Source organism: Aegilops tauschii, chromosome 3 (assembly GCF_002575655.3).
Source record: "Aegilops tauschii subsp. strangulata cultivar AL8/78 chromosome 3, Aet v6.0, whole genome shotgun sequence".
NCBI classification, from domain to species: Eukaryota; Viridiplantae; Streptophyta; class Magnoliopsida; order Poales; family Poaceae; genus Aegilops; species Aegilops tauschii.
The window spans coordinates 620,690,893-620,821,421 of NC_053037.3; the positions used below are offsets into that span (position 1 = coordinate 620,690,893).

Genomic DNA, 130,529 nt, shown 5'->3' on the forward strand with positions numbered 1-130,529 from the left:
AAGGCCATTGGTCCCGGTTGGTGGCACGAACCGGGACCAATTCCACCCTTTGGTCCCTGTTGGTGCCACGAACCGGTACTAATGAGGCTGTGGCCCCACGAGCACCTTTAGTACCTGTTCGTGGCACGAACCGGTACTAGAGTTTCTTACTAGCTAAGCAGTTTTTTAGTCCCACCTCGCTAGCTGAGAGGCACTAGGAGCGGTTTATAAGCCCTGAGTGCAGAGACGACGAAGAAGAGGCGCAATGCTCACGTTGCTTAGCTTCAAGCCTTGAGGAATAAGGTAGACTGCATCGAGCTATGTGCAGTGCAGCCTACACTATTCCGAAAGGCTTGAAGCAAATCAACGCGCATTGCGCCTCTTTTTTATTTTTAATCATTAAAAGCAAAAAGAATTTTCATAAAGAACTAATGGCACTAATAGAAAGTTTATATGTTTTTTAAAACTAATGGCACTAACAGACAGTTTATAATTTTGCTGACCTAAAAGCAAAAAGAATTAAAAAATAAAGCAAAAAACAAAAGAAAATAAATAATGCAAAAAATTTAAAAAACCGCCACCTATTGGGCCACCACGGCCTGAATACGACTAGAAACCCAACCTGGGCCAGGATTCAGGCCCGCAGAAGGCCCAATAGGCCAACAGACAGCACAGTGTGACATTAGGCCCGTAAGCCTGCATTTGAGAGGAGCTCGAGAGGGCAGCCGCAGTGGAGCTTATAAACCACTCCGAGCCCCTCTCAACTAGCGAGGTGGGACTAAACTTTCGGCCGCGGGCAGCGCAAGGCCTTTGGTCCCGGTTGGTGGCACCAACCGGGACCAATGCCCCCCTTTAGTCCCGGTTGGTGCCACCAACCGGGACCAAAGGCCGCCGCTTCCCGCCCTTTGGGCTGCTGAAAAGAGGCCTTTGGTCCCGGTTGGTGGCACCAACCGGGACTAATGCCCACCTTTAGTCCCGGTTGGTGCCACGAACCGGGACTAAAGGCTTTGCTATATAAGTCCACACTTAGGAAATTTTCGACATACCTCGCCAGTTGCCCCCGACGCCGCCAGGCTGCCCGTGCTCGCCGTCGCCGCCCGCTCCTCATCGCCATCGCCCCGCGCCCTTGCCTCGACGGGTCGCCGCCCGGTGCTCGTCGCCATCGCCCTGCCCCCACGCGCCGCCCCGCCTCGTGCTCCCCTGTTCGCGCGCGCCGCCTCGGCGCCCCGAGCCCCACTGCCCGGCCCGCGCGTGCTCGCCGGCGCCCTCGCCGCCCCCGCCCCGTCCCGGCCCCGTGCGCCGGCGCCCTCGCCGCCGCCGCCCCCGCCGTCGCCATCGTCCTAGCCGCCCCCGCTGTGAGAGCCGTCGCCCCGGCTCTGTTTTTTTATTTTTATTAGTTTATTTTTTTGTTCATATGTGATGTATATGTGTATGTGGCTATAATGTATATGTGAAGAAAACAAAATTTGTATGTATGTAGATGTTCAAAATGTATGAATATATATGTCAAAAATGTTTTTTTGTTCATAGAAAGTTTTTTGTTCATATATAGAAAGTTTTTATATATGACAATGGATATATATTCGATATATATGAGAAATGATGATCCACATGGAAAAGTTTTATATATGCAAAAGTTACAATTTTAGAAAAGTTTTATATATCTAGCTAGGAAGGGAAGAAGAAGAAAAAGAAGGATAGGAAAGAAGAAAATAAGAAGAGGAAAGAAAGAAGAAGAGGAGAGGAAGAAGAGGAGATATAATTAAGAAGAGGAAAAAAGAAGAAAAAGAAGAGGAGAAGAAGAAAGGAATAGAGGAGAAGAAGAAAAAATAGAAAATTCTATTTTTTCTTCTTCTCCTCTATTCCTTTCTTCTTCTCCTCTTTTTTTTCTTTTTTTTTCTTCAATCCTCTCCTCTATTCCTTTCTTCTTCTCTCCTCTTTTTATTTCTTCTTCGTTTCTTATGTTTTATCGGGTCTGTCGTCGTCGATATATACCCCTCCCGATAACTTCAACACGAGGGGGGATAACTTCAACACGAGGGGGGGGTCGATATACCCCCTCCCTGATAACATTATTTTCCCGTGTATATATGTCGTCGTTGTCGATATAACCCCCTCCTGATAACTTCAACACGTGGGGGGGGGGTCGATATACCCCCTCCCCGATAACATTATTTTCCCGTGTATGTATGTTGTCGTTGTCGATAGTACCCCCTCCCGATAACTTCAACACGAGGGGGGATAACTTCAACACGAGGGGGGTCGATATACCCCCTCCTCGATAACATTATTTTCCCGTGTATGTATGTCGTCATTGTCGATATAAAACCCCCTCCCGATAACTTCAACACGTGGGGGGGGGGGGTCGATATATACCCCCTCCCCGATAACATTATTTTCCCGTGTATGTATGTCGTCGTTGTCGATATATATAACTCCCTCCCAGATAACTTCGACATGATGGACGGTCGATATGTATACCCCCTCTCGACCGTGATAACTTATACCACGGGAGCACCCCCCGGCCCTCTCGCTCGACCAAAACTCTCGAGGACACCCAAACCCTAGAAAAAAACGATGTCGGTCTCCTACCCCCTCCCGCCGCGCCCCTACCCTTGAAGCGTTGCCTAGGCCACCCCAAACCCGGAATAAGCTAGGTCTACGTTTGCACTAATATATCCACCTGCTGTCATGTTTGTGTAATAATTGCCATGTTGTAATATTTGCAGAAACAATGGAGCACGGACGAGATGAGCAAGCAGAAGATGTGTTGGGGGACATAATCTTAGCCGGAGGTGATATCTTGTCGTATCTTAACGACAATGATGGTCTGGAAGAACAGGGTGAAGAAGCAGGCTGCGGTGATCGAAGAGTGGAGGAGGAAAGACATGATTATGATGGCTCCGGTGACCCAATGCTGGTGCAAGAAGGAGCCCGTGGTGACGGCTCCGGTGACCGAACAGAGTCCGGCCAGGTAAATATATTAGTTAAGCCTGTGCTGGCTAGCTAATTGATGCATTCATTGTTTTGGTATGTACACATATTAATTAACACTCGTCTTTCTTCTTTTTTCTAGCCCTCCGAATCGAGCACAACTGCGGTAAAGAGACGAGGCCCGAAGAGAAAGTTGTGCTCGGATGAAAGGTTTGAGATCACAGCAATCGCGCGCGACGGCCAACCGATTGAACCCCTCCGGACAAAGGATGCTTTTGCTGCTCAGTGCGGGGTACTAGTTAGGGACAAGATCCCGATCAGCATCCACCAATGGTATAAGCCTAAGAAGGAAGACCCTGAGGTGTCTTATGTCAATGATATGCAGAAAGATGATCTTTGGACTGAGCTGAAGGCAAATTTCACCCTACCGCCAGAGGAGGATTCGGAGAAGCCAGTTATAGAGCAATTAATCAAGTCTCATGCTCTTAAGAAGATGGCAGACCTATTCAGGAGGTGGAAGAATGAGCTGAAAACTTTTGTCGACAAAGAAGAGACACCAGAATTCGTCGGCCGGTATGAGAAGATCAGAGATCCCTGGCCCGCATTTGTGGCCCACAAGACATCGGAAAAGAGTAAGAAGATGTCAGCGACAAACAAGCAGAATGCTGCGAAGAAGAAGCTTCACCATCGCACGGGGTCAGGTGGCTACCTCAAAGCCCGGCCTATGTGGGCCAAGTCTGAGAGGGATCTGCTTGATAAAGGGATCGAACCAGAGACAATGAACTGGCCAGACCGTTGCCGGACTTGGTTCTTCGGGGCTGGCGGAACCTTGGACCCTGTATCAGGGAGGTGTCGTTGGACGGACGAGCAACTTGCAATACCCGTCAAGAAGCTTAAGCACTATATCGATGCAGCGCAGCAAGGGACGTTCGTTCTAGACAGAGAGAACGACGAGCTCACAATGGCCCTCGGGAATCCTGAGCACCCTGGACGGACACGAGGCACGCTAGGCTCCGTTCCGTGGAAGGCTGGTTTTCCGGAAGCGGGCGGTTACAAAACCCAGGAGAGGAGGAAAAAAGTGGAGCAGATCCAAATTCAGCGTCTGCACGAAAGGGTTCAAGTGCTAGAGGAACGAGACGGCAATAGAGACGCCATCTCAGTGTAGAAGCAGCGTGGCTTCCACCGAGCTGCCTCAGCTGGAGCATGCGGCTACTCCTAGCTACCCCGTGGATGCTATCACGGAGTCTCAACATTGCCACCTTATGGCGGAATGGCAGAACTTGAAAGTCAAGGCGGCTGTTGGCTCTGTTTTACCTACTGAACCCGGCGCAACCTACCACTGCCGGCCGATTCCAGAAGGATATGCTAGGGTGATGGTGGATGAAATAACGGAGGGATTTGAGGACCTCCAGCTTGACCACCCTACCGGTGAAGGGGAGACTCGGCTGGGTTTAGCTCTGAAGACTCCATGCCTATGGCGGAAGGAGCTCATCAAGCTTCCGAACTGGACGGCTCCGGCGAGCAAGGGCACTCCGCCTCCTCCTCCGCCTCCTCCTCCGGCGAGTGATCAGGGCACTCAGCCTCCTTCTCCGGCGCGTGGCGGCACTCCGCCTCCTTCTCCGCCAGCACCGGCGCGCCAGGGCAGCCAGCCTCCTCCTTCTCCGCCTCGTCAGCAAGGGCGGAAGAGACCCGTCGCCGCTGCGGCTGCTCCGGCGCGTCGTAGTCCTTCTCCTCCGCCTCGTAAGCAAGGAAAGAAGACAGCCGCAGCCGCTCCGTCTGCTCTAAAATATCTCCTTGCCAAGGAGAAGATACGGGTTCGATTCCCGCCGCTCGCCCGCTTAATTTATCTGGCGTCTAGCAGTACAGCTGCCAGAGGCGGGAGGCAATACAGATTCGGTCCTTCTCTGAAGACTCCAGAGAAGTTACCATATGAGAGGACCGAGGAGGAGAACGCGAAGATCGTGCGAGCCGAAGTGAAGAACTTCTGTGAAGGGGTCAAAGCAAAGAAACATCCACCTCCGGAGGAGAAGGTAGATCCGGTGAAAGCAAAGCGCACTCTGGCTGCCCTGACAAAACAACCAAAGTCTCCGCCAAGAGGCAACTATGAGCGCGTTCTTGGAAAGGCATATGCCGAAGCGGAGCGGTCGGGAAGTACTGTCAGTGATAAAAGGATGAAAGAACGACGAGCTGGGAAAAAAATTGCCCAGCTCGGCGAACAAGCGAACCAATCGTGCCCCCCGCTCAAGGTGTCAAAAGACATCGTCGCTAATGATCCGGGTATGGTGCCCGGTTATAGCAATCTTGGAGATTACCTTCCCGACGATGTACATTATGAAATAATGGAGGTGGACAACCACAAATACCATTACGGGAAGCCTCTCGTCAAAGATGTCAGATCTCTAAGCACGATGATGCGAAGACTACATGATTGGTACATGAAAACCTGCAGAGAGTCTGATGGGATGAGTACTTTGACGCTGAGAGTTAAACCGGAGCATGACCTCGTTGGAATTGAACTGTTGAATGTTCCATTTGAGGATTTCTTCCAGTTTTACAATCTAAAGTCCCTCGATAAAACAACGATCACTTGCTACTGTCTGTAAGTAGTACTACTTCTGTCATTAAGTCTCTCTATATAGGTCAGCTCTTTCATTGCATGTATTTATACTTATCCTCGCTATATTATGCAGATTGAAGATCGCCGAATTGAAGAAAAGACAAATCGGTGATATTGGGTTCATTAACACAAATCTCATAGATGATTATCAGGTTAAATTTCATGCCAAAGATACCGAGGGCAACTTGCTACAATCGTTGGTAATAAATCAAAATAAAGATATAATACTCTTTCCTTACAACTTCAAGTGAGTGTTACTGTCTTCTGCATATTCGGTTTCCCTTATTAGTCCAGGTTATGGTAATGTAATTGATGACTTATGCATGCATGCGCAGCTTCCACTATATTCTCCTAGAGATTAAGCTTGAGCCGGGAGTAGTAACCGTCTTAGACTCGAGACGAAAAGATCCCCAGGACTATGCGAACATGACTCAAATGCTCCAGAAGTAAGTTAAATCGATCATTATCCACCATATCAGCAACTTTGTTCATTTCCTGATATCAAGTAATTGTTTTCTTTGTCTGGCAGGGTTTGGAGAAAATTCACCTCAAAAGCCCCGGGACTGCCGAACCAGCTGCAATTTAGACACCCGAAAGTAAGTACTATAGTAGCATGTTCCGCGCATCTCCTAGTGATTCAAGCGCTAGTTTGATCAATACCATTTAGCATGCTTGCTTATCAGTTTGATTGACCTCTATTTCTTGTAAAGTGGTTGTGGCAGCAACCCGGGAATAATTACTGTGGATACTACGTTTGCGAGTCCATCCTCTACCATACCTGTGAGCGGGGCTACACTGAAGAACAATATGAAGTGCGTAAGCAATAATATTCACAATTTTATTTTATTACCATCATTTGTGTTGAGTTTCATTTATTCATATATATATGTATTGACCCCCTTCTTCAAATTAGATTTTTCGGAAGCGGGATCAACTCCTAGCAGAAGATCGTATGCGAGGAATTCAAGAGGAATTGACGGCATTCTTCCTTGACCACGTGATCGCTGAAAACGGAGAATACTATGTGGACTCTATGTTCCTACAATATAATTAGGAGATTGTATTGTAAGAGATAATTATTGTATATATGTAGCCGGTAGTGTCGGATAGATATACGAGAACTTGTTGTTCGACCAATATCTCGGAGAAGGAGAGGTGGTCGATATCACTTCTCTCTGTCTGCATATGTTCATGACGATCTTCTGTTTCCTTCATTTGATTACTAGATAGCGTGTCTACTCCTCTCCATACGTATATAGTACGTAGCGTCGACCAAGCACGGAGATAAGAGAGGACACTTCTCTCTATTAATTAGCTAGCTAACACAATATATGAAACACCTAAATTAACCCCCCAAAACCCCTAAACCACCCCCTTCCAAAGAAAACAAAAACCTCAGCTCCTGCTAGGGGCTGGCGCGTGGATGCCTATTGGTCCCGGTTGGTGGCACCAACCGGGACCAAAGGCCCTCCTGCCTGGGCTCCCCGCACTGGCCACGTGGACGGCCTTTAGTCCCGGTTCGTGTAAGAACCGGGACTAAAGGGCTAGGGCATTAGTAACGACCCTTTAGTCCCGGTTCTAGAACCGGGACTAAAGGCCCTTATGAACCGGGGTAAAAGCCCCTTTTCCTACTAGTGCTAGTATGCCTCTACTTGACTAGCTCGTTGATCAAAGATGGTTATGTTTCCTAGCCATAGACATGAGTTGTCATTTGATTAACGGGATCACATCATTAGGAGAATGATGTGATTGACTTGACCCATTCCGTTAGCTTAGCACACGATCATTTAGTATTCTGCTATTGCTTTCTTCATGACTTATACATGTTCCTATGACTATGAGATTATGCAACTCCCGTTTACCAGAGGAACACTTTGTGTGCTACCAAACGTCACAACGTAACTGGGTGATTATAAAGGTGCTCTACAGGTGTCTCCGAAGGTACTTGTTGGGTTGGCGTATTTCGAGATTAGGATTTGTCACTCCGATTGTCGGAGAGGTATCTCTGGGCCCACTCGGTAATGCACATCACTATAAGCCTTGCAAGCATTGCAACTAATGAGTTAGTTGCGGGATGATGTATTACGGAACGAGTAAAGAGACTTGCCGATAACGAGATTGAACTAGGTATTGAGATACCGACGATCGAATCTCGGGCAAGTAACAAAGGGAAGAACGTATGTTGTTATGCGGTCTGACCGATAAAGATCTTCGTAGAATATGTGGGAGCCAATATGAGCATCCAGGTTCCGCTATTGGTTATTGACCAGAGACGTGTCTCAGTCATGTCTACATAGTTCTCGAACCCGTAGGGTCCGCACACTTAAAGTTCGATGACGGTTATATTATGAGTTTATGTGATTTGATGTAACGAAGGTAGTTCGGAGTCCCGGATGAGACTGGGGACATGAAGAGGAGTCTCGAAATGGTCAAGACGTAAAGATCAATATATTGGACGACTATATTCGGACATCGGAAAGGTTCCGAGTGATTCAGGTATTTTTCGGAGTACCGGAGAGTTACAAGAATTCGCCGGGGAGTATATGGGCCTTATTGGGCTTTAGGGGAAAGAGAGAGGAGGGGCTGCGCCCCCCCCCCCCCCAAGGCCCTAGTCCGAATTGGACTAGGGGGAGAGGCTGAGCCCCCTCCTTCCTTCTCTTCTCTCTCCCCTTTCCTTGACTCCTACTCCTACTACTTGGAAGGGGGGAATCCTACTCCCGGTGGGAGTAGGACTCCTCCTAGGGCGCGCCATAGAGAGGGCCGGCCCTCCCCCTCCTCCACTCCTTTATATACGGGGAGGGGGGCACCCCTTGGAGACACAACAATTGATCTCTTGATCTCTTAGCCGTGTGCGGTGCCCCCTCCACCATAATCCACCTCGATAGTATCGTAGCGGTGCTTAGGCGAAGCCCTGCGTCGGTAGAACATCATCATCGTCACCACGCCGTCGTGCTGACGAAACTCTCCCTCAACACTCGGCTGGATCGGAGTCCGAGGGACGTCATCGGGCTGAACGTGTGCTGAACTCGGAGGTGCCGTGCGTTCGGTACTTGATCGGTCGGATCGTGAAGATGTACGACTACATCAACCGCGTTGTGCTAACGCTTCCGCTTTCGGTCTACGAAGGTACGTGGACAACACTCTCCCCTCTCGTTGCTATGCATCACCATGATCTTGCGTGTGCGTAGGAATTTTTTTAAAATTACTACGTTCCCCAACAAGTTCTACACTACACCTTGCACTACAGAGATTCCGGTCAGGCAGGAGTGCCCTCTCTTGTAGTTGTAGGTACCACTTTCATGACTGCCTTCCTTACTTCATATATATATACCAATGGTTACGAACTTAGAGTTGACCCAAGGATGACTGGAACAGGATTCGTGTGGATGTGGATGTGGATGTGGCAATGGTGTGCTCAATATACAACGTGAAGAAGATGACCATGACCTCATACTCCATGCCGCAGGAAGACCTCAGTTAGTCAGTCCAGGGCCAGTCTATGTCTATTCCTAACAAAACCACGTTACACATTTACCTTGTGGATTTTGTGGGTTTCCAAAGGTTTCCTCTGCACAAAGAGAGGAAACAAATGAACATGCAAATTTGCATCATTTTTTTCGAATAGGGGGAGCTCCCCGGCCTCTGCATCAGAACGATGCATACGACCATACTTATTAATAAGCAAATAGGTTCAACACAAGTTATCATGTCTGAAACAAAAGAACGAAAAATGCTCACAAAGAGAACAGAAAGAAAAGTAATGCCACAACCGGCTGGCATAAGAAAGATAGGAAAACTAATTGCCTATCCTATTACATAACCGCCATCCAAACCGGTTGAAAATAGCCCGAGCTACCATCTCCCATCGGATAGATCCAGTAACCATACGCTCCCTGGCCTCTGTTGGAGTGAGTAGCGACCACATACGGATCAACGCAGTGGCTTGGAAGATAACCTGCAAAAAATGAATGTTTGTTGTTCTGTTAAAGACCAAATCATTTCTGCAGTTCCAGACTGCCCATAATAAAGCACATACTCATACACGAATGTGTCTCGCTGTTTCGGAATCTATCCTGTCAAGCCACGTCCCAAATAACGTGCTGCTAGTATTGGGAGGAGTAATATTAAAGGCTATGTGAACCGTCCGCCACAAATTTTTTGCCAAAGGGCAGTCAAGAAAGAGGTGTTTGATGGATTCATCCTGATCACAAAAACTACATCTTGTACATCCTGTCCAGTTGCGTTTTGCCAAGTTGTCCTTTGTTAAAATGACTTGTTTATGTACAAACCACATAAATACTTTAATTTTCAAAGGTACTTTGACTTTTTAAACATGTTTCGAACTAGGAATAGAGCTAGAGTTGATAACATCCAGATTCATGGATTTTACTGTAAACTCTTCATTCCTAGTTAGCTTTCAGCATAACTGATCGGGCCGTTGAGAAAGCTGAACATCCATCAGTCTTCTCACGAGATGGAGCCAGACTTCCCAACGGTTTCCGGCTAGCGTCCTCCTGAAGTGAATATTGAGTGGGGTGGACTAAAGTACTGTTGCAACGTAAGCGTCTCTTCGTTGAACAATTCTATAAAGCGAAGGATATTGAAGCGCGAGGGGTGCTTCCCTTAGCCATGTATCCTCCCAGAATCTGGTAGTGGTACCGTTTCCAACTATAAACTTTGTCCTATTAAAAAAACTGATTTAACTCTCATCAGTCCTTTCCAAAAAGGCGAGTCCGTCGGCCTCACTGTCACCTGAGACAACTTTTGAAATAAAGGTACTTATTAGGCAGAATCTGCGCCCATGTGGCCTCCGTCTCTACAGATAGCTTATACAGCCACTTGCTGAGAAGATATCTGTTCTTCACCTCAAGATTTTCAATACCTAGACCCCCTTGGTCTTTCGGTCGACAAATAATATCCCATTTAGCGAGTCTGTATTTTCGCTTTAGTTCATCACTCTGCCAGAAGAAACGTGATCGATAGAAGTCAAGCCTTTTCCGAACTCCAACTGATACCTCGAAAAAGGACAAGAGAAACATGGGCATACTCGATGGTGAACCTCACAAGAAACTCAACTGGTTGGGAATGGCATCTTCAGTCTCCAGCTCCACTGATAGCTTGCAACCGAGCTAAGTGAATCCATCACCAAGAGCACAGACAGTAGTAAAAATTCTGAACAGACAGTAGCTAAACCCATCACCAAGGGTTCCTGTGGATGTGATGTGTGCTTTCATTGATAACATGTGAGAACAGATGATGACGACCCTCGTACATGCCCATGTGGATGTGGCAGTGGTGTGCTTGATACAATGCATGTGAAAGAGATGATCATGACCATGACCTCGTACGCCGTGCCGCAGGAAGAACTCAGCAAGTCGGTCCATTAAAGGGACCAGTCTAAAGTCTGTTTTTGATAAACCGCGTACGGAGGAAATCAAAGTTGAGAGGAAACAAATGAGCATGCAAAATGACAGCATGAAAATGGACAACCACACAAAAGAACTCACCAGCAGTAGGTGGGGCATCGAGAGAACGCGGGATCGTACCATTAAACCTGTTGTGGTCATCCTGCTCGTCAACAACGGAGGCTAGCTAGAAATCTTCAGTACCCACCTAGTGGAGGCAACACTAACTGAATCCATCACCAACATTAGCTACCGTGGAACCACAAATTAAATAAAGAAAATGTAACCATTGGCAATGAATTTATAGGTACAGAAGCAATCAAACCAATAGCTCCAATTTAGGCCTTGGAATTCATGACCTGCAGGTCAAGAATGAGGCCCTTCTCAGTAAATGGTTATTTAAATTTCTTACCGAGGATGATGTTTGACAAACCATGTTGCGCAACAGGTATCTAGGCCAAAATGCGGTATCCCAGACATATTGGAAACCTGGCGACTCGCACTTTTGGGTTGGCCTAATGGCGGCAAAGAAACATCTCTTCCACTTTGGGTCTTTCGCGATAAAGGACGGGTCGGAGAAGACATCTGGCTAGGCAATGCTAGTCTCAGAGAACAATATCCAGCCTTATAAAACATCGCTCGCGATAAGAATAATACTATTGCGCACGTGCTCGGTTCTTCCCCGCCGAATATTTCGTTCAGGCGGGATTTGATTGGCCCCCGGCTTGTGTCATGGCATAATCTTTTATCCCGGCTGGATTCGATTAACCTGACACAAGGTCGGGATGTGTTTCGCTGGAACATTACTACATCAGGGTCTTCCACAGTGGACTCTATGTACCGTGCACTCACGCATTCTGAGGTATCAACGAGTAATAATAAGAAAATTTGGAAGTCTAAGATTCCACTAAAAGTGAAAATCTTCATGTGGTATCTTCGTAAGGGAGTTGTGTTAACGAAAGACAACCTCGCACGGCGCAACTGGCAAGGGAGTAAGAAGTGTTCTTTTTGTACTCATGACGAGACAATCAAACACCTTTTTTTCCAATGCAAGTTTGCACATTCTACGTGGTAAGTCATCCAAATAGCGTCAAATTTGTATCCGCCCACAAGTGTTGCCGATATTTTTGGTCATTGGTTGGACGGTATTACAAATAGGTTCAAACGCTAATAAGGGTGGGAGCGTATGCCTTAATTTGGTCGCTTTGGCCATGTAGAAATGATTTGGTTTTTAATGACAAAAATTCTTCTCCTCTACAGATTATTTTCCGGTGTACGCACTCACTACATACGTGGTCTATGCTACAACGGCCGGAGTATCAACCGTTGTTCATGGCGGTGTGTACGCGATTGGAGCAGGTGGCTACGGAGGTTTTTTCCCAACATGGGTGGCAGCATAACCTACGGATCGATCCACCACCCTCTTCGACATAGGCATAGTGTCGGTCTAAAGGACTCTACTGTCGCCGATTTGTCGATTTTTATTTCATGAATTTTTGTCAGACTTCTGGATTTGGCTGTGTGCATCTTAGTTATGCAGAGGCCGGGTGTTACTCATAATGCTCTGTATCCGCTTGACGCTACATTTTGAGATAATAAAGTCGCCCTTTATAAAAAAAAAGTAGCTCCAATTTATAGATAGCTAACTTAGCAGAGTAACAGTAACTGAACTCCTTCCCCAGTTTTAGTTGGTGTTTGATTAAGCTCCAACCGTGAGCACAGAGTAAACATTCTGGTCGCTGGAGATAAACTACAGAAACTGAATGTGATAGTGCAAGTCTGTTCCAGATGATGATAAGGACCCTCGTACCCATGTGGATGTGTACCTGGCTGTGGCAGTGGTGTGCTTCATACAATGTGAAGGTCTGAAGGAGATGACCATGACTGTGACCTAGTACGCGGTGCCGCAGGAAGACCTCAGCAAGTCGGTCCATTAAAGGGGCTAGTCTAAAGTCTGCTCCTGATAAACCACGTTACACATTTGGCTTGTGGATTTTCTCGGTTTCCAAAGGATTGCTCTACACAAGAAAGGCATTACCAACATAGAGATGAATCAAAGCTCATGGAAAACATAGAGAGGGAACAGATGGGCACACCATTTACAAAATGAAAATGGGGAACCACACAATTTACATGGTCCCCTTCGTCTCCAATTTACGTCCGCTCGGGGCAGGAAAATTGACATGTCCGTCCGCTTGTGGTCGTACGGCCATGGGTGCACTCAACTGGCACGGCTCGTCCCAAACCGTCCAGATTTATGGACTTCTTTTTGCCCAAAAAACATGAACATCCATACATCCATAGTACCCAAGTTTAACACAGGTCTTAACTAAAACTAAAACATAAGAAAAGACATTAAAAAACTAGAAATAGGTCCCGCCGGTGGCCGCCGCCGTCTTCAAGAGCCGCCGTCCTACTCGTCGTCGTCGCCGGTGAGGTCCACGAAGAGAGGTGGCTGCCAAAGATGGGCTGATGGCCCCTAGTAGACCGGAGATGCCGGTTGTGCCTGCACCACCTCCTCCCGTGGCTCATGCTCCTGCTCTGGTGACCGCGGCGGCGTGGCTGACCATGGGCCGACACCCACTGAGTCGGCCATCTCCGGCGCCGTGCACGACCAGTTGCACCGCTGGCCCATTAGAGCAGGGTTCCACACGGCGACATGCGCAGCCGCTCATGGGCACCGGAGGGATGGGCATGCGGTCGGCGGAGAGATGCCAGTTGTTCGGCAGGTGAACATCTCCCCACGAAAATGGCGTCGCCATCTCCCAGTAGCGCTGGCAGACGTCGACGTGGATGTAGGGCATGTCCCGATGCCTGGCCGGCGGCGGCGCGTTCTTGAAAGCTGGCGGAGCAGGTGGTGCGGGCAGCGAGGACCTGCTGGAGCGGCGTCGACCATAGGAGGAGTCGGCCTCGTGGTCATGCTTGCCCTTTCCGATCCAATGCCAGCTCTTCATGGCGGCGGTGACGAGGTGGACGTGTGGGATGCGACAGCGGCGGCTAGGGTCTTAGTGGGATAATTAGTGAAATGATTAGCTAGGTAGGTTGGGTGGGGTTGTACCGCGGAGCTGGTCACACATGCCACCTCATCATCCCACTAATTATTTCTCTTAAGTCTTAACATGTATGAGAATTGTTATTCATACTCTCTCAACATGCACACATGCCACCTCATCATCCCACTAACTATTTCTCTTAAGTCTTAACATGTATGAGAATTATTATTCATACTCTCTCAACAAGCACACATGCCACCTCATCTTCCCACTAATTATTTCTCTTACATCTTAAGATGTATGAGAATTATTGTTCGTACTCTCTCAACATGCACACATCCCAACTCACCACACATGCCACTTCATCAAGCACACACATTATGTTTCTCTTTACATGCATAAGAAATGCTACTTATGTTCTATATATATGTTCTTTATGTTCTTTATATGCACAACTTTATAATTATCGAACACAATATATTATATTTATTAGAATTTAAATTTAAATTTCATCAAATAATATTGCAACCAATCCCCAGAACAACGCACGGGGTGTCACTAGTTTATCCTATTTCGCGGGTTGGGGGATCCACACTAGTAGAAAAAGGGTCATCTGTCCCGGTTGGTAAGGGCCTTTTGTCCCGGTTTTTGAACCGGGACTAAAGGGTCGTTACTAATGCCCTAACCCTTTAGTCCCGGTTCTTACACGAACCGGGACAGATGGGCCTCCACGTGGCTGGTGCGGCGAGCCCAGGCAGGAGGGCCTTTGGTCCCGGTTGGTGGCACTAACTGGGACCAATAGGCATCCACGCGTCAGCATTTCAGGGGCTGGGGTTTTTGTTTCTTTTTAGGGGGGGGGGGGGGTTTGGGGTTTTGGGGGGTTAATTTAGGTGTTTCATATATTGTGTTAGCTAGCTAATTAATAGAGAGAAGTGTCATCTCTTATCTCCGTGCTTGGTCGACGCTACGTACTATATACGTATAGAGAGGACTAGACATGCTAGCTAGTAAGCAAATGAAGGAAACAGAAGATCGTCATGAACATATGCATACAGAGAGAAGTGATATCGACCACCCTCCTTCTCCGAGAGATTGGTCGAACAACAAGTTCTCGTATATCTATCCGACACTACCGGCTACATATATACAATAATTATCTCTTACAATATAATCTCCTAATTAAATTGTAAGAACACAGGGTCCACATAGTATTCTCCGTTTTCAGCGATCACGTGGTCAAGGAAGAATGCCGCCAATTCCTCTTCAATTGCTCGCATACGATCTGGTGCTAGGAGTTCATCCCGCATCCGAAAGATCTAATTTGAAGAAGGGGGTCAATAAATGATGGTAATAAAATAAAATTGTGAATATTATTGCTTACGCACTTCATATTGTTCGTCAGAGTAGCCCCGCTCATAGGTCGTGTAGCGGATGGACTCGCAAACGTAGTATCCATAGTAATTATTCCCGGCTTCCTGCCACAACCACTTTACAAGAAATAGAGGTCAATCAAACTGATAAGCAAGCATGCTAAATGGTATTGATGAAACTAGCGCTTGAATCACTAGGAGATGCGCGAAACATGCTACTATAGTACATATTTTCGGGTGTCTAAATTGCAGCTTCTTCGGCAGTCCCGGAGATCTTTTGGTGAATTTTCTCCAAACCCTGCCAGACAAAGAAAACAATTACTTGATATCAGGAAATGAACAAAGTTGCTGATATAGTGGATAATGATCGATTTAACTTACTTCTCGAGCATTTGAGTCATGTCCGCATAGTCCTGGGGATCTTTTCGTCTCGAGTCTAAGACGGTTACTACTCCCTGCTCAAGCTTAATCTCTAGGAGAATATAGTGGAAGTTGCGCACGCATGCATAAGTCATCAATTACATTACTATAACCTGGACTAATAAGGGAAACCGAATATGCACAAGACAGTAACACTCACTTGAAGTTGTAAGGAAAGAGTATTATATCTTTGTTTTCATTTATTACCAACGATCGTAGCAAGTTGGCCTCGGTATTTTCGGCATGATATTTAACCTCAGTTGCATCTATGAGATTTGTGTTAATGAACCCAATATCACCGATTTGTCTTTTCTTCAATTCGGCGATCTTCAATCTGCATAATATAGTGAGGATAATTATAAATACATGCAATGAAAGAGCTGACCTATATAGAGAGACTTAATGACAGAAGTAGTACTACTTACAGACAGTAGCAAGTGACCGTTGATTTATCGAGGGCCTTTTGATTGAAAAACTGGAAGAACTCCTCAAATGGAACATTCAACAGTTCAATTCCAACGAGGTCATGCTCCTCTTTAACTCTCAGCGTCAAAGTATTCCTCCCCCCAGACTCTCTGCAGGTTTTCATGTACCAATCATGTAATCTTTACATCATCGTTGTTAGAGATCTTTCATCTTTGACGAGAGGCTTTCCCGTAATGGTATTTCTGTTCGTCCACCTCCAAGAAATCATAATGTACATCGTCGGGCAGGTAATCTCCAAGATTGCTATAACCGGGCACCATCCTCGGATCTTTAGCGACGATGTCGGTAGACACCTTGAGCGGGGGGCACGATTGGTTCGCTTGTTCGCCGAGCTGGGCAATTTTTTCCCAGCTCGTCGTTCTTTTAACCTTTGATCACTGACAGTACTTCCCGACCGCTCCGCTTCAGCAAATGTCTTTGCAATAATGCGCTCATAGTTGCCCCTCAGCGGAGACTTTGGTGGTTTTGTCAGGGCAGTCAGAGTGCGCTTCGCTTTCACCGGATCTACCTTCTCCTCCGGAGGTGGATGTTTCTTTGCTTTCACCCCTTCAAAGAAGTTCGTCACTTCGGCTCGGACGATCTTCGTGGTTTCCTCCTCGGTCCTCTCGTATGGTAACTTCTCTGGAGTCTTCGGAGAAGGACCGAATCTGTATTGCCTCCCGCCTCTGGCTGTACTGCTAGACGCCGGCAGAGCAGACTGAGCGGCTGCGGCTGTCTTCTTTCCTTGCTTACGAGGCGGAGGAGAAGGACTACGACGCGCCGGAGCAGACGGAGCGGCGGCGGGTCTCTTCCGCCCTTGCTGACGAGGCTGAGTGCCCTGATCACTCGCCGGAGGAGGAGGCGGAGTGCCGCCACGCGCCAGAGAAGGAGGCTGAGTGCCTTGATCACTCGCCGGAGGAGGAGGCGGAGTGCCGCCACGCGCCGGAGAAGGAGGCTGAGTGCCCTGATCACTCGCCGGAGGAGGAGGCGGAGTGCCCTTACTCGCCGGAGGCGTCCAGTTCGGAAGGTTGATGAGCTCCTTCCGCCATAGGCATGGAGTCTTCAGAGCAGAACCCAGCCGAGTCTCCCCTTCACCGGTAGGGTGGTCAAGCTCGAGGTCCTCAAATCCGTCCGTTATTTCATCCACCATCACCCTAGCATATCCTTCTGGAATCGGCCGGCAGTGGTAGGTTGCGCTAGGTTCAGTAGGTAAAACAGAGCCATCACCCGCCTTGACTTTGAATTTCATCCATTGCGTCATAAGGTGGCAATGTTGAGACTTCGTGATAGCATCCACGGGGTAGCTAGCAGGAGCCGTCAAGACATGCTCCGGCTGAAGCAGCTCGGTGAAAGCCATGCTGCTTCTCCGCTGAGATGGCGGGGTAGCTTCGGGGGTAGTTTCGGCATGTCGATTGCCGTCTCGTTCCTCTAGCGCTTGAACCCTTTCGTGCAGCTTCTGAATTTGGGTCTGCTCCACTTTTTTCCTCCTCTCCTGGCTTTTGTAACCGCGTGTGTCCGGAAAACCAGCCTTCCACGGAACGGAGCCTGGCGTGCCTCGTGTCCGTCCAGGGTGCTCAGGATTCCCGAGGGCCATTGTGAGCTCATCGTTCTCTCTGTCTGGAATGAACGTCCCTTGCTGCGCTGCATCGATATAGTGCTGAAGCCTCTTGACTGGTATTCTCAAAAGCTCGTCCGTCCAAACGCACCTCCCTGATACAGGGTCCAATTTTCCGCCAGCCCCGAAGAACCAAGTCCGGCAACGGTCTGGCCAGTTCATTGTCTCTGGTTCGATCCCTTTATCAAGCAGATCATTCTCAGCCTTGGCCCACTTAGGCCGGGCTTTGAGGTAGCCACCTGACCCCGTGCGATGGTGAAGCTTCTTCTTCGCAGCATTTTTCTTGTTTGTCGCTGACAACTTCTTACTCTTTTCCGATGTCTTGTGGGCCACAAATGCGGGCCAGTGATCTCTGATCTTCTTATATTTGCCGATGAATTCTGGTGTCTCTTCTTTGTCGACAAACGTTTTCAGCTCATTCTTCCACCTCCTGAATAGGTCTGCCATCTTCTTAAGAGCATGAGACTTGATTAATTGCTCTTTAACTGGCTTCTCCGGATCCTCCTCTGGCGGTAGGGTGAAATTTGCCTTCAGCTCAGTCCAAAGATCATCTTTCTGCATATCATTGACATAAGACACCTCAGGGTCTTCCTTCTTAGGCTTATACCATTGGTGGATGCTGATTGGGATCTTGTCCCTAACAAGAACCCCGCACTAAGCAGCAAATGCTTCCTTTGTCCGGATGGGTTCAATCGGTTGGTCGTCGCGCGCGTGATCTCAAACCTTTCATCCGAGCGCAACTTTCTCTTCGGGCCTCGTCTCTTTACCGAAGTTGTGCTCGATCCGGAGGGCTAGAAAAAAGAAGAAAGACGAGAGTTAATTAATATGTGTACATACCAAAACAATGAATGCATCAATTAGCTAGTCAGCACATGCTTAACTAATATATTTACCTGGCCGGACTCTGTTCGGTCACCGGAGCCGTCACCACGGGCTCCTTCTTGCACCAGCATTGGGTCACCGGAGCCATCATAATCATGCCTTTCCTCCTCCACTCTTCGATCACCGTAGCCTGCTTCTTCCCCCTGTTCTTCCAAACCATCATTGTCGTTAAGATACGACAAGACATCACCTCCGGCTAAGATTATGTCCCCCAACACCTCTTCTGCTTCCTCGTCTCGTCCGTGCTCCATTGTTTCTGCAAATATTACAACATGGCAATTATTACACAAACATGACAGCAGGTGGATATATTAGTGCAAACGTAGACCTAGCTTATTCCGGGTTTGGGGTGGCCTCGGCAACGCTTCAAGGGTAGGGGCGCGGCGGGAGGGGGTAGGAGACCGACATCGTTTTTTTTTCTACGGTTTGGGTGTCCTCGAGAGTTTTGGTCGAGCGAGAGGGCCGGGCGGTGCTCCCGTGGTATAAGTTATCACGGTCGAGAGGGGGTATATATATCGACTGCCCATCATGTCGAAGTTATTTTGGAATGGAGTTCCCGATAAAAATTAAGAAGAGGAAGTAGAAGATAAAAAAGAGGAGAAGAAGAAAAAAAGGAGAAGAAGAAGGAATAGAGGAGAAGAAGAAAAAATAGACTCTATTTTTTCTTCTTCTCCTCTATTCCTTCTTCTTCTCCTCTTATTTTTCTTCTTAATCCTCTTCTTAGTTCATTCCTTCTTCCTTTCTTCCTAGCTAGATATATAAAACTTTTCTAAAAAATGTTATCGGGGAGGGGGTATATCGACCCCCACCCCCCTCATCATGCATATATAGCTACCACATACATATATACATTGAAAAAAATTACATATATACAACAAAAACATTAATACACATATGAACAAAAACATGTTGTGAACAAAACAATTAATGTAATAAATCTAATAAGAAATTAATCTAATAAAAAACATGCTCTGAACTTGCATATAGCCACATACATACAAATATACATTATATATATATGAACAAAAAATTAATCTAATACAAAATAAAAACAGAGCCGGACCGGCGCGGCGGCTCACACCGGGGGCGTCTGGCGATGGCGACGGCAGGGGAGGCGAGGGCGCCGGCGCGCGAGGGCAGGGGCCGGCGCGGCGACGGCGTGGTCGGGGACAGGGGCGGCGCGGCGACGGAGTCGGAGGCAGGGCGGCGCGGCGACGGCGTCGGAGGCAGGGGCGGCGCGGCGACGGCGTCGGAGGCAGGGGCGGCGCGGCGACGGCGTCGGAGGCAGGGGCGGCGCGGCGACGGCGTTGGAGGCAGGGGCGATGACGGCGACGGCGACGAGGAGCAGCGCTGGGGCGTCGGGCATGAACTGACGGTGAAGTTGTGAAATTTCACAAGTCCAGCTTATATACAAAGAGCATTGGTACCGGTTGGTGGCACCAACCGGGACCAATGCTACATTTAGTCCCGGTTGGTGCCACCAACCGGGACCAAAGGCCTCTTTTCAGCAGCCCAAAGGGCGGGAAGCGGCGGCCTTTGGTCCCGGTTGGTGGCACCAACCGGGACTAAAGGGGGGGCATTGGTCCCGGTTGGTGCCACCAACCGGGACGGAAAGCCTTGCACAGCGGCGTGGTGGTGGGAGTTTAGTCCCACCTCGCTAGCTGAGACAGAGCCGCACCTGTTTATAAGGTGCGGTGCGCCTGAGCTGTCGAGCTCCTCTCTAAAGCAGGCTTACGGGCCTAACCTCTCTGTACATGCCTGTGGGCCTACTGGGCCTTCTGCGGGCCTGAATCCTGGCCCATGGATGGGTTTCTAGTCGTATTCAGGCCGTGGTGGCCCAGTAGGTGGCATAATTTTTATTTTTTGCCTGTTTTTTGTTTTCTTTTTTGCTTTATTTATTTTGTTTTGTTTCTACTTACAACAAAAAACTTATTTATTTTATTTTATTTTGTTTCTAATTACTTATTAATTTTACTTTATGATAATTCTTTTTGCTATTAAAGTTTCTAACAAAAAAAGTTCTTTATGAATTGCTTTCAATGATTTTGAACAGAAAATACTTCGATAATTTTAGTTGCATCAATTTTATATAATTTTAGTTTCAATAATACTAGAGGTTGCTTATAATGTTTTGAATAGAAAATACTTTGATAATTTTAGTTTCATAAATTTTATTTATGTTATTAAAGTTTATTTTATTTTGTTTCTACTTATATATTTTATTAAAGTTTATATTATTTTGTTTCTAATTACTTATTTATTTTATTTGTTATTTTTCATGCACCATTTTTCATGCATTTACTGATTATTTTGAGCTATAAGACCCTAAAATTGAAAAGCATTTTCAAATGAACTCTGAAAAGGTTGAAAGTTGGCATGGTATCATCATTTCATCCACATAGCATGTGCAAGAAAGTTGAGAGGGTTACGGCAAAAACTGGATGCACTTTATGTACAAAACGGACAATCTCTTTCGAAGTATCAGGATTTCATACGGAAACTCGTCTGTTACAAAGAGATTTCATTTTTTTAAGCTTATTTGAACTCCTGACTTTTTGGGTGTTCAAAATGCACCATTCAAAGCCACATCATCAATTTTCAACCGTTTCTGACTTCATTTGTTATTTTTCATGCATTTATTGATTATTTTGAGCTATAAGACCCTGAAATTGAAAATAATTTCAAATGAACTCTGTAAAGGATGAAAGTTGGCATGGTATCATCATTTCATCCACATAGCATGTGCAAGAAAGTTGAGAGGGTTACGGCAAAAACAGGATGCACTTCGTGTACAAAACGGACAATGGTATCATACTCGTCTGTTACAAAGTTGGCATGGTATCATCATAATAGTTGCGGGAGAAAGTCTTCACTTTTTCTTCGCTTGTGTCATTTGCTTATTGCGCCGTAACCATGGATAATCTTCATCGTTTATCAGGATGCTTGGGTCAGCCTTGACTTTGAAGGGAGGAATTTCATGAAACTTTTCATAATCTTCAGACATGTTTGTCTTGCCCTCCACTCCCACAATGTCCCTTTTTCCTGAAAGAACTATGTGGCGCTTTGGCTCATCGTATGATGTATTCGCTTCCTTATCTTTTCTTTTTCTCGATCTGGTAGACATATCCTTCACATAGATAACCTGTGCCACATCATTGGCTAGGACGAACGGTTCGTCAGTGTACCCAAGATTGTTAAGATCCACTGTTGTCATTCCGTACTGTGGGTCTACCTGTACCCCGCCTCCTGACAGATTTACCCATTTGCACTTAAACAAAGGGACCTTAAAATCATGCCCGTAGTCAAGTTCCCATATGTCCATTATGTAACCATAATATGTGTCCTTTCCCCTCTCGGTTGCTGCATCAAAGCGGACACCGCTGTTTTGGTTGGTGCTCATTTGATCTTGGGCGATCGTGTAAAATATATTCCCATTTATCTCGTATCCTTTGTAAGTCAATACAATCGAAGATGGTCCCCTGGACAACGAGTACAACTCATCACAAACAGTGGTGTCACCTCTGAGACGTGTTTCCAACCAACTGCTGAAAGTCCTGATGTGTTCACATGTAATCCAGTCGTCACACTGCTCCGGGTGTTTGGAGCACAGACTGTTCTTGTGTTCATCGACGTACGGGGTCACCAAGGTAGAGTTCTGTAGAACTGTGTAGTGTGCTTGAGACTAAGAATGCCCGTCCCTGCATATTATTGAGTCCGCTCTTAGCGTGCCTTTTCCAGTCAGTCTCCCCTCATACCGCGATTTAGGGAGACCTATCTTCTTAAGGCCGGGAATGAAGTCAACACAAAACCCAATGACATCCTCTGTTTGATGGCCCATGGAGATGCTTCCTTTTGGCCTAGCGCGGTTACGGACATATTTCTTTAGGACTCCCATGAACCTCTCAAAGGGGAACATATTGTGTAGAAATACGGGCCCCAGAATGACAATCTCGTCGACTAGATGAACTAGGATGTGCTTCATGATATTGAAGAAGGATGGTGGGAACACCAGCTCGAAACTGACAAGACATTGCGCCACATCACTCCTTAGCCTTGGTATGATTTCTGGATCGGTCACCTTCTGAGAGATTGCATTGAGGAATGCACGGCTAATCAGACGTTTTCCGGTAGAAGCCCCCTCAATGCAACCGGAAGCAGTTGCGTCATAATCACGTGGCAGTCATGAGACTTTAGGTTCTGGAACTTTTTCTCTGGCATATTTATTATTCCCTTTATATTCGACGAGAAGCCAGTCGGGACCTTCATACTGAGCAGGCATTCAAAGAAGATTTCTTTCTCTTCTTTCGTAAGAGCGTAGCTGGCAGGACCTTCATACTGCTTCGGAGGCATGCCGTCTTTTTCGTGCAAACGTTGCAGGTCCTCCCGTGCCGCAGGTGTATCTTTTGTCTTCCCATACACGCCCAAGAAGCCTAGCAGGTCCACGCAAAGGTTCTTCGTCACGTGCATCACTTCGATTGAAGAGCGGACCTCTAGGTCTTTCCAGTAGGGTAGGTCCCAAAATATAGATTTTTCTTCTTCCACATGGGTGCGTGTCCCTCAGCGTCATTCGGAACAGCTAGTCCGTCGGGACCCTTTCCAAAGATTACGTGTAAATCATTGACCATAGCAAGTACGTGATCACCGGTACTCATGGCGGGCTTCTTCCGGTGATCTGCCTCGCCTTTGAAATGCTTGCCTTTCTTTCGACATTGATGGTTGGTCGGAAGAAATTGACGATGGCCCAGGTACACATTCTTCCTGCATTTGTCCAGGTATATACTTTCAGTGTCATCTAAACAGTGCGTGCATGCGTGGTATCCCTTGTTTGTCTGTCCTGAAAGGTTACTGAGAGCGGGCCAATCGTTGATGGTTACAAACAGCAACGCATGCAGATTAAATTCCTCCTGTTTGTTCTCATCCCACGTACGTACACCGTTTCCATTCCATAGCAGTAAAAGTTCTTCAACTAATGGCCTTAGGTACACATCAATGTCGTTGCCGGGTTGCTTAGGGCCTTGGATGAGAACTGGCATCATAATGAACTTCCGCTTCATGCACATCCAAGGAGGAAGGTTATACATACATAGAGTCACGGGCCAGGTGATGTGATTGCTGCTCTGCTCCCCGAAAGGATTAATGCCATCCGCGCTTAAACCAAACCATACGTTCCTTGGGTCAGCTGCAAACTCAGCCCAGTACTTTCTCTCGATTTTTCTCCACTGCGACCCGTCAGCGGGTGCTCTCAACTTCCTGTTTTTCTTACGGTCCTCACTGTGCCATCGCATCAACTTGGCATGCTCTTCGTTTCTGAACAGACGTTTCAGCCGCGGTATTATAGGAGCATACCACATCACCTTCGCAGGAACCCTCTTCCTGTGGGGCTCGCCGTCAACATCACCAGGGTCATCTCGTCTGATCTTATACCGCAATGCACCACATACCGGGCATGCGTTCAGATCCTTGTACGCACCGCGGTAGAGGATGCAGTCATTAGGGCATGCATGTATCTTCTGCACCTCCAATCCTAAAGGGCATACGACCTTCTTTGCTGCGTATGTACTGTCGGGCAATTCGTTATCCTTTGGAACCTTCTTCTTCACTATTTTTAATAGCTTCTCAAATCCTTTGTCAGGCACAGCATTCTCTGTCTTCCACTGCAGCAATTCCAGTACGGTACCGAGCTTTGTGTTGCCATCTTCGCAATTGGGGTACAACCCTTTTTTGTGATCCTCTAACATGCGATCGAACTTCAGCTTCTGCTTTTGACTTTCGCATTGCGTCCTTGCATCGACAATGACCCGGCGGAGATCATCATCATCGGGCACTGGTTCCTCTTGATCTTCAGCAGCTTCCCCCGTTGCAGCATCATTGGGCACATCGTCTGGTTCCTCTTGATCTTCAGCAGCTTCCCCCGTTGCAGCATCACCGTATTCAGGGGGCACATAGTTGTCATCGTCCTCTTCTTCTTCGCCGTCTTCCATCATAACCTCTATTTCTCCGTGCCTCGTCCAAACATTATAGTGTGGCATGAAACCCTTGTAAAGCAGGTGGGGGTGAAGGATTTTCCGGTCAGAGTAAGACTTCGTATTCCCACATTTAGGGCATGGACAACACATAAAACCATTCTGCTTGTTTGCCTCAGCCACTTCGAGAAAATCATGCACGCCCTTAATGTACTCGGAGGTGTGTCTGTCACCGTACATCCATTGCCGGTTCATCTGCGTGCATTATATATAATTAAGTGTGTCAAAAACCATTACAGAACATCATGAATAGATAATTAAGTGACCAAATTAATAGAAGTTCATCATCACATTAAAACCAAAGTACATACATAGTTCTCATCTAACACCATATAGTTCTCCAGAGCATCTAATTAATTAAACCATACATTGAAACTATGTAAAACATTTCAATGCGAAAACAAATATGATCATAATCGCAACCAAGGTAACAATTGATCCAACGGCACAATGATACCAAGCCTCGGTATGAATGGCATATTTTCTAATCTTTCTAATCTTCAAGCGCATTGCATCCATCTTGATCTTGTGATCATCGACGACATCCGCAACATGCAACTCCAATATCATCTTCTCCTCCTCAATTTTTTTTATTTTTTCCTTCAAGAAATTGTTTTCTTCTTCAACTAAATTTAACCTCTCGACAATAGGGTCGGTTGGAATTTCCGGTTCACATACCTCCTAGATAAATAAAATCTATGTCACATTGGTCGGCATAATTTTCATAAACAATAAATGAACCAATAGTTATAAAGATAATATATACCACATCCGAATCATAGACAGGACGACGGCCGGCGGGGGCGGATACCAAAACCATCGCACTATATAATAACAAGCAATACAATAGTAAGAAAATTAGACAAGTATCTATCTAAAGTAAGAATTTTTTTCTTTCAGAAAGAAGATAAGAACAAGAGGCTCACCACGGTGGTGCCGGCGACGAGATCGGCGCGGGCGATCGACGGCGGTGAAGACGGGAATGGGACGTGACGGGCCGCTAAACCTAGACAAATCTCGAGGAAAATGGAGCTTTGAGGTCGAGCTTCGAGAGGAGAAAGCTTAACTAGTGTGGCTTGGGCATTTCATCAAACACCTCATGTGCATAGGAGGTGAGCTAGAGCACCACAAAGCCCTCCCCTCGCCGGCCAGAGAAAAACAGAGCACTGGAGTGCTCTGCTCGCGGACGAGGGGTATATATAGGCACCTCATTGGTCCCGGTTCATGGCATGAACCGGGACTAAAGGGCAGCCTGTGGTCCCGGTTCAAGCCACCAACCGGGACCAATGGTGGTGGGCCAGGAGCGAGGCCCATTGGTCCCGGTTCGTCCCACCAACCGGGACCAAAGGGGCCAGACGAACCGGGACCAATGCCCCCACGAGGCCCGGCAGGCCCCTGGCCTCACGAACCGGGACCAGTGCCCCCATTGGTCCCGGTTCTGGACTGAACCGGGACTAATGGAGTGGAATAAGGTCTCCAAGTCTCTTGCTCGATCTGATGATACCTCTTTGTGTCATCGGGGAGCGTATGGAAGATGGTGTGATTTCAGATCTAGCTTTTTCTTTAGGAGGTTTGTCTTAGTGGCGTTGTCCTACGGAGCAGACAATGTGGTTGTGTAAGTCTCCCGATCTTGACCTCGTTTAGGAGCTTGTGAGATTTGTGTTGTCTAAGTCCGCCTAATTTGATCTAGGGCGTTCTAACTCTCCATCGTTTTCTTCTCTGTAGCGGCAATTTGCTACATAGATCACGGTGGACAGCGCCTTTAGGTCTACATCAACGACTTATAGGCCACTACTTGTACAAGCTCCTGAGTTCAATATATTTGCTCCGCTCAGATAGAGGCCGAGAGGAGGCAACGAGCTTTCTCACGGCGCGTCACAAGTGAATGCCGGAGAACGAAGACTTTACCACCCCCATATTTTCGACATATGTAAGATTGTTTTTGCAAGGGTTTGTATGTCGTTGATTGATGTTTTCTTTTTGAATCTTTGTTTCGTTTGGTTTGTGATAAAAAATAAACCAACATGTGATTGGATGGTTAGGAGGGCAGTATTACCACCAATCCTCGAGGGATCAACAATTAGGTTTGATGCTTTGGTGTCTCATAAAGAAGAAACCTTATTTCAATGGGAGACGATAGCGAGATGGATACGGAGGGCGTGCATGTGTTTATAGGGGTGAGTATATGTACGCGTTTTGTGAGAGTTTGTGGTTGTACTATGTTTGTCAAAAAAATGCTTCAAGTAGTCACCTTTTGTTTGTGTTTGCTATTTCATTGACGATTACAGCTTCGCAAGGGCATGGCAGCTAAAAAAAGGTAATGCTAACTGGCGAATGTTCCCTTGAAAGTGACTCCTAGCGAACGCACTCATAACATTTAATCAAGATCAAATGATGACAGTTTTCTTTTTTAAGTGACTTCTCTACCGTGAAATTGTCATGCTTGTCCAAAGAAATTGCCGCCCCCTACAACTAAATTGCCATAAGAAATGTTCGCCAACTAAGAGGGTCAAAAAGAGCTGTGAGGCTGTTGCCTTGCAGTATAAAGTCAAAAAAGAGAGGATAAAAAGTGTTGTTTTTTGAACATCAGTACAGACACAAGCGCTCATATACACGTACATACACTCATCCCCTATGAACGCACACACGCATACCCTATCCCTATGAGCACCTTCGAATGACTGAGCCGGCATATCATCTTGAAATTTATGAAGTCACCGTAGGCACCTCGTTGTCGACGGGAACGTCTCCTCCCACTGAATGCGCATCGCCGAAAATCCTGAAATAAATTCAGAAATAAATGCGAGCATCAGGATTGGAGCTACACTATTTTTTGACGGGAAGTGGAGTTACACTGGACAGAGCAGGAGAAGAACGTTCGAGCATGGGCCGCATTATGGGCTTCGGCCCCAGGACGGAAGGCAAAAATGAGGGCCCAACTGTTGCTAAAAAAAAAAAAGAGAGCTCAACCCAATTTTTCTCTCTGTCTTCCTCCACCACGGCGGTCCAATCGGCCGCCGGCGCCAGTCTCGCCATATGAACCGCCGACCTGAGACACAGTGCCGCCCCCACCCCCCACACCCCCGACTCTTCCCCAGACACACTACACACCGTCGCCGATTAAAAGGAGCCGCCTCCCCACGCTCCCGGCGGCGTGATAGAGAGAAGCGAGCAAGCGAGAGCGCCAACTTCTTCGAGTTTGTGCGATGGTGGAGAAGGCTGCGGAAAAATGGGCGCAACTTCCTAAGTCCCTAACACTTGTTGGTTCTCTTCAGTTCTGGTGATCTCAAAATCCACTTGTTGCCCTCAAAATCCAAATCAATCCGTTTACAGGTGCGTTTCTTGTTAATTTCTTATTTCAACCTGTATCTCGAATCAGTCTCCAGCGGTCTGAATTTTTTGCTTCGGTATGCCCTCGGTTGCTAAAATTGGGGATGAGTTCAGTTACTGTTAGTAGCTGTTGTCAGTTAGCTTATCTTCCACTATGCTGGACTGAAGATTGCCAGACGGCTGCCGGGGTTGATGGGGGCGGCATCCACAATCGATTGCGCTTGTGCAGTACCGTTCCGCATACAAACGATGCCCACCTGCCGGTGAGTTTCTGTGCAGACTGACATTTTTTTATGCGGTAGCTTTGGCTTCTCTGCTCAAATGTTACCACCAGTTTGCACGGCAAGGGCTTTCAGTTGTGCAGTTCTCCATCTAAGCTTGGCATGAATTTCCTGTCATTATAGCAATGAACAAGTCACATCGTATCATTTGGCTTGTGGTTCATGGGAGAGAACCCAATGCCTGGGATTGTTTTGACATCCTCGATTTCAGCATACAAAACACGCATTCAATTCTTTCGACGCCTTTGCTGTTTGACACTGGAGGTACAGCTTGGATAAGGACAGCAGCGGTGTGATGGACCCCAACGAATTTTAGAGTTGGATATATATAGTGCATTCTCCTTCTGTTTCCCGAACATGTATCTGAATGCCTGTCATATTTGCGCCGAGAGAAAAAACTTGAACCATATATTTGTACTAAAAGAAACGCTGAGAAAACACAGCAATGTACTAATGGCGGCAACGACAAGACAGCATGAGTGCCAAAATCATTGCTAATATAATCCACTACATCTCTTCTAATCATCTCAGGGTAACAAAATTTAGTCTACATATATCACCAAGCATAATTCCAACCGAGAAACTGATAAAATCATGATGCCTGAAATCATGACTTATTACAGTACCAACCTAACTAGCCTGTAATACAGGTTCTAGGAACAGTTCACAAAAGAGGGAAATAAATTATCCATTATTAATAAGCTCAATAGCCTCATCTAGCGTGGTAGGCTAGCAGATGACAAGAACTCTGCCTCCAAGCTATAGCGTCGTTGGCTACCACCTGGCTGTGCGGACAATTGCCGAGCAGATCTACTCCTTTGAGTTAACGACCTTGGTTGCATATGTTCTCCATTTCTCGGATCAGGCTGAGATGAGTTCATCCGTTTTGCCCGTAGAGTCTGCAGTTCTGTCTCAACCTGTTTCATGGTTGGTCTTTCTTCGCCGTGTAGCCTCAAGCACCGCTGTGCAAGAGAGGCAACACCATTGATCTCTTCCTCTGTTGCCTCCTCAAGCACCTGAGAATTAGCAATATCTGTGATTCTTCCCTCATTGAACTCCTGGAGGAAATAGTTTGACAAACTTTTGACTGTGCCTGATTCACTTGTAAATATAGGCTTCATTCTGAGAAGCAACTCCACTAGTACCACACCAAAACTGTACACATCGCTCTTCCCGTTCAGCTGCCTGGTATGGAAATACTCTGGATCTAAGTACCCGAATGTACCTTGCACGTTCGTCACAATATGTGTTTGATCGACAGGAACCAATCTGGACGCGCCAAAATCTGACACTTTAGCCGTGTAGTTCACATCCAAGAGTATATTTGAGGATTTCACGTCACGATGGAAGATTGACATTGAAGCTGAAGAGTGGAGATAAGATAGAGCTCCTGCTGTTTCCAGAGCAATCCTCAAATAATCACCCCAAGATAAGGAAAAACCATCACTTGCATCTGCATGAAGAACTTCAGACAGTGAGCCGTTGGATACATAATCATACACCAGTAGTGGAACCTCGGTTTCGAGGCAACATCCAAAGAGCTTCACAATATTTCTGTGATTTATCTGAGTGAGGACTGCAACCTCATTGATGAATTGACTGATCTCAGACTGCTCAATGACTTTCGACTTTTTTACTGCAACAACACGCTGATCAGACAATATGCCTTTGTAAACCATGCCATGGCCCCCACGTCCAATGATACGTGTAGGATCAAAGTTGTTTGTTGCCTTCTCTATCTCTTCTAACGAAAATATCTTAGTATTCTCATTTGCAGATTCATCAGATGATATCAATGTTTCCAGGAGAAGACCTTGGTTCTTTCGGAAATAGTTCCTCCGTAGTTGCTTTTGAACATTCTTTTTCCACCTGCGAGTGAAAAGTACTGCACTGGAGCTCAAGAGTAGAACGCCGAAACCACAGGACAGCCCAATAATTATACCTGCAGGCAAGCTCTTTTAAGTTTCTTTTTCTATCTTTTTTATCATGAATGTAACAATAATGTAGTCTTACCTAAGAGTAGATGCTGTTGTTTTGTCACAGTACATTTCATTTTTGATGGATCATACTCAGTCTTGCGAGGACATTCAGTACAACTGAAACTTCCTTCGGTATTATGACAGACCCCTTTACATTTGTTCGGATCAAGGCACTCATCAATGTCTGCAATTAACAGAATCTTATAAGATGCGTTGACAAAATATGTACTCCCTTTGATTCACAATTACTGTAGAACATCAGCATGGTTACCATATACATTTTTGAAAAATGTGTTGTTTCAAACAGAAATAATTATATATAATGAAAATATATTTCACTATTAATCTACTATATCAATTCCCCATGTTTGTAATTTTTTCTATATTGATGGTCAAACCTATTTTTTTGGAATGGCACTAATTCTGAAATTGCTTATATCATGAATCATCGGGAGTAACATGGAGCACATCAGCCAATTAAATGAAACATAAATGAATGATAAACAAACTAGAGGTGGTGCAAATATCAATGTATGATAGTAATTAACATGCAGGTACATTAATAAAACATGCCTTTTAATACATATGTACAACTTTCTTTTGGAGTATTATAATTAAGAAATATCTAACAATACACATTTCTGCAGCTATAGGGGCTGTACCATTTGTAACCTAGAAAGAGGGAGTACCTTGACAACCATTTTGGATGTATGGATTTCCTTGGAAGCCATCAAAGCATCTGCAGCGGTAACTCGTCATCACTTCATCGCTTACTTCCACACACTTGCTGTTGATACTCACACAAGCATATCCAGACCTATTCTGTTGGGCCTCTGTGCAATTTAGATGAGCAGCAACCCATTTATTAAGCACAAATGACCCATATGCGGAAACATGAGTGTCTTCGAATCCCTGCTCAGAATCATCACTGGTGACATTTAAGGTCCCTTCGTTGACATTTATGTCACTGACCTTGCCCTCCCCCAACATGACCAGGGCAGCTGATGACGTCACATTTGTGCAGTTGAGGTGAAACTCTTCCCTAGCGAAGCAGCCCTCTTCAAAGCCGAATGGGAATTGCACGCTAATGTTACCACACCAGCGGGTACAGTTAGCCCTGCTCGGAATTGGATTATACCCTAAATTGATGAGTAAAAGGTTAGCATGTATCATTGCGCAAAATGCCTAATAGCAGCTGTATGTTGTTCGCTTCATTAGGACAAACAAAGTTACCTTTCTCATCGGTGGAGCAGCCATGTGGAATGTAGGGGTTGCCTGAATAGCCGTCATCGCAGATGCAGTTGTAGCCACTTGTTGGTGCACCGTATAGATCGTTCTGCCTGCACTTGGCATGCTCGCTGACACAGGCAGCACAGGTGGGCTGATCCCCTAATTTCCATGAGAGCTGTGAGCCATCAGCACTTATGCTGATTTTATCCCACAACTGGGAGGCCTGGTTGGAGGTCGTGCTGATGTTTTTTGTGTTGTGGCGGTAGACCAATTTGAACTGATAAGTGCTGGCATAGCTTTCGTGAATATAGCCACAGCATCCAATTCCATTACAGTTGTGCATAGCCTCCATCTCTGTGATTTCTGGGTCTGAGCACATTGTTGTGCATATTGAATTGGTGTCATTCCCTTCCTCAGAGTACACCTCTAGGCCGCAACCAATGAAGGCTAGAACAAAGGAATCAATATCGAAGGACCTCCCAGGCGGTTCCAAAGAGAAATAGTAGACACTCACACCAGATTTCAGGGTGATGGTATGCGAAAAGGAGACCTTGATAAGAGCATCGTCAAAGTTGGTCACCTCGGTGATGCCGTCGAACAAGAAGAGCCTGGGGGGCTGACTGGTGTTGTTGCAAATGAGGTTGAAGTCAGGTCCACGGGAGCACCTGGATCCGATGCCAAAGGGATAGCCGAAGCTCACACTGCCGCAGCTCGTCGGGCAGCCATGGAGCGTGCCACCGGCACGGGATGGTTGCGCCCAGTTCCCCTCTGGGTTCTGCTGGCCTGTTACAACTCCGGATGCCAGAGTTGTTAGCTTTCCCAGTGACCCGAGCACCAATAGAGAAAGCATCAACGGGAAGATTTCCATGATCAATCTAGAGTTCTACACTACACCCTGCACTAGAAAAATTCAGGTCAGGCAGCGGTGCCTTCTCTTCTAGGTATCCTTTGCTGCATATATATAGCAATGGTTACAAACTTACAGTTGACCCAAGGATGACCGGAAGAGGATTCGTGTGAATGTGGATTTGGATGCTGTGTGCTTGGATGGCATGTGAAAGCAGATGATCAATCATGCTGCCCATGTGGATGTGGATGTGGATGTGGCAGTGGTGTACCTTGATGGGATGTGAAGGAGAAGACCAGGACCATGACCTTAGCAGGTCGGTCCACTAAAGGGGCTAGTCTAAGTCTGTTCCTGACAAACCACGTTACACAGTTCACTTGTGCATTCTGTGGGCTCCCAAAGGTTTGCTCTACACAAGAAAGTTCATGCCAACATTGAGAGGAAATTACAGTATGTAAATGGGGGACGAGGAATCGTACCATGCAACCTGTTGTGAATGCCATCCTGCTCGTCAACAATGGAAGCCGGCTAAGCAATCTTCAGTCCCCACCTGGTGAAGAATCTTCAGTCCTTCCAACTGGCACCTAGTAACAGTAACTGAACTCCATCCCCATTCAGCTGTTGTTTCCTTAATTAAGCTGCAACCAAGAAGAGCACCGAGTGAAAATTGTGAACACTGCTGATAAACTACAGACAAGGAATCAATCAGAAATCAATATTTCAGAAGACGGAAAAAACAGAGTAGAACCAATGCCTGAGGTTGCTTGGACACCGCTCAATCTTTCAGCTGGCGTATCCAAAGGAAAGAAATGGGAGATGGCGGTGGAGAAGAGAGCAGATTCCGCCATGGACGACGAGCTGCTGTGCACGGTGCGTTATCAGGAGCCATGGTAGAAATAGAATGGAGGGATTTTAGGGGTAGGAGGAGAAACCAAGGCACGGCGGCGTCAGGCGACGAATATAAGCTAGGTTGGATGGGGTTGGGCAGCGGTGGAGGTGGCGAGGCGGGCCCGGGGATGGTGGCGGAGCAAGACGGTGGGCGGACCGCCGTGATAGAGGAAGAAGAGAGATTTTTTGTTTTGTTTTTTGAGTTGAGAGGAAGAAGAGAGAAGACGCATTGGGTTGGGCCCTCGTCATTTAGTCCAGTCTACGGGCCGAGTGTTGATTAAAACCCATACTGCGGGTTACGCTGCTTCTGCTTCTGTAGTTTCTTCTTGTGCGTCTGCTTCTCGGTCCATTTTGTCGAACAACCTTTTTCCTTCTTAAAGTCAAAGAAGTATCTGGAGTGCATGATTATTTTAGGTGTAAGAAAAAAATGAATAATTACCAATGTATATAATATTGATGAAGAGTTTGGCCTTAAATCACTTTCTGAGATAGCAATTCTAGAGTATTACTTAGCGAGGTTAATCAAAGGTTTGTCGAATCGTTATCTCATATATCTTGCATGTCCCAGGTTCAACAATAATACTGCATCACATGCATATACTTGGTATTGAAATAACAACACTCAACTCAACTTGCACCAACTCAAACAGAAAACTCGCAACAAAGTGTATCTTGTATTTTATATAATTGGTTCTATCTGTAGTCTGCATAAAATAGTTATCATGTGCTTAGAAAAACAATATCACTTGCAATAGATATTCATGGAAATTTGTGCATCATGTTGTTTCCTTGGTTTAGTATCCACAGTTTTGTAGGAATGAGCAATTCAACCACAAAAGTAGTAGTGACTTTTACGGACGCGGACGAGGAGCACATGGAGACACACCTCCCTGTAATCTGAACCACAATCGATGTCCATTGTGATGCAGATTGAAGTCAATTTGTGTTTCCCTATTGAACCAATACATTTGTAGAGAAGTAAAAGTGAGTTAATGGGTACAACGCAGGACATGATTTTTGAATATGCTAATGCTATGCTGGAAGTAAATATGCATTGACTTTGTGTCCACACATGATTAATTCATGTGTGTTGGCAAATAAAGGATGTCAGGTAGTTATTACTACGTAATGAATGTGTTGGAGCTCACAAGTATGCCACGGTTTAATAAATGAAACCAAACGACAGTATGCAATGTAATTAGTGTTAATTTATCTTTGTTGGACCATGAAGATAAATGGGTACATACAGCTGCACCGATAAATCAGCAGGCAACGTCAATACTAAAATAATCTTTTATAGCAAAAGAAGTGGCAGAAATCACACATTTGACCTGTGGGCTAAATCAAATCACGATCTGACCTGGTCACGAAAAAAATTCACATAACAGACCATTTTGGGTGGCGCCCAACAGCCGGGCGCTGCACTGCACTATGCAGCGCCTTCGGCTAAGGCGTCGCACGCCCGGCCAGCGTGGCAGCCCGGGGCCAGGTGCGGCCCCACAGCCAGCTGTGCAGCGCCTAAGCGCTAGGCGCCACATAGTGTAATGTGCAGCGCCTAGCGCTTAGGCGCTGCACATTGACTTAAGCCGCATCGGGCCAGCCCTCCCAGGCAGTTCTTCCCCTCTCCAGGAAGTTGCTCTCTGGACAGAGAGCAGCGGCGGCGGCGCCCCATCGGACCCCCCCCCCCCCCCCCCCCACATTCCTCTCAGATCTGAAGATTTGATTCGTGGATTCGATCTCCAATCCCTCCTACTAGGTAAACTCCCCCGTTCCCTTTCTTTTCCTCCGTAAATTTGTTGCCATTTAAGAGATTTGTTCAAGATTTGGTGGAACCCTTGATTTGCTTGATTTTCTTGATTTAGGATGTGTAGTAATAGTGGTACTACCGTAGTGTTGTTCATTAGTTCACAATATATGATTCTTGTTAGTGAAACCCTAGATTGTTTAGTTTTTTTAGATATATATGAGATGCCTATTTTTGTAGACATATATGTGATGTTTAGTTTTTTGTAGATATATATTAGATGTTTAGTTTTGTAGACATATATGTGATGTTTAGTTATTTTTAGATATATATTAGATGTTGAGTTTATTTGAGATATGAGATGTTGAGTTTTTTTTAGATATATATATGAGAATTTACAATCATTTATTCATTGTGTGAGAAGAACATGTTGAGATTGTTGTAGTTGAACACATATGAGATGTTTAGTGTATACCGATATTTGAGATGCAAATGAACTCATATATGTTTATTGTTTGAACTTTGTAAGGATGGTTTGGCTTCTCGATGATGTCTACGACACACAACACCGGGTCTACATGATGCGCGAGAAGGAGATGGTAATAATGAGTACTCTAAATATTTTGCGAATTTGCCTTTAGTTGAAATTGACATGCCCTAAGATTTATCATTACTTGTTTTTTGCAGAAGCTTGAACCTCTGAAGATTCGGTATCACGGGGTCTCTGGCCCCGCCATGCCCTACGATGAGCGGTACACACCCTACATCCAGGAGCCAGGACTCCTCCCGTGGATTCAGTTGGTCGGCCGGTCCACGCCGAACCTCAACGCTCCACTGGTGACCTCTCTTGCTGATCGATGGAGGCCGGAGACACACAGTTTCCATCTTCGGACTGGGGAGATGACCATGACGCTCGAGGATGTCGCCTTGATCACCGGGCTTCCTATTGACGGGAAGCCTCTATGTATGAGCACCGATTCTGATGGGTGGCGCGAGCAGATGATTGCTCTTATCGGTATGGCTCCTACCGAGGCTGAGGCTGATGTAGAGGAGGGAGAAGAGCCAAAGAAGAAGGAAAGGAAAGCAGCTGGAGCTGCTTTCACGTGGATTCATACAAACTTTGTGCATTGCCTTGCGGATGCCACTGATGATGTGATATAGACACATGCTCGTGTCTATATGTGGTACGTTGTCTCGAGGACTTTGCTTCCTGACTCGACAGGCAAGAACGCTCCATGGATGTTGCTGAAGGCGTTGACCGTCTTCGATAGTGGATGGAGCTGGGGTTCAGCGACTCTTGCTTACTTGTACCGACAGTATTTGTTTTGTTTTGCTATCGAGTCATTTCTTCATTAGCAAATGCAACCTTGCTGTCAAGTTAACATTGTTTTCTTTCATATGCAGCTGGACGATGCGTGTTGCAGGATCACAGATAAGGCAGGCATTGGTGGTAATATGCTTCTGCTTTCTGTATGGAGCTGGGAGCGTTTGCCTGTTGGACGCCCGAAGAGCGTCACGTTTAAACCTTGGGATGAAGAAGGCGAATTACGGCGCCCCACTTGGGCTTACAAGTGGGATGTGGTATCCGAGATGACGAACGATGTCAGTCTCATGTACCAAAAGTACATTGCCGAGTTGGACACGATTACGCCTGAGCAGGTAAGGAGGTCATTACTTCAGTCATTTCTCATGCTTGCTTGAAAAATAGTCATCAATTTTGCATTGTTGCCCTATTTCATAGGTGGTATGGTAGCCATATGACGCGGGTGAGAGCTTTGCATACACCGAGGAGTTCCGCGTCAACTCGATGTGCTTGCGGGATAAGGATCTTCGGCTTATGCGGTGCCCACTGATATGCAACTGGGCGGTTGAGTTTCATTTGCCACATCGCGTGTATCGTCAGTTTGGTCTGTTCCAGCCTCACCCGCCGGATTGGGTGGACACGGACAAAGCACTTCATAGGTAAGAGAGCATGTCTGCGTATTGACTAAGCATCGGCACTCCTTTTTTTGATTTTACTAATGTTTGGTTTTGTACCATGTAGGTTGGACAGGAGAAAGCAGCGGAAGATAAAGGACTGGGACAAGCATCATGCACAGTATGTTACCTGCTTCCATCTTAGTGTGGAGCAAGCTCGTAACAGTGCACGCGCCCAACTTCGTGAGCATAACACTTGCTTTCGATAACTACCTACGATGGTTTCTTGGAAGTACTCGAGTTGAGATATGCCGGCCGGCATACAATGATGATATTCTTGAAGAGCCCATAAACTTTGAGGATGTATCGAAGCGGCGGTACAACAAAGATATCAAGGAAGGGCAAGGAGTTCCTACTGTTCCGGTCATTAACTATGTAGGAAAGTGTTCCCTTCTTTACTTTCCCGTTGGCCGTATTACACCTGTTTGAATGGCTAACGCGTTCATTCGTTCTCATCCGCAGCGCGACCAGATCAATAAATCAGCTGATGAAAGCGAGTCTATTCTGGAGAAGACTTCGGTTGGAGAAGGAAATGATGATGGTTCACTACGAGCATTCCTCAAGGTACATATCGCATTCACGTGTCCATGTTACATATGTTGTGGAGTTTGATATCTTATACACTTGAACATGTTACAGCGTCAGGCCAAGAAATTAAGGCGGTTATCGAATCTTCTCCGTTGCCGTGATCCCGAATTTGATGAACCTCCAGCCTCTAGGTCTGGTACACCATCAGACCCCTTATCTCACCATCAGGGGGACGATGTGAGTTCCTCACATGCTTATCTGGATGATGAGGGTGTGGTCACCCAAGAGGTATGCCTAATCCTTTAGATGTGATTCTTATTTGATTACGATGCCGGTCTTTACCATATTGTTTCATTGTGTGATAGGGCGATGACCTTGATGATGACATGACTTTGGCGAACGCTCAAGTTCGGTCCGCATATATGTTGAAGCCTAGGCAACCCATACGCCGATACACGCCCACCGACTTTGACAACAGAGGCAACCCAAAGGTGGTCGTAGGGACCTCGCGGATGGCTACCTTGGATGATGAGGCTGAGGAGGAATTGTAGGAAGAGGAGGCTCGTCCTAACAGGAAGAAGAAGATTGCCTGCAGGCGTGGCACCAGGACCATGCGCGGAAGGCATCAGTGACCTTGTAGCCGTTACATTAGGTTGACGAACTTGTGAGGTTATGTCATATGTTGGTGAACTCTTATTAGTGTGGTCATTGTGTTTGCGAACTTGTAGTAATGTTGAATTGTCCTAAACTATGTGATGTTCAAGTTATTAGTTATCTTTGTTGAGTTTCTGCAGTTTACAGCAGTACATTCATATTATATCTTTGTTGACTTCAGTTTGCTGCAAAAAATGCATCAAGTTACTGCATTTTAGCAGTTAACAGCACTGCAGCGCCCAACACTGCATTATACAGTGCAGCGCCCAGCACTCAAGCGTTGCACTGTATAATGCAGCGCCTGTACCCTAGGCGCTGCACATCTGGCTATGCATACAAAAGCATTGCAGTACTGGCCATACCCAAAAAATGCTAAGTCACCGTGCAGCGCCCTAGAGCTAGGCGCTGCACTCTACTGTGTGACGCCTCTGTCTTGGGCGCTGCACTGTAGAGTGCAGCGCCTATGCTCTGGGCGCTGCACAGCTGTTTACTGCTATTGACTACAAATGGCAATTCACCGGAACATCCCAACACTTACAATAATTTGAGCATCACAGCAATTTGAACAAACACAAATTTTATGACTTATGAGTTCATCACTTAAGACAATTCAAACATTACTACGACATAGTTCATGACACATTCATTAGAAATAACAATTTTGCCTAGTACGACATAGTTGACTAGAAATGGCATGTTGCCCTAGAACAAAGTTCATGACAAATACGGCATGGATACATCCGGTTTCATGACTAGTGCACCGAAGCGAAGTCCCTACTGAGTAGATCGAGGCCATTTCCCCTTCTTGTCACATGCGGAGTCCTCCTGTTGCGCCTCGCGAGCCTTTGCAAGCTTTCTTGCCCTCTCCTCCGCACGAGCAAGTTTCGCTTGGCGTGCCCTCTCCATCCTCTCCTTCTGACGACACTCTTCCTCCAAGCCTCTTTGAAACGATTCTTCGAACCGCCGCTGCCGCCTAAGACAATCTTGATATTGGTCCTTTTGGACATCTTCTGGCACTTCATGATCTATCCACGTGAAGTACTTGCACAGAGGAGGCGGTGACTGCATACAAATTTTTTGTTAGTGTTGACACCCATTTGAGAGTAAAATTTGACTTTTCGAGCTTACCGGTGGTTGGTCATAGGCGTTAGTTGGAAGTGCACGATCATAAGCATAGTTCGGGCATACAAAATATCTCCGCCCTTCCGTCCATGATTTGTTTCGGTCGGTGGACACCTTCACCTTACAAACATCGCCACATCAACATGGCGGGATGTTGACATCTTTCTCCTTCACCTTGTCCAAAGATGCGTCCTCCCACTTGTTCGACATGTCTTCTTGGTTAGCACACGGTGGCCTCGTCATGGAACCGGATGAAGCCATGCCTACAAAACCGAGAATTCTTGGTTAACCCTAACCCCCACTTAAGAATAACCACAACCCTAACCCTAACCATAACCATAGCATAACCCTAACACCAACAACAAACACACATAACCCTAACCCTAGCATAGTATAAAGCCTAACCATAACCGTAACACAAACATCAACACAAATTTCCAAATCCAAGCCAAAACTAGGGTTTCCCTAAACTAGCAAGATTTGATCAAATCTGACATTTTCTATGGATGAAAACGAGGGGATCGGACGAGATTACCTTCTGGGAGGGGTTGGCTTCGATATCCATGGACAATATCTCCGAATCTGACAAGGATTTGAGAGGGGGAGAGAGGAGGGCAGAGGGGAGGCACTGAGCTTCGGGTTTGTGTGTGTGTGTGGGGGGGGTGGGGGTGTGTGGGGTGGGGATGGGTGGGAGGGGGTGAGGGCAGCATAAGATTCCATATGTGAAGCGCCTAAGAGCTAGGCGCTGCACATTAATGTGTGGCGCCTAGGCCATGGGCGCTGCACTACTGCATATGCTACTGGATACCTTCTGTGTCTCTCTGGACTGGCATGTCCAGGTGTGCAGCGCCTAAGTTCTAGGCGCCACACTACACAGTACAGCACCCAGCCCTTAAGCGCTGCACATCTGGACATGCCAGTCCAGAGAGCAACAGAAGGTTTCCAGTTGCTTTTGCCACCAAAAAATCGCTAAGTCAGGGTGCAGCGCCCAAGTTCTAGGTGTCACACTGCACAGTACAGCGCCTAGGTATCGGGTGCTGCACAGTATAGTGCGACGCCTAGGTCTTAGGCGCTGCACCCTGACTTAGCGATATTTTGGGTGGCAAAGCTACTGGATACCTTCTGTTGCTCTCTGGACTGGCGTGTCCAGATGTGCAGCGCCTAAGGTCTAGGCGCTACATAGTATAGTGTGGCGCCTAGCTCTTAGGCGCTGCACTGTCTGTTGTTTTCAAATAACAAGTGCTGTTTTTGTTTTGTGGTTCAAATAGATGTCATACACACTATAAGTGATATCACATATAGTAGTCCAAAACACAGAAAGAAGACATAGTCATACACACATAGCACATAGGACCACACATTATAGTTCATAAGGTCACATGGTAGCACATAGGACCACACATTATAGTTCACAAGGTCACAGAGTAGCACACATTTTATCACACATTTTTGCGTCAAGCAAGGTCCTCTCTTCTTCTTCTTCTTCTTCTTTTTTCGACATCTCACCTCCCCCCTCCGAGTCCTCCACCCCCTGCATTGTTGCCATACCTACGAAAATGGCAACTTAATAGGTAGTCGCACTATGCAAAATGACAATGACAACATAAATAACAAGATAATAGTAAGTTACATACGACAATGGTCCATTGAGCCAAGAAAACATTCCTCCACTACGACCACCACCAAGGCCTAGGCCATCACCACGACCATAGCCACCACCAAGGACTAGGCCATCACCACGGCCTCTACCACCACCGCGGCCTCTAGCTGTAGGAGATATGCCCTAGAGGCAATAATAAATGATATTATTTATCTCCGAGTTCATAATTATGTTTATGTTCCATGCTATAACTGCAATGATTCTCGAGTCTACAATATCCACGAGGCTCGGAGGAAGACTCAAATGCACGTGTGGAATAATAAACGGTAAGAAGTATTCCTAGTATGGCCTCTAAGACTAGCTCAAGTGTTGCATGATGATTCTGTTTTCCTGGTCATGGGCATGTCTATGCCAGCAACTTTGAGGGCACAATGTTAAGAGAACATTTGTGTTGAATCGACCTGGATTGATGTTATGCTATGAGATTCATTCGTCACAAGTTTATTGGTACATAACACAGAGATGGTTAACGTTTGCATGATTCCTTAGACCATGAGAGTATCGAGTTTCTTCATGCTTGCTTCATGAACTTTGGGGTTTGTTAAACGTCATCCGTAAATGGGTGGCTATTACGGCGGCTTACGGGTTCATGGAAAAGTGTGTCAAGTAACTTGATAGCTCAAGATTGGGATTTGCTCCTCCGACGATGGAGAGATATCTCTGGGCCCTCTCGGTGTTACGGTATCCATCATCGTCTGGCCAGACACTTTGTGATTTGATCACGGGGATGCCGGAACACGATAACGAGAAAAGAGAACAATACCGGTAACGAGGTAACTAGCATAGTGGACAAGTTGTTGATCCACGGGAATGCCAACATGTCTCACCTCGGGTATTTGTAACATATCGCGAAGCAACAGGAATAGCACACGGCAACTGGAGGTTCACTCGAATATTTATTCGTGTGGGTATAGGGGTCAATATGGGTGTCCACGGCTCCGATGTTGATCATTGATCGGAAGGGGTTCCGGGTCATGTCTATACTTCACCGAACCTATAGGGTCACACGCTTAAGGGTCATCTATCTGCTGAATTCTAGACAGGGAGTCTGAGAGAAAATCACCGAAAAAGTTTCGGACAGCGGAATCGTACCGCAGAGAGAGGTCATCGGATAAGTTTCGATGATACCGAAAAGTTGTTTCGGGATACACCATTAAGTCAAATTGGTTTCGGCACATGCCTGATAATTCTTGGAGGATGCCAGAATCATTCTGGAAGCTTTTTGGAATTTTCTAAGATAAAAACCGGAAATGTTCCGGAGCTGCCGGAGCCACTTCAGATGCGTTTCGCAGATGAAAATCACTAAAACCAGAATTGTTTCGGAACGCGTTGAAAATCATTTTAGTGGGTACTGGAAATGTTCTTAGCCCACATAAATATTTTCAGTTCAATCAGACGCTGAAAAATGTCGTCGTGAATAGTGAAAATCAGCTTTATGGTTACTTTATGGAAAGCCACCTTTTGGGGCTTTGCTCCAAAAGATCTTGGGGATGACATGGATGGATAGGAGCCATTTTTTGGGCCCCTCATGGGGGTGTGGCCGGCCACATGGGGTATCCCCCCTTGGGGACCCTCTTGTTCCTTGGTTTCACTCCTAGGTCCTTGTGGAAGGACTTCATTCATGTGCATTTTGGGTTTTTTGTGAAACTACCCTACCCCCTTGGGATTTCCTGTAAATAGAGGTGGAGGGGCAGCCCTCCACACTCATCCCTTGCTCTCATACACATGCCATGCATTATCTGGCTTCTTCTCTCCCTCCCACGAAAAGAGTTTCGTAGAGCCGTAAGGCTGTCTGGGTTCCGGCAGGAACTAGTTCTGGACGGCGAAGCCCTGCCGGATAGATGACACCGTATGTGTGCAACTCTGTAGAGAGATCGTAGTTTCGGTCTTAGTTCGTGAGTGCCTCCCGAAGGGCTGTCCGTGTGACCGTCCGAGTTTCGAAGGTCCTCCCGAAGGGCTGTCCGAGTGACCGTTCGAGTTTCGAAGGTCCTCCCGAAGGGCTGTCCGCGACACCGTCCGGGGGGGCTGTTCGACCGCCTCCCGGAGGGCTGTCTGAGGAGCAGATGAGGGTATACATCCTCGCGGTTGGGAGGTTGTAAATCCTAGCTGCGGGGATCTGCACCGCCGATCGTCATCGACTCTACTTCCCGCTGCGCTACGAGTCGGTAACGAAAAAGATCAAACCATGTATGCAGTCTCCATAGTGGTCCTGGGCTGGTGCGTAGGTCGGAAAATTTTTGTTTTCTGTCGCATTCCCCATCAGTGGCATCAAGAGCCGTGCTATGCGTAGATGCAGGTTTCGATCTAGAATACATGGAGATGTATGGGTATTGCATAATATAATTAGGTAGTGGATGAGATCTATTGCTGAAAATTATTTATGCGGGTGACAGATGAAATCTGTTACCCGAGGTTCTTCTTGCTTCCCTAGAATTTGCGTTTGCTCAATCTAGAGACAGCATGGTGGAATTTGACAAAGTTCTGGCAATCCGTGATCCTGATTGATCATGGAAGTGCTATCAGTTCTTTGGGTTCTGCCGTAGTCAAAAGAAAGATGAAATTCGCAGATGAAAGGGCATTGCAGATATGATCTGCACGGGGGTCATGCGTATGACGAAGTTTAGTATGGGGCTCGAGATTTAATTATCCCGTGTTTCATACACCCCGAGATGTTAATCTAGCAACTTGAATAATCATACTTGATGATAAAACGTTGGTCGCTGCGGTTTAAGTTAAAACCTTAGAAGCCACGTAAAATAAATTTTGCATAAACCGATTAGAGGCGTCTAACTTGGTTTTGCAGGATGTGCATATGATGTGGTATAGCAGTGCTCATACTAATTCGATTATGTATGAGATGACTATATGATGTAATTTGATTAACATGACCTGCGTGTCATGATTCGGCATGATGGTTGGAGCCATATGATTGCACTTTAATGACCTGCGTGTCAACCTTGTTGTAATGCATTATTTTGTTAGCTATAGAGATAGCAATATTATCTGGTGCATCGACAAGGTGGTGGCAATCTTCGCGAAGGTGAACACCGACGCGAATGCCGAAGACGAAGAAATGAAAGACTTCTCCGTCAGAAAGGGCTATACCATATCATGCTATTATGAATTGCCTGAGATGTTTATCCCTTATGATGCACCCTTCTTGATTGCGCGGTAGTCGCTTTTATTAGGGTGATCTCTCACTTAAAATACCAAGTAGTTAGTGTTCTCCCAAGTGTAGCACCGTCACGGCACCTATCTTTTCGGGGTGCGCCGTGTCACACGGGTACGAACGATTAGAGAAGTGTGAGGCGGGTGAGTTGAGACCTCGCAGCGAGATCACTTGGTTGTCTTGACGTTCAGGCATGACCGTCATGAGCTCGGAACACACGCATCGAAAGATGAACAAGAGTCACATAGAGATGTGATTGGCAAGTTGGCCTACCGGTTGAGATTTTTCGTCATCAGTGGTGTTACACCAATGGCGAACAATTGAAATGTGGGTCTTGTATCACTCACAATCAATTTTGAGAGATATTGATTTGAGTGGGAGCGCACTGTTGAATTAACATGTTTAATTCTTAGTGCAATTAATTATGAACATTGTCTAAGTGTTATATGCAAAATAGTTGTAGAATAATGGCTCGCGTTTCCACCTTCCCTGTTAAAATTGAATAGCTGTTAAATATCTGGTTAAAACTTTACCATTGGTACCGTATTATGAGGATTGTCCTCAAAAGTGCCGAGAAGGACTTTGTCCTATCGCATGCTTTCCGTATCCTCCCGCTAATGCTATGGATCATGTGACTCTCGTCCTTTGATCCGAAAGCTAGAATTCTGTTACGGTCAAGTGGAATATGTTTGCTTCCATGAAACCCAAACTTCGAAAGTTGGGATAGTTATATGATATTCATGGAACTGAAAATTATTTTCAGATACAAACAAAGCAATGTTTGTTTGCAAGTATTAGTAAAAGTGTTTACTATGCATTTGACTGTTGGGAAAGGGATCCAGAAGAACGCCTGTCATATAATGAAAGGTGAATAAAACAACAACTTAAAGAGAAAGGAAGTGTCCAAAGGGTGTTAGTATGACTTACACGCCTAGGAAGTCCGGGGCTAATGCCACTCTTAAGTTGGGTGCTTCTTTTGAGAGTAGGAGAAATACTAAAAGTTAAACTGCTAGAAGTATAAAGGCAAAAGGAAAGAAGACTGGAATATCCAGCTCATGTATGAATGTCATACAAGTTTTTGATGTATAGAAGGCTGGTCAAAGATATAGTTCTTGCGAATTATGGTTAAACATGTTAATCACTAATTCTTGGGTATTGTGAGTTCATCACAAAAATGCCCGCTCGATTGCATTCTGTTGCAACTCGATGTAAGAACTACTATGGCCTGAAAGACTAGCTAGAAATGAGGTTAAGGTATACACAGGGAACATAGTAAATGTTACTATACCTTCCATCGGTGTATTGCCGTCTGTATTTATTTTCATAATTCATTTAGAGTTTTACAAACTCTATCCCATTGCATAAGGCATCTTGCAAGAAGGTTGTTCATAAGAGAACTTTTTATGTTCGATGTTATGAATAACACAAGGGCCATACTTTCATTATGAATGAGATGTATGTTATGAATATTGATAATAATACAATACCTCTGGGTTTACTTTCATAATTCATTTTAGAGTTTCATACACTCTAGCCCATTGCACAATGTTTGTTGCAAAAGAGTTGTTCATAAAAACAACAATTGTTGTTAAGTATTATGAATAACATAAGGGCCATACTTCCATCATCGATGGGACGTATGTTATGAATATTGAGGGTAATATGATACATCCATAACACTGACGCTAAATGTCGCAAGACTAAAAGAATACCACACAAGTGTGGCACTACATTTGGTCACATTGGAGAAACCCGCATGGAAAATTCCATTATGATGGATTTTGAAGTCCTTTTGATTTTGAATCATCTGACACTTGCAACTTTCCTCCGAAAAGTGAAGTGACTAAAATACCGTTCCCAGGCCATAAGGAACGAACAACAAACTTATTAGTGATCATACATTTGATGTGTGTAGTCCGATAAGTGTTGTTAGTGGTGGATTTATTTATCTTCAGAAATGACTCAAGTAGATATACGGATATTTACTTGATGAGACGTAAGTCTGGATCTTTTGAAATCATTCGAAAGGTTCTCAAAAATGAAGTAGAAGTTATTGTAACAAGAAAATTATGTTTCTGCAATTTGATTGCACAAAGGAATATTTGAGTTACATGTTTAGCGAATGTCTGATGAGTTGTGAAAGGGGTTTCATAAACTTGCACCTCCCGGAACACCACTGCAAGTGGAAAGTCCGTGGAGATGTAATCAAACCATTTATGACATGGTAAGGTCAAAGATGACATAAATAAATTTGCCATTATCCTTTTTAAAGTGATGCTTTAGAGACTGCGGCTTTTACACTGAAAAGAGCTACATCGGGTCTGTTGAAATGAAGCCATGGTATGGTACGCCCAACCATGTTGTATCTTTTCTTAACATTTGGAATATGGGGCTTGTGTAAAAGGTTACAAACCTGTTCCAAATCAGACAAGTGCTACTTTGTAGGTTATCCCAAGTCATTGGGTATTCCTCCCTCACTATACCGAGGCAAATAGGTTTGCCACAAAGAACGGTATGCTTTTAAAGAGAATGGTTCTTTCTAAAAGGTGAGTGGGAGAATAGTGCAACTCGACGAGATAAACAGTATCTTCATCAGATCAAAGGAAAAAGAGACCTTGGAAGTAATTCCAGAGTTTCCTACTGCGACTGATACGGAAGTCTCTACAATAAAATGTATGAACTTCGGTCGAACTTGCAGCTGAACCACGTAGGCAAGGCTCGTACAAACCTCTCAGGTGCGCAAACGAGATATTGTTGTTAGACAACATTATACCTACGATACACAAGGAAGCGTTGATGGGCCCTGACTCCAGAATTGGCTAAATGCCAATACAATCCGAGTTAGTTTCAACATAAGTGATTCAAGATTAAAACCTTGATGCACCTTTCGGAAGACTTAGAGTCTAACGAATATTTATGGAACTTAAAACTGATACGGATAAAAATGTTTTATCCATAAAGCTCGACTTGTTGAAATAACAAGTTCAAGAGTTGACTACGATGAGGTTGTTTTCATCGTAGCGATGCTTAAAGTCGGTTCGGGTTGAACTAGCAATTAATACATATTTCAATCATGAGATATGAAACATGGATGATAAAAGGATTTCCATCTGATGGAAATGAAAGCTAGGACTTGTATATGATACAGTCCAAAGTAATTTGTCGATCCAGAGGATGCTAGTAGGTATGCAAACTTCAGAGTTCCAGCAATGGACAGAAGAGAGCAAAATGGAGTTGGAATCTTCGTGTTTTGATGAAATGGTCAAAGGGGTTTTGACTTCATCAATGGGTAACGAAGATGCTTGTAATTCAAGAAAGTAAGTGGGAGCGTAATAATATTTCTAAAAACCTTATGTGCTTGGCACATTGGTAATTGGAAATAAATTTCTTGACACAAATTAGGACTTCATTTGAAAATAGTTTTTCGATGAAGGGCTTACGCTAAATAGCCTCAATATTAGGCATGATGATCTATGGAGATAGATTTACCTAATGGGGCTAAGCAATGAATACATATTGACAAGATGCTAAAACCTTTTAGCATTTAAAACGCCAAGGAGTGATTCTTGCCAAAGTCACATGGAAAGAGTTTTTGCAAGACTCGGTGTCCCAAAACACTGATGAGTAAAATACATGATGCAGATTCCACACACTTTTGTGTTTGGATTAATCATGTATTCCATGGTATGTAAAACAACCAGATATGTCCAATACTCCCAAGGTGTTGCGAGTATGGATACCAAAGTGATCAAATTACTGATCATGGGACAACAGTGAAAGATGTCACAGAGTACTAGAGTAAGTACTGATGACATGGTTTTCTCGCAAGCAGAGATCATGAAGAGTTCGTTGTAAAATGTTACATCGATAGAGTCTTCATCTTTTCTCCATGCGATTTTCGATTTAAATTAAGGGTTTTGTGTAACACACAATGTGGTGGCACAGTTAGTTGGATGTTCAAACTAGTTACTGTGGCAAATTCTATAACAAGGGTTAAGTATGTTGACGCTTTAGAAGCGACAAAGAAGATGTTGAATCATATAGTTCATTCATGAACTTAGTATAGTTCCAAGATGGCTTTTGACAATGGGACACTACTGCAGGTAGTTGCTCCATAACTCAGTCTGAGGAATCCAGGTTCGACCTGTGATTCACATACATACAAAGCCGAGTCCACACAAAATATGAGTTTTGTGAAAACGTGAAAACGCGAGGACATGCAAAGATACACACGGAACTGAAGTCGTCAGATCCGTTGGACATCAGGCTATACCACACGCGAAGCATATTTACACCGGTGTGCCACAGGTGTGAAGTGCATTAGCATAAGCTAGATTATTGACTCTAGTGCAAGTGGGAGTCTGTAGGAGATATGCCCTAGAGGCAATAATAAATGATATTATTTATCTCCGAGTTCATAATTATGTTTATGTTCCATGCTATAACTGCAATGATTCTCGAGTCTACAATATCCACGAGGCTCGGAGGAAGACTCAAATGCACGTGTGGAATAATAAACGGTAAGAAGTATTCCTAGTCTGGCCTCTAAGACTAGCTCAAGTGTTGCATGATGATTCTGTTTTCCTGGTCATGGGCATGTCTATGCCAGCAACTTTGAGGGCCCAATGTTAAGAGAACATTTGTGTTGAATCGACCCGGATTGATGTTATGCTATGAGATTCATTCGTCACAAGTTTATTGGTACATAACACAGAGATGGTTAACGTTTGCATGATTCCTTAGACCATGAGAGTATCGAGTTTCTTCATGCTTGCTTCATGAACTTTGGGGTTTGTTAAACGTCATCCGTAAATGGGTGGCTATTACGGCGGCTTACGGGTTCATGGAAAAGTGTGTCAAGTAACTTGATAGCTCAAGATTGGGATTTGCTCCTCCGACGATGGAGAGATATCTCTGGGCCCTCTCGGTGTTACGGTATCCATCATCGTCTAGCCAGACACTTTGTGATTTGATCACGGGGATGCCGGAACACGATAACGAGAAAAGAGAACAATACCGGTAACGAGGTAACTAGCATAGTGGACAAGTTGTTGATCCACGGGAATGCCAACATGTCTCACCTCGGGTATTTGTAACATATCGCGAAGCAACAGGAATAGCACACGACAACTGGAGGTTCACTCGAATATTTATTCGTGTGGGTATAGGGGTCAATATGGGTGTCCACGGCTCCGATGTTGATCATTGATCGGAAGGGGTTCCGGGTCATGTCTATACTTCACCGAACCTATAGGGTCACACGCTTAAGGGTTATCTATCTGCTGAATTCTAGACAGGGAGTCTGAGAGAAAATCACCGAAAAAGTTTCGGACACCGAAAAGTTTCGGACAGCGGAATCGTACCGCAGAGAGAGGTCATCGGATAAGTTTCGATGATACCGAAAAGTTGTTTCGGGATACACCATTAAGTCAAATTGGTTTCGGCACATGCCTGATAATTCTTGGAGGATGCCAGAATCATTCTGGAAGCTTTTTGGAATTTTCTAAGATAAAAACCGGAAATGTTCCGGAGCTGCCGGAGCCACTTCAGATGCGTTTCGCAGATGAAAATCACTAAAACCGGAATTGTTTCGGAACGCGTTGAAAATCATTTTAGTGGGTACTGGAAATTTTCTTAGCCCACATAAATATTTTCAGTTCGATCAGACGCTGAAAAATGTCGTCGTGAATAGTGAAAATCAGCTTTATGGTTACTTTATGGAAAGCCACCTTTTGGGGCTTTGCTCCAAAAGATCTTGGGGATGACATGGATGGATAGGAGCCATTTTTTGGGCCCCTCATGGGGGTGTGGCCGGCCACATGGGGTATCCCCCCTTGGGGACCCTCTTGTTCCTTGGTTTCACTCCTAGGTCCTTGTGGAAGGACTTCATTCATGTGCATTTTGGGTTTTTTGTGAAACTACCCTACCCCCCTTGGGATTTCCTGTAAATAGAGGTGGAGGGGCAGCCCTCCACACTCATCCCTTGCTCTCATACACATGCCATGCATTATCTGGCTTCTTCTCTCCCTCCCACGAAAAGAGTTTCGTAGAGCCGTAAGGCTGTCTGGGTTCCGGCAGGAACTAGTTCTGGACGGCGAAGCCCTGCCGGATAGATGACACCGTATGTGTGCAACTCTGTAGAGAGATCGTAGTTTCGGTCTTAGTTTGTGAGTGCCTCCCGAAGGGCTGTCCGTGTGACCATCCGAGTTTTGAAGGTCCTCCGAAGGGCTGTCCGAGTGACCGTTCGAGTTTCGAAGGTCCTCCTGAAGGGTTGTCCGCGACACCGTCCGGGGGGGCTGTTCGACCGCCTCCCGGAGGGCTGTCTGAGGAGCAGATGAGGGTATACATCCTCGCGGTTGGGAGGTTGTAAATCCTAGCTGCGGGGATCTGCACCGCCGATCGTCATCGACTCTACTTCCCGCTGCGCTACGAGTCGGTAACGAAAAAGATCAAACCATGTATGCAGTCTCCATAGTGGTCCTGGGCTGGTGCGTAGGTCGGAAATTTTTTGTTTTCTGTCGCGTTCCCCATCACTAGCACCACCACCACGGCCAAAACCACCACCACCAAGGCCTATACCACCATCACCACGGCCAAGACCATCACCACGGCCTCTACCATCACCACGGACTCTACCAACACCATGGCCAAGTCCGTCACCACGGCCTCTACCACCATCACCACGGCCAACACAATCACCACGGCCAAGACCGTCACCACGGCCTCTTCTAAGACCTAGTCGACTCCCTCTTTGTTGCCTAGTTCCTCGTTGGCTTGGTTGATTTGATTGGTTTGGCACTTGGGCACTTGTTTAACTTGGTTGGCTACCATTTGCTTGGCTTGTGCTTGCATCATTTTTCTTTGATTTCTTTCTTGGTTTGGTACAAGTTCTAGTGTTGTGTCCCCCACCATTGCAATCCCCACAATGGGAGTGCTCACGAGGCTCTTGGAATTGGCCGGTGCCGGTTTCTCGACCGGCACCACGGCCCCATCCATCCATGTCACCTCTAAGACGCTTTGTCTGGCGTCTTCCCCGTCTAACGACCTTCAATTCCGGGTCCGGCCATAGTTGAACTCCATGATACTCCGGCCATTGTGATTGGTCCAAGTACGGCTGAAACCGGGGAGCCCATGTATTCTTGACAGTCATGATTGAGAACTCGGACTCCCGCACGGTAAGAGGGTGATTGACGTCCACATTCCTAACACGAGATGCGTTTAACAAGTGCGAGCATGGGAGATGAAGCAAAGATGGCCTCATGCAAGTGTAATTACACCGTGTTAGGGAGACCTTGAAAGCCCAGCCTCCGTGTTGGTGGCCATCGTTTGTGGTTCCTCTAGGCTCTTTCACTTCAAACATCCAATCGTTGTCGTCATATAGTACAGCTTCTTCGGAGTCTGCCTTTCGTGATTGAAATTCCAACCATTCTTCTACCTTTGGTGGGAAATTGTACTTGTGCTTATCCTTGTTCTCACCAGCAATCTGCTTATCCGTCTCCATTCAGTACTTCAAAAAGTATGCATTCATCTTGTCAAATGTGTATTGAACTATTGCCGTGACGGGTAATGCACGTACACCCTTGAGCACCTTATTGAAGCATTCTGCCATATTGCCTGTCATTTGACCGTACCTCCGGCCATCTTCATCGAAAGCGCGTGCCCACATATTCCTTTCGACAATGTTCCTATTGAGAAATTCAAGACCGCCGGGGTCAAGTTTCTTGTGTCTCAGCAATGCATTGAACAATGTGGCAAACCGCTTGTTGGTGAAAGCAAGACAACAATCTTGAAGATCATCAGCCAACTCCTTGATACCACATGCCCTATAGAAGTTTGCACAAAAGTGCCTCATGCACCATCGATGGTGCAACTTTGTATGTCCGGGAATGTCAACCACCACTGCATTTAGAATTCCAGGATGGCGATCCGATATGACACAAATTTCCCTTTCAGCCGTTAATACCCTTGTTCTCAGTTGACGCAAGAACCACTCCCAGTTATCATTGTTCTCCACCTCAACCAAAGCGAAAGCCAAAGGAAACACCCGGTTATTGGCATCACTTGTTATTGCAACCAATAAAGTGCCCTTGTATTGTCCCGTCAAGAATGTGCCATCAATGGCGATGACGGGCCGACAATGCTCAAAAGCCCTCACGCATTGCTCAAAGGCCCAAAATGCACGACCAAATACTCGGATGGTCCTCCCGTTGTGAATCAATGTTTGGTGCCCATGAGGCTCAACCACGTGAACCATGCCTGGGTTTGTGGCGGCCATAGCTAACAACAACCTAGGGAGTCAGTTGTATGCTTCCTCTCAATTGCCATACAACATCTTGAATGCGGCTTGCTTCGCCTTCCATGCCTTGCCGTACTTCACCTTGTAATGAAAGATGGCTTTCACAAGGTCAATGACACTCTTGATGCTCATTATTGGAAGTGTGGATATTTGGTTGGATAACCTATAAGCAATGAACTCGGACGTGAGTTGTCTGTGTTGTTGGTACACAAGCTTGCCATCCGCATTCTTGTGTCGGCACATGTGACTTGACGTACAACTCACTATGCGCCAAGTGGGACCTCCTTTCCATGGCCTTGCACGCACAATCCATGGACATCTTGGCACTTCACATTTAACCGTGTAACGCACTTTGACGTCCGAGTTGGCCACTTTATGTGGACGATAATGCGTAACCGAGTAGTTGTCGAGCCACATCTTCAATTCCAAGAAGGATTGAAACTCACAACTAGGATATATCCCGTTCTTGCCGTCTTCCAAATCACGGTGAGAACTTGGCCTAGCTCCAAGAGATATACATTTGCCACCATCTACAATGGCTTCATCCGCGAGACTAAGATCCTTGAACGATGGTGTCTTGTGATCCCGCCCGAATACCTTGTTAAATGCTTGGGCCTCCTTGGGCTTGAATCCCTCCTCATCAACTTCTTCATCGGGACCATCGTCATCGGAGTCCGATGCATATGCGCGTGAAAAAGGAAGGATTGGTCCATTGTCTCTTGCACATGATATTGCTCGAGATCACCCACATTGTTGTCATGGAGATCAACTTCGTTGTCATCCTCCTCGCACTCATAATTGTCCTCTTCAAAAGCTTCATTCGGGTTGTTTGAAACCGGGCTCAATGTTGGCCAAACTTGTTGCGTCAAATGAGGTTCACTAACTTGATCTTGGTTCATGGGTGGGGGAGTACTAGCAACCAACGGGGAGGGGTCCCGGTTCAAATCCAAATGCAAACTAGACTCAACCTTCTTGGAGGCAAATAACTCAAGAGCCTTGTCTAGAGATTCCGCAACCGTCTCCTTGTATGCAACCCAACGTTGCTCCGAGTTCACATGCATTGTCTTCCAACGGATGTGCATTCCAAAACCAACATTATGCCTTCCCTCGAACTCAACAACATCACTTGGGTCCACCCAATTCAAATACTTCCTCACTTGTTCCAAGACATCCGCATAGCTAGGACTACTCTCAAACACCAAGTCAAGCTCATCCGGGTCCGGCTCAACATTGCCTTTCAAAAAGGCCTCTTTATCCACATGATGAACATAAACACATGTTCTTCCCATCCCTACAATAATCAAAAACACACATATATCAAGTAAGGACTTAACAAAATATTTGCACAAAATACATAACCCCTAACATATATATGAAACAATAAGCCTAACCCCCACTTAACAATAACCACAACCCTAACCATAGCATAACCCTAACACCAACATCAAACACACATAACCCTAACCCTAGCATAGTATGAAGCCTAACCATAACCCTAACACCAACATCAACACAAATTTCCAAATCCAAGCCAAAACTAGGGTTTCCCTAAACTAGCAAGATTTGAGCAAATGTGACAATTCCTATGGATGAAAACGAGGGGATCGGAGGAGATTACCTTAAGGGAGGGGTTGGCTTCGAACTCCACGGTCAAATACTCCGGATTTGCAAGATTTGAGAAGGATTTGAGAGGGGGGAGAGGGGAAGAGAGGAGGGCCGCAAGGCTTAGGGATTGGGTGGGGTGGGGGTGGGAGCGGAGAGAGGGTGGGGCCAGCCTAAGTGACAAACAGACTGTGCAGCGCCTAAGAGCTAGGCGCTGCACATTACAAGTGTGGCGCCTAGCTCTTAGGCGCTGCACAGCTGACTGCGGGGCCGCACCTGGCCCCGGGGTGCCAAGCTGGCCGGGCATGCGACGCCTTAGTCAAAAGCGCTGCATAGTGCAGTGCAGCGCCCGACTGTTTGGCGCCACCCAAAATGGTCTGTTATGTGAAATTTTTTCGAGACCAGGTCAGATCGTGATTTGATTTAGGCCACAGGTCAAATGTGTGATTTGGTTTAGTATCCACAGTTTTGTAGGAATGAGCAATTCAACCACAAAAGTAGTAGTGACTTTTACCGATGCGGACGAGGAGCACATGGAGACACACCTTCCTGTAATCTGAACCACAATCGATGTCCATTGGGATGCGGATTGAAGTCAATTTTTGTTTCCCTATTGAACCAATACATTTGTAGAGAAGTAAAAGTGAGTTAATGGGTACAACGCAGGACATGATTTTTGAATTGCTAATGCTATGCTGGAAGTAAATATGCATTGATTTTGTGTCCACACATGATTAATTCAGGTGTGTTGGCAAATAAAGGATGTCAGGTAGTTACTCCCTCCGTTCCTTGATATAAGGTGTATAGATTTTTGAGAAAAAATCCAAAATATAAGGTGCATTCTGTTGCACCACTCGTTTGGATATTTTTTTAGGGATTTGATTACATTTCCCTATATTACGCAAGCTCCTCTATTTTCTAATGTCAATTAGTCCGGTGTAATCTCACCCAAAACTTGTGAAATTTTCCCTCCATATGCGTTCTTTAATTTCCGTGCCAAAAACTATATACCCTATATTTAGGAACGGAGGGAGTACTACGTAATGAATGTGTTGGAGCTCACAGGTATGCCACGGTTTAATAAATGAAACCAAACGACAGTATGCAATGTAATTAGTGTTAATTTATCTTTGTTGGACCATGAAGATAAATGGCTACATACAGCTGCACCGATAAATCAGCAGGCAACGTCAATACTAAAATAATCTTTTATAGCAAAAGAAGTCCTGAGATTAGTATAAGTAAACTTTGTAGGATTATATCATTGGGTTCTCGCGTATTCACTAGAAATAAAAAATAGAACGACATAATTTCGCATAATTTGTACCATGGATTTTCCAAGAACTACAATATTGGCATTCTCATTCTTTTTTTATTTGAAATCTTAACAATCATGAAATCCGGAATTTACTTTAATTATCCCATGACGAGATTCTTAGTTTATAAAAGGCACATAACTTCATGGAAATATATTTGATTTCACATTTACTAAATCTTGGAAATTATTTAAATGCATTAAACATAAATTATTTTTAAAGTTAAAACGATATTATAGTCTTAAAACTGGTACAAAAAAATAAACTTGTGAAGGATATTTTTAAAGTTCAATAATATAGCATTTCAAAAACTTGGGACAAACTAAATATTAGATGTGTTGCATCATTCAAAACTCTGGGGTCAACAAAATCTGCACGCATGTGGTTCACCAGTTAATGATGATGTTGTGGTTGGTTGCTAGGGGTTGGCGCGAGAGCATGGGATGAGTGGACCAGGAGGGGGACAGTGTGTGCAGTGAATATTTCCTTATATCTTCCACAAAACCTGTTTATTATCAGGCCGGCGTAAGCCCACATAGCTCCGTCAAAAAAAAAAATATATATATATATATATATATTCGCGCTATTCGTCACCCTGGGTGAGGAATAGTTATTCTTCACCCCCTCTCTATTTTGACATCAATGCACCGTATTTTTACGTTTTGTAAATTTTGTCTTATTTCATACATAAAAAAAGAACGTAAGAAAATATGTACTCGCCGTAAAAAATATTTTATGTTACATAAAATTACAAATGTAAAAACATATTGTAAAACATACATAAAATGTGATTTTTCTGATCTTATAACTTTTTTTAGACCAAATTTTCAATGTGCATGTAACTATTTATATTCTAAACGTAATTTATTTAGGAAGTGATCGTAAGATTACCTCGGGTGAAGAATAACTTATTCTGCATCCTGGGTGATGAATAGTATATATATATATATATATATATATATATATATATATATATATATATATATATATATATATATATATATATATATGAAGTACCCGTACGAGATGAATGTGTTTATGAACGTGCACGACGGATATTAAAATACTACATATATACTTATATAATGAGCCCATGTCGTATTCAGCTCGGCACGATGGATTAATAGGTCCAGGCCTTCCACGGGTGTCTTTTTTGCTGTTCGATCTTACCTACAGAGGGACGGGCATGTCCTTGAGGACGTGGAAGCCTGGTGAAACCGTGAGAGCACGCGTGGAAGCTGGCGGCGAAGTCTTGCCCACGCACGCATAGGGGAGCAGCTGATGGCGGCGGTGGAAAATGAAGAAGATCGATGAGGCCTAACAGGGATAGGATACAAGATAGCATCTTGCTGAGTATGTTTCTTCTTTTTGTCCTGATAGATCGGTCGGTTTTGTTTAGCAAGGTGTAACCCAAAATTATTGTTGTTTGATTATGCTCATCAACAAAATGTACCACATCTGATCGACACAACACATAAGCCAGTTCACTCCACATCTCAGCGTAATAAAAATAAGGATTACATGTATAAACTAGCATATATAATTCCAAACTTGAAACTGATTTAATCATAGTGCCTGAAATTATCTGGACACAACTGAGTTATTACAATACCAATCAAATTATCACATAATACGAAACCTAGCATTAGTTCACAAAAAGAGAAAACAAAGTATCCATTATTATGAACTCAACAGACTCATCTAGCGTGGCAGGCTAGCAGATGACATGAACTCTATCTCCAAGCTATATCGCCTTTGGCTGTCTCCTGGCCGAGTTGGCAACCTTGGTTGCATCTGTTCTTCGTTTCTTGGATCTTCTTGACATAAGGTCACACGATTTGCTCGTAGAGTCTGTAGCTCTGTCTCCACCTCTTTCATTGTGGGTCTGTCTTCACCACACAGCCTCAAGCACCGTTGTGCAAGAGAGGCGATACTGTTGATCTCTTCCTCGGTTGCTTCCTCAAGGACCTGGGAGTTAACAATGCCTGTGATACTTCCCTCATTGAACTCCTCAAGAAAATAGTTTGTCAAGCTCTTGATTGTGCCTGATTCACTTGTAAAGACAGGCTTCATTTTCAGAAGCAACTCCACTAGTACCACACCAAAGCTGTAGACGTCGCTCTTTCCGTTCAGATGCCTGGTACGGAAATACTCTGGATCTAAGTAACCAAATGTACCTTGCACATTCGTAACGATGTGTGTTTGATCAATTGGAACCAATCTTGAAGCGCCAAAGTCTGAAACTTTAGCCGTGTAGTTCACATCCAATAGTATATTTGAGGATTTCACGTCACGGTGGAAGATTGATATTGAAGCTGAAGAGTGGAGATAAGATAAAGCTCCTGCTGTTTCGAGGGCAATCCTTAAGTAATCACCCCAAGACAAAGAAAAACCATCACTTTCATCTGCATGAAGAACTTCTGACAGTGAGCCACTGGATACATAATCATACACCAGCAGTGGAACCTCAGTTTCGAGACAACATCCAAAGAGCTTCACAATATTTCTGTGCTTTATCTGAGTGAGGACTGCAACCTCATTGATGAATTGACTGATCTCAGATTGCTCAATGACCTTGGACTTTTTTACTGCAATGACACGCTGATCAGACAATATGCCTTTGTAAACCATGCCATGCCCCCCACGTCCGATGATACGTGTAGGATCAAAGTTGTTTGTTGCCTTCTCTAGCTCTTGTAACGAGAAAATCTTTGTATTCTCATTTGCAGTTTCATCAGATGATATCAATGTTTCTAGGAGAAGACCTTGGTTCTTTCGGAAGTAGTTCGTCCTTAGTTGCTTCTGAACATTCTTTTTCCACCTACGAGTGAAAAGTACTGCACTGAAGCTCAGAAGTAGAACGCCGAAACCACAGGACAGCCCAATAATTATACCTACAGACATTATGCTCTTAAGTTTGCTGTTTTGTGCTTTCTATCATAAATGTAACAATAATATAGTCTTACCTAAGAGCAGAGGCTCTTGTTTTATCTTAGTACACTGCATTTTTAACGGATCATACTCAGTCTTGTGAGGACAGGCAGTACAACTGAAGCTTCCATTGGTATTATGGCAGATCCCTTTACATTTGTTCGGTTGAAGGCATTCATCAATGTCTGAAAATTAACAAAATCTTAATAAGATGCGTTGAAAAATATATACGTCCCTCTGATTTACAGTTAATTTAGGACGTCGCCATGGTCTCAATAGTAACATTGTAATATATATTTCAGAAAAAGTACGTTGTCTCTAACAGAAATAATTATGTACAACGAAAATATATGTCATGACTAATCTACAATCTGAAATTTGATATTGCCCATGTTTGATTTATATATTTAGAAGTGGCGCAAAAATGATATTAGAAGTGGCGCAAAAATCATTATCTAATAGTAACATGCAGTTACTTTCATAAAACATGCCGTTTAATACATATGTACAACTTTCTTTTGGGAAGTTATAAGACACTAGTGTCAGAAACCCTCTTATATTACGGGATGGAGGGAGTAGCTAACAGTATATTTTTTTTCTGCAACAATAGGGGTCAAGTATCATTTGTAACCTAGAGAGAGGGAGGGAGGGAGTACCTTGACAACCATTTTGGATGTACGGATTTCCTTGGAAGCCATCAAAGCATCTGCAGCGGTAACTACTCATCACTTCATCGCTTACTTCCACACACTTGCTGTTGGTACTCACACAAGCATATCCAGACCTATTCTGTTGGGCCTCTGCGCAACTTAGATGAGCAGCCACCAATTTATAAAAGAAAAAATACCCATATGCCCAAATATGACTCTGTTGAGCCTGTTGAAGCCATGGAGGCAGGGGAATAGAGTAGGGGCGGAAGGTCCCATTGTAGACACTTAGATGAGCAGCAGCGGTGACATTGAAGGTCCCTTCGTTGACATTTATGTCAATGACCTGTTCCTTCTTTTTTATTTGCAAGCGAATGACCTGTTGCTTCTCCTGGGTGAACAAGGCAGCCGATGATGTCATATTTGTGCAGTGGAGGTGAAACTCATCCCTGGCAAAGCAACCCTCTTCGAGGCCGAATGGGAATTCCACATTAATTTTACCACACCAGCGGGTACAGTTAGCCCTGCTCGGAATTGGATTATACCCTAAATTGATCAGTAAAGAGTTAGCATATGTAACGATGCACAAAATGCCTAACAGCAGCTGTGCGCTGGTCACTTCATTAGGTGGAAGGGAAACAAAAGTTACCTTTATCATTGCTGGAGCAGCCATGTAGAATGTAGGGGTTGCCTGAATAGCCGTCATGGCAGGTGCAGTAGTAGCCACTTGTTGTTGTCGGTGCACCGTATGCATCTTGTGGATCGCTGTGGCTGCACTCGGCATGCTCGCTGACACACGCAGCACAGGTGGGTTGATCCTGAATTTTCCATGTGAGCTGTAAGACGTGAGCACTACTTACCCTAATTTTATCCCAGAACTGAGAGGTCTGATTAGAGCTCGTGCTGCTGTTTTTTCTGTTGTGGTATAATTTGAACTGATAAGTGCTGGCATAGCTTTCCACGTCTACACGGCAGCATCCAAAGCCATTACATTTTTTCATAGCCACCATCTCTGTCATTTCTGGGTTCGGGCACACAGTTCCACATATGAACTGGACGCCATCCTCTCTGACAGAGTACACATCCAGGTCGCAGCCGGTGATGTTTAGAGCAATGTCAGAAAGATGGAAGGACCTCCCCGGCGGTTTCAAAGACAAGTTGTAGACACTGACACCAGATTTCATGGCGATGGTATGCGAGAAGAAGGCATAGATAAAGTTTGTACTGAAAAGAGGATAATCTGCAGATTCGATCACCTCGGTGATGCCGTCGAACAAGAAGAGCCTGGGGGGCTGACTGGTGTTGTTGCAAATGAGGTTGAAGTCAGGTCCACGGGAGCACCTGGATCCGATGCCAAAGGGATAGCCGAAGCTCACACTGCCGCAGCTCGTCGGGCAGCCATGGAGCGTGCCACCGGCACGGGATGGTTGCGCCCAGTTCCCCTCTGGGTTCTGCTGGCCTGTTACAACTCCGGATGCCAGAGTTGTTAGCTTTCCCAGTGACCCGAGCACCAATAGAGAAAGCATCAACGGGAAGATTTCCATGATCAATCTAGAGTTCTACACTACACCCTGCACTAGAAAAATTCAGGTCAGGCAGCGGTGCCTTCTCTTCTAGGTATCCTTTGCTGCATATATATAGCAATGGTTACAAACTTACAGTTGACCCAAGGATGACCGGAAGAGGATTCGTGTGAATGTGGATTTGGATGCTGTGTGCTTGGATGGCATGTGAAAGCAGATGATCAATCATGCTGCCCATGTGGATGTGGATGTGGATGTGGCAGTGGTGTACCTTGATGGGATGTGAAGGAGAAGACCAGGACCATGACCTTAGCAGGTCGGTCCACTAAAGGGGCTAGTCTAAGTCTGTTCCTGACAAACCACGTTACACAGTTCACTTGTGCATTCTGTGGGCTCCCAAAGGTTTGCTCTACACAAGAAAGTTCATGCCAACATTGAGAGGAAATTACAGTATGTAAATGGGGGACGAGGAATCGTACCATGCAACCTGTTGTGAATGCCATCCTGCTCGTCAACAATGGAAGCCGGCTAAGCAATCTTCAGTCCCCACCTGGTGAAGAATCTTCAGTCCTTCCAACTGGCACCTAGTAACAGTAACTGAACTCCATCCCCATTCAGCTGTTGTTTCCTTAATTAAGCTGCAACCAAGAAGAGCACCGAGTGAAAATTGTGAACACTGCTGATAAACTACAGACAAGGAATCAATCAGAAATCAATATTTCAGAAGACGGAAAAAACAGAGTAGAACCAATGCCTGAGGTTGCTTGGACACCGCTCAATCTTTCAGCTGGCGTATCCAAAGGAAAGAAATGGGAGATGGCGGTGGAGAAGAGAGCAGATTCCGCCATGGACGACGAGCTGCTGTGCACGGTGCGTTATCAGGAGCCATGGTAGAAATAGAATGGAGGGATTTTAGGGGTAGGAGGAGAAACCAAGGCACGGCGGCGTCAGGCGACGAATATAAGCTAGGTTGGATGGGGTTGGGCAGCGGTGGAGGTGGCGAGGCGGGCCCGGGGATGGTGGCGGAGCAAGACGGTGGGCGGACCGCCGTGATAGAGGAAGAAGAGAGATTTTTTGTTTTGTTTTTTGAGTTGAGAGGAAGAAGAGAGAAGACGCATTGGGTTGGGCCCTCGTCATTTAGTCCAGTCTACGGGCCGAGTGTTGATTAAAACCCATACTGCGGGTTACGCTGCTTCTGCTTCTGTAGTTTCTTCTTGTGCGTCTGCTTCTCGGTCCATTTTGTCGAACAACCTTTTTCCTTCTTAAAGTCAAAGAAGTATCTGGAGTGCATGATTATTTTAGGTGTAAGAAAAAAATGAATAATTACCAATGTATATAATATTGATGAAGAGTTTGGCCTTAAATCACTTTCTGAGATAGCAATTCTAGAGTATTACTTAGCGAGGTTAATCAAAGGTTTGTCGAATCGTTATCTCATATATCTTGCATGTCCCAGGTTCAACAATAATACTGCATCACATGCATATACTTGGTATTGAAATAACAACACTCAACTCAACTTGCACCAACTCAAACAGAAAACTCGCAACAAAGTGTATCTTGTATTTTATATAATTGGTTCTATCTGTAGTCTGCATAAAATAGTTATCATGTGCTTAGAAAAACAATATCACTTGCAATAGATATTCATGGAAATTTGTGCATCATGTTGTTTCCTTGGTTTAGTATCCACAGTTTTGTAGGAATGAGCAATTCAACCACAAAAGTAGTAGTGACTTTTACGGACGCGGACGAGGAGCACATGGAGACACACCTCCCTGTAATCTGAACCACAATCGATGTCCATTGTGATGCAGATTGAAGTCAATTTGTGTTTCCCTATTGAACCAATACATTTGTAGAGAAGTAAAAGTGAGTTAATGGGTACAACGCAGGACATGATTTTTGAATATGCTAATGCTATGCTGGAAGTAAATATGCATTGACTTTGTGTCCACACATGATTAATTCATGTGTGTTGGCAAATAAAGGATGTCAGGTAGTTATTACTACGTAATGAATGTGTTGGAGCTCACAAGTATGCCACGGTTTAATAAATGAAACCAAACGACAGTATGCAATGTAATTAGTGTTAATTTATCTTTGTTGGACCATGAAGATAAATGGGTACATACAGCTGCACCGATAAATCAGCAGGCAACGTCAATACTAAAATAATCTTTTATAGCAAAAGAAGTGGCAGAAATCACACATTTGACCTGTGGGCTAAATCAAATCACGATCTGACCTGGTCACGAAAAAAATTCACATAACAGACCATTTTGGGTGGCGCCCAACAGCCGGGCGCTGCACTGCACTATGCAGCGCCTTCGGCTAAGGCGTCGCACGCCCGGCCAGCGTGGCAGCCCGGGGCCAGGTGCGGCCCCACAGCCAGCTGTGCAGCGCCTAAGCGCTAGGCGCCACATAGTGTAATGTGCAGCGCCTAGCGCTTAGGCGCTGCACATTGACTTAAGCCGCATCGGGCCAGCCCTCCCAGGCAGTTCTTCCCCTCTCCAGGAAGTTGCTCTCTGGACAGAGAGCAGCGGCGGCGGCGCCCCATCGGACCCCCCCCCCCCCCCCCCCCACATTCCTCTCAGATCTGAAGATTTGATTCGTGGATTCGATCTCCAATCCCTCCTACTAGGTAAACTCCCCCGTTCCCTTTCTTTTCCTCCGTAAATTTGTTGCCATTTAAGAGATTTGTTCAAGATTTGGTGGAACCCTTGATTTGCTTGATTTTCTTGATTTAGGATGTGTAGTAATAGTGGTACTACCGTAGTGTTGTTCATTAGTTCACAATATATGATTCTTGTTAGTGAAACCCTAGATTGTTTAGTTTTTTTAGATATATATGAGATGCCTATTTTTGTAGACATATATGTGATGTTTAGTTTTTTGTAGATATATATTAGATGTTTAGTTTTGTAGACATATATGTGATGTTTAGTTATTTTTAGATATATATTAGATGTTGAGTTTATTTGAGATATGAGATGTTGAGTTTTTTTTAGATATATATATGAGAATTTACAATCATTTATTCATTGTGTGAGAAGAACATGTTGAGATTGTTGTAGTTGAACACATATGAGATGTTTAGTGTATACCGATATTTGAGATGCAAATGAACTCATATATGTTTATTGTTTGAACTTTGTAAGGATGGTTTGGCTTCTCGATGATGTCTACGACACACAACACCGGGTCTACATGATGCGCGAGAAGGAGATGGTAATAATGAGTACTCTAAATATTTTGCGAATTTGCCTTTAGTTGAAATTGACATGCCCTAAGATTTATCATTACTTGTTTTTTGCAGAAGCTTGAACCTCTGAAGATTCGGTATCACGGGGTCTCTGGCCCCGCCATGCCCTACGATGAGCGGTACACACCCTACATCCAGGAGCCAGGACTCCTCCCGTGGATTCAGTTGGTCGGCCGGTCCACGCCGAACCTCAACGCTCCACTGGTGACCTCTCTTGCTGATCGATGGAGGCCGGAGACACACAGTTTCCATCTTCGGACTGGGGAGATGACCATGACGCTCGAGGATGTCGCCTTGATCACCGGGCTTCCTATTGACGGGAAGCCTCTATGTATGAGCACCGATTCTGATGGGTGGCGCGAGCAGATGATTGCTCTTATCGGTATGGCTCCTACCGAGGCTGAGGCTGATGTAGAGGAGGGAGAAGAGCCAAAGAAGAAGGAAAGGAAAGCAGCTGGAGCTGCTTTCACGTGGATTCATACAAACTTTGTGCATTGCCTTGCGGATGCCACTGATGATGTGATATAGACACATGCTCGTGTCTATATGTGGTACGTTGTCTCGAGGACTTTGCTTCCTGACTCGACAGGCAAGAACGCTCCATGGATGTTGCTGAAGGCGTTGACCGTCTTCGATAGTGGATGGAGCTGGGGTTCAGCGACTCTTGCTTACTTGTACCGACAGTATTTGTTTTGTTTTGCTATCGAGTCATTTCTTCATTAGCAAATGCAACCTTGCTGTCAAGTTAACATTGTTTTCTTTCATATGCAGCTGGACGATGCGTGTTGCAGGATCACAGATAAGGCAGGCATTGGTGGTAATATGCTTCTGCTTTCTGTATGGAGCTGGGAGCGTTTGCCTGTTGGACGCCCGAAGAGCGTCACGTTTAAACCTTGGGATGAAGAAGGCGAATTACGGCGCCCCACTTGGGCTTACAAGTGGGATGTGGTATCCGAGATGACGAACGATGTCAGTCTCATGTACCAAAAGTACATTGCCGAGTTGGACACGATTACGCCTGAGCAGGTAAGGAGGTCATTACTTCAGTCATTTCTCATGCTTGCTTGAAAAATAGTCATCAATTTTGCATTGTTGCCCTATTTCATAGGTGGTATGGTAGCCATATGACGCGGGTGAGAGCTTTGCATACACCGAGGAGTTCCGCGTCAACTCGATGTGCTTGCGGGATAAGGATCTTCGGCTTATGCGGTGCCCACTGATATGCAACTGGGCGGTTGAGTTTCATTTGCCACATCGCGTGTATCGTCAGTTTGGTCTGTTCCAGCCTCACCCGCCGGATTGGGTGGACACGGACAAAGCACTTCATAGGTAAGAGAGCATGTCTGCGTATTGACTAAGCATCGGCACTCCTTTTTTTGATTTTACTAATGTTTGGTTTTGTACCATGTAGGTTGGACAGGAGAAAGCAGCGGAAGATAAAGGACTGGGACAAGCATCATGCACAGTATGTTACCTGCTTCCATCTTAGTGTGGAGCAAGCTCGTAACAGTGCACGCGCCCAACTTCGTGAGCATAACACTTGCTTTCGATAACTACCTACGATGGTTTCTTGGAAGTACTCGAGTTGAGATATGCCGGCCGGCATACAATGATGATATTCTTGAAGAGCCCATAAACTTTGAGGATGTATCGAAGCGGCGGTACAACAAAGATATCAAGGAAGGGCAAGGAGTTCCTACTGTTCCGGTCATTAACTATGTAGGAAAGTGTTCCCTTCTTTACTTTCCCGTTGGCCGTATTACACCTGTTTGAATGGCTAACGCGTTCATTCGTTCTCATCCGCAGCGCGACCAGATCAATAAATCAGCTGATGAAAGCGAGTCTATTCTGGAGAAGACTTCGGTTGGAGAAGGAAATGATGATGGTTCACTACGAGCATTCCTCAAGGTACATATCGCATTCACGTGTCCATGTTACATATGTTGTGGAGTTTGATATCTTATACACTTGAACATGTTACAGCGTCAGGCCAAGAAATTAAGGCGGTTATCGAATCTTCTCCGTTGCCGTGATCCCGAATTTGATGAACCTCCAGCCTCTAGGTCTGGTACACCATCAGACCCCTTATCTCACCATCAGGGGGACGATGTGAGTTCCTCACATGCTTATCTGGATGATGAGGGTGTGGTCACCCAAGAGGTATGCCTAATCCTTTAGATGTGATTCTTATTTGATTACGATGCCGGTCTTTACCATATTGTTTCATTGTGTGATAGGGCGATGACCTTGATGATGACATGACTTTGGCGAACGCTCAAGTTCGGTCCGCATATATGTTGAAGCCTAGGCAACCCATACGCCGATACACGCCCACCGACTTTGACAACAGAGGCAACCCAAAGGTGGTCGTAGGGACCTCGCGGATGGCTACCTTGGATGATGAGGCTGAGGAGGAATTGTAGGAAGAGGAGGCTCGTCCTAACAGGAAGAAGAAGATTGCCTGCAGGCGTGGCACCAGGACCATGCGCGGAAGGCATCAGTGACCTTGTAGCCGTTACATTAGGTTGACGAACTTGTGAGGTTATGTCATATGTTGGTGAACTCTTATTAGTGTGGTCATTGTGTTTGCGAACTTGTAGTAATGTTGAATTGTCCTAAACTATGTGATGTTCAAGTTATTAGTTATCTTTGTTGAGTTTCTGCAGTTTACAGCAGTACATTCATATTATATCTTTGTTGACTTCAGTTTGCTGCAAAAAATGCATCAAGTTACTGCATTTTAGCAGTTAACAGCACTGCAGCGCCCAACACTGCATTATACAGTGCAGCGCCCAGCACTCAAGCGTTGCACTGTATAATGCAGCGCCTGTACCCTAGGCGCTGCACATCTGGCTATGCATACAAAAGCATTGCAGTACTGGCCATACCCAAAAAATGCTAAGTCACCGTGCAGCGCCCTAGAGCTAGGCGCTGCACTCTACTGTGTGACGCCTCTGTCTTGGGCGCTGCACTGTAGAGTGCAGCGCCTATGCTCTGGGCGCTGCACAGCTGTTTACTGCTATTGACTACAAATGGCAATTCACCGGAACATCCCAACACTTACAATAATTTGAGCATCACAGCAATTTGAACAAACACAAATTTTATGACTTATGAGTTCATCACTTAAGACAATTCAAACATTACTACGACATAGTTCATGACACATTCATTAGAAATAACAATTTTGCCTAGTACGACATAGTTGACTAGAAATGGCATGTTGCCCTAGAACAAAGTTCATGACAAATACGGCATGGATACATCCGGTTTCATGACTAGTGCACCGAAGCGAAGTCCCTACTGAGTAGATCGAGGCCATTTCCCCTTCTTGTCACATGCGGAGTCCTCCTGTTGCGCCTCGCGAGCCTTTGCAAGCTTTCTTGCCCTCTCCTCCGCACGAGCAAGTTTCGCTTGGCGTGCCCTCTCCATCCTCTCCTTCTGACGACACTCTTCCTCCAAGCCTCTTTGAAACGATTCTTCGAACCGCCGCTGCCGCCTAAGACAATCTTGATATTGGTCCTTTTGGACATCTTCTGGCACTTCATGATCTATCCACGTGAAGTACTTGCACAGAGGAGGCGGTGACTGCATACAAATTTTTTGTTAGTGTTGACACCCATTTGAGAGTAAAATTTGACTTTTCGAGCTTACCGGTGGTTGGTCATAGGCGTTAGTTGGAAGTGCACGATCATAAGCATAGTTCGGGCATACAAAATATCTCCGCCCTTCCGTCCATGATTTGTTTCGGTCGGTGGACACCTTCACCTTACAAACATCGCCACATCAACATGGCGGGATGTTGACATCTTTCTCCTTCACCTTGTCCAAAGATGCGTCCTCCCACTTGTTCGACATGTCTTCTTGGTTAGCACACGGTGGCCTCGTCATGGAACCGGATGAAGCCATGCCTACAAAACCGAGAATTCTTGGTTAACCCTAACCCCCACTTAAGAATAACCACAACCCTAACCCTAACCATAACCATAGCATAACCCTAACACCAACAACAAACACACATAACCCTAACCCTAGCATAGTATAAAGCCTAACCATAACCGTAACACAAACATCAACACAAATTTCCAAATCCAAGCCAAAACTAGGGTTTCCCTAAACTAGCAAGATTTGATCAAATCTGACATTTTCTATGGATGAAAACGAGGGGATCGGACGAGATTACCTTCTGGGAGGGGTTGGCTTCGATATCCATGGACAATATCTCCGAATCTGACAAGGATTTGAGAGGGGGAGAGAGGAGGGCAGAGGGGAGGCACTGAGCTTCGGGTTTGTGTGTGTGTGTGGGGGGGGTGGGGGTGTGTGGGGTGGGGATGGGTGGGAGGGGGTGAGGGCAGCATAAGATTCCATATGTGAAGCGCCTAAGAGCTAGGCGCTGCACATTAATGTGTGGCGCCTAGGCCATGGGCGCTGCACTACTGCATATGCTACTGGATACCTTCTGTGTCTCTCTGGACTGGCATGTCCAGGTGTGCAGCGCCTAAGTTCTAGGCGCCACACTACACAGTACAGCACCCAGCCCTTAAGCGCTGCACATCTGGACATGCCAGTCCAGAGAGCAACAGAAGGTTTCCAGTTGCTTTTGCCACCAAAAAATCGCTAAGTCAGGGTGCAGCGCCCAAGTTCTAGGTGTCACACTGCACAGTACAGCGCCTAGGTATCGGGTGCTGCACAGTATAGTGCGACGCCTAGGTCTTAGGCGCTGCACCCTGACTTAGCGATATTTTGGGTGGCAAAGCTACTGGATACCTTCTGTTGCTCTCTGGACTGGCGTGTCCAGATGTGCAGCGCCTAAGGTCTAGGCGCTACATAGTATAGTGTGGCGCCTAGCTCTTAGGCGCTGCACTGTCTGTTGTTTTCAAATAACAAGTGCTGTTTTTGTTTTGTGGTTCAAATAGATGTCATACACACTATAAGTGATATCACATATAGTAGTCCAAAACACAGAAAGAAGACATAGTCATACACACATAGCACATAGGACCACACATTATAGTTCATAAGGTCACATGGTAGCACATAGGACCACACATTATAGTTCACAAGGTCACAGAGTAGCACACATTTTATCACACATTTTTGCGTCAAGCAAGGTCCTCTCTTCTTCTTCTTCTTCTTCTTTTTTCGACATCTCACCTCCCCCCTCCGAGTCCTCCACCCCCTGCATTGTTGCCATACCTACGAAAATGGCAACTTAATAGGTAGTCGCACTATGCAAAATGACAATGACAACATAAATAACAAGATAATAGTAAGTTACATACGACAATGGTCCATTGAGCCAAGAAAACATTCCTCCACTACGACCACCACCAAGGCCTAGGCCATCACCACGACCATAGCCACCACCAAGGACTAGGCCATCACCACGGCCTCTACCACCACCGCGGCCTCTAGCTGTAGGAGATATGCCCTAGAGGCAATAATAAATGATATTATTTATCTCCGAGTTCATAATTATGTTTATGTTCCATGCTATAACTGCAATGATTCTCGAGTCTACAATATCCACGAGGCTCGGAGGAAGACTCAAATGCACGTGTGGAATAATAAACGGTAAGAAGTATTCCTAGTATGGCCTCTAAGACTAGCTCAAGTGTTGCATGATGATTCTGTTTTCCTGGTCATGGGCATGTCTATGCCAGCAACTTTGAGGGCACAATGTTAAGAGAACATTTGTGTTGAATCGACCTGGATTGATGTTATGCTATGAGATTCATTCGTCACAAGTTTATTGGTACATAACACAGAGATGGTTAACGTTTGCATGATTCCTTAGACCATGAGAGTATCGAGTTTCTTCATGCTTGCTTCATGAACTTTGGGGTTTGTTAAACGTCATCCGTAAATGGGTGGCTATTACGGCGGCTTACGGGTTCATGGAAAAGTGTGTCAAGTAACTTGATAGCTCAAGATTGGGATTTGCTCCTCCGACGATGGAGAGATATCTCTGGGCCCTCTCGGTGTTACGGTATCCATCATCGTCTGGCCAGACACTTTGTGATTTGATCACGGGGATGCCGGAACACGATAACGAGAAAAGAGAACAATACCGGTAACGAGGTAACTAGCATAGTGGACAAGTTGTTGATCCACGGGAATGCCAACATGTCTCACCTCGGGTATTTGTAACATATCGCGAAGCAACAGGAATAGCACACGGCAACTGGAGGTTCACTCGAATATTTATTCGTGTGGGTATAGGGGTCAATATGGGTGTCCACGGCTCCGATGTTGATCATTGATCGGAAGGGGTTCCGGGTCATGTCTATACTTCACCGAACCTATAGGGTCACACGCTTAAGGGTCATCTATCTGCTGAATTCTAGACAGGGAGTCTGAGAGAAAATCACCGAAAAAGTTTCGGACAGCGGAATCGTACCGCAGAGAGAGGTCATCGGATAAGTTTCGATGATACCGAAAAGTTGTTTCGGGATACACCATTAAGTCAAATTGGTTTCGGCACATGCCTGATAATTCTTGGAGGATGCCAGAATCATTCTGGAAGCTTTTTGGAATTTTCTAAGATAAAAACCGGAAATGTTCCGGAGCTGCCGGAGCCACTTCAGATGCGTTTCGCAGATGAAAATCACTAAAACCAGAATTGTTTCGGAACGCGTTGAAAATCATTTTAGTGGGTACTGGAAATGTTCTTAGCCCACATAAATATTTTCAGTTCAATCAGACGCTGAAAAATGTCGTCGTGAATAGTGAAAATCAGCTTTATGGTTACTTTATGGAAAGCCACCTTTTGGGGCTTTGCTCCAAAAGATCTTGGGGATGACATGGATGGATAGGAGCCATTTTTTGGGCCCCTCATGGGGGTGTGGCCGGCCACATGGGGTATCCCCCCTTGGGGACCCTCTTGTTCCTTGGTTTCACTCCTAGGTCCTTGTGGAAGGACTTCATTCATGTGCATTTTGGGTTTTTTGTGAAACTACCCTACCCCCTTGGGATTTCCTGTAAATAGAGGTGGAGGGGCAGCCCTCCACACTCATCCCTTGCTCTCATACACATGCCATGCATTATCTGGCTTCTTCTCTCCCTCCCACGAAAAGAGTTTCGTAGAGCCGTAAGGCTGTCTGGGTTCCGGCAGGAACTAGTTCTGGACGGCGAAGCCCTGCCGGATAGATGACACCGTATGTGTGCAACTCTGTAGAGAGATCGTAGTTTCGGTCTTAGTTCGTGAGTGCCTCCCGAAGGGCTGTCCGTGTGACCGTCCGAGTTTCGAAGGTCCTCCCGAAGGGCTGTCCGAGTGACCGTTCGAGTTTCGAAGGTCCTCCCGAAGGGCTGTCCGCGACACCGTCCGGGGGGGCTGTTCGACCGCCTCCCGGAGGGCTGTCTGAGGAGCAGATGAGGGTATACATCCTCGCGGTTGGGAGGTTGTAAATCCTAGCTGCGGGGATCTGCACCGCCGATCGTCATCGACTCTACTTCCCGCTGCGCTACGAGTCGGTAACGAAAAAGATCAAACCATGTATGCAGTCTCCATAGTGGTCCTGGGCTGGTGCGTAGGTCGGAAAATTTTTGTTTTCTGTCGCATTCCCCATCAGTGGCATCAAGAGCCGTGCTATGCGTAGATGCAGGTTTCGATCTAGAATACATGGAGATGTATGGGTATTGCATAATATAATTAGGTAGTGGATGAGATCTATTGCTGAAAATTATTTATGCGGGTGACAGATGAAATCTGTTACCCGAGGTTCTTCTTGCTTCCCTAGAATTTGCGTTTGCTCAATCTAGAGACAGCATGGTGGAATTTGACAAAGTTCTGGCAATCCGTGATCCTGATTGATCATGGAAGTGCTATCAGTTCTTTGGGTTCTGCCGTAGTCAAAAGAAAGATGAAATTCGCAGATGAAAGGGCATTGCAGATATGATCTGCACGGGGGTCATGCGTATGACGAAGTTTAGTATGGGGCTCGAGATTTAATTATCCCGTGTTTCATACACCCCGAGATGTTAATCTAGCAACTTGAATAATCATACTTGATGATAAAACGTTGGTCGCTGCGGTTTAAGTTAAAACCTTAGAAGCCACGTAAAATAAATTTTGCATAAACCGATTAGAGGCGTCTAACTTGGTTTTGCAGGATGTGCATATGATGTGGTATAGCAGTGCTCATACTAATTCGATTATGTATGAGATGACTATATGATGTAATTTGATTAACATGACCTGCGTGTCATGATTCGGCATGATGGTTGGAGCCATATGATTGCACTTTAATGACCTGCGTGTCAACCTTGTTGTAATGCATTATTTTGTTAGCTATAGAGATAGCAATATTATCTGGTGCATCGACAAGGTGGTGGCAATCTTCGCGAAGGTGAACACCGACGCGAATGCCGAAGACGAAGAAATGAAAGACTTCTCCGTCAGAAAGGGCTATACCATATCATGCTATTATGAATTGCCTGAGATGTTTATCCCTTATGATGCACCCTTCTTGATTGCGCGGTAGTCGCTTTTATTAGGGTGATCTCTCACTTAAAATACCAAGTAGTTAGTGTTCTCCCAAGTGTAGCACCGTCACGGCACCTATCTTTTCGGGGTGCGCCGTGTCACACGGGTACGAACGATTAGAGAAGTGTGAGGCGGGTGAGTTGAGACCTCGCAGCGAGATCACTTGGTTGTCTTGACGTTCAGGCATGACCGTCATGAGCTCGGAACACACGCATCGAAAGATGAACAAGAGTCACATAGAGATGTGATTGGCAAGTTGGCCTACCGGTTGAGATTTTTCGTCATCAGTGGTGTTACACCAATGGCGAACAATTGAAATGTGGGTCTTGTATCACTCACAATCAATTTTGAGAGATATTGATTTGAGTGGGAGCGCACTGTTGAATTAACATGTTTAATTCTTAGTGCAATTAATTATGAACATTGTCTAAGTGTTATATGCAAAATAGTTGTAGAATAATGGCTCGCGTTTCCACCTTCCCTGTTAAAATTGAATAGCTGTTAAATATCTGGTTAAAACTTTACCATTGGTACCGTATTATGAGGATTGTCCTCAAAAGTGCCGAGAAGGACTTTGTCCTATCGCATGCTTTCCGTATCCTCCCGCTAATGCTATGGATCATGTGACTCTCGTCCTTTGATCCGAAAGCTAGAATTCTGTTACGGTCAAGTGGAATATGTTTGCTTCCATGAAACCCAAACTTCGAAAGTTGGGATAGTTATATGATATTCATGGAACTGAAAATTATTTTCAGATACAAACAAAGCAATGTTTGTTTGCAAGTATTAGTAAAAGTGTTTACTATGCATTTGACTGTTGGGAAAGGGATCCAGAAGAACGCCTGTCATATAATGAAAGGTGAATAAAACAACAACTTAAAGAGAAAGGAAGTGTCCAAAGGGTGTTAGTATGACTTACACGCCTAGGAAGTCCGGGGCTAATGCCACTCTTAAGTTGGGTGCTTCTTTTGAGAGTAGGAGAAATACTAAAAGTTAAACTGCTAGAAGTATAAAGGCAAAAGGAAAGAAGACTGGAATATCCAGCTCATGTATGAATGTCATACAAGTTTTTGATGTATAGAAGGCTGGTCAAAGATATAGTTCTTGCGAATTATGGTTAAACATGTTAATCACTAATTCTTGGGTATTGTGAGTTCATCACAAAAATGCCCGCTCGATTGCATTCTGTTGCAACTCGATGTAAGAACTACTATGGCCTGAAAGACTAGCTAGAAATGAGGTTAAGGTATACACAGGGAACATAGTAAATGTTACTATACCTTCCATCGGTGTATTGCCGTCTGTATTTATTTTCATAATTCATTTAGAGTTTTACAAACTCTATCCCATTGCATAAGGCATCTTGCAAGAAGGTTGTTCATAAGAGAACTTTTTATGTTCGATGTTATGAATAACACAAGGGCCATACTTTCATTATGAATGAGATGTATGTTATGAATATTGATAATAATACAATACCTCTGGGTTTACTTTCATAATTCATTTTAGAGTTTCATACACTCTAGCCCATTGCACAATGTTTGTTGCAAAAGAGTTGTTCATAAAAACAACAATTGTTGTTAAGTATTATGAATAACATAAGGGCCATACTTCCATCATCGATGGGACGTATGTTATGAATATTGAGGGTAATATGATACATCCATAACACTGACGCTAAATGTCGCAAGACTAAAAGAATACCACACAAGTGTGGCACTACATTTGGTCACATTGGAGAAACCCGCATGGAAAATTCCATTATGATGGATTTTGAAGTCCTTTTGATTTTGAATCATCTGACACTTGCAACTTTCCTCCGAAAAGTGAAGTGACTAAAATACCGTTCCCAGGCCATAAGGAACGAACAACAAACTTATTAGTGATCATACATTTGATGTGTGTAGTCCGATAAGTGTTGTTAGTGGTGGATTTATTTATCTTCAGAAATGACTCAAGTAGATATACGGATATTTACTTGATGAGACGTAAGTCTGGATCTTTTGAAATCATTCGAAAGGTTCTCAAAAATGAAGTAGAAGTTATTGTAACAAGAAAATTATGTTTCTGCAATTTGATTGCACAAAGGAATATTTGAGTTACATGTTTAGCGAATGTCTGATGAGTTGTGAAAGGGGTTTCATAAACTTGCACCTCCCGGAACACCACTGCAAGTGGAAAGTCCGTGGAGATGTAATCAAACCATTTATGACATGGTAAGGTCAAAGATGACATAAATAAATTTGCCATTATCCTTTTTAAAGTGATGCTTTAGAGACTGCGGCTTTTACACTGAAAAGAGCTACATCGGGTCTGTTGAAATGAAGCCATGGTATGGTACGCCCAACCATGTTGTATCTTTTCTTAACATTTGGAATATGGGGCTTGTGTAAAAGGTTACAAACCTGTTCCAAATCAGACAAGTGCTACTTTGTAGGTTATCCCAAGTCATTGGGTATTCCTCCCTCACTATACCGAGGCAAATAGGTTTGCCACAAAGAACGGTATGCTTTTAAAGAGAATGGTTCTTTCTAAAAGGTGAGTGGGAGAATAGTGCAACTCGACGAGATAAACAGTATCTTCATCAGATCAAAGGAAAAAGAGACCTTGGAAGTAATTCCAGAGTTTCCTACTGCGACTGATACGGAAGTCTCTACAATAAAATGTATGAACTTCGGTCGAACTTGCAGCTGAACCACGTAGGCAAGGCTCGTACAAACCTCTCAGGTGCGCAAACGAGATATTGTTGTTAGACAACATTATACCTACGATACACAAGGAAGCGTTGATGGGCCCTGACTCCAGAATTGGCTAAATGCCAATACAATCCGAGTTAGTTTCAACATAAGTGATTCAAGATTAAAACCTTGATGCACCTTTCGGAAGACTTAGAGTCTAACGAATATTTATGGAACTTAAAACTGATACGGATAAAAATGTTTTATCCATAAAGCTCGACTTGTTGAAATAACAAGTTCAAGAGTTGACTACGATGAGGTTGTTTTCATCGTAGCGATGCTTAAAGTCGGTTCGGGTTGAACTAGCAATTAATACATATTTCAATCATGAGATATGAAACATGGATGATAAAAGGATTTCCATCTGATGGAAATGAAAGCTAGGACTTGTATATGATACAGTCCAAAGTAATTTGTCGATCCAGAGGATGCTAGTAGGTATGCAAACTTCAGAGTTCCAGCAATGGACAGAAGAGAGCAAAATGGAGTTGGAATCTTCGTGTTTTGATGAAATGGTCAAAGGGGTTTTGACTTCATCAATGGGTAACGAAGATGCTTGTAATTCAAGAAAGTAAGTGGGAGCGTAATAATATTTCTAAAAACCTTATGTGCTTGGCACATTGGTAATTGGAAATAAATTTCTTGACACAAATTAGGACTTCATTTGAAAATAGTTTTTCGATGAAGGGCTTACGCTAAATAGCCTCAATATTAGGCATGATGATCTATGGAGATAGATTTACCTAATGGGGCTAAGCAATGAATACATATTGACAAGATGCTAAAACCTTTTAGCATTTAAAACGCCAAGGAGTGATTCTTGCCAAAGTCACATGGAAAGAGTTTTTGCAAGACTCGGTGTCCCAAAACACTGATGAGTAAAATACATGATGCAGATTCCACACACTTTTGTGTTTGGATTAATCATGTATTCCATGGTATGTAAAACAACCAGATATGTCCAATACTCCCAAGGTGTTGCGAGTATGGATACCAAAGTGATCAAATTACTGATCATGGGACAACAGTGAAAGATGTCACAGAGTACTAGAGTAAGTACTGATGACATGGTTTTCTCGCAAGCAGAGATCATGAAGAGTTCGTTGTAAAATGTTACATCGATAGAGTCTTCATCTTTTCTCCATGCGATTTTCGATTTAAATTAAGGGTTTTGTGTAACACACAATGTGGTGGCACAGTTAGTTGGATGTTCAAACTAGTTACTGTGGCAAATTCTATAACAAGGGTTAAGTATGTTGACGCTTTAGAAGCGACAAAGAAGATGTTGAATCATATAGTTCATTCATGAACTTAGTATAGTTCCAAGATGGCTTTTGACAATGGGACACTACTGCAGGTAGTTGCTCCATAACTCAGTCTGAGGAATCCAGGTTCGACCTGTGATTCACATACATACAAAGCCGAGTCCACACAAAATATGAGTTTTGTGAAAACGTGAAAACGCGAGGACATGCAAAGATACACACGGAACTGAAGTCGTCAGATCCGTTGGACATCAGGCTATACCACACGCGAAGCATATTTACACCGGTGTGCCACAGGTGTGAAGTGCATTAGCATAAGCTAGATTATTGACTCTAGTGCAAGTGGGAGTCTGTAGGAGATATGCCCTAGAGGCAATAATAAATGATATTATTTATCTCCGAGTTCATAATTATGTTTATGTTCCATGCTATAACTGCAATGATTCTCGAGTCTACAATATCCACGAGGCTCGGAGGAAGACTCAAATGCACGTGTGGAATAATAAACGGTAAGAAGTATTCCTAGTCTGGCCTCTAAGACTAGCTCAAGTGTTGCATGATGATTCTGTTTTCCTGGTCATGGGCATGTCTATGCCAGCAACTTTGAGGGCCCAATGTTAAGAGAACATTTGTGTTGAATCGACCCGGATTGATGTTATGCTATGAGATTCATTCGTCACAAGTTTATTGGTACATAACACAGAGATGGTTAACGTTTGCATGATTCCTTAGACCATGAGAGTATCGAGTTTCTTCATGCTTGCTTCATGAACTTTGGGGTTTGTTAAACGTCATCCGTAAATGGGTGGCTATTACGGCGGCTTACGGGTTCATGGAAAAGTGTGTCAAGTAACTTGATAGCTCAAGATTGGGATTTGCTCCTCCGACGATGGAGAGATATCTCTGGGCCCTCTCGGTGTTACGGTATCCATCATCGTCTAGCCAGACACTTTGTGATTTGATCACGGGGATGCCGGAACACGATAACGAGAAAAGAGAACAATACCGGTAACGAGGTAACTAGCATAGTGGACAAGTTGTTGATCCACGGGAATGCCAACATGTCTCACCTCGGGTATTTGTAACATATCGCGAAGCAACAGGAATAGCACACGACAACTGGAGGTTCACTCGAATATTTATTCGTGTGGGTATAGGGGTCAATATGGGTGTCCACGGCTCCGATGTTGATCATTGATCGGAAGGGGTTCCGGGTCATGTCTATACTTCACCGAACCTATAGGGTCACACGCTTAAGGGTTATCTATCTGCTGAATTCTAGACAGGGAGTCTGAGAGAAAATCACCGAAAAAGTTTCGGACACCGAAAAGTTTCGGACAGCGGAATCGTACCGCAGAGAGAGGTCATCGGATAAGTTTCGATGATACCGAAAAGTTGTTTCGGGATACACCATTAAGTCAAATTGGTTTCGGCACATGCCTGATAATTCTTGGAGGATGCCAGAATCATTCTGGAAGCTTTTTGGAATTTTCTAAGATAAAAACCGGAAATGTTCCGGAGCTGCCGGAGCCACTTCAGATGCGTTTCGCAGATGAAAATCACTAAAACCGGAATTGTTTCGGAACGCGTTGAAAATCATTTTAGTGGGTACTGGAAATTTTCTTAGCCCACATAAATATTTTCAGTTCGATCAGACGCTGAAAAATGTCGTCGTGAATAGTGAAAATCAGCTTTATGGTTACTTTATGGAAAGCCACCTTTTGGGGCTTTGCTCCAAAAGATCTTGGGGATGACATGGATGGATAGGAGCCATTTTTTGGGCCCCTCATGGGGGTGTGGCCGGCCACATGGGGTATCCCCCCTTGGGGACCCTCTTGTTCCTTGGTTTCACTCCTAGGTCCTTGTGGAAGGACTTCATTCATGTGCATTTTGGGTTTTTTGTGAAACTACCCTACCCCCCTTGGGATTTCCTGTAAATAGAGGTGGAGGGGCAGCCCTCCACACTCATCCCTTGCTCTCATACACATGCCATGCATTATCTGGCTTCTTCTCTCCCTCCCACGAAAAGAGTTTCGTAGAGCCGTAAGGCTGTCTGGGTTCCGGCAGGAACTAGTTCTGGACGGCGAAGCCCTGCCGGATAGATGACACCGTATGTGTGCAACTCTGTAGAGAGATCGTAGTTTCGGTCTTAGTTTGTGAGTGCCTCCCGAAGGGCTGTCCGTGTGACCATCCGAGTTTTGAAGGTCCTCCGAAGGGCTGTCCGAGTGACCGTTCGAGTTTCGAAGGTCCTCCTGAAGGGTTGTCCGCGACACCGTCCGGGGGGGCTGTTCGACCGCCTCCCGGAGGGCTGTCTGAGGAGCAGATGAGGGTATACATCCTCGCGGTTGGGAGGTTGTAAATCCTAGCTGCGGGGATCTGCACCGCCGATCGTCATCGACTCTACTTCCCGCTGCGCTACGAGTCGGTAACGAAAAAGATCAAACCATGTATGCAGTCTCCATAGTGGTCCTGGGCTGGTGCGTAGGTCGGAAATTTTTTGTTTTCTGTCGCGTTCCCCATCACTAGCACCACCACCACGGCCAAAACCACCACCACCAAGGCCTATACCACCATCACCACGGCCAAGACCATCACCACGGCCTCTACCATCACCACGGACTCTACCAACACCATGGCCAAGTCCGTCACCACGGCCTCTACCACCATCACCACGGCCAACACAATCACCACGGCCAAGACCGTCACCACGGCCTCTTCTAAGACCTAGTCGACTCCCTCTTTGTTGCCTAGTTCCTCGTTGGCTTGGTTGATTTGATTGGTTTGGCACTTGGGCACTTGTTTAACTTGGTTGGCTACCATTTGCTTGGCTTGTGCTTGCATCATTTTTCTTTGATTTCTTTCTTGGTTTGGTACAAGTTCTAGTGTTGTGTCCCCCACCATTGCAATCCCCACAATGGGAGTGCTCACGAGGCTCTTGGAATTGGCCGGTGCCGGTTTCTCGACCGGCACCACGGCCCCATCCATCCATGTCACCTCTAAGACGCTTTGTCTGGCGTCTTCCCCGTCTAACGACCTTCAATTCCGGGTCCGGCCATAGTTGAACTCCATGATACTCCGGCCATTGTGATTGGTCCAAGTACGGCTGAAACCGGGGAGCCCATGTATTCTTGACAGTCATGATTGAGAACTCGGACTCCCGCACGGTAAGAGGGTGATTGACGTCCACATTCCTAACACGAGATGCGTTTAACAAGTGCGAGCATGGGAGATGAAGCAAAGATGGCCTCATGCAAGTGTAATTACACCGTGTTAGGGAGACCTTGAAAGCCCAGCCTCCGTGTTGGTGGCCATCGTTTGTGGTTCCTCTAGGCTCTTTCACTTCAAACATCCAATCGTTGTCGTCATATAGTACAGCTTCTTCGGAGTCTGCCTTTCGTGATTGAAATTCCAACCATTCTTCTACCTTTGGTGGGAAATTGTACTTGTGCTTATCCTTGTTCTCACCAGCAATCTGCTTATCCGTCTCCATTCAGTACTTCAAAAAGTATGCATTCATCTTGTCAAATGTGTATTGAACTATTGCCGTGACGGGTAATGCACGTACACCCTTGAGCACCTTATTGAAGCATTCTGCCATATTGCCTGTCATTTGACCGTACCTCCGGCCATCTTCATCGAAAGCGCGTGCCCACATATTCCTTTCGACAATGTTCCTATTGAGAAATTCAAGACCGCCGGGGTCAAGTTTCTTGTGTCTCAGCAATGCATTGAACAATGTGGCAAACCGCTTGTTGGTGAAAGCAAGACAACAATCTTGAAGATCATCAGCCAACTCCTTGATACCACATGCCCTATAGAAGTTTGCACAAAAGTGCCTCATGCACCATCGATGGTGCAACTTTGTATGTCCGGGAATGTCAACCACCACTGCATTTAGAATTCCAGGATGGCGATCCGATATGACACAAATTTCCCTTTCAGCCGTTAATACCCTTGTTCTCAGTTGACGCAAGAACCACTCCCAGTTATCATTGTTCTCCACCTCAACCAAAGCGAAAGCCAAAGGAAACACCCGGTTATTGGCATCACTTGTTATTGCAACCAATAAAGTGCCCTTGTATTGTCCCGTCAAGAATGTGCCATCAATGGCGATGACGGGCCGACAATGCTCAAAAGCCCTCACGCATTGCTCAAAGGCCCAAAATGCACGACCAAATACTCGGATGGTCCTCCCGTTGTGAATCAATGTTTGGTGCCCATGAGGCTCAACCACGTGAACCATGCCTGGGTTTGTGGCGGCCATAGCTAACAACAACCTAGGGAGTCAGTTGTATGCTTCCTCTCAATTGCCATACAACATCTTGAATGCGGCTTGCTTCGCCTTCCATGCCTTGCCGTACTTCACCTTGTAATGAAAGATGGCTTTCACAAGGTCAATGACACTCTTGATGCTCATTATTGGAAGTGTGGATATTTGGTTGGATAACCTATAAGCAATGAACTCGGACGTGAGTTGTCTGTGTTGTTGGTACACAAGCTTGCCATCCGCATTCTTGTGTCGGCACATGTGACTTGACGTACAACTCACTATGCGCCAAGTGGGACCTCCTTTCCATGGCCTTGCACGCACAATCCATGGACATCTTGGCACTTCACATTTAACCGTGTAACGCACTTTGACGTCCGAGTTGGCCACTTTATGTGGACGATAATGCGTAACCGAGTAGTTGTCGAGCCACATCTTCAATTCCAAGAAGGATTGAAACTCACAACTAGGATATATCCCGTTCTTGCCGTCTTCCAAATCACGGTGAGAACTTGGCCTAGCTCCAAGAGATATACATTTGCCACCATCTACAATGGCTTCATCCGCGAGACTAAGATCCTTGAACGATGGTGTCTTGTGATCCCGCCCGAATACCTTGTTAAATGCTTGGGCCTCCTTGGGCTTGAATCCCTCCTCATCAACTTCTTCATCGGGACCATCGTCATCGGAGTCCGATGCATATGCGCGTGAAAAAGGAAGGATTGGTCCATTGTCTCTTGCACATGATATTGCTCGAGATCACCCACATTGTTGTCATGGAGATCAACTTCGTTGTCATCCTCCTCGCACTCATAATTGTCCTCTTCAAAAGCTTCATTCGGGTTGTTTGAAACCGGGCTCAATGTTGGCCAAACTTGTTGCGTCAAATGAGGTTCACTAACTTGATCTTGGTTCATGGGTGGGGGAGTACTAGCAACCAACGGGGAGGGGTCCCGGTTCAAATCCAAATGCAAACTAGACTCAACCTTCTTGGAGGCAAATAACTCAAGAGCCTTGTCTAGAGATTCCGCAACCGTCTCCTTGTATGCAACCCAACGTTGCTCCGAGTTCACATGCATTGTCTTCCAACGGATGTGCATTCCAAAACCAACATTATGCCTTCCCTCGAACTCAACAACATCACTTGGGTCCACCCAATTCAAATACTTCCTCACTTGTTCCAAGACATCCGCATAGCTAGGACTACTCTCAAACACCAAGTCAAGCTCATCCGGGTCCGGCTCAACATTGCCTTTCAAAAAGGCCTCTTTATCCACATGATGAACATAAACACATGTTCTTCCCATCCCTACAATAATCAAAAACACACATATATCAAGTAAGGACTTAACAAAATATTTGCACAAAATACATAACCCCTAACATATATATGAAACAATAAGCCTAACCCCCACTTAACAATAACCACAACCCTAACCATAGCATAACCCTAACACCAACATCAAACACACATAACCCTAACCCTAGCATAGTATGAAGCCTAACCATAACCCTAACACCAACATCAACACAAATTTCCAAATCCAAGCCAAAACTAGGGTTTCCCTAAACTAGCAAGATTTGAGCAAATGTGACAATTCCTATGGATGAAAACGAGGGGATCGGAGGAGATTACCTTAAGGGAGGGGTTGGCTTCGAACTCCACGGTCAAATACTCCGGATTTGCAAGATTTGAGAAGGATTTGAGAGGGGGGAGAGGGGAAGAGAGGAGGGCCGCAAGGCTTAGGGATTGGGTGGGGTGGGGGTGGGAGCGGAGAGAGGGTGGGGCCAGCCTAAGTGACAAACAGACTGTGCAGCGCCTAAGAGCTAGGCGCTGCACATTACAAGTGTGGCGCCTAGCTCTTAGGCGCTGCACAGCTGACTGCGGGGCCGCACCTGGCCCCGGGGTGCCAAGCTGGCCGGGCATGCGACGCCTTAGTCAAAAGCGCTGCATAGTGCAGTGCAGCGCCCGACTGTTTGGCGCCACCCAAAATGGTCTGTTATGTGAAATTTTTTCGAGACCAGGTCAGATCGTGATTTGATTTAGGCCACAGGTCAAATGTGTGATTTGGTTTAGTATCCACAGTTTTGTAGGAATGAGCAATTCAACCACAAAAGTAGTAGTGACTTTTACCGATGCGGACGAGGAGCACATGGAGACACACCTTCCTGTAATCTGAACCACAATCGATGTCCATTGGGATGCGGATTGAAGTCAATTTTTGTTTCCCTATTGAACCAATACATTTGTAGAGAAGTAAAAGTGAGTTAATGGGTACAACGCAGGACATGATTTTTGAATTGCTAATGCTATGCTGGAAGTAAATATGCATTGATTTTGTGTCCACACATGATTAATTCAGGTGTGTTGGCAAATAAAGGATGTCAGGTAGTTACTCCCTCCGTTCCTTGATATAAGGTGTATAGATTTTTGAGAAAAAATCCAAAATATAAGGTGCATTCTGTTGCACCACTCGTTTGGATATTTTTTTAGGGATTTGATTACATTTCCCTATATTACGCAAGCTCCTCTATTTTCTAATGTCAATTAGTCCGGTGTAATCTCACCCAAAACTTGTGAAATTTTCCCTCCATATGCGTTCTTTAATTTCCGTGCCAAAAACTATATACCCTATATTTAGGAACGGAGGGAGTACTACGTAATGAATGTGTTGGAGCTCACAGGTATGCCACGGTTTAATAAATGAAACCAAACGACAGTATGCAATGTAATTAGTGTTAATTTATCTTTGTTGGACCATGAAGATAAATGGCTACATACAGCTGCACCGATAAATCAGCAGGCAACGTCAATACTAAAATAATCTTTTATAGCAAAAGAAGTCCTGAGATTAGTATAAGTAAACTTTGTAGGATTATATCATTGGGTTCTCGCGTATTCACTAGAAATAAAAAATAGAACGACATAATTTCGCATAATTTGTACCATGGATTTTCCAAGAACTACAATATTGGCATTCTCATTCTTTTTTTATTTGAAATCTTAACAATCATGAAATCCGGAATTTACTTTAATTATCCCATGACGAGATTCTTAGTTTATAAAAGGCACATAACTTCATGGAAATATATTTGATTTCACATTTACTAAATCTTGGAAATTATTTAAATGCATTAAACATAAATTATTTTTAAAGTTAAAACGATATTATAGTCTTAAAACTGGTACAAAAAAATAAACTTGTGAAGGATATTTTTAAAGTTCAATAATATAGCATTTCAAAAACTTGGGACAAACTAAATATTAGATGTGTTGCATCATTCAAAACTCTGGGGTCAACAAAATCTGCACGCATGTGGTTCACCAGTTAATGATGATGTTGTGGTTGGTTGCTAGGGGTTGGCGCGAGAGCATGGGATGAGTGGACCAGGAGGGGGACAGTGTGTGCAGTGAATATTTCCTTATATCTTCCACAAAACCTGTTTATTATCAGGCCGGCGTAAGCCCACATAGCTCCGTCAAAAAAAAAAATATATATATATATATATATATTCGCGCTATTCGTCACCCTGGGTGAGGAATAGTTATTCTTCACCCCCTCTCTATTTTGACATCAATGCACCGTATTTTTACGTTTTGTAAATTTTGTCTTATTTCATACATAAAAAAAGAACGTAAGAAAATATGTACTCGCCGTAAAAAATATTTTATGTTACATAAAATTACAAATGTAAAAACATATTGTAAAACATACATAAAATGTGATTTTTCTGATCTTATAACTTTTTTTAGACCAAATTTTCAATGTGCATGTAACTATTTATATTCTAAACGTAATTTATTTAGGAAGTGATCGTAAGATTACCTCGGGTGAAGAATAACTTATTCTGCATCCTGGGTGATGAATAGTATATATATATATATATATATATATATATATATATATATATATATATATATATATATATATATATATATATATATGAAGTACCCGTACGAGATGAATGTGTTTATGAACGTGCACGACGGATATTAAAATACTACATATATACTTATATAATGAGCCCATGTCGTATTCAGCTCGGCACGATGGATTAATAGGTCCAGGCCTTCCACGGGTGTCTTTTTTGCTGTTCGATCTTACCTACAGAGGGACGGGCATGTCCTTGAGGACGTGGAAGCCTGGTGAAACCGTGAGAGCACGCGTGGAAGCTGGCGGCGAAGTCTTGCCCACGCACGCATAGGGGAGCAGCTGATGGCGGCGGTGGAAAATGAAGAAGATCGATGAGGCCTAACAGGGATAGGATACAAGATAGCATCTTGCTGAGTATGTTTCTTCTTTTTGTCCTGATAGATCGGTCGGTTTTGTTTAGCAAGGTGTAACCCAAAATTATTGTTGTTTGATTATGCTCATCAACAAAATGTACCACATCTGATCGACACAACACATAAGCCAGTTCACTCCACATCTCAGCGTAATAAAAATAAGGATTACATGTATAAACTAGCATATATAATTCCAAACTTGAAACTGATTTAATCATAGTGCCTGAAATTATCTGGACACAACTGAGTTATTACAATACCAATCAAATTATCACATAATACGAAACCTAGCATTAGTTCACAAAAAGAGAAAACAAAGTATCCATTATTATGAACTCAACAGACTCATCTAGCGTGGCAGGCTAGCAGATGACATGAACTCTATCTCCAAGCTATATCGCCTTTGGCTGTCTCCTGGCCGAGTTGGCAACCTTGGTTGCATCTGTTCTTCGTTTCTTGGATCTTCTTGACATAAGGTCACACGATTTGCTCGTAGAGTCTGTAGCTCTGTCTCCACCTCTTTCATTGTGGGTCTGTCTTCACCACACAGCCTCAAGCACCGTTGTGCAAGAGAGGCGATACTGTTGATCTCTTCCTCGGTTGCTTCCTCAAGGACCTGGGAGTTAACAATGCCTGTGATACTTCCCTCATTGAACTCCTCAAGAAAATAGTTTGTCAAGCTCTTGATTGTGCCTGATTCACTTGTAAAGACAGGCTTCATTTTCAGAAGCAACTCCACTAGTACCACACCAAAGCTGTAGACGTCGCTCTTTCCGTTCAGATGCCTGGTACGGAAATACTCTGGATCTAAGTAACCAAATGTACCTTGCACATTCGTAACGATGTGTGTTTGATCAATTGGAACCAATCTTGAAGCGCCAAAGTCTGAAACTTTAGCCGTGTAGTTCACATCCAATAGTATATTTGAGGATTTCACGTCACGGTGGAAGATTGATATTGAAGCTGAAGAGTGGAGATAAGATAAAGCTCCTGCTGTTTCGAGGGCAATCCTTAAGTAATCACCCCAAGACAAAGAAAAACCATCACTTTCATCTGCATGAAGAACTTCTGACAGTGAGCCACTGGATACATAATCATACACCAGCAGTGGAACCTCAGTTTCGAGACAACATCCAAAGAGCTTCACAATATTTCTGTGCTTTATCTGAGTGAGGACTGCAACCTCATTGATGAATTGACTGATCTCAGATTGCTCAATGACCTTGGACTTTTTTACTGCAATGACACGCTGATCAGACAATATGCCTTTGTAAACCATGCCATGCCCCCCACGTCCGATGATACGTGTAGGATCAAAGTTGTTTGTTGCCTTCTCTAGCTCTTGTAACGAGAAAATCTTTGTATTCTCATTTGCAGTTTCATCAGATGATATCAATGTTTCTAGGAGAAGACCTTGGTTCTTTCGGAAGTAGTTCGTCCTTAGTTGCTTCTGAACATTCTTTTTCCACCTACGAGTGAAAAGTACTGCACTGAAGCTCAGAAGTAGAACGCCGAAACCACAGGACAGCCCAATAATTATACCTACAGACATTATGCTCTTAAGTTTGCTGTTTTGTGCTTTCTATCATAAATGTAACAATAATATAGTCTTACCTAAGAGCAGAGGCTCTTGTTTTATCTTAGTACACTGCATTTTTAACGGATCATACTCAGTCTTGTGAGGACAGGCAGTACAACTGAAGCTTCCATTGGTATTATGGCAGATCCCTTTACATTTGTTCGGTTGAAGGCATTCATCAATGTCTGAAAATTAACAAAATCTTAATAAGATGCGTTGAAAAATATATACGTCCCTCTGATTTACAGTTAATTTAGGACGTCGCCATGGTCTCAATAGTAACATTGTAATATATATTTCAGAAAAAGTACGTTGTCTCTAACAGAAATAATTATGTACAACGAAAATATATGTCATGACTAATCTACAATCTGAAATTTGATATTGCCCATGTTTGATTTATATATTTAGAAGTGGCGCAAAAATGATATTAGAAGTGGCGCAAAAATCATTATCTAATAGTAACATGCAGTTACTTTCATAAAACATGCCGTTTAATACATATGTACAACTTTCTTTTGGGAAGTTATAAGACACTAGTGTCAGAAACCCTCTTATATTACGGGATGGAGGGAGTAGCTAACAGTATATTTTTTTTCTGCAACAATAGGGGTCAAGTATCATTTGTAACCTAGAGAGAGGGAGGGAGGGAGTACCTTGACAACCATTTTGGATGTACGGATTTCCTTGGAAGCCATCAAAGCATCTGCAGCGGTAACTACTCATCACTTCATCGCTTACTTCCACACACTTGCTGTTGGTACTCACACAAGCATATCCAGACCTATTCTGTTGGGCCTCTGCGCAACTTAGATGAGCAGCCACCAATTTATAAAAGAAAAAATACCCATATGCCCAAATATGACTCTGTTGAGCCTGTTGAAGCCATGGAGGCAGGGGAATAGAGTAGGGGCGGAAGGTCCCATTGTAGACACTTAGATGAGCAGCAGCGGTGACATTGAAGGTCCCTTCGTTGACATTTATGTCAATGACCTGTTCCTTCTTTTTTATTTGCAAGCGAATGACCTGTTGCTTCTCCTGGGTGAACAAGGCAGCCGATGATGTCATATTTGTGCAGTGGAGGTGAAACTCATCCCTGGCAAAGCAACCCTCTTCGAGGCCGAATGGGAATTCCACATTAATTTTACCACACCAGCGGGTACAGTTAGCCCTGCTCGGAATTGGATTATACCCTAAATTGATCAGTAAAGAGTTAGCATATGTAACGATGCACAAAATGCCTAACAGCAGCTGTGCGCTGGTCACTTCATTAGGTGGAAGGGAAACAAAAGTTACCTTTATCATTGCTGGAGCAGCCATGTAGAATGTAGGGGTTGCCTGAATAGCCGTCATGGCAGGTGCAGTAGTAGCCACTTGTTGTTGTCGGTGCACCGTATGCATCTTGTGGATCGCTGTGGCTGCACTCGGCATGCTCGCTGACACACGCAGCACAGGTGGGTTGATCCTGAATTTTCCATGTGAGCTGTAAGACGTGAGCACTACTTACCCTAATTTTATCCCAGAACTGAGAGGTCTGATTAGAGCTCGTGCTGCTGTTTTTTCTGTTGTGGTATAATTTGAACTGATAAGTGCTGGCATAGCTTTCCACGTCTACACGGCAGCATCCAAAGCCATTACATTTTTTCATAGCCACCATCTCTGTCATTTCTGGGTTCGGGCACACAGTTCCACATATGAACTGGACGCCATCCTCTCTGACAGAGTACACATCCAGGTCGCAGCCGGTGATGTTTAGAGCAATGTCAGAAAGATGGAAGGACCTCCCCGGCGGTTTCAAAGACAAGTTGTAGACACTGACACCAGATTTCATGGCGATGGTATGCGAGAAGAAGGCATAGATAAAGTTTGTACTGAAAAGAGGATAATCTGCAGATTCGATCACCTCGGTGATGCCGTCGAACAAGAAGAGCCTGGGGGGCTGACTGGTGTTGTTGCAAATGAGGTTGAAGTCAGGTCCACGGGAGCACCTGGATCCGATGCCAAAGGGATAGCCGAAGCTCACACTGCCGCAGCTCGTCGGGCAGCCATGGAGCGTGCCACCGGCACGGGATGGTTGCGCCCAGTTCCCCTCTGGGTTCTGCTGGCCTGTTACAACTCCGGATGCCAGAGTTGTTAGCTTTCCCAGTGACCCGAGCACCAATAGAGAAAGCATCAACGGGAAGATTTCCATGATCAATCTAGAGTTCTACACTACACCCTGCACTAGAAAAATTCAGGTCAGGCAGCGGTGCCTTCTCTTCTAGGTATCCTTTGCTGCATATATATAGCAATGGTTACAAACTTACAGTTGACCCAAGGATGACCGGAAGAGGATTCGTGTGAATGTGGATTTGGATGCTGTGTGCTTGGATGGCATGTGAAAGCAGATGATCAATCATGCTGCCCATGTGGATGTGGATGTGGATGTGGCAGTGGTGTACCTTGATGGGATGTGAAGGAGAAGACCAGGACCATGACCTTAGCAGGTCGGTCCACTAAAGGGGCTTACAGTTGACCCAAGGAAGACTGGAAGAGGATTCGTGTGGATGGGGATGTGGTGTTCCTTGATGGCATGTGAAAGCCGATGATTAGGACCGTCTGTACATGCCCATGTGGATCTGGCAGTGGTGTGCTCAATACAATGTGAAGAAGATGACCATGACCTCGTACTGCGTGCCGCAGGAAGAACTCAGCAAGTCGGTCCAGGGCCAGTCTATGCCCATTCCTAACAAAACCACGTTACACATTTCATGTGCGGATTTTGTGGGTTTCCAAAGGTTTGCTCTGCAAAAAGAGAGAAAACAAATGAACATGCAGACTTGCATCATGTAAGTGGCGAACCTCACAAGAAATTCAACTGGTTGGGAATGACATCTTCGGTCTCCAGCTCCACTGGTACCTTTTTTTTAAGGAGGATAACCTCCGGCCTCTGCTTCAATCGATGCAGCCATATTATTAAATAAAAGCGTAACAAAGTCTCAAGGTCCTGCAAAGCTCATAGTCCGACCTTAAAACAAAACACAAACGGAAAAGTGTCATATTCGATGATAAGAAATAGACTACGATGCCTACACACCTAGCCTATTATTAACTCGCCATCCAAATCGATTGAAGATAGCCCATGCTACCATCTCCTAACGGTTGCATTTAATGGCCAAAAGCTCCCTGAAGCCCGCATGAGTGAGTAACGACTACATACGGATCCAAGTTGTAGCTTTATAAATAATCTGCAAAAAATTAGTGAAATTTGCTCCATTAAAAATCAAATCATTCATAGTAATTCCATATAGCTCAAAATAAAGCACATATCCCTGTCCAAATATGTTTGGCTATGTGACTCTCCACTCCATTAAGCCACGTCCCAAATAACGTGTTTATGCTCATTGGAGGATGTATGTTAAAATCAATATGTATCGATTGCAATAATAATTTCGCAAGTGGACATTTAAGAAAGAGGTGTTTAAGATTCATTTTGATCACAAAAGCAGCATCTAAAATTACCTACCCAGTTCCTTTTTTTCAGATTATCTTTGGTGAGAATAACTCCTTTGTTAACGAACCATATAAATTTTTTAATTCGAAGTGGAACTTTAATCTTCCAAAAGTGCAATGACCTCGACAATGGCCCGGTACCAATTGAGTCCAGATACATAGAATTCACTGAGAAGGCTCCCCTCGAAGCTAACTTCCAGCGAATTGTATGAGCTTGATCTGATAGTTGAACGTCCATCAACCTACGGACCAGTTGCAAACAAGCATCTCAGTGTTCTTCTACTAGGGATCTCCTAAAATGGACATTAAGCGGTACCGAGTTTAATACTATGGCGGCGTCCCCAAGTGGCGTCCGTCCAACTACCCGCGCCCAGTGTGGTCAGCTTAATTTATGACCTCGGGCCCACGCGTCAACGACGGCGGTCAGCCTTTTTTAAGCCGAGCATGCGGGGGGGGGGGGGGGGGAGTCCTCATCCGCTTCCAGAAAGCCACCTGTCCCCATCTCGCCACCGTCTGCTCCCCGTCGGCGGCAACCCTAGCCACCACAGCGAGGTGTTCTTCTCATGCAACACCAACAGCAACCGCTAAGCCAAGGGCAAGGCCCCTGCAACCCCTCTTCCCCGCCTCAGCCCACCTTCGCCGGCGCCTTCTCGCCGGCCGAGGCAGCGCGTGAACGTGCCAGTGCACCAGGCGGAGTGGCACTGGCAGCACCACGTCCCTCTCCCCTACCCCGACGTCACCCTGCCGAACGATTGGCATTTGGATCCGGAAAGGATCCCAGTGTCGGCGGCGCCGCGGTCGGCACGAGCGCACGCGAAGGAGATGTGGCGCCGGCGGGTGCTGCTGACGCCGGAGCAGCGCAGCGACTCCACGTACAATGTCGACTCATCCTATTGGGCGCGTTGATTCGCCTTCGAGCACGAGAAGGCCAGGTGACACAACGTCCGTGAATCACGCGTAGCTTGCCGCCGCCGCCCATCGTCGTCCGCGACGAGGACCGGGAGGCAGAGGCCGCCTAGGCCATGGCATTTGTCCTCCGAGAGAGCAAGGAGGACGAGCGGCGGACGAGGAGGAGGAGGAGGAGGCGTACCAGGTGGCCATAGCGCTATCCGCGGCCGGCGACTGCGTCGTGCCGTCGGTGGCCCCTCCGTCCCCAGTGAAGGCTAAGCCAGAGCCGACCCCCATCAAGCGCTACTCTTGTACCGCAGTAGGGCGCAAGTGGGTGAGCGCCCCGCCGGCCTGGTACGGGGCGACTGAGGCGCAGGGGGCGACGTACCTCGAGCACTGCCGCCAGCGACGGCTGGCCGAGGAGCGCCGCAACGGCGAGTATCTCGAGTAGCTCGTGCGCGATGTGAGGCGGGGGAGGAGGCGCGCCAGGCCAAGGCTGCAGCGCCACAGCTCGCAGCCGACATCATCGTCTCTTGGAACATGGCTTACCCCTGGGTCGGGCCTGCGCCAACGCTCATCGACCTCACCGGTCCCGATGTCGACGACAAGGACGCCTAGGGCAGCGCACCGCCTCGTAGTTTTACCTTTTTAATATTTAATTAATGTAAATGTGGATGCGTGAACTCTGGCCTGCCTTCCTGGACAACTTTAATGTTTAATTAATGTTTGTTTTTATTTTTGAAATGTTTGTATTCTTTTTTTTCTGCGCGCCACCATAAAATGGGTTGGGCCATAGTTGGGCGTATGCGCCGACCCAAAGGCGCAAGCGGACATGGGTGTCCGCCGGGCCGACCCAAACAGACAAAAAGTGGACAAAATCGTTGTCCATTTGAGTCGGCGCGTTGGAGTTTGCTCTAAGCGCCCATTTCATCTCTCCTCTCTTATGAGGGTTTGCTCCACTGGGACCTTGCATCCAAGCTAAACTTATCACCAAGGGTTCGTGTGGATGTGATGTGTGCTTCGGTGACATGTGAGAGCACATGATGACCCTCGTACATGCCCATGTGGATCTGGCAGTGGTGTACTCGATACAATCCGAATAAGATGACCATGACCGTGACCTCGTACACCGTGCCGCAGGAAGACCTCAGCAAGTCGGTCCATTAAAAAGGGGCCAGTCTAAAGTCTGTTCCTGATAGGAAACCAAAGATGAGGGGGAACAAATGAGCACGCAAAAAGCAGTAGATGGGGGGCATCATGTGAGCGCGGGGTCGTACCATTCAACCTGTTGTGATTGTCATCCTGCTCGTCAACAACCGCTAGCAATCTTCAGCCCCCACCTAGTCGAGGCAACATAACTGATACTAACTTCCAACCTAGCAAGGTGACAGTGACCGAATCCATCACCAACATTAGCTGGAGTTCCATTAAGCAGAGACCAAGGGAATTACGTTGTAACTGTAACCACTTAGATATGTACACAGAAGCAAGCAAACCAGTAGCTCCAACTTATAGATAAGCTAAATGAGGTAAGTAAGAGTAACGGAACTCCATCCCCAATTTTAGATGTTGTTTACTTAAAGCCACAACCATGAGCACGTAGTAAAATGTCTGAACAACGGGAGATAACCTACAGACACAGAATCAAGTAACAGAGTGACATGTAATGAGCACGTGTACATGGATTCCATAGGGTTCTTTTTTGGTGGTCAAGTGGATTCATCGGAAGAAGTGAAGAGAACCCAATGCCCAATGCCTGGGAGAGATTGCTCAATCTCTTGGAAGGATGCATATCCAACAGTTCAAAGGCCTCTGGTGCCTGTCCCAAGGACATTGCTCAGTCATCTACAAGTGTGATTTTTCTTTGGGTCTGGTACGGTAGTGTAAACTGAGAAAATTTTAAGTTGAAGTGTAGGTATGGAATGCAGGTGATATGAAAGGGGCAGCACATGGTGCCACGTACCTGGCCGGTGCTGGTGGTGTTCCAGTGTGGAAAAGGGCTACACAGCTAAAGTATGCAAGAATCTCGAGCACAAAGGTGATGTGTTATGTCACATCTTGAGTGCAAAAAAGACTTGGCACAAAGCTGATGGGGTATGTCAAATCAGCGAGTCCGTGTCCATGCCACAGGTACACGTCATGGGTGCCAACGTTGTGCATCACGGAGTAAAATTCTGAACGCTGCAGATAAACTACATGTACCCGCTGTCTCAGCCACTGTATAGATGTGTCCTAGACGGACCCAAATTTAAATGAAGGTGAATTCTATTTCAGTCGAATGAAAAAGATTTTGTGTCGAAAAGGAGCAACTGCCGACAAGTATTGCCAAAAAGGACTCCCTGAAAGACGAAATGGCAGAAAAGACCCCCGGCCGTGGCGGCAGGTGCGGGCGTGCGGCAGGCGACACGTGGCACCTGCCGCCACTGCACGAGGCGGTCGCCCGCGTATAACCGGAATCGCTAGGTGGGACAAAACGGGTTGGCGACGTGGGACCTACCGTCACGATACGAGGCGGCATGCGCCGGTGCTGCCGCACCGTGGCCGATAGGAATTTTTGTTCAAAAGGACCACTGGCCCAACGAAATTGGTAAAAAGGACCACATGAGGTCGAAAGAGACAAAAAAGATCCCCTCAACCATGACAGCAGGTGCACAAGCCGATGCGTGGCACGTGCTGCCACCAGGGCAGGTGGCAGGCCGCGCATAATAGGGAGGCAGTCCCCGGACGGAACGGTGCTACGGATGTGGGCCTTGCCGCCACCATGCTAGGCGGCACATGATGCAGAGATTCCCTGGCACCGATTGAAGAATTTGATTGATAGCGGCACTGATTGGCGCGCAGTAGCACTAGAATATTCGTGGCACTGACTTCTTGCCATTTCTTTAGCGTTGTCGCTTTGTGTCACTGATTCCCTGATTGCTTGATTCCCTCGCTACTAACTTGCAGACGGCGTTAATTGCCGCGGCCGACGAGACAGATTGCCACGCGCGGGAATCCGATGTCGTTTCCTTTATTTATGCCCCGCTGCTGCCCGGGAATCACTCACTCAAGCCTTATACAATGGGAGATGCTTAGAGGGGTGCTTAGAAAAATAAATCGAGATTTTCTGAAGCACCGGTGCCTATTTCTACAGGAGAGACGTTTAGTTAAGCGTCTACCATGTACAAATAAGCACCGGTGCTTAAGGAAAGTCTGGTTTATTTCTCTAAGCGCCTCCCTTAAGCACCTCCATTGCACAAGGCCTCAGTGTTGGCTTTTGCTTCAGACTAGTCACAGTGGGAGTAACTTCAGCGGTAACTTCAAGTCCAACTCAGCAAATTTGTCTATGTGGCAATGAGTTAATGAAGAGAGAGGTAGTTCTAGTAACTTAGCTAGTTACTGTAACATCACACATATCAAGGCAAGATGAGTCTATAGCATAATAAATGAAGTGTTGCATGTTACTACACATATGTTGCTTCCCAGTATAGAGGTAGTAACATAGAGAGGTAGTAACATAGAGTAGTAACATGCTCATGTTACTACTCTATGTTACTACCCATTGTGGCTAGTCTCAGCGGACGCGACGGCTGCCCGGGAATCACTCACTCAACGCTGACTTTTGCTTCAGCGGAAGGGACGGCTGCCCGGGAATCACTCACTCAGCGTTGGCTTTTGTTTTAGAGGACGCGACGACACTGCAGGAATTCACTCACTCGCTGTGCGAATCCGACGCTGGTAGGTGAGCTTTAACCTGTTGTGCCGACACTACAGGGATCTTCTTCCTTTTATATGCTATCCTATGCTTTTGCTCCGTGCGAAAGCACACACTCTCTGGCCTCCTCTTCTGCTCTCTAAGTCTCTAAGAACATTGAGAAAGAAAAACTCACTAGGTACTTTAACTCGTGATTTAGCGCGATTTAGAGTTGGATTTTGAATATGCTGAAGTTGAACAAAAGATAGATCAAGGTAAGATCTATCCGTTTTTGTTGGTTTCGTTCGCATGCATGATTTTTTTACTCTTTTAGATTAGTTAATAACTATGTGTTATCTGTTGTGTTAGGCATTATTTCATCACCTTTTGTGTCATTTAAAGCTTCAGGAGTAGGATTTGCCTAGCGAAGTGAATTACGAAGTTGATCAAGGTATGAGCTTTGCAATAAAATGATTTTTTGTGCATGCACGGTGTTAATTAGTTAGTCTTTTAGGTAGTCATTAGCTATGCAATGTTAGTGCTTAGAAGTTAGAAATAATTTCAAATTACATATGTTGCATTTATATTTTTTTAGAAGAGTAGGTTGAAGATGTTGTATCAATGTTAGCTGCGTCCATTAGTATTAATCGTAATTAGTACTTTTGTTGAACGTTTAGGTTCAGTTAGAGCCGGAATTTGGACAGTAAATATTTGACGGTATTGTAGATCAACATTAGGCTTTTAAAATGCATAAATTTAGTTTGACATACGAGAAGATCTTAATATGGTGATTAAGAAAAAGTTTGTACATATTGTAATTGTTCGTTGCATGTGGTATGTTTATTAATAAGTATATAGTTAGGAAACCGTAGGTCTATTTGGTTATGTCGCAATAATCTAAATTTTCTGTGTTAAGATTGCATGCTAATGTACTTAATGATGTATGTAATTAGGTAAAATAATTCATCTTAGTAGCAAACAAGGAGGAGATGAATGATTGAAGAATTTGTATTTCAATCTTCGCTGTCCTTTTTGAGGTGATGACCACATACATGCAAGTGCTATTTTCATACTTTTGGTAACAGGAAGAAAAATCCGTGTGTAATATTTAATTTTCATACTTTTCATACTCGTGATGCACCTTTAGATATTTAATTTAAATTGAATCTCTTTGTATTTTTGTAATCGTGATGTTACCTTCAGATAATTAATGTAAATTGTATCTCTCTGTATTTTAGGTTAATTTGTGTCTTCAGAAAATTTGCATTTGTATTTGTGTCTTAGATGTTTATTTTTATTTATATGTTTGTGTGCAGGTTACGGCTGAAGTGCCAGTGGTTTTGCAGGGGCCCCATGACGCCGGCCACCGTTGCCACCTATTGTTGAACCCAAATAATGATAATGATCCTCGAACTTTCAGACTTCAAACCGTAAGTAACACATGGTCAATACACGATTATTTCATTCCTCGCGTTGAGGCTTATGGACTTCATGGTTATGCTAGGATCACATCATCCGAAGACCAATTACGTTCGGACGCATCCCTTTTGACATCCCTCATTGACTGGTGGAGACCTGAAACCCACACCTTTCACTTTCGTTTTGGGGACCTTGCACCTACATTGAAAGATGTTTCTAGGATCACTGCTCTACCAATTAGAGGTGAGTCGTTAGTCTCTGAATGAGTGTCTCCATCTTGGGCATTAAATATCTCAGCCCGTATTGGGATGACAATGCTAGAATCACAACGTTCTGGTGGCACTTGGGGCGTCCCACTCGCCTAGCTTTGTGCAAACTTTAATTGTTTATCTAACCATGCTGATTCTCAGACGAGGAAAAGACATCTGTTTACGTATTTGTTGTGGCTCCTCGGGACTATGTTTCCAAATTTACACTGGGACGTAGTTCTCCCTGGTCTCGTCTACTTTGTAGAGAATATGGTAGATGAATCTTTACTTCAGCATCAAAAATACAACTTCGATTTTTCCATGCTATCTCATACATATAGAGGCTTGTGTGATGCCACACAGAAAACTTCGTTCGCAGAAAAAGCTCCGTTACTTTGTGTCACCTATGAGTTTATATAGTTATGGTCATGGGAATACCTCCCTGTTGGACGACCTCGTATACTAAATCCCATACATTGATACGACTGTAGCGAGGGCAATGTAACTATGGCCAGCAGGTGGACAAAGGCACGGAAAAAATGGTCTCCAAATATTGCGAAATTTTGTTACCCTATATACCACCAGCAGTTTGAGATGCTTGATGGGTCACTAGTCACATGGAACCCGTGGACTCAGGAGCAGTTATAGATGGTCTTCGATATACGACCCATCACAACAGGATGCGTGAGCAATAGTGCATTCTGGCTGACTAGCTACAACTTATTGTTCCTGTGGTGTGTTGAGCCTTACAACCCAGAGCATGTCATGAGACAGTTCGGTCTCTATTAGGATATTCCACCACCTTTTTCAAGATGTATCGACGAAGGAAACCCATAAGTAAGATGTGACCTCCCTAAATAGTTAGTGTCTTCTTTAATATACTAAATTGACACTTTGGTACATAATTTGCAGGCTGAGCAATATGGGCAAGGGTCGTTACGATTGGAGGGCACACAACATTGAATGGGAACACAAGTGGGAAATGAAGTGCTAGAAGATATAGTGCATCAACTTAGGTAAATTTTATTTACATTATTTTATAATGATGACCATACGATGCGTGTAGATGCTTTGCTTTCATCTCAAAGGTTAATATAATTATTTAATTGCGTAGACCATAGCTGCACGCGGTCTGCAGAATTAAATAATTATATCAACCTTTGAGATGAAAGTGAAGCATCTTCACGCACCGTATGGTCATCATTATAAAATACAGTAAATAGAATTTACCTAAGTTCATGCACTATATCTTCTAGCACATCATTTTCCCACTTGTGTACCCATTCAATGTTGTGTGCCCTCCAATCATAACCACCCTTGCCCATATTGCTCAGCCTGCAAATTATGTAACGAAGTCTCAGTTTAGTAAATTAAAAAAGACACTAACTATTTAGGGAGGTCACATCTTACTTATGGGTTTCCTCGTCGACACATCTTGGAAAAGGTGGTGGAATATCCTGATAGAGACCGAACTGTCTCATGACACGCTCTGGGTTGTAAGGCTCAACACACCACATGAACAATAAGTTGCAGCGAGTCAGTCAGAATGCACTATTGCTCACACATCCTGCTGTGATGGGTCGCATTTCGAAGACCATCTGTAACTACTCGTGATTCCACGGGTTCCATGCGACTAGTGACTCATCAAGCATCTCAAAATGTTGGTGGTTATATAGGGTAACAACATTTTGCAATATTTGGAGACCATTTTTTCCGTGCCTATGTCAACCTGCTGGCCATTGTTACATTGCCCTCGCTACAGTTGTATGGCTGTATGGGATTTAGTATACGAGGTCGTCCAACAGGGAGGTATTCCCAGTACCACAACTGTAGAAACTCATAGGCGACACAAAGTAACGGAGCTTTTTCTGTGAATGAAATTTTTTGTGTGGCATCACACAAGCCTCTATATGTATGAGATAGCATGGCAGAACCGAAGCTATATTTTGGATGCTGAGGTAAAGATTCATCTACCATATTCTCTACAAAGTAGATGAGACCAAGGAGAACTACGTCCCTGTGTGAATTTGGAAACATAGTCCCGAGGAGCCACAACAAATATGCAAACAGATGTCTTTTCCTCTTCTCAGAATCAGCTGGTTAGATAAACAATGAATGTTTGCACGAAGCCACGTGAGTGGGACGCCCTGAGGGCCACCAGAACATTGTGATTCTGGCATTGTCATCCCAAGATGGGCTGAGATATTTAATGCCCAAGATGGAGACACTCACAGAGAAACTAACGGCTCACCCCTAATTGGTAGAGCAGTGATCGTAGAAACATCTTTCAGTTTAGGTGCAAGCTCCCCAAGACGAAAGTGAAAGGTGTGGGTTTCAAGTCTCCATCGGTCAACGAGGGATGTCAAAAGGGATGGGTCCGAACGTAATTAGTCTTCGGATGATGTGAGCCTAGCATAACCATGTAGTCCATAAGCCTCAAGGTGAGGAATGAAAGAATCGTGTATTGACCATGTGTTCTTTACGGTTCGAAGTCTGAAAGTCCGAGGATCATTATCATTATTTGTGTTCAAGAATAGGTTGCAACGGTGGCTGGCGTCATGGGGTCCCTGCACTAGTAGAAAAAGGGCCTTTAGTCCCGGTTCTGGAACCGGGACTAAAGGGTCGTTACTAAAGCCTCCCCCTTTAGTCCCGGTTCTTACACGAACCGGGACTAAAGGCCTCCACGTGGCCGCTGCCTGGAGGTCCACCTTTAGTCCCGGTAGGTAACACCAACCGGTACTAAAGGAAATTTTATGTTTTTTTTTGAACTTTTTTTTTTGATTTTCAAATTTCTGAATTATTTTAACCTATAATCTCTAATCACCCCTCATCACTGCTCAATTTAACCTCTAATCTCTAATCACCCCTCATCATTCCAAATCATCTAACTTCCCGGACGGTCACCCTTCCTCTCACTACTCCAGCCTGAGCACGCTTAACTTCCGGGTTCTATTCTCCCTCGTTTCCAAGTCTGCACTTGTTGTTTTCCTGACAATAGTAAGATGTCAATCCTATTAACCCTCAGGAATTTAGCTTGAGCATGAAGTCACACATTTCACTGTTTGAGTTTGAAACTATTGTTCTAAAAAACAATAATTATTTACTAACACTAATATTTCTTGAATAAGTAGTTTGACCATAGTTTGACCACAGTTTGACCAGATTTGACCAAAATTCAAAAAAACTAAAATAATTATTTAGTAACACTAATATTTCTTGAATAATTAGTTTGACCATTGTTTGACCACAGTTTGACCAGATTTGACCAAAATTCAAAAAAACTGACATAATTATTTAGTAACAGTAATATTCTTGAATAATTATTTAGTAACACTAATACTTCTTGAATAAGTAGTTTGACCATAGTTTGACCAGATTTAACAAAAATTCAAAAAAACAGAAATTTGAGCATAACTTTTTTTTTCTTTTAGAATTTGAGGATTCTAAAATTTGCAAACAGGCCGTAGGCGGTCAAAATTGGATGCGGATTTTCGTGCTGAACATTTTGATATATTATACGTTTTTTCTGACATTGTATGCAAAAGTTATAGCCGTTTTACATTTTCCCTACACTTTTTGCAAAACATGTCCAAATTTAAGTTTTTAAATTTTCCTAACTAGTACATGTAGTAACATAACTACATCTGAAGGATTTTAGTTTTTGAAGTTTTTATCATTTTCTTTTGCTTTTTACAAAACTGAAAAGGCGATCCACAGGGGGGGTAGAGTTTGAAAATGGGACCTTTAGCACCGGTTCGTGCCATGAACCGGTACTAATGCCTCAAACCCCATTAGTGCCGGTTGGTGGCTCGAACCGGGACTAAAGGCCTAACCTTTAGTACCGGTTGGTGCCACGAACCGGTACTAATGGGCATCGCACCCTTTAGTCCCGGTTCGTGGCACCAACCGGGACTAAAGGTCCCATTTGAACCGGGACTAATGCCCGTACGGTGCCCTAGCCGCTCGAACCGGGACTAATGCTCACATTAGTCCCGGTTCGTAATGCAACCGGGATTAATGCTCTTTTCTGGCCGAACCAAAGCCCTGTTTTCTACTAGTGCTGCAAAAGCACTGGCACTTCAGCCATAACCTGCACACAAACATACAAATAAAAATAAACATCTGAAGACATAAATACAAATGCAAATTATCTGAAGACTAACATCACGATTACAAAAATACAAAGGTGCATTATGAGTATGAGAAGTATGAAAAATAAATATTACACATGGATTTTTCTTTGTGCCATCAAAAGTATGAAAATAGCACTCACATGTATGTGGTCATCACCTCAAAAAGGACAGCGAAGATCGAAACACAAATTCTTCAATCACATCATCTCCTCCTTGTTTGCTACTAAGATGAATTATTTTACCTAATTACATACATCATTAAGTACATTAGCATGTAATCTTAACATAGAAAATTTAGATTATTGCGACATAACAAAGTAGTCCTACGATTTCCTAACTATAGACTTATTAATAAACATACCACATGCAATGAACAATTGCATTACAAACTTTTTCTTAATTACCATATTAAGATCTTCTCGCATGTCAAACTAAACTTATGCATTTTAAAAGCCTAATGTTGATCTACAATACCAACAAATATTTGCTGTCCAAATCCCGCCTCTAACCCAACCTAAATGTTCAACATAAGTACTAATTATGATTAATACTAATGGACGCAGCTAACATTGATACAACATCTCCAACCTACTCTTCTAAAAAAATAGTATAAATGCAACATATGTCATTTCAAATTATTTCTAACTTCTAAGCAATAACATCGCAAATCTAATGACGAGCTAAAAGACTAACTAATTACCTTGATCTTCAACTTCGTAGTTCACTTCGCTAGGTAAATCCTACTTGTGAAGCTCTAAATGTCTGCAAAAGGTGATGAAATAATGCCAGTCCTGCACATGCTGTAGCCACGACTTCCATCAACGCACTCAGCATCTTTGACGTCACAGACATTGGCTGTGCTGTCATGGCACTCGGCATACTTGCCGGTGCAAGCATGGTGTGTCATGTTTTGCTTGGCAGCAATGCAGTTGGATTCGTCAATTATCTGTCACAATAGCAGAAAGCCAGTCGGCCAATCACTAGTTATGCTGATTCTATCCCACAGTTGAGAGCTCTTCCTAGAGCGTGCATCAATGTTGCTTTTGCTTTGGTTGTAGACAAATTTGAACCGAAAACTGCCATCACCATCCACATCAACACGACAGCACCCCGAAGTATTTTTACAGTTGTGCATAGCCACCATCTCTGGGATGTTTGGATCCAGGCACACAGTGCTGCATATCAACATGGTGGCGTCGTCTCCGATAGAGTATACATTCAGGTCACAGCCGGTAATCTTTAGAACAGCGGCCCTGAGAGAGAAGGACCTCCCAGGAGGTACCAAAGACAAGTTGTAAACACTGACACCAGGTTGCATGGGGATGGTATGCGAGAAGGATGCCTTGATGAAGTTTATATTGAAAAAAGGGTCGTCAAAGTGGATCACCTCAGTGATGTTGTCCCTCGAGAATAGTCTGGGCGGATGAGAGGCGTTGTTGCAGGTGAGGTTGAAGTCAGACCCCCGGGAACACCTGGATCCGATGCCGAAGGGGTAGCCGAAGCTCACATTGCCGCAGCTCTTGGGATAACCGTCGAGCGTGGCATGTGATGGTTGCACCCAATCCCCTCCGGGGTTGTGGCTTGTTACAACTCCAGATGATAGCGCACTTAGATTTCCTAGTGACTTGAGTACCAACAAAGGGAGTAGTACAAAGATCACCGGCAAGATGCCCATGATCTTGCGGCACGCCTTGCACAGCTCCCAACTTTGCTTGAGAAATTCAGGTCAAGCAGCAGCGCAACTTTGCAAGTGTGTGGATTTTTACAAGATTGATTCTGTATATTAATGGCTACAGTAACTGAATTCCATTCCCCAATTTAAGCTGGTGTTTGCTTAAGCTGCAACCGAGGGCAGACTAGTAAAGTGAATATTGTGCACAGAGTAAATCAAACATGACCACATGCCAACTGATCGCGAAATCTTCTAGTTGGGCTAAGTAACAGTAACTGAATACATCTCCAATTTTATCTGTTGTTTGCCTAAGCTGCAACCAAGAGCAGAAAGTGAAGAAAAAACAAATTCGAGCACCGGAGATGAACTGCAGACACAGAGTCAAGTAAAAGAAAAAACAGGAAATGAGCACTTGTACATGGATCTCATCTGAAGAGCTGAACAAAGGGAGTAGTACATAGATCACCGGCAAGATGCCCATGATCTTCCGGCACGCCTTGCACAACTCACAACTTTGCTCGAGAAATTCAGGTCAAGCAGCAGTGCAACTTTGCAAGTGTGTGGATTTTTTAGGGGGGAGGGCGTAATAGTGTCTACAGCGTAGGGATTTTTTTATCAAATCATGCCAGCTTTGATTCTGTATATTAATGGTTTGGTTCCATAGTTGCACTTGACTCCTGTGGATGTGGCTGTGGTGGTTTTGATGCGCCGTGAAAGTGAGGTCGCATGACCACAATAAATTACGCTGCAGCGTGATCTTGTGAGTCAGTCAATACCTTTTCGTGCAGGTAATTCTAGCCCATCGAAGGGGGTGCTAACAAGTCTTTGCATGTCCGACTGAAAGCTGCCCCCGATAAATCATATCATCACATATTTTACTAAGAAAACTCACGCCAAACTTATGCAAATTTATGTGAACATGCTAAATAAGCAAAATTGCAGCATGAAGATGACAAACAAAACAACACCAGAAACTCACCAGAACTGGATCTGGAGTTTTGGACACTGCTTTTGTCAAACATTTTAGTTAATTCAACATTGTAGTGATCAAAGTGGCGTAATTTGCAAGATGGCCATGATCCCCACACCTTTCACAGCTCCCAATTTCACTAGAAATTCTGTTCAGGCTGTGGATTTAACAGTGGTATATACATAGATTAAAATAGCCCGCGAAATAGCCGCGATAGCTGCGCTATAGCTGCCTGGGAGCCTTGCCGCTAAGCTATGGCTGTTGCGGTGAAAACCTCAACATATCCCTCTAAATGGCTAAAAAATCGGCAAAACCCTCCAGAAATCATCTCTCCCACCAGAAAATTTTCCGCCATTTGCCGCTATTGCCCGCTATGGCGGCCGCTATAGCTGCTGGGGGAGGCCGCCACGAAATCATTTCTCCCGCGATTTTAATCCATGGGTATATATGCCGTGATCGTCTCAGCTGGGAGGCCTTATCTTCTATGTACCACTTTCATGGCTGGCTTGGTGCTGCAAATTTATGGTGGCACTAGACCCCTGTAAGAAGACATGGGAAAGAGCAAGACAAGTAAGCACCTGGACTCCAGAGTATGTTGATGTGGTTTATTTGGGCACATTCGACTACTTTCTTGTGGTCATGCTGCCACACAGCGACCTGGCAAGTCAGTCAATCCTGCCTTCTTGTGCAGGATGTTCTAGCCCATCAAAGGGGGTGTTGACAAGTCTTTGCCAAATGGCTCATTTCTCTTCAGAATAAACCGCTTTGCATTATCTGGCTTGTGATTCGTGCGGCAGAGATAGGCTGTGAATGCTATCCTGCTCATCGACAGTGATAGCTATCTCCAAATCTTCAGTGCCACCCAGTGAAGATAAGCTAACTGATTGCTTCCAACTCAGCTAACTGACAGTAACTGAACTCCATGGGAACATATGAGCATACAGAACCTCAACAAGGCCAAAATCACTCCTCTTACCTTGTCAGAAATCTTCAACACAAAATAACCTTTCCTAAAAATTATTTCACAATCTGACCTTTTTCTAAAACGCCAAACCTCGTGGCGTTACTGGCCAAAGTAGAAACGCCAAGCTATTCAGCGTTGCTAGCCGGCCACGTGGCAAGTAGAAACGCCGAAGTTGGCCGCGTTGGTAGAAACGCCAGACCTCTTGGCATTGCTGTTGCACTTCAAAACGCCAAAGTCTGGGGCGTTAGCATCAAGAGAATATGTGTGTCCTGCTGAAACTAGCTCGTATCGATCAGGAACCATATAGGATTCTTAGTTGGCTAGGTTAGCTGCTACGTTTATCTGTATATACCTACTCCCTTCGTCCTTGAAAGAGTGTACTTCCAACTTTGTTGGAGGGTCAAACTATCTCAAAGTTTGACCGAGTTTGTGCAAAAGTATATCAATGCTTGTGAAACCAAATAGGTATATGACGGAAATATATTTTATCATGAATCTAATGCTACTAATTTGATGGCATAATTGTTGGTCTATTATTGTATAAATAGGGTCAAACATAAAAAAAATTGACTTTCTAATAAAGTTGAAAGTACACTCTTTTAAGAATGAAGGGAGTATGTACTGTGTTGTGCTGCTGAAACGTATCGATCAGGCAAGCCGGTGGCTTGTAGTCTCATACGTGCGTGTATAGGCGTGAAGGGAAAATCGGCCTCTACGACTCCAACCAGTTACTATTCGGCAAGCTCGGAAAGTACTCGAGCTAGTCTCGTACGTGCGACTCGCCGGAAAGTACACGGCGGATCGCAGTGTCAAGGTCATGTCTCCAAGTGGCTCAGGGCAAGGCTCGTTGATCGCTCTAAGTGGACAAGGTTGTGCCTGGGTGGCTGACACATAACATTAGAGATTGGCGTTTTGAAGTGCTAGTGGCTGGACCAAGAGGGCAACGCCTATGGCATTGGCGATTTGGAGTGCAGCAGCAACGCCAAAGGGTCTGGCGTTTCTAGCAACGCGGCCAACTTCGGCGTTTCGACTTGCCACGTGGCCGGCTAGCAACGCGGAATAGTTTGACGTTTCTACTTTGGACAGTAACGCCATGTGGCTTGGTGTTTCAGAAAGGGTCAGATCCTGAAATAGTTTCTGAGAGAGGTCATTTTGTATTAAAGATTCTGACAAGGTCAGGACAGCGATTTTGGCCCCTCAACAACAGGTATCATGCAACTGAACTCATCAGAAGAATGGATAATCGTATGACGCAACTGATTTGTGAGTGCCATGCTTTTAAAACAGCGGCGGCCGGATGGCAATCTTCAGTAGTCCCACATACTGGCTAACTGATAGCTTCCGAGTGAGCTAGCTAACAGTAACTAAATCCATCACGAATTTTATCTGGCCTGTTAGTATTTGCATACTTAAGCTGCAACCAAGATCACAAAGTAAAGATTCTGAGCACTGAGATAAATAAACTAAAAATACAGAATCAAGGAACACAATAACAGGGAATGAGCACCTGTACGCGGATCCATCAGAAGAAGAAAAACGGAAGAGAGACCAACGCCATGGAGAGGGAAAGCAGCGGCGGTGTCGGGGTGGCTGACCCCCACGGAGCGGGCGCGGCCTCTTGTACGGCGTCGCCGAGCCGGGGACGGCGAGCTTCTGCGCGCGGTGCGGTGTGAGCGGCCATGGTACAGGGGAGGGATGTTAGTTTAAGGGTAGGAGGAGAAACCGAGGCACCAAATTGGGCGGCGGCATCGGGCGCGAATGAACTGTAGGTAGGTTGGGTGGGGTTGTACGGCCGCGGAGCTTGGGAGTCGGGCGCCGCCGGCAAGGAGAGGAAGGCCCATGGTTGAACGGTGGACGAGGAAGAAGAGAGAATAGGGGTGAGAGAAGAAAGGTTTTTTTAGGGATGTGAGAGAAGAAACGTGGACTGGACTGGTCGCAGCAAATTGGGGGATGGGCTCTTGTCATCTTGAGTACGTCTTGCCAAACAAAGCCCATACAGCGTTTTGTGCTGCTCGGCCCATACTCGCCGGGACCTGCCTCCATTCTTTCCTCACTCCTGGCTCAAAACGAAGAAAAAAAAAACAACTCTCCTCGAACATGGAGTTTCTGCCCATGGATAAGTGTTACACATGTGTGCAAAATTTCATGATGGAATGACAATTCAGGAGGCATAGGCGGAAAAAAAATTGATGCTTAAAATTTTTATTTTAAAAAGCATTTTCAAGCACTATTCTTTTTTGTCCACATATCCACAAATGTCATTTCATCACGAAATTTGTACACGGGCAGAAAACCAGCCAAGGTTTGTTTTAAAACATAATAAGAATGTTATTTTTTTTCCTGGATTTTACTTTTCATAGCAAGTGCATATGAGCTCAAGACTAGAATGAAAATTTTGCTCTCTCTCTCTCTCTCTCTCTCTCTCTCTCTCTCATAAATAATTACTTTTCCTCACAAGTCCGGCCATCTTGAGGACATAAACAAAAGAACCTGAATATGTGTGCTCTCTTACTAAAAGATATGTAAACCATATTGAAAAAGTTCAAATCCACCAAATACTCACTCTCAACATGCATCAATCATATTTAAAGTAATTTACAAAACCGAACCTGCACCGAACCAAGGAAGTGCGCTGTCGGTTTACTGGTCAGACCTTCGGTTCATTTGCAACAAAAACCCAAAATATTTAAGGTGATTTTTCAAAATTTTGAATGCATGTAATACCGGATGTAAACCATTAATAAATCACAAAGTGTTATTAGCCTAGTTGGTTAGTGGTCCTTTAGCATGCCTTGCCTCAAGGTCAGGTGTTTGATTCCTTGTTGATGCACTTTTTCTGATTGTTTTTCCTGTTTTTTAATAAAAAAGGTACACCTTTGAAAACCGGTCAAGATGCCAGTTTGCGGTTTTTCCGGTTGGTCCGATCCAATTTTCTAAACTAAGATTTAAACTAAAGGTGCGATATGAAAATGAATTAAACGCCAAACCTCTTCCTTGGGTCTTTGTCCACATCCATCCTTCCACCGTGACTCTTCACCGGGCTTGATGCCGTGTCTGAGGTATCCGGATCGAGGTTCTCCTACGCGGGAACAGTTTGAGACCATCCTTAGCTGAAGTCCCATCCTGTCCCGCATTAGAACTAGGGCCAGCCGCCCTATTTGGTTTTGATTCTGTCCGGGTCTGTTAGGAGCATCTGCATATAGCCAGTCTGCAAATTTAAGCTTCTTCTCATCATGAATTCCCAGACCACACTCTTTATGCTCATGACCAATAAAGGCCACACACCTTACATAACCTAGCAAGCTTTTCATAACGAACAAGGTGGACTTGTCGTTCCTTTTGCACGGACAAATACTAAAAATGTCGTCAAGGGTTGTTGGATATCATGCTTCACCCTCACCCTTACGTAGTCACCTCGAGTGTTGCCGTTCAGACGCATCTCAATGATCTCTCATGCACCTCTCAAGAGCTTCTCCACATTGTTCTTTTTGTAGTGGGTCGGGAAACTTATGCATTTGCAGCCAGATTGGCATATAGACGATATTTACGTCCAACGCCCTACTGAAACCATCATATGGACACATCAACACAACCTAGTTGCGGAACAACCACGGGCCTTGCATCATCATGCGTTCCCAATCACCCAAGCAATACACTTGGACGACGAACCGATTGGGTCCAACATGCCAATGTGGAGAATCATCATGCGTTCTCTCTCTCTCTCTCTCTCTCTCTCTCTCTCTCTCTCTCTCTCTCATAAATAATTACTTTTCCTCACAAGTCCGGCCATCTTGAGGACATAAACACATTGTAAAAGAATCCTGAATATGTGTGCTCTCTTACCAAAAGATATGTAAACCATATTGAAAAAGTTCAAATCCAGCAAATACTCACTCTCAACATGCATCGATCATATTTAAAGTAATTTAGAAAACCGAACCTACACCGAACCAAGGAGGTGCGCTATCGGTTTACTGGTCAGACCTTCGGTTCATTTGCATCAAAAACCCAAAATATTTAAGGTGATTTTTCAAAATTTTGAATGCATGTAATACTGGATGTAAACCTTTAATAAATCACGAAGTGTTATTAGCCTAGTTGGTTAGTGGTCCTTTAGCATGCCTTGCCTCAAGGTCAGGTGTTTGATTCCTTGTTGGTACACTTTTTTCTGATTGTTTTTCCTGTTTTTTAATAATAATAAAAGGTACACCTTTGAAAACCGGTCAAGGTGCCGATTGTTGGTTTTTCCGGTTGGTCCGATCCAATTTTCTAAACTAAGATTTAAACTAAAGGTGCGATATGAAAATGAATTAAACGCCAAACCTCTTCCTTGGGTCTTTGTCCACATCCATCCTTCCACCGTGACTCTTCACCGGGCTTGATGCCGTGTCTGAGGTATCCGGATCAAGGTTCTCTTGCGCGGGAACAGTTTGAGACCATCCTTAGCTGAAGTCCCATCCTGTCCCACATTAGAACTAGGGCCAGCCGCCCTATTTGGTTTTGATTCTGTCCGGGTCTGTTAGGAGCATCTGCATATAGCCAGTCCCCGTATTTAAGCTTCTCATCATGAATTCCCAGACCACACTCTTTATGCTCATGACCAATAAAGGCCACACACCTTACATAACCTAGAAAGCTTTTCATAACGAACAAGGTGGACTTGTCGTTCCTTTGCACGAACAAATACTAAAAATGTCGTCAAGGGTTGTTGGATATCATGCTTCACCTTCACCCTTACGTAGTCACCTCGAGTGTTGCCGTTCAGACGCATCTCAATGATCTCTCGTGCACCTTTCAAGAGCTTCTCCACATTGTTCTTTTTGTAGTGGGTCAGGAAACTTATAGATTTGCAGCCAGATTGGCATATAGACGATATTTACGTCCTGCGCCCTACTGAAACCTGAAGGAAATATGCCCTAAAGGCAATAATAAATTTATTATTTATTTCCTTATATCATGATAAATGTTTATTATTCATGCTAGAATTGTATTAACCGGAAACATAATACTTGTGTGAATACATAGACAAACAGAGTGTCACTAGTATGCCTCTACTTGACTAGCTCGTTGATCAAAGATCGTTATGTTTCCTAGCCATTGACATGAGTTGTCATTTGATTAACGGGATCACATCATTAGGAGAATGATGTGATTGACTTGACTCATTCTGTTAGCTTAGCACACGATCGTGAAGACGTACGACTACATCAACCGCGTTGTGCTAACGCTTCCGCTTTTGGTCTACGAGGGGCTAAACGTGTTCTGAACTCGGAGGTGCCGTGCGTTCGGTACTTGATCGGTCGGATCGTGAAGACGTACGACTACATCAACCGCGTTGTGCTAACGCTTCCGCTTTCGGTCTACGAGGGTACGTGGACACACTCTCCCCTCTCGTTGCTATGCATCACCATGATCTTGCGTGTGCGTAGGAATTTTTTTGAAATTACTACGTTCCCCAACAATGGCATCCGAGCCTAGTTTTATGCGTAGATGCCATATGCACGAGTAGAACACAAGTGAGTTGTGGGCGATATAAGTCATACTGCTTACCAGCATGTCATACTTGGTTCGGCGGTATTGTTGGATGAAGCGGTCCGGACCGACATTACGCGTACGCTTACGCGAGACTGGTTCTACCGACGTGCTTTGCACACAGGTGGCTGGCGGGTGTCAGTTTCTCCAACTTTAGTTGAACCGAGTGTGGCTACGCCCGGTCCTTGCGAAGGTTAAAACAGCACCAACTTGACAAACTATCGTTGTGGTTTTGATGCGTAGGTAAGAACGGTTCTTGCTCAGCCCGTAGCAGCCACATAAAATTTGCAACAACAAAGTAGAGGACGTCTAACTTATTTTTGCAGGGCATGTTGTGATGTGATATGGTCAAGACATGATGCTAAATTTTATTGTATGAGATGATCATGTTTTGTAACCGAGTTATTGGCAACTGGCAGGAGCCATATGGTTGTCGCTTTATTGTATGCAATGCAATCGCCCTGTAATGCTTTACTTTATCACTAAGCGGTAGCGATAGTCATAGAAGCATAAGATTGGCGAGACGACAACGATGCTAGGATGGAGATCAAGGTGTCGCGCCGGTGACGATGGTGATCATGACGGTGCTTGGGAGATGGAGATCACAAGCACAAGATGATGATGGCCATATCATATCACTTATATTGATTGCATGTGATTCTTATATTTTATGCATCTTATCTTGCTTTGATTGACGGTAGCATTATAAGATGATCTCTCACTAAATTATCAAAGTATAAGTGTTCTCCCTGAGCATGCACCGTTGCGAAAGTTCTTCGTGCTGAGACACCACGTGATGATCGGGTGTGATAGGCTCTACGTTCAAATACAACGGGTGCAAAACAGTTGCACACGCGGAATACTCAGGTTAAACTTGATGAGCCTAGCATATAACAGATATGGCCTCGGAACACGGAGACCGAATGGTCGAGCGTGAATCATATAGTAGATATGATCAACATAGTGATGTTCACCATTGAAACTACTCCATCTCACGTGATGATCGGACATGGTTTAGTTGATTTGGATCACGTGATCACTTAGAGGATTAGAGGGATGTCTACCTAAGTGGGAGTTCTTAAGTAATATGATTAATTGAACTTAAATTTATCATGAACTTAGTACCTGATAGTATTTTGCTTGTCTATGTTGATTGTAGATAGATGGCCCGTGTTGTTGTTCCGTTGAATTTTAATGCGTTCCTTGAGAAAGCAAAGTTAAAAGATGATGGTAGCAATTACACGGACTGGGTCCGTAACTTGAGGATTATCCTCATTGCTGCACAGAACAATTACGTCCTGGAAGCACCGCTAGGTGCCAGACCTGCTGCAGGAGCAACACCAGATGTTATGAACGTCTAGCAGAGCAAAGCTGATGACTACTTGATAGTTCAGTGTGCCATGCTTTACGGCTTAGAACCAGGACTTCAACGACGTTTTGAACGTCATGGAGCATATGAAATGTTCCAGGAGTTGAAGTTAATATTTCAAGCAAATGCCCGGATTGAGAGATATGAAGTCTCCAATAAGTTCTACAACTGCAAGATGGAGGAGAATAGTTCTGTCAGTGAGCATATACTCAAAATGTCTGGGTATAACAATCACTTGATTCAACTGGGAGTTCATCTTCCGGATGATAGCGTCATTGACAGAATTCTTCAACCACTGCCACCAAGCTACGAGAGCTTCGTGATGAACTATAACATGCAAGGGATGGATAAGACGATTCCCGAGCTCTTCGCAATGCTATAAGCTGCGGAGGTAGAAATCAAAAAGGAGCATCAAGTGTTGATGGTTAACAAGACCACCAGTTTCAAGAAAAAGGGCAAAGGGAAGAAGAAGGGGAACTTCAAGAAGAACAGCAAGCAAGTGGCTGCTCAGGAGAAGAAACCCAAGTCTGGACCTAAGCCTGAGACTGAGTGCTTCTACTGCAAGCAGACTGGACACTGGAAGCGGAACTGCCCCAAGTATTTGGCGGATAAGAAGGATGGCAAGGTGAACAAGGGTATATGTGATATACATGTTATTGATGTGTACCTTACTAATGCTCGCACTAGCACCTGAGAATTTGATACTAGTTCTGTTGCTAATATTTGCAACTCAAAACAGGGACTACGGATTAAGCGAAGATTGGATAAGGACGAGGTGATGATGCGCGTGGGAAATGGTTCCAAAGTCGATGTGATCGCGGTCGGCACGCTACTTCTACATCTACCTTCAGGATTAGTTTTAGACCTAAATAATTCTTATTTGGTGCCAGCGTTGAGCATGAACATTATATCTGGATCTTGTTTGATGCGAGACGGTTATTCATTTAAATCAGAGAATAATGGTTGTTCTATTTATATGAGTAATATCTTTTATGGTCATGCACCCTTGAAGCGTGGTCTATTTTTGTTGAATCTCGACATTAGTGATACACATATTCATAATATTGAAGCCAAAAGATGCAGAGTTGATAATGATAGTGCAACTTATTTGTGCCACTGCCGTTTAGGTCATATCGGTGTAAAGCGCATGAAGAAACTCCATACTGATGGACTTTTGGAACCACTTGATTATGAATCACTTGGTACTTGCGAACCGTGCCTCATGGGCAAGATGACTAAAACGCCATTCTCCGGAACGATGGAGCGAGCAACAGATTTGTTGGAAATCATACATACAGATGTATGTGGTCCGATGAATGTTGAGGCTCGCGGCGGATATCGTTATTTTCTCACCTTCATAGATGATTTGAGCAGATATGGGTATATCTACTTAATGAAACATAAGTCTGAAACATTTGAAAAGTTCAAAGAATTTCAGAGTGAAGTTGAAAATCATCATAACAAGAAAATAAAGTTTCTACGATCGGATCGTGGGGGAGAATATTTGAGTTACGAGTTTGGTCTACATTTGAAACAATGCGGAATAGTTTCGCAACTCACGCCACCCGGAACACCACAGCGTAATGGTGTGTCCGAACGTCGTAATCGCACTTTACTAGATATGGTGCGATCTATGATGTCTCTTACTGATTTACCGCTATCGTTTTGGGGTTATGCTTTAGAGACGGCTGCATTCACGTTAAATAGGGCACCATCAAAATCCGTTGAGACGACGCCTTATGAACTGTGGTTTGGCAAGAAACCAAAGTTGTCGTTTCTTAAAGTTTGGGGCTGCGATGCTTATGTGAAGAAACTTCAACCTGATAAGCTCGAACCCAAATCGGAGAAATGTGTCTTCATAGGATACCCAAAGGAGACTGTTGGGTATACCTTCTATCACAGATCCGAAGGCAAAACTTTTGTTGCTAAATTCGGAAATTTTCTAGAGAAGGAGTTTCTCTCGAAAGAAGTGAGTGGGAGGAAAGTAGAACTTGATGAGGTAACTATACCTGCTCCCTTATTGGAAAGTAGCTCATCACAGAAACCAGTTTCTGAGACACCTACACCAATTAGTGAGGAAGTTAATGATGATGATCATGAAACTTCAGATCAAGTTGTTACTGAACCTCGTAGGTCAACCAGAATAAGATCCGCACCAGAGTGGTACGGTAATCCTGTTCTGGAAGTTATGTTACTAGACCATGACGAACCTACGAACTATGAAGAAGCGATGGTGAGCCCAGATTCCGCAAAATGGCTTCAGGCCATGAAATCTGAGATGGGATCCATGTATGAGAACAAAGTGTGGACTTTGGTTGACTTGCCTGATGATCGGCAAGCCATTGAGAATAAATGGATCTTCAAGAAAAAGACTGACGCTGACGGTAATGTTACTGTCTATAAAGCTCGACTTGTCGCGAAAGGTTTTTCGACAAGTTCAAGGGATTGACTACGATGAGACCTTCTCACCCGTAGCGATGCTTAAGTCTGTCTGAATCATGTTAGCAATTGCCGCATTTTATGATTATGAAATTTGGCAAATGGATGTCAAAACTGCATTCCTGAATGGATTTCTAGAAGAAGAGTTGTATATGATGCAACCGGAAGGTTTTGTCGATCCAAAAGGAGCTAACAAAGTGTGCAAGCTCCATCGATCCATTTATGGACTGGTGCAAGCCTCTCAGAGTTGGAATAAACGTTTTGATAGTGTGATCAAAGCATTTGGTTTTATACAGACTTTTGGAGAAGCCTGTATTTACAAGAAAGTGAGTGGGAGCTCTGTAGCATTTCTGATATTATATGTGGATGACATATTACTGATTGGAAATGATATAGAATTTCTGGATAGCATAAAGGGATACTTGAATAAGAGTTTTTCAATGAAAGACCTCGGTGAAGCTGCGTATATTGGGCATCAAGATCTATAGAGATAGATCAAGACGCTTAATTGGACTTTCACAAAGCACATACCTTGACAAAGTTTTGAAGAAGTTCAAAATGGATCAAGCAAAGAAAGGATTCTTGCCTGTGTTGCAAGGTGTGAAGTTGAGTAAGACTCAATGCCCGACCACTGCAGAAGATAGAGAGAAGATGAAAGATGTCCCCTATGCTTCAGCCATAGGCTCTATCATGTATGCAATGCTGTGTACCAGACCTGATGTATGCCTTGCTATAAGTCTAGCAGGAAGGTACCAAAGTAATCCAGGAGTGGATCACTAGACAGCGGTCAAGAACATCCTGAAATACCTGAAAAGGACTAAGGATATGTTTCTCGTATATGGAGGTGACAAAGAGCTCATCGTAAATGGTTACGTTGATGCAAGCTTTGACACTGATCCGGACGATTCTAAATCACAAACCGGATACGTATTTACATTAAACGGTGGAGCTGTCAGTTGGTGCAGTTCTAAACAAAGCGTCGTGGCGGGATCTACATGTGAAGCGGAGTACATAGCTGCTTCGGAAGCAGCAAATGAAGGAGTCTGGATGAAGGAGTTCATATCCGATCTAGGTGTCATACCTAGTGCATCGGGTCCTATGAAAATCTTTTGTGACAATACTGGTGCAATTGCCTTGGCAAAGGAATCCAGATTTCACAAGAGAACCAAGCACATCAAAAAACACTTCAATTCCATCCGGGATTTAGTCCAGGTGGGAGACATAGAAATTTGCAAGATACATACGGATCTGAATGTTGCAGACCCGTTGACTAAGCCTCTTCCACGAGCAAAACATGATCAGCACCAAGGCTCCATGGGTGTAAGAATCATTACTGTGTAATCTAGATTATTGACTCTAGTGCAAGTGGGAGACTGAAGGAAATATGCCCTAGAGGCAATAATAAAGTATTATTTATTTCCTTGTATCATGATAAATGTTTATTATTCATGCTAGAATTGTATTAACCGGAAACATAATACATGTGTGTATATATAGACAAACAGAGTGTCACTAGTATGCCTCTACTTGACTAGCTCGTTAATCAAAGATGGTTATGTTTCCTAGCCATAGACATAAGTTGTCATTTGATTAACGAGATCACCTCATTAGGAGAATGACGTGATTGACTTGACCCATTCCGTTAGCTTAGCACTCGATCGTTTAGTATGTTGCTATTGCTTTCTTCATTACTTATACATGTTCCTATGACTATGAGATTATGCAACTCCCGTTTACCGGAGGAACACTTTGTGTGCTACCAAACGTCACAACGTAAATGGGTGATTATAAAGGTGCTCTACAGGTGTCTCCAAAGGTACTTGTTGGGTTGGCGTATTTCGAGATTAGGATTTGTCACTCCAATTGTCAGAGAGGTATCGCTGGGCCCACTCGGTAATGCACATCACTATAAGCCTTGCAAGCATTGTGACTAATGAGTTAGTTGCGGGATGATGTGTTACGGAACGAGTAAAGAGACTTGCCGGTAACGAGATTGAACTAGGTATGGAGATACCGACGATCAAATCTCGGGCAAGTAACATACCGGTGACAAAGGGAACAACGTATGTTGTTATGCGGTCTGACCGATAAAGATCTTCGTAGAATATGTGGGAGCCAATATGGGCATCCAGGTCCCGCTATTGGTTATTGACCGGAGACGTGTCTCGGTCATGTCTACATAGTTCTCGAACCCGTAGGGTCCGCACGCTTAACATTACGATGACAGTTTTATTGAGTTTTGATGTACCGAAGGAGTTCAGAGTCCCGGATGAGATCGGGTATATGACGAGTAGTCTCGAAATGGTCGAGACGTAAAGATCGATATATTGGACGACTATATTCGGACTTCAGAAAGGTTCCGAGTGATTCGGGTATTTTTCGGAGTACCGGAGAGTTACGGGAATTCGTATTGGGCCTTAATGGGCCATACGGGAAAGGAGAGAAAGGCCTCAAAAGGTGGCCGCACCCCTCCCCATGGTCTGGTCCGAATTGGACTAGGGAAGGGGGGCGCACCCTTCCTTCTTTCTCCTTCCCCCTTCCCTTCTCCTACTCCGACAAGGAAAGGAGGAGTCCTACTCCTGGTGGGAGTAGGACTCCCCCCTATGGCGCGCCTCTCCCCTTGGCCGGCTGCCTCCCCCTTGCTCCTTTATATACGGGGGCAGGGGGCATCCCAGAGACACAACAATTGATCCTTGAGATCTCTTAGCCGTGTGCGGTGCCCCCCTCCACCATATTACACGTCGATAATACCGTTGCGGAGCTTAGGCGAAGCCCTGCGTCGGTGGAACATCATCATCGTCACCACGTCGTCGTGCTGACGAAACTCTCCCTCAACACTCGGCTGGATCGGAGTTCGAGGGACGTCATCGAGCTGAACGTGTGTAGAACTCGGAGGTGCCGTACGTTCGGTACTTGATCGGTCGGATCGTGAAGACGTACGACTACATCAACCGCGTTGTGATAACGCTTCCGCTGTCGGTCTACGAGGGTACGTGGACAACACTCTCCCCTCTCGTTGCTATGCATCACCATGATCTTGCGTGTGCGTAGGAATTTTTTTGAAATTACTACGTTCCCCAACAGTTACTAATGCCTTCCCCCTTTAGTCCCGGTTCTTACACGAACCGGGACTAAAGGCCGTCCACGTGGACGCAGCCTAAAGCTCCACCTTTAGTCCCGGTTGGTGTTACCAACCGGGACTAAAGGAAATTTTATGATATTTTTTTTTTGAAATTTTTTTTTTTGCGAATTTTTTTATTTTTTTTTATTTTCAAATTTCTGAATTATTTTAACCTCTAACCTCTAATCACCACCCCTCATCGCTGCTCAATTTATCCTCTAATCTCTAATCACCCCTCATCATTCCAAATCATCTAACTTCCCGGACGGTCACCCATCCTCTCACTACTCCAGCCTGAGGACGCTTAACTTCCGGGTTCTATTCTCCCTCGTTTCCAAGTCTGCACTTGTTGTTTTCCTGACAATAGTAAGATGTCAATTCTATTAACCCTCAGGAATTTAGCTTGAGCATGAAGTGACACATTTCACTGTTTGAGTTTGAAACTATTGTTTTAAAAAACAATTATTATTTAGTAACACTAATATTTCTGGAATAATTAGTTTGACCATTGTTTGACCACTGTTTGACCATAGTTTGACCAAAATTCAAAAAATCTGAAATAATTATTTAGTAACACTAATATTCTAGAATAATTAGTTTGACCATTGTTTGATCACAGTTTGACCACAATTTGAAATTTTTTGAATTTTTTGCCTCTCCAGATCTTAAAAGCCCCGTATCTTTATTTCTGTTAGATTTTTGAGGATTTTGAAAATGTTTAACATGGTTTCCCCGGTTAAATTCGGATGTAACTTTTCGAGTAGATGATTTTTCATATAAAAAACTTTTTCATCCGAGTTCGTATGCAAAAGTTATGCCCATTTTAAGAAATTCCAGAGAGATTTTCATTTTTTTGACATTTCCATCATTTTCTTTTGTTGTTTCTAAAACTGAAAAGGCGGTCCACGGGGGGGGGGGGGGGGGTAGAGTTTGATAGGCCCTTTAGTACCGGTTCGTGCCATGAACCGGTACTAATGCCTCAAAGCCCATTAGTACCGGTTCGTGGCACCAACCGGGACTAAAGGACTAACCTTGACGACATTTTTAGTATTTGTCCGTGCAAAAGGAACGACAAGTCCACCTTGTTCGTTATGAAAAGCTTGCTAGGTTATGTAAGGTGTGTGGCCTTTATTGGTCAGGAGCATAAACAGTGTGGTCTGGGAATTCATGATGAGAAGAAGCTTAAATTCGGGGACTGGCTATATGCAGATGCTCCTAACAGACCCGGACATAATCAAAACCAAATAGGGCGGCTGGCCCTAGTTCTAATGTGGGACAGGATGGGACTTCAGCTAAGGATGGTCTCAAACTATTCCCGCAAAGGAGAACCTCGATCCAGATACCTCCGACACGGCATCAAGCCCGGTGAAGAGTCACGGTGGAAGGATGGATGTGGACAAAGACCCAAGGAAGAGGTTTGGCGTTTAATTCATTTTCATATCGCACCTTTAGTTTAAATCTTAGTTTTAAAAATTGGATCGGACCAACCGGAAAAACCGCAAACTGGCACCTTGACCGGTTTTCAAAGGTGTACCTTTTATTTATTAAAAAACAGGAAAAACAATCAGAAAAAGTGCATCAACAAGGAATCAAACACCTGACCTTGAGGCAAGGCATGCTAAAGGACCACTAACCAACTAGGCTAATAACACTTCGTGATTTATTAAAGGTTTACATCCAGTATTACATGCATTCAAAATTTTGAAAAATCACCTTAAATATTTTGGGTTTTTGATGCAAATGAACCGAAGGTCTGACCAGTAAACCGATAGCTCACCTCCTTGGTTCGGTGCAGGTTCGGTTTTGTAAATTACTTTAAATATGATCGATGCATGTTGAGAGTGAGTATTTGGTGGATTTGAACTTTTTCAATATGGTTTACATATCTTTTGGTAAGAGAGCACACATATTCAGGATTCTTTTACAATGTGTTTATGTCCTCAAGATGGCCGGACTTGTGAGGAAAAGTTATTATTTATATGTGTGTGAGAGAGAGAGACAGAGAGAGAGAGAACGCATGATGATTCTCAACATTGGCATGTTGGACCCAATCGGTTCGTCGTCCAAGCGTATTGCTTGGATGATTGGGAACGCATGATGATGCAAGGTCCGTTGTTGTTCGGCAACTAGGTTGTGTTGATGTGTCCGTATGATGGTTTCAGTAGGGCGTTGGACGTAAATATCGTCTATATGCCAATCTGGCTGCAAATCCATAAGTTTCCCGACCCACTACAAAAAGAACAATGTGGAGAAGCTCTTGAAAGGTGCATGAGAGATCATTGAGATGCGTCTGAACGGCAACACTCGAGGTGACTACGTAAGGGTGAGGGTGAAGCATGATATCCAACAACCCTTGATGACATTTTTAGTATTTGTCCGTGCAAAAGGAACGACAAGTCCACCTTGTTCGTTATGAAAAGCTTGCTAGGTTATGTAAGGTGTGTGGCCTTTATTGGTCATGAGCATAAAGAGTGTGGTCTGGGAATTCATGATGAGAAGAAGCTTAAATTCGGGGACTGGCTATATGCAGATGCTCCTAACAGACCCGGACAGAATCAAAACCTAATAGGGCGGCTGGCCCTAGTTCTAATGTGGGACGGGACGGGACTTCAGCTAAGGATGGTCTCAAACTGTTCCCGCGCAGGAGAACCTCGATCCGGATACCTCAGATACGGCATCAAGCCCGGTGAAGAGTCACGGTGGAAGGATGGATGTGGACAAAGACCAAAGGAAGAGGTTTGGCGTTTAATTCATTTTCATATCGCACCTTTAGTTTAAATCTTAGTTTTAAAAATTGGATCGGACCAACCGGAAAAACCAAAAACTGACACCTTGACCGGTTTTCTAAAGGTGTACCATTTTTTTATTCAAAAACAGGAAAACCAAACAGAAAAAAGTGCATCAACAAGGAATCAAACACCTGACCTTGAGGCAAGGCATGCTAAAGGACCACTAACCTACTAGGCTAATAACACTTCGTGATTTATTAATGGTTTACATCCAGTATTACATGCATACAAAATTTTGAAAAACCACCTCAAATATTTTGGGTTTTTGTTGCAAATGAACCGAAGTCTGACCAGTAAACCAACAGCGCACCTCCTTGGTTTGGTGCAGGTTCGGTTTTGTAAATTACTTTAAATATGATCGATGCATGTTGAGAGTGAGTATTTGGTGGATTTGAACTTTTTCAGTATGGTTTACATATCTTTTGGTAAGAGAGCACACATATTCATGATTCTTTTACAATGTGTTTATGTCCTCAAGATGGCCGGACTTGTGAGGAAAAGTAATTATTTATGAGAGAGAGAGAGAGAGAGAGAGAGAGAGAGAGAACGCATGATGATTCTCCACATTGGCATGTTGGACCCAATCCGTTCGTCGTCCAAGTGTATTGCTTGCGTGATTGGGAACGCATGATGATGCAAGGCCCGTGGTTGTTCCGCAACTAGGTTGTGTTGATGTGTCCGTATGATGGTTTCAGTAGAGCGCAGGACGTAAATATCGTCTATATGCCAATCTGGCTGCAAATCCATAAGTTTCCTGACCCACTACAAAAAGAACAATGTGGAGAAGCTCTTGAAAGGTGCATGAGAGATCATTGAGATGCGTCTGAACGGCAACACTCGAGGTGACTACGTATGGGTGAGGGTGAAGCATGATATCCAACAACCCTTGACGGCATTTTTAGTATTTGTGCGTGCAAAGGAACGACAAGTCCACCTTGTTCGTTATGAAAAGCTTGCTAGGTTATGTAAGGTGTGTGGCCTTTATTGGTCATGAGCATAAAGAGTGTGGTCTGGGAATTCATGATGAGAAGAAGCTTAATTCGGGGACTGGCTATATGCAGATGCTCCCAACAGACCCGGACAGAATCAAAACCTAATAGGGCGGCTGGCCCTAGTTCTAATGTGGGACATGATGAGACTTCAGCTAAGCATGGTCTCAAACTGTTCCCGCACAGGAGAACCTCGATACGGATACCTCAGACACGGCATCAAGCCCGGTGAAGAGTCACGATGGATGTGGACAAAGACCCAAGGAAGAGGTTTGGCGTTTAATTCATTTTCATATCGCACCTTTAGTTTAAATCTTAGTTTTAAAAATTGGGTCAGACCAACCGAAAAAACCAAAAACTGGAAACCTTGACCGGTTTTCTAAAGGTGTACCATTTTTTAATTGAAAAAGAGGAAAAACAAACAGAAAAAGTGCAACAACAAGGAATCAAACACCTGACCTTGAGGCAAGGCATGCTAAAGGACCACTAACCAACTAGGCTAATAACACTTCGTGGTTTATTAATGGTTTACATCCAGGATTACATGCATTCAAAATTTTGAAAAATCACCTTAAATATTTTGGGTTTTTGTTGCGAATGAACCGAAGTCTGACCAGTAAAGCGACAGCGCACCTCCTTGGTTCGGTGCAGGTTCGGTTTTGTAAATTACTTTAAATATGATTGATGCATGTAGAGAGTGAGTATTTGGTGGATTTCAACTTTTTCAATATGGTTTACATATCTTTTGGTAAGAGAGCACACATATTCAGGATTCTTTTACAATATGTTGATGTCCTCAAGATGGCCAGACTTGTGAGGAAAAGTTATTATTTATGTGTGAGAGAGAGAGAGAGAGAGAGAACGCATGATGATTCTCCACATTGGCATGTTGGACCCAGTCGGTTCATCGTCCAAGCGTATTGCTTGGGTGATTGGGAACGCATGATGATGCAAGGTCCGTGGTTGTTCCGCAACTAGGTTGTGTTGATGTGTCCGTATGATGGTTTTGTTGGGGAACCTAGTAATTTGAAAAAATTCCGACGCACATGCAAGATTATGGTGATGCATAGCAACGAGAGGGGAGAGTGTGTCCACATATCCTCGTAGACCGAAAGCGGAAGCGTTAGCACAACGCGGATGATGTAGTCGTACGTCTTCACGATCCGACCGATCAAGTATCGAACGCACGGCACCTCCGAGTTTAGCACACGTTCAGCCCCTCGTAGACCAAAAGCGGAAGCGTTAGCACAACGCGGTTGATGTAGTCGTACGTCTTCACGATCGTGTGCTAAGCTAACGGAATGGGTCAAGTCAATCACATCATTCTCCTAATGATGTGATCCCGTTAATCAAATGACAACTCATGTCAATGGCTAGGAAACATAACCATCTTTGATCAACGAGCTAGTCAAGTAGAGGCATACTAGTGACACTTTGTTTGTCTATGCATTCACACAAGTATTATGTTTCCGGTTAATACAATTCTAGCATGAATAATAAACATTTATCATGATATAAGGAAATAAATAATAAATTTATTATTGCCTCTAGGGCATATTTCCTTCAGTCTCCCACTTGCACTAGAGTCAATAATCTAGATTACACAGTAATGATTCTAACACCCATGGAGTCTTGGTGCTGATCAAGTTTTGCTCGTGGAAGAGGCTTAGTCAACGGGTCTGCAACATTCAGATCCGTATGTATCTTGCAAATTTCTATGTCTCCCACCTGGACTAGATCCCGGATGGAATTGAAGCGTCTCTTGATGTGCTTGGTTCTCTTGTGAAATCTGGATTCCTTCGCCAAGGCAATTGCACAAGTATTGTCACAAAAGATTTTCATTGGACCCGATGCACTAGGTATGACACCTAGATCAGATATGAACTCCTTCATCCAGACTCCTTCATTTGCTGCTTCCGAAGCAGCTATGTACTCCGCTTCACACGTAGATCCCGGCACGACGCTTTGTTTGGAACTGCACCAACTGACAGCTCCACCGTTCAATGTAAACACGTATCCGGTTTGCGATTTAGAATCGTCCGGATCAGTGTCAAAGCTTGTATCAACGTAACCATTTACGATGAGCTCTTCGTCACCTCCATAAACGAGAAACATATCCTTAGTCCTTTTCAGGTATTTCAGGATGTTCTTGACCGCTGTCTAGTGATCCACTCCTGGATTACTTTGGTACCTCCCTGCTAAACTTATAGCAAGGCACACATCAGGTCTGGTACACAGCATTGCATAGATGATAGAGCCTATGGCTGAAGCATAGGGAAGATCTTTCATCTTCTCTCTATCTTCTGCAGTGGTCGGGCATTGAGTCTTACTCAACTTCACACCTTGTAACACAGGCAAGAACCCTTTCTTTGCTTGATCCATTTTGAACTTCTTCAAAACTTTGTCCAGGTATGTGCTTTATGAAAGTCCAATTAAGCGTCACGATCTATCTCTATAGATCTTGATGCCCAATATATAAGCAGCTTCACCGAGGTCTTTCATTGAAAAACTCTTATTCAAGTATCCCTTTATGCTATCCAGAAATTCTATATCATTTCCAATCAGTAATATGTCATCCACATATAATATCAGAAATGCTACAGAGCTCCCACTCACTTTCTTGTAAATACAGGCTTCTCCAAAAGTCTGTATAAAACCAAATGCTTTGATCACACTATCAAAACGTTTATTCCAACTCTGAGAGGCTTGCACCAGTCCATAAATGGATCGATGGAGCTTGCACACTTTGTTAGCTCCTTTTGGATCGACAAAACCTTCCGGTTGCATCATATACAACTCTTCTTCTAGAAATCCATTCAGGAATGCAGTTTTGACATCCATTTGCCAAATTTCATAATCATAAAATGCGGCAATTGCTAACATGATTCAGACAGACTTAAGCATCGCTACGGGTGAGAAGGTCTCATCGTAGTCAATCCCTTGAACTTGTCGAAAAACCTTTCGCGACAAGTCGAGCTTTATAGACAGTAACATTACCGTCAGCGTCAGTCTTTTTCTTGAAGATCCATTTATTCTCAATGGCTTGCCGATCATCAGGCAAGTCAACCAAAGTCCACACTTTGTTCTCATACATGGATCCCATCTCAGATTTCATGGCCTGAAGCCATTTTGCGGAATCTGGGCTCACCATCGCTTCTTCATAGTTCGTAGGTTCGTCATGGTCTAGTAACATAACTTCCAGAACAGGATTACCGTACCACTCTGGTGCGGATCTTATTCTGGTTGACCTACGAGGTTCAGTAACAACTTGATCTGAAGTTTCATGATCATCATCATTAACTTCCTCACTAATTGGTGTAGGTGTCTCAGAAACTGGTTTCTGTGATGAGCTACTTTCCAATAAGGGAGCAGGTATAGTTACCTCATCAAGTTCTACTTTCCTCCCACTCACTTCTTTCGAGAGAAACTCCTTCTCTAGAAAATTTCCGAATTTAGCAACAAAAGTTTTGCCTTCGGATCTGTGATAGAAGGTATACCCAACAGTCTCCTTTGGGTATCCTATGAAGACACATTTCTCCGATTTGGGTTCGAGCTTATCAGGTTGAAGTTTCTTCACATAAGCATCGCAGCCCCAAACTTTAAGAAACGACAACTTTGGTTTCTTGCCAAACCACAGTTCATAAGGCGTCGTCTCAACGGATTTTGATGGTGCCCTATTTAACGTGAATGCAGCCGTCTCTAAAGCATAACCCCAAAACGATAGCGGTAAATCAGTAAGAGACATCATAGATCGCACCATATCTAGTAAAGTGCGATTACGACGTTCGGACACACCATTACGCTGTGGTGTTCCGGGTGGCGTGAGTTGCGAAACTATTCCGCATTGTTTCAAATGTAGACCAAACTCGTAACTCAAATATTCTCCTCCACGATCTGATCGTAGAAACTTTATTTTCTTGTTATGATGATTTTCAACTTCACTCTGAAATTCTTTGAACTTTTCAAATGTTTCAGACTTATGTTTCATTAAGTAGATACACCCATATCTGCTTAAATCATCTGTGAAGGTGAGAAAATAACGATATCCGCCACGAGCCTCAACATTCATCGGACCACATACATCTGTATGTATGATTTCCAACAAATCTGTTGCTCTCTCCATAGTTCCGGAGAACGGTGTTTTAGTCATCTTGCCCATGAGGCACGGTTCGCAAGTACCAAGTGATTCATAATCAAGTGGTTCCAAAAGTCCATCAGTATGGAGTTTCTTCATGCGCTTTACACCGATATGACCTAAACGGCAGTGGCACAAATAAGTTGCACTATCATTATCAACTCTGCATCTTTTGGTTTCAATATTATGAATATGTGTGTCACTACTATCGAGATTCAACAAAAATAGACCACTCTTCAAGGGTGCATGACCATAAAAGATATTACTCATATAAATAGAACAACCATTATTCTCTGATTTAAATGAATAACCGTCTCGCATCAAACAAGATCCAGATATAATGTTCATGCTCAACGCTGGCACCAAATAACAATTATTTAGGTCTAAAACTAATCCCGAAGGTAGATGTAGAGGTAGCGTGCCGACCGCGATCACATCGACTTTGGAACCATTTCCCACGCGCATCGTCACCTCGTCCTTAGCCAATCTTCGCTTAATCCGTAGCCCCTGTTTCGAGTTGCAAATATTAGCAACAGAACCAGTATCAAATACCCACGTGCTACTGCGAGCATTAGTAAGGTACACATCAATAACATGTATATCACATATACCTTTGTTCACCTTGCCATCCTTCTTATCCGCCAAATACTTTGGGCAGTTCCGCTTCCAGTGACCAGTTTGCTTGCAGTAGAAGCACTCAGTTTCAGGCTTAGGTCTAGACTTGGGTTTCTTCTCCTGAGCAGCAACTTGTTTGCTGTTCTTATTGAAGTTCCCTTTCTTCTTCGCTTTACCCTTTTTCTTGAAACTGGTGGTCTTATTGACCATCAACACTTGATGCTCCTTTTTGATTTCTACCTCCGCAGCCTTTAGCATTGCGAAGAGCTCGGGAATTGTCTTACTCATCCCTTGCATATTATAGTTCATCACGAAGCTCTTGTAGCTTGGTGGCAGTGATTGAAGAATTCTGTCAATAACGCTATCATCCGGAAGATTAACTCCCAGTTGAATTAAGTGATTGTTATACCCAGACATTTTGAGTATATGCTCACTGACAGAACTATTCTCTTCCATCTTGCAGCTGAAGAACTTATTGGAGACTTCATATCTCTCAATTTGGGCATTTGCTTGAAATATTAACATCAACTCCTGGAACATCTCATATGCTCCATGACGTTCAAAACGTCGTTGAAGACCCGGTTCTAAGCCGTAAAGCATGGCACACTGAACTATCGAGTAGTCATCAGCTTTGCTCTGCCAGACGTTCATAACATCTGGTGTTACTCCTGCAGCAGGCCTGGCACCCAGCGGTGCTTCTAGGACGTAATTCTTCTGTGCAGCAATGAGGATAATCCTCAAGTTACGGACCCAGTCCGTGTAATTGCTACCATCATCTTTCAACTTTGCTTTCTCAAGAAACACATTAAAATTCAACGGAACAACAGCACGGGCCATCTATCTACAATTAACATAGACAAGCAAAATACTATCAGGTACTAAGTTCATGATAAATTCAAGTTCAATTAATCATATTACTTAAGAACTCCCACTTAGATAGACATCCCTCTAATCCTCTAAGTGATCACGTGATCCATATCAACTAAACCATGTCCGATCATCACGTGAGATGGAGTAGTTTCAATGGTGAACATCACTATGTTGATCATATCTACTATATGATTCACGCTCGACCTTTCGGTCTCCGTGTTCCGAGGCCATATCTGTTATATGCTAGGCTCGTCAAGTTTAACCTGAGTATTCCGCGTGTGCAACTGTTTTGCACCCGTTGTATTTGAACGTAGAGCCTATCACACCCGATCATCAACGTGGTGTCTCAGCACGAAGAACTTTCGCAACGGTGCATACTCAGGGAGAACACTTATACTTTGATAATTTAGTGAAGGATCATCTTATAATGCTACCGTCAAACAAAGCAAGATAAGATGCATAAAGGATTAACATCACATGCAATCAATATAAGTGATATGATATGGCCATCATCATCTTGTGCTTGTGATCTCCATCTCCGAAGCACCGTGCTTGTGATCTCCATCTCCGAAGCACCGTCATGATCACCATCGTCACCGGCGCGACACCTTGATCTCCATCGTAGCATCGTTGTCGTCTCGCCAACTTATTGCTTTTACGACTATTGCTACCGCTTAGTGATAAAGTAAAACTATTACATGGCGATTGCATCTCATACAATAAAGCGACAACCATATGGCTCCTGCCAGTTGCCGATAACTCGGTTACAAAACATGATCATCTCATACAACACATTATATCACATCATGTCTTGACCATATCACATCACAACATGCCCTGCAAAAACAAGTTAGACGTCCTCTACTTTGTTGTTGCATATTTTACGTGGCTGCTACGGGCTTAGCAAGAACCGTTCTTACCTACGCATCAAAACCACAACGATAGTTTGTCAAGTTGGTGCTGTTTTAACCTTCGCAAGGACCGGGCGTAGCCACACTCGGTTCAACTAAAGTGAGAGAGACAGACACCCGCCGGTCACCTTTAAGCAACGAGTGCTCGCAACGGTGAAACCAGTCTCGCGTAAGCGTACGCGTAATGTCGGTCTGGGCCGCTTCATCTCACAATACCGCTGAACCAAAGTATGACATGCTGGTAAGCAGTATGACTTATATCGCCCACAACTCACTTGTGTTCTACTCGTGCATAGCATCAACGCATAAAACCAGGCTCGGATGCCACTATTGGGGAACGTAGTAATTTCAAAAAAATTCCTACGCACACGCAAGATCATGGTGATGCATAGCAACGAGAGGGGAGAGTGTTGTCCACGTACCCTCGCAGACCGACAGCGGAAGCATTATCACAACGCGGTTGATGTAGTCGTACGTCTTCACGATCCGACCGATCAAGTACCGAACGTACGGCACCTCCGAGTTCTACACACATTCAGCTCGATGACGTCCCTCGAACTCCGATCCAGCCGAGTGTTGAGGGAGAGTTTCGTCAGCACGACGGCGTGGTGACGATGATGATGTTCCACCGACGCAGGGCTTCGCCTAAGCTCCGCAACGGTATTATCGAGGTGTAATATGGTGGAGGGGGGCACCGCACACGGCTAAGAGATCTCAAGGATCAATTGTTGTGTCTCTGGGGTGCCCCTGCGCCCCTATATAAAGGAGCAAGGGGGAGGCAGCCGGCCAAGGGGAGAGGCGCGCCATAGGAGGGAGTCCTACTCCCACCGGGAGTAGGACTCCTCCTTTCCTTGTGGGAGTAGGAGAAGGGAAGGGGGAAGGAGAAAGAAGGAAGGGTGCGCCCCCCTTCCCTAGTCCAATTCGGACCAGACCATGGGGAGGGGTGCGGCCACCTTTTGAGGCCTTTCTCTCCTTTCCCGTATGGCCCATTAAGGCCCAATACGAATTCCCGTAACTCTCCGGTACTCCGAAAAATACCCGAATCACTCGGAACCTTTCCGAAGTCCGAATATAGTCGTCCAATATATCGATCTTTACGTCTCGACCATTTTGAGACTCCTCGTCATATCCCCGATCTCATCCGGGACTCCGAACTCCTTCGGTACATCAAAACTCAATAAAACTGTCATCGTAACGTTAAGCGTGCGGACCCTACGGGTTCGAGAACTATGTAGACATGACCGAGACACGTTTCCGGTCAATAACCAATAGCGGGACCTGGATGCCCATATTGGCTCCCACATATTCTACGAAGATCTTTATCGGTCAGACCGCATAACAACATACGTTGTTCCCTTTGTCACCGGTATGTTACTTGCCCGAGATTTGATCGTCGGTATCTCCATACCTAGCTCAATCTCGTTACCGCTAAGTCTCTTTACTCGTTCCGTAACACATCATCCCGCAACTAACTCATTAGTCACAATGCTTGCAAGGCTTATAGTGATGTGCATTACCGAGTGGGCCCAGAGATACCTCTCCGACAATTGGAGTGACAAATCCTAATCTCGAAATACGCCAACCCAACAAGTACCTTTGGAGACACCTGTAGAGCACCTTTATAATCACCCATTTATGTTGTGACGTTTGGTAGCACACAAAGTGTTCCTCCGGTAAACGGGAGTTGCATAATCTCATAGTCATAGGAACATGTATAAGTAATGAAGAAAGCAATAGCAACATACTAAACGATCGAGTGCTAAGCTAACGGAATGGGTCAAGTCAATCACGTCATTCTCCTAATGAGGTGATCTCGTTAATCAAATGACAACTTATGTCTATGGCTAGGAAACATAACCATTTGTGATTAACGAGCTAGTCAAGTAGAGGCATACTAGTGACACTCTGTTTGTCTATATATACACACATGTATTATGTTTCCGGTTAATACAATTCTAGCATGAATAATAAACATTTATCATGATACAAGGAAATAAATAATACATTATTATTGCTTCTAGGGCATATTTCCTTCAGTAACGACCCTTTAGTCCCGGTTCAAAAACCGGGACTAAAGGGTCCCGGTTCAAAAACCGGGACTAAAGGCCCTTACCAACCGGGACAAAAGCCCCCTTTTATACTAGTGTCCCAGACCACACTCTTTATGCTCATGACCAATAAAGGCCACACACCTTACATAACCTAGCAAGCTTTTCATAACGAACAAGGTGGACTTTTCGTTCCTTTGCACGGACAAATACTAAAAATGTCGTCAAGGGTTGTTGGATATCATGCTTCACCCTCACCCTTACGTAGTCACCTCGAGTGTTGCCATTCAGACGCATCTCATTGATCTCTTATGCACCTTTCAAGAGCTTCTCCACATTGTTCTGTTTGTAGTGGGTCAGGAAACTTATGGATTTGCAGCCAGATTGGCATATAGATGATATTTACGTCCTGCGCCCTACTGAAACCATCATACGGACACATCAACACAACCTAGTTGCGGAACAACCACGGACCTTGCATCATCATGCGTTCCCAATCACCCAAGCAATACGCTTGGACGACGAACCGATTGGGTCCAACATGCCGAAATCTCACGCGCTGCGCCAGATCATCAAACTCTTCGTCGTTGAGATCCAACTGATCGAAGAAATCTCCCAGATCGGACTTAGCAGCCACGGCGCCGCCGCTACTCGTGGCAGAGTTGGCATCCGAAGGAGCCGCCATCGAAAGCATGGGCAAAGGAAGCCTACGAGTTTTCTTTCTTGGTTTGATCTGCATTCTGTACAAGAATATCCAATTCAAACCAAAAGGAATTCCTGGACTTCATGTCTACTATATGTAGTACTTAGTTAGATGTTCAATATTTATTTTGTTTCATCCCCCACTACATATATCCTCTTCCTTTGAAGTGTCCGACTGTAGGATTTTCTGTCCGTGCACATTTTGAAAGATGATGCACTCAAATATATGGCCACTAAATCGAATTTGAATCAACACTTCATTATAAAAACCAGTGGGTACTAAATTAGGTCAAAAATCGATCTAAGCCCACTTGCAGCCGGTCACTAGGTTCACTGGATTTGAATAATCAGCTTTATTGTCAGAAACTTTTCTCATTTTGATAGTTGTTTCAACATAAGTATGTTCCTATATCATCCGGATGTGAAAAGCTAGCTAGCAACTACTCCCTCCATCCGGAAATACTTATCTTAAAAATAAATAAAATTGATGTATCTATAACTAAAATAAGTCTAGATACATCCATTTGTAGGACAAGTATTTCCGGACGGAGGGAGTACATCTTTGGTACAGTGCTTATGTTATTTTATAGCTTGTTGCCTGTTCAATGGACCAGCTTAGGAAAATTTTCTTAAGAACCTCCTCTCATAGTGCTTGTGGCCGGGTCTTAAGACTATTTTGTTGCTCAAGAGCCCCTGTTCACCACACATTGGAGACGCCCTTAATATGCGAGTTTTGTAGGTTGTGTACAAGCCGAGTTTTGCATGAGACTATAGCCTAATCGACGGAAGACTTGAGCGCTCTCTACGTACCTAAAGTCTTTCCTTTACAATAGACAATGTCCTAGGCAGCCGTGCTGATCACACCGTGTCACATGGGCTTACATCGATACCACTTACAAGATGGTTATATAATTATAGCACGGTGCTGTTAGCAAGATCTCAGCAGCTGATGAGTGATGAACCCTGCCTATGGTTATTATAACATTATTTTTTTGGAGTGTCCAAGTGTCCAACTGTAGGATTTTCTCTCTAAATTTGCATTTTGGAAGGGAAGACATCATGCAAACAGATGGTGCCGACCAGCATCTATAGGTCTTAACTTAGCTGAAAAATCATATGCATGCTCGCTTGCAGCCGGCCACTAGATTGGATTTGCATCAACATTTTTATGCAGAACCTTTTCTCACATCAATCATTTTTTTTCCAATCATGTAAACCTTTGTGTGGCCTTTGGAA

General features: G+C 44.5%; 5 protein-coding genes and 2 long non-coding RNA genes across 15 annotated transcripts; 3 read left to right on the forward strand and 4 right to left on the reverse strand.

The window, feature by feature from the left end:
* Positions 1-28,803: 28,803 nt before the first annotated feature.
* On the reverse strand, positions 28,804-34,842 carry LOC109754741 (wall-associated receptor kinase 5). 5 transcript variants are annotated; one of them, XM_073511373.1, is made up of 6 exons: positions 33,125-34,842; positions 32,850-33,008; positions 31,527-32,418; positions 30,983-31,432; positions 30,328-30,477; positions 28,804-30,256 (listed from the first exon to the last, which is right to left on the reverse strand). In XM_073511373.1, the coding sequence occupies exons 3-6, from the start codon at positions 32,389-32,391 to the stop codon at positions 29,031-29,033; spliced, it is 2,691 nt and encodes an 896-aa protein (XP_073367474.1). In that variant the 5' UTR covers positions 32,392-32,418; positions 32,850-33,008; positions 33,125-34,842; the 3' UTR covers positions 28,804-29,030. The 5 variants fall into 5 exon arrangements, with proteins under 5 accessions (XP_073367474.1, XP_045089926.1, XP_045089925.1 ...); XM_045233991.2 differs by having other exon boundaries at positions 32,507-33,008; XM_045233990.2 differs by having other exon boundaries at positions 31,527-32,423; positions 32,507-33,008.
* Positions 34,843-37,015: 2,173 nt separating this feature from the next.
* Positions 37,016-38,265, forward strand: LOC120962126 (uncharacterized). The gene is made up of 3 exons (XM_040386061.2): positions 37,016-37,543; positions 37,619-37,795; positions 37,873-38,265. The coding sequence occupies exons 1-3, from the start codon at positions 37,409-37,411 to the stop codon at positions 38,056-38,058; spliced, it is 498 nt and encodes a 165-aa protein (XP_040241995.1). The 5' UTR covers positions 37,016-37,408; the 3' UTR covers positions 38,059-38,265.
* Positions 38,266-56,843: 18,578 nt separating this feature from the next.
* Positions 56,844-62,708, reverse strand: LOC141042570 (wall-associated receptor kinase-like 17). 3 transcript variants are annotated; one of them, XM_073511374.1, is made up of 6 exons: positions 61,182-62,708; positions 60,907-61,065; positions 59,554-60,475; positions 58,914-59,450; positions 58,293-58,442; positions 56,844-58,220 (listed from the first exon to the last, which is right to left on the reverse strand). In XM_073511374.1, the coding sequence occupies exons 3-6, from the start codon at positions 60,446-60,448 to the stop codon at positions 57,028-57,030; spliced, it is 2,775 nt and encodes a 924-aa protein (XP_073367475.1). In that variant the 5' UTR covers positions 60,449-60,475; positions 60,907-61,065; positions 61,182-62,708; the 3' UTR covers positions 56,844-57,027. The 3 variants fall into 3 exon arrangements, with proteins under 3 accessions (XP_073367475.1, XP_073367476.1, XP_073367477.1); XM_073511375.1 differs by lacking the exons at positions 60,907-61,065; positions 61,182-62,708 and adding an exon at positions 60,564-60,882; XM_073511376.1 differs by lacking the exons at positions 60,907-61,065; positions 61,182-62,708 and adding an exon at positions 60,564-60,882 and having other exon boundaries at positions 59,554-60,480.
* Positions 62,709-65,072: 2,364 nt separating this feature from the next.
* Positions 65,073-66,322, forward strand: LOC123497470 (uncharacterized). The gene is made up of 3 exons (XM_045233996.1): positions 65,073-65,600; positions 65,676-65,852; positions 65,930-66,322. Exons 1-3 carry the CDS (start codon positions 65,466-65,468, stop codon positions 66,113-66,115), a joined length of 498 nt encoding a protein of 165 aa, XP_045089931.1. The 5' UTR covers positions 65,073-65,465; the 3' UTR covers positions 66,116-66,322.
* An 18,578-nt stretch (positions 66,323-84,900) lies between these two features.
* On the reverse strand, positions 84,901-88,962 carry LOC109749190 (wall-associated receptor kinase-like 17). Of its 2 annotated transcripts, none has more exons than XM_073511377.1 (5): positions 88,621-88,962; positions 87,611-88,532; positions 86,971-87,507; positions 86,350-86,499; positions 84,901-86,277 (listed from the first exon to the last, which is right to left on the reverse strand). In XM_073511377.1, the coding sequence occupies exons 2-5, from the start codon at positions 88,503-88,505 to the stop codon at positions 85,085-85,087; spliced, it is 2,775 nt and encodes a 924-aa protein (XP_073367478.1). In that variant the 5' UTR covers positions 88,506-88,532; positions 88,621-88,962; the 3' UTR covers positions 84,901-85,084. The 2 variants fall into 2 exon arrangements, with proteins under 2 accessions (XP_073367478.1, XP_073367479.1); XM_073511378.1 differs by having other exon boundaries at positions 87,611-88,537.
* Positions 88,963-94,279: 5,317 nt separating this feature from the next.
* On the forward strand, positions 94,280-98,568 carry LOC109754746 (uncharacterized). The gene is made up of 5 exons (XR_002230789.4): positions 94,280-94,642; positions 94,737-94,818; positions 95,321-95,404; positions 95,684-95,797; positions 95,872-98,568. It is a non-coding gene; the product is annotated as an uncharacterized lncRNA (long non-coding RNA).
* Positions 97,263-106,494, reverse strand: LOC120962125 (uncharacterized). 2 transcript variants are annotated; one of them, XR_012205804.1, is made up of 3 exons: positions 105,281-106,093; positions 97,445-105,187; positions 97,263-97,369 (listed from the first exon to the last, which is right to left on the reverse strand). It is a non-coding gene; the product is annotated as an uncharacterized lncRNA (long non-coding RNA). The 2 variants fall into 2 exon arrangements; XR_012205803.1 differs by lacking the exon at positions 97,263-97,369 and having other exon boundaries at positions 99,711-105,187; positions 105,281-106,494.
* Between the last annotated feature and the right edge of the window lie 24,035 nt (positions 106,495-130,529).

What these genes read in the sequence shown, in the direction of transcription:
- LOC109754741 (XM_073511373.1), bottom strand. Translation starts at nt 32,391, where the DNA reads ATGGAAATCTTCCCGTTGATGCTTTCTCTATTGGTGCTCGGGTCACTG. An exon ending in CATCCAAAATGGTTGTCAAG is followed by an intron (nt 30,478 to 30,982) that starts GTACTCCCTCTT and finishes TGTTAATTGCAG; the next exon opens with ACATTGATGAGTGCCTTGAT. An exon ending in ACAACAGCATCTACTCTTAG is followed by an intron (nt 30,257 to 30,327) that starts GTAAGACTACAT and finishes GCTTGCCTGCAG; the next exon opens with GTATAATTATTGGGCTGTCC.
- LOC120962126 (XM_040386061.2), top strand. Translation starts at nt 37,409, where the DNA reads ATGGCTAACGCGTTCATTCGTTCTCATCCGCAGCGCGACCAGATCAAT. An exon ending in CACTACGAGCATTCCTCAAG is followed by an intron (nt 37,544 to 37,618) that starts GTACATATCGCA and finishes AACATGTTACAG; the next exon opens with CGTCAGGCCAAGAAATTAAG. An exon ending in AGGGTGTGGTCACCCAAGAG is followed by an intron (nt 37,796 to 37,872) that starts GTATGCCTAATC and finishes ATTGTGTGATAG; the next exon opens with GGCGATGACCTTGATGATGA.
- LOC141042570 (XM_073511374.1), bottom strand. Translation starts at nt 60,448, where the DNA reads ATGGAAATCTTCCCGTTGATGCTTTCTCTATTGGTGCTCGGGTCACTG. An exon ending in CATCCAAAATGGTTGTCAAG is followed by an intron (nt 58,443 to 58,913) that starts GTACTCCCTCCC and finishes GTTAATTTTCAG; the next exon opens with ACATTGATGAATGCCTTCAA. An exon ending in ACAAGAGCCTCTGCTCTTAG is followed by an intron (nt 58,221 to 58,292) that starts GTAAGACTATAT and finishes TAATGTCTGTAG; the next exon opens with GTATAATTATTGGGCTGTCC.
- LOC123497470 (XM_045233996.1), top strand. Translation starts at nt 65,466, where the DNA reads ATGGCTAACGCGTTCATTCGTTCTCATCCGCAGCGCGACCAGATCAAT. An exon ending in CACTACGAGCATTCCTCAAG is followed by an intron (nt 65,601 to 65,675) that starts GTACATATCGCA and finishes AACATGTTACAG; the next exon opens with CGTCAGGCCAAGAAATTAAG. An exon ending in AGGGTGTGGTCACCCAAGAG is followed by an intron (nt 65,853 to 65,929) that starts GTATGCCTAATC and finishes ATTGTGTGATAG; the next exon opens with GGCGATGACCTTGATGATGA.
- LOC109749190 (XM_073511377.1), bottom strand. Translation starts at nt 88,505, where the DNA reads ATGGAAATCTTCCCGTTGATGCTTTCTCTATTGGTGCTCGGGTCACTG. An exon ending in CATCCAAAATGGTTGTCAAG is followed by an intron (nt 86,500 to 86,970) that starts GTACTCCCTCCC and finishes GTTAATTTTCAG; the next exon opens with ACATTGATGAATGCCTTCAA. An exon ending in ACAAGAGCCTCTGCTCTTAG is followed by an intron (nt 86,278 to 86,349) that starts GTAAGACTATAT and finishes TAATGTCTGTAG; the next exon opens with GTATAATTATTGGGCTGTCC.